Source organism: Mesoplodon mirus (assembly GCF_964341445.2).
Source record: "Mesoplodon mirus genome assembly, chromosome: 5".
Lineage (NCBI taxonomy): Eukaryota > Metazoa > Chordata > Mammalia > Artiodactyla > Ziphiidae > Mesoplodon > Mesoplodon mirus.
In genome coordinates, this window is record NC_138980.1 from 65297527 (window position 1) to 65438579 (window position 141053).

The following is a 141053-nucleotide window of genomic DNA, read 5'->3' on the forward strand; positions in this document are numbered from 1 at the left end:
AAAATGTCTATTCAGATCCTCTACCTATTTTTAATTGGGATTGTTTGTTTTTTGCTATTCAGTTGTGTGAGTTCCTTATGTATTTTGGATATTAACACTTTATCAGAAATCTACTTTTCTGTATATACGAACCCCCAAATATAAAAGAGCAAGCATAACTTGTGCTGAACTTTCTCAGCAGTGAACATTTATTAAACAAGACAGAAATCCCTTTTGAAAGTTTCTGCAGTATGCAGTTGTTCATTTAATATAAAAAAAAATGAAAAAACAGACAAAAGCCAGCATATATTAACAACTAACCATAAGAGATGTATGATTTCCTTAACTAACACTAAGGAAAGTGCTAAACAATTTTTTATTAGGAAAAATTCAGATTAAGCAGATAATACAATCACAGCAGAAATGTAATGGACTTCCACACCTGTATATCATCATCAGTCTTTCAACTCAAGTAAGTGTTTGGACGTACTACCACCAGAAAGAAGTGTTTTCAGGTTCCAAAATTGCAAACAAATTTTCAAATGCTAGGATGAAATCTACTGCTATAATAACAATATAATAGCTCCATTTATTACTACAGAGATTATCAAAGATCTAAATGTCTCACCCTTTTATGGCATAGCCAAAATGCAAATAATCACAGTGCAGAAACAAATTTTCCTTTGTGCAATATTTTTCTTGTGAAAAAGGCTTGCATATAAGGCTATTGCAAGTAGAATGCCTTTCAGATGAGACTTCAGAAACAGTAAAAATTTTTGCAGACACTCTCTTATTGAGTTAAGAGTTAATCACACACACACACACACAAACCAAACACAAAGGGACACGGGAAACTTTTGGAGGTGATGGATAAATCTATTACCTTGATTATGGCGATTGCTCCCCAAGGAATGCATATGCCCATACTCATCAAATTATACACATTAAATATATGTAGTATTTTGTATATATTTTAGAAAGTTAGTACTGCAAATCAAAACCACAATGAGGGACTTCCCTGGTGGTCCAGTGGTTAAGAATCCACCTTCCAATGCAGGGGACACAGGTTCGATCCCTGATCAGGGAACTAAGATCCCACAAGCCATGGGGCAACTAAGCTCATGCGCCACAACTACTGAGCCCGCACACTCTGGAGCCTGCGCCGCAACTGGAGAGAAGACCACGCACCACAACAAAGAGCCTGAGTGCTTCTATGAAAGATCCCGTGTGCCGCAACTAAGACCCAACCCAGCCAAATAAATAAATTAATTTAAAAAAACCCACCACAATGAGATATCACTTCACACCTGTCAGAATGGCTATTACTAAAAAGACAACAAATAACAAGTGTTGGCGAGAATGTGGAGAAAAGGGAACCCTTGTGCACTGCTGGTGGGAATGTAAATATTGGTGCAGCCACTATGGAAAATAGTGGCTCAAAAAATTAAAAACAGAACTACCATACGATCCAGGAATTCCACTCCTAAGTATTTATCTGAAGAAAAGAAAAACACGAATTCAAAAAGATGCACCCCGGGCTTCCCTGGTGGGGCAGTAGTTAAGAATCTGCCTGCCAATGCAGGGGACATGGGTTCGAGGCCTGGTCCGGGAAAATCCCACATGCTATGGACCAACTAAGCCCGTGCACCACAACTACTGAGCCTGTGCACCTAGAGCCCGTGAGCCACGACTACTGAGCCTGTGCACCTAGAGCCCATGCTCCACAAGAGAAGCCACCGCAGTGAGAAGCCCATGCACTGCAATGAAGAGTAGCCCCCGCTCGCCACAGCTAGAGAAAGCCTGCACACAGCAACGAAGACCCAACACAGCCAAAAATAAATAAATACATAAATAATAAAAAATAAGATGCACCCCTATGTTCACTGCAGTATTATTTCCAAGATATGAAGCAACCTAAGTGCCCACTGATAGATGAATGGATAAAGAAGATGTGGTACATATAATGGAATATTATTCAGCCATAAGAAAAGAATGAAATCTTGCCATTGGTGACAACATGGATGGACCTGGAGGGCATTATGCTAAGTCAGATGGACAAAGACAAATACTGTATGATTTCACTTATATGTGGAATCTAAAAGCAAAACAAATGAACAAACATAACAAAACAAACACAGAGAACAACAGGTGGTTGCCAGAGGGGAGAGGGGTGGGGGAATGAAATAAATAGGTGAGAGAGATTAAGAGGTATAAACTTCCAGTTACAAAATAAGAGTCATGGGTATGAAATGTATAGCGTGAGGAATATAGTAAATAATAATGTAATATTTTTATATGGTGGCAGACGGTAACTAGATTTATTGTGGTGATCATTTTGTAACGTATAGAAATATCGAATCACTATGTTGTATACCAGGAGCTAACACAGTGTTGTAGGTCAATTATACTTCAAAACCAGACAAACTCAACATATACACACTACAATTTATAAAATAGATAATCAACAAGGACCTACTGTATAGCACAGCGAACTCTACTCAATATTCTGTAATAACCTACATGGGAAAAGAATCTGAAAAAGAATAAATATATGTAGGGACTTCCCTGGTAGTCCAGTAGTTAAGACCCGCACTTCTACTGCAGGGGTGTGTGTTTGGTCCCTGGTCGGGGAACTAAGATCCCACATGCAGCGCAGGCTCAGCGGCCATGGCTCATGGGCCCAGCCGCTCCGCGGCATGTGGGATCTTCGCAGACCGGGGCACGAATCTGTGTCCCCTGCATCAGCAGGCAGACTCTCAACCACTACGCCACCAGGGAAGCCTGAGGCAAGGAGAATTTTAAGAGGTGCTCTGAGTTCTGATTTGGATTGTCTTTAACATTCTTCTAGAGACATTACCAACAACTGTAATTGTTTTGGGTTGCCGGACTGTTTCTTTGAATATAACTCTGGTGAAAGGATAAAAATAATAATATGAGATTAAGCTATGTGAAATTGCCGATATTTAGTTTTTTGACCCAGAAAAATGACAATTTTTGTATGATTCAATCTAATAAGTGATATTTATGGAGCAGCTGCCACGTGTCAGGCATAGTTCTAAATGCTTTCCACGTGACAATGTATTATTATTATTTTTTTTGCGGTACGCGGGCCTCTCACTGTTGTGGCCTCTCCTGTTGCGGAGCACAGGCTCCGGACACGCAGGCTCAGCGGCCATGGCTCACGGGCCCAGCCGCTCCGCGGCATGTGGGATCTTCCTGGACCGGGGCACGAACCCGTGTCCCCTGCATCGGCAGGCGGACTCTCAACCACTGCGCCACCAGGGAAGCCCCGTGACAATGTATTTTAATGCTCAAAACAACCCTATGAAGTAGCTACCATTACTCTCCCTATTTTACAGTTGAGGAAACTGAGGCACAGAGATTAAGAAAGTGCCCCAGCTAATAAGTGGTTGATCTAGCATCTGAACCCAATGGGCTCCAGAGCCAATGCTCTGAAACATGTGGGGCTTTGGCTTTTATGTGCAAGGTAGTGAGCTAGGTGGTATGGGAAATGCAAAGATCAGTGAGAAACAGCTACAGGGAATGAAGGTAATACATGGCCTCAGATAATTAGAAAACAGCAAGTAACAGGAAGAAAGGCTCAGCAGAAGCCTTGGCAGGGGATTCCACAAACATGGCGGAGGGCAGCACAACGTGGGAATGTGTGGTCTGAGGAATGGAGTCTCTGGTGGGTCAGATGACGCACCTCCATGCACAGGGGAGAGAAACAGGGGTTGAATCCCCTGCTTAACACCTACCCCACCTATGGAATTTTCCTGAGTGTGTTATCTATTGCAGCATAACAAATGACTTTATAATTTAGCAGCTTAAAACAACAAATGTTTATTATCTCACAGCTTCTGTAGGCCAGGAATTCAGGACTGACTTAGCTGAGTGATTCTGGGTCAGGGTCTCTCATGAGATTTCACTCAATATACTGATCAGAGTGGCACACTTGTTACAAGTGACAAGCCTACACATTATAATCACCCAAAGTCCATAGTTTACATCAGAGTTCACTCTTGTACATTCCAGGGTTCAGACAAAAGTATAACCACATGTATCCACCATTACAGTGTCATACAGGATAGTTTCACTGCCCTATAACCTCTTTGCTCTACCTATTCATCCCACCCTCCCTGCTAACTCCTGGCAACCATCTTTTTATTGTCTCCATAGTTTTGCCTTTTCCAGAATGTCATAGGGTTGGAATATTACAATATGTAGCCTTTTCAGTAACACACATTTATGTTTCCTCCAGGTCTTTTCATGGCTTGACAGCACATTTCTTTTCAGCCCTTATTGTAATTATTGCTTTCAGCCATTAAGTTTTGGGGTAATCTGTTATGCAGCAATAGATAAGTCAATATTCTTCCAGAGTTTCCCCTAACTAGCCTCAGGGAAGAAAAGATATTATTTTTATACTCCCTCATTCATTCACCCAACTTAAACCCAACAGAGTATATTTGGCTTTGGACATAGCTAGATCTAGGCAGCTCAAATGATGTCACGGGGCTTTGTATCTCTTTTCTATTGTTTCTACTTTCCTCACTGGCAGCTCTAAGCTTTCCTGGATTTCACAGCTCAAAATTCCTTTAGAAGAAAGGTATCTCCCCACAATACCAACATAAACCCCAAGGAAGACCTGAGTCATCTGCTGTAACAGTGAGTCATGTTTTTAATCTCAAGACACAGAAAACTCTACCAGCAGTGGCTTAAATAAATACCACACGGATATTTGTTATTTCCTTAGAGGAAGTCCAGAAGTAGAGGCCTAGCACTTGTCAAACATCAAGGACTTAAGTTCCTTCTATCCTCCACTCTACCCTCATGCTTATTGCCTCATAGTTATAATATGGCTCCCCCAGCTCCAGGCATCACATCTGCCTTCATCACAGGAAGGAAGGAAAAGGAACAGAGACTGCATAGACAAACTCACAAGCAAAAAACCTGGGGTGGGGAGGGACTCACAATTCTTTTAGTTAGCCAACTTAAGTTCCAAAACAAGAGGATGGAAGGATGGGTCTGGGTAACAGTTTAAACCCAGGCATGGAGTGGGAGGAGCCTGAGGAGGGCAGAGGTTTAGGGTAGAGAGTATTTCAGGGTTAGAGAGAGAGAGCTGTAAGGAGGGTAGGAGGAAATAAGGGGTATCAGTAACATGGCTAGCCATGCTATGCTATGCTAACACAGTCAGCCATCAGTTTCCCCAGGAAATTGGTTCCAGGACCCCCACAAATACCAAAATCCATGCATGCTCAAATCTCTCACATAAAATGACACAGTATTTGCATATAACCTACATACATCTTCCCATATACTTTAAATCACCTCTAGACTACTTATAACACCTAATACAACATAAATGCTATGTAAACAGTTGCCAGGCACAGAGCAAATTCAAGTTTTGCTTTTTGAGAACTTTCAGGAATTATTTTTTGAATATTTTCCATCTGAGGTTGGTTGAATCTGTGCACTTGGAACCACAGATATGGAGGGCCCACTGGTTTTCATTTAATGCTTAGAACAGCTACATGAGGTCACTATTACATAATTTCCACTCAATTCCCAAGTTCCAGATAAGAAAATGAAGAGTTGGAGAAGCAGAGTCATTGGCTTGAGTCACTCACTCAAGTGGATATTGGCAAGACCAGAATTTAAACCCAGGCCTTCCTTATTAGTCCGCATGCAGAATCAAGAGCCTCCAGACTTAACAGACACCTGCACTGGTTCCCTACAGAAAGGGTAACTCTGGGGAACCAGGCCCAATTAAGGTCCCATGAAGTCACTTCCTGCACCATCTGAGGGCAACTGCTGCAGACCTGGAGGTATCATCTGAAGTGTTTGGAGACTGGGGTGGGAACCTCACTGTGAAACATCTGCAATCCTCAGGCTGAGATGAGATTTCTAACTGAATTAAACAAAAAAGACACCTACACCAACACTGAGGCCAAAGAACAAGTCCCTCAAACTGTGTTAGCTCCACCGCCCGGACTCATCAGGGCCTCACCATTAGAAGCCCACTCTCTCAAGCTGCTCCGGAGCCGCAGCGAGGCCCAAGGAAGAGGCGAGCAGAGTCACGGGAACTGCAGGATGTGGTCGCCCAGCTGACTGTGGACCACACGTGTGGTGTATTCTCATTTCTGTAAAATACAATGTAAGGATATTCACGAAAAATCACTGAGGATGTAGTCTAACCTGTTAGCAATGATTACCTTAGGGTGGGGAGTAGAGAAGACCAGGGACCTACATTTTTCTTTAGTTCATACTGCTGCAAAGATGGATCTTTTTTTAAGGTAGAAAAAATCCAATTATATTTAAAACAAAAAAGCAGTAATATCTAGGTAAATAAATGATATCTAAAAAAAATAAACTGAAGGCGGAATCAAGCCCAGCCCTAGAGGAAGCGATTCTGCTCTTCCTCCCGCGCCCCAGCCCCAGCACTGAAAAACCCTGCCCCAGCCCCCGGCCTTGGGGATTGCATCCCTGGGAGCGACCTGAGACCCCCCCAAGTCTCCCCTCCACCAAACCAGTCTCCAAGCCCCGCCCCCCACGGCTTTTCCGGGGGCCTGCACAGCCCCTGAGCTAAGAAAGTGGGAGCCCCTGGCCCGCCGGGCAGAGTCCTCCCTGGAGCCGCGGACCCTAGAAGTCAGCCCCGCGGGCGGAGCGCGGCACCGCGTGACTTGCAGCCACATGACCCACGCGGGGCGGGGCCGCCAGCGCAGTTGCTGCATCAGCCGCGGGAGGCGTCCGCGTAAGTGGGGAGCGGGGTCCGCGGGGACCCTCCTCGGCGGGGTTCCGGGCGCTGCCCAGCCTCCGACAACCTGGGGCCGGGACCCCCAGCGATCCGCTCGGGTCCCCTCCCCGGGAGGGGCGATGGGATCGCCATTGGGGTGGGGGAAAAACTCCTGTACCCCACGGACCGCGGATCCGGCCACCTCAGCCTTGGCCTTCCCACTCTGATTTGACCGCAGTGCGGCGGGGAGGACTAAACGCCCTCCTTCCAGAGCGATTACCTTTGCCGCGAGTTCTTTGGGGGAAACAGGATCTGCAAAGCAAGGCAGGCCGGTGGGAGCGCCCCTCTCTGGTACTGAAAGAACACACCTCTCCAGGCTTCCACCTGCTCTAGTGATCCAAGATGATCCCATGACCTCTCTGTTTATTGAGGAGGAGTTCAACAGTAGAGTATCTAGCCAGGTGGGGGTTGTCGAGGGGAGGCGAAGGGGGGCCTAGGTCGAGCTGCAAGATAATAGCCAACATGTTATATTGAATACTATGTGGTTTACATGCATCTTCTCATTTCATATTCACCATCATGAAATTTGTCAGGTAGGTGCTGTTGTCCCCATTTTCCCGTAAGAGAAAACAGGCTCAAAGAACTTGGGTCCTTAACCAAGGTCCTGCAGTTGATCAGTGGAGGAACCGAGATTAGAACCCAGGTCTGTCCCACAGCAGCGCCTCCCGGTGGGTAGTGGAGGCACTTGGCCCAGCCTGTCAGTGCTCTGTGAACTTCCCCTTCTGGGCTCAGATAGCATGGAGAGAAGGGCTTCTCCCCTCCACCCCTTTCTCCTTACCCCTTACCACTGATTCCTTTTGTCATCTACCCCTGCAGGACAAGATGAAGCTCATCATCCTGGACCACTATTCTCAGGCCAGTGAGTGGGCAGCCAAATACATCAGGAACCGCATCATCCAGTTTAACCCAGGGCCAGACAAGTACTTCACCCTGGGGCTCCCTACTGGTGCGTTGTGAGATGGGGAGGGTGGGTGAGGGCATTATGGGCTTTTAAGGGGCCAGGTAGGTAGGCCCATTCAGCCAAGGGACTGCAAGGAGGGCTCTGAGGTACTGGCCCTATGAGTGAACAACTCCCCTGTCCCTGGACATACGAAACAGAGGACCCAGCTTCCTCTGGGTTGGTTTGTTGCTGCCTGCTCCTGAAGAGTCCTAGAGTAGAAGCGATCTTGGTTAGGCAGGAAAAACTTTGATTTTTATGCTATATCCTAAGCCAGCTCTTGTCAGTCAAATTTCCTTAACAGAATTAAGTCCTAATACCTTAAGGCATACGTTTTATGTAATGAATTAATTTCTCTTCTCTGCATCTAGAGTGCTACTAACTAAGCGCCATCCTTGGGAGAATTGAGAAGATAGTCACTCAATGCATTTTCTGTAAGGCTTAATTAAACACAGGACCTAAGTGAAAAACAGTCCTAGTTTCTTTGGGGAAAAAAATCAGAATTTTGCCTTTATGGGAGGATATTTTGAACCCAGTTTTTCAAGGCAAATGTTCTGATTATTTCTTTCAGAAGTGGGGTGGATTTGCCTCAGTGACCAATCCACTATTGCAGGAGTCTTCAAGCTTTTTCTGTATATGGCCAAATAATAAATATTTTACATTTCACTGGCCATACAGTTTCTGTTGCAGCTACTTAACTCTGCCCCTGTAGCTCAAAAGGAGCCATAGACAATCCAGAAATGAGCATGGATGTCTGCCAGCACTGACGTTTGAGTTTATACAATTTTCATATATCACAATATTCTTTTGGTTTTTAAAAACTTTTAAAGTGTAAAAACTACTCTTAATTTATGAGCTCTACAAAAACAGGCAGCAGGCCAGATCTGGCCTGTGGGCTGAAGTTTTCCGACCTCTGCTCTAGAGGTTTGTGGGAACAGTATATTCAGGTAGGTATCTGTGAAACCACCAGCGTCTCAGGCTGTGCTAACATCCTGTTTTCTAACCGTGGAGCCACCCTGGGTCAGAGTCTGGGCTTCTGCTGAAACCCCTCCCCATTTCCCCATCGTCTGCAAAATTAGATCCAAGCCCCTCAGAGTAGTGTTCAGGGACCTCCACGACCTGGCCCCTTCCTGACTGTCACACTTGAACCAGCACAGCATTTCCATATGGGTTCCTTGGAACATTCCTGCTGTTAGTTGAAGCACCCTCAGGGTTCTGGGTGGAAGCCACAGAAGCCGACTCTGGCTAACTTAAGCAGAAAAGGAATTTAATGGCTAGATATTAGAAGCTCACAGAATTGATGGGAAGGCACAAGTTTGGAAAACGGACATGATGAAGCTCAGGGGGAGGACAGGGAAGCTGTGTGGCTCAGCCATGGCTAAGACCATGTCACAGGGATAGGCTGATTATTTTGTGTGGATGGGGCTGCCACTGTCATTCATTCAGCAGATACTTATTGAATACCTGCTGTATGCCAAGCTGTTCTAGGTGCCAGGGATACAGCAGTGAACAAAAAGAACACAAATTCCTGCCTTCCTGAAGCTTGAATTATGGTGGGAGAGACAGATAATAAACAAGTGAATTAGCAAAATACAGAGTATGTTAGATGGTGATAAGAGGGAAGGAGAAAAATGAAGCAGGGAAAGGGGCTAGAGAGTATTTAGGCAGAGGTGGGAGTTACAGTGTTGGATATGGGGGCAGGGAAGGTCTCTCTGAGAAAGTGACATTTGAGTAAAGGCCTAAAGAGGTGAGTTAGCTATGCAGATACCTGAAGGAGAGCATTGCTGGCAAAGGGAACAAACACCATGTGCAAAGGCCCTGAGGTAGAATTGCTTGAAGCAGGATTCCTAGCTGGGGAGAGAGTTAGCCAGGAGCCAGGTTATATAGAGCCTTTGTTAGGACTGATTATAACTCAGAGTGAAATGAAAAGCCATTAGTGGGTTATGAAAAGAATGATCTGATTTGGGTGGGGCTTTTTTCTTTCCATCTTCTTTTTTTTTTTTTTAAATATACTTTATTTTTTTTTGGCCTCATTGGGTCTTTGTTGCTGCATATGGGCTTTCTCTAGTTGCAGCTCTTCATTGCGGTGCTCAGGCTTCTCTTTGTGGTGGCTTCTCTCGTTGCAGAGCACAGTCTCTAGGCACGTGGGCTTCAGTAGTTGTGGCTCGCAGGCTCTAGAGTGCAGGCTTAGTAGTTGTTGCGCATGGGCTTTGTTGTTCCGCTGCATGTGGGATCTTCCAGGACCAGGGTTCGAACCCGTGTCCCCTGCATTGGCAGGCAGACTCCCAACCACTGTGCCACCAGGGAAGCCCTCTTTCCATCTTCTTATTTTTAAAAGTTTCATGCATTCAGAAAAGCTGAAAGAATAGTACAGTACCATCTACCTAGATTCACCAATTGTTAACCTTTTGCCACATTTGCTTTCATCTCTTGTGGCTCATGTTCTGTCTGTACACACACACATACACACACACATTTCTTATGAGCCACTGGAAAGTAAGGTCCAGAGATCCTGACACTTTACCTCTAAATCCTTTAGTACATATCTCCTCAGAATAAGGGCATTCTCTTATGTAACCACAATACTATTATAACACCTAAGAAAATTAAAAATCATTTCATAATATCATCTAATATATAGACTATATTGAATTTTTCCCCTAATTGCCCACATTTATTTTTTATAGTTTTTTTAAAAAAATTAATCCCAGTGTCCAGTCAGGCTTCATGCATATTTAGTTTCTTAATCGACAGCAGTCCTCTTGCCTTTTTATGGGTTTTATGACTGACTTTTTAATGAGACTCAACTCGGGTTTGCTGCTCCGAGGGTAAGTCTTTCCCAAACCCACAGGCTAGCCTGTACCACAGCCTAGCCTGTACCACAGCCGACATTACTGCTTCGTGTCCCCACTCCTAAACAGTGAGCTCTTCCAGGCTGGCTGCTGTGTCTCTCACTTCTCTGCATCCCCATCATGTACCTCTCACGTACTGGTTGCTCAGGGAATGTCATGTCAGTAATTAAGTCTGACATTCACTCAGGTGCTAATCATAGTCATTTCAATCATCAGTGTGCTGAATGCTAGGGATTCAGCCGTGAACAAGACAGACACAGCCCTTCCCTCCTGGAGCTTACAGTCTAGGGGGGAAATAGGCATTAAACCAGCACTTAATGGATGGCAGTTGGGATTGAGCATTGGGTAGGACTTCAGATCTGATTTGTTTCTGTCAGATCTGACAGGTTCTCCTGGTGGAGCATCCCTGATTCATTCCCGGGCGCCCTCTGGGCTTCCAGGAGCTGGGGGCTGAAGGGGGTTCATGGCTGTGGCCTCTCTTGCAGGGAGCACCCCACTTGGCTGCTACAAGAAGCTGATTGAATACTACAAGAATGGAGACCTGTCCTTCAAATATGTGAAGACTTTCAACATGGACGAGTATGTGGGTGAGTCTTGGGAGAATCGTACTCCTCCCCTCACAGGATTGGCCCAGGAGAGGACGGGGGAGGTCTCAGGGAACCAGTGGCATTTGGGGGTAGGCTCAATTGGTGATACTGTATCTTCCAGGCCTTGGTTCACTCAGCTATGACATGAGGCTAATAAAGCTGACCTCATAGGCTGTAAGCATTAAGTGATATAACAGGTGTGGAAGCTTCTTGATCAGAGCAAGCACTTAATGAATTCCAGCGTATCTCCTCCCCTGCCTCCACCCCAACCCCATGCCATTTCTTTCTGGAACAAATGGCTGCAAATGGGATCTGGGGTCCCATGGCTGAGGTGTGTGCCCCCCACACACACCAGTGTCTGTGTCTGGACTTTCTCTCTACTGTTCATCTTCCAGTCCCCTTCCTGCCAAGTATACTGGGAAGGGAGCTGAGACTGGTGTCCTTTCCACTGATGCAAAGTGGCACCTTGGACTTCTGTCACCCTCTCCACCTCCACCATCATTTTGTAATGGTTTCGCCTTAAAGATTCTTTTTTTTTTAATTGTGGTAAACTACACGTAACATAGTATTTACCATTTTAACCATTTTTATGTGTACAGTTCAGTGTTAAGTAGATTCACACTGTTGTGCAACCAATCTCCAGAACTCTTTTCATCTTGCAAAACTGAAACTATCCACTAAAAATCAACTGCCCATTTCCCCGCTCCTCAGGCCCCTGAAACATGCACTTTAAACATTGTTTTTCTTGACTGAAAAAAAATCTTTTTTTGGAAGCTCTGAGATAATTCTCTCCAACCACTTGGTGTTCCAGTTGGGGTTCAGGCTGAGCAGGGTGTAACGGGGGGTGGGGTGAATGGTGAGGTGGGAGGCACAGGGTAAGGGGTGTTCTTGCTTCCTTTCCTGATGGGCCCAGCCCTACCCCCCAGAGGCTAGCCCACCTCCAGAGGTCCAGACTGATCCTGGCCTCCAGCCATTCTCTTGTGAAAAGGAGATCAGAATGAGGGCCCAGGCCCATGGTCATGGGCACGACACCAGCTCAGCTTACTCCGAGTGGCTGAGGATGAGAGGGCTAGTGCCCAAGGCTCCCTGATGGGCTCTTCCCTGAAAGTGTCTCTGGGGGTCTGGGGGTATCCTGGCATCCTTGGGAGGGTGCTCTTGCTCAGCCTGGCATGACTGAGTGCAGCCATGGCCCCACAGGCCTTCCTCGAGACCACCCGGAGAGCTACCACTCCTTCATGTGGAACAACTTCTTCAAGCACATTGACATCCACCCAGAAAACACCCACATTCTGGATGGGAATGCAGCTGACCTGCAGGCTGAGTGTGATGCCTTTGAAGAGAAGATCAAGGCTGCGGGTGGGATTGAGCTGTTTGTCGGAGGTGAGCTCGACGCCACAGCAGGTGTCCAGGGCAAACCCAGGGTGGCTGGAACACATGAGAAGGAGACAAGACCCATGCCTGTCTGCAAACAGCTCCCTCTCTCTGCACCAGTGACAGTGGGGTCACTTACTAGCCTGAGGCAGCAGGGAAGGCACAGAGTGGGAGCCCTGGTGCCCTGCCCTGCCTCTGCCGCTCAGAAACTTTGTGATCTGGGGCATCTCCTCTTTCTGCAATTTGATGCCTTGTCTGTAAATGGAGGTATTTGGATTTGGACTCCGAGATTCTCTCTATTCCCCAGACAAGGTTTTATGGATCAGTCATGGGACTTAGTTAAACATAATCAGAGACTCATGTAGTTCCAGAAGATTCCACCATCAGCCCCTGCATGCTAAAAATAGTAATTGAACCCCAGAGAAGTTTTGTGACTTGCCCAAGGTCAGCCAGCCAGAGCAGTGGAGAGAGGGTGGGGACCTAGGGTATCCCGCTCTCAGGTTTATGCGTGTTCCTGCCCTGAGTTGCCCTCTTACACTTCTGTCTGTCATGGCCTCTGGAGTCCCCCATGGGGGGTGGGGGTGAGAGGCTGAAGTTGAACAGTCTTTGACTGCTCCAGATTTAACCCTTCTTTACTTCAAGGTGGGGAGGACATGGCTAGGAGTGCTCATGTTCTGAGATTTTATAAACTTGGCAGCCCCTTTCCAGGCCCTGTGTATGTTTTCTTCGGTGTGACTCCATCCCAGCAGGGATAGAGAAGTGGCAGGAGAGAGAGAAGTTACACTTGGATGATCTGGGGGGCAGAGGCTTTTGGGATTGCTCCCTACTTAGCTTTCTGAGGGTGGCAGCAAGTTAACAATGTCTGTGTGTGCCTCAGCTAGAAATGAGAGGGGAAGATCATATGCTTAAAGTGTACCTTTAAATGAATGAGGTGAGAGACACGGTTTTCAGGGGTTTTTTTCAGACCCCAGGTGGGGAAGGAGAGATTGTCCATTCTTGAAATCATGGCTCCCTGGGACTGACAGGGCTGCCCTGTCTCTTCTGGGCAGGCATCGGCCCTGACGGACACATTGCCTTCAACGAGCCAGGGTCCAGTCTGGTGTCCAGGACCCGTGTGAAGACGCTGGCCATGGACACCATCCTGGCCAATGCTAGGTTCTTCGACGGAGATCTCGCCAAGGTGCCCACCATGGCCCTGACAGTGGGTGTGGGCACTGTCATGGATGCTAGAGAGGTAAGGGCACAAGAGATCCACAGGCCTTCACTGGGGGGCTGGACTTGGCTTTTTGCTGTTAATTTCAACTATACAGGTACCACCTGAATCCATTTTATTAAAAATGAAGACATTGTAAATAAGGCTAAAATCCCAACTGACCCTATCACTGCTGTCCTTCCTCTCTGGAAGTAACCATTCTTCCCAGTGTGAGGTGAAACCTTTTCAGCACTGACTGCCCAGGAGGCCACAGGCTCCTGGTCTCTGCCTACCCAGCACCACTAATATCAGAATATGAATTTGTACCTGTCCAGGTACTGAGAGGGGCCCTCTGGTTCCCTGCAGTTGGTGGAGGCCACTGCTTGAAGGGAGGTCCCCCTGCAACCGCAGGATGCTTGTGGTTATAGCCCTGTGCTCAGGGATTCATAAATGTGGAGAAGTGTGATTGAAATAGTGTCTTGAACTGAATTGAGTCTTTCTATAGAAATTTGGGTATCATTTGAATTTTTTGTAGTTCCAATTTCCTTACCTTCATTAGAAGCATTTTCTCTTCCTTTCTGATATATTCAGTGGGAAGCAGCTACAGACATTTTAGCTTTAAGTTTCTTTGCCCAAGTCTGTAAACAAACATGTAAATCATTGAAAGAGTTTCCCTGTCTAAAGTGAATTTTTGTGAAATGAGCGATGGCGGCAGACTTCTGTTGGGTAAACCTTGAATCAGTGCCTCGGGAGGTCATTCTGCTGGTTTTGGCCTTTCAGCTTATAAACACTACAGTTTGAGGGCTCTTCCTGTGGTGTGCAGAAAGGACCTGGGGCTGGAAATCTGGAAATTCTCTTTTAAAATGAGTTCTGGGGTCCTGAATAAAGAGTCACCTTCTCTCTATGCCTCTGTTTTCTCATTTCAAGAAAGGAACAGTAAATCCTGCTCACAACTCCATGGCACAAGTGAATTACAATGAAAGGATATCTGGAATGCTGAGTTCTTTATAATCACTTTCTGGCACTTAACATTCTTTTTAATTAAAAAAATTATTTTATTTATTTATTTTTGGCCGTGCCTCACGGCTTGCAGGATCTTAGTACCCTGACCAGGGATTGAACCTGGGCCCTTGGCAGTGAAAGCAAGGAGTCCTAACCACTAGACTTCCAGGGAATTCCCACACTTAACATTCTCGATATTTTAAGTGTTGAGGGGAGTCTGTGCCTGTTTTACTTAAACAAAAAGCATTACTCCAAGTCACATGAGTAGGTCTAATACTCTGAACTGAAAGTGACCAGATTAAGAGGCAGCTTTATTGGGATTCAACCTTGGCAGCCACACAGATAACTCTCACCATTGCTTCCAAGGCCTCCCTAGAGGTACAAATCAGGACCCCCCTTTTTCCAGTTTGTCACTGTGAAAACTCACCCAACCTAGGGGCCCCAGGACCCAGTGTCAGAACTGTTGGGATAAGGTGTGGGCCTCTATGTATGGCACATCTGTTCACAGGGCACTTTCATGGTCATTATCAAAGGTGCCAGGAGGCACTATCATGTGGTGGTCAAGAGCATGGACTCTGGGTTAGAAATGACCCGGGGTAAGTTACTGAAACCCCCATCACAGAGTCCACTTCCTTATCCTAGAATGTAGGGATAACAGTGCTCCCCATCTCAGGCTACTTGTGTGATAAAGCACACAGAGCGTGGAGCAGTGTGCCATGTGCTAATGACTTACAATGACACATAACAACAATAGTCCTTACGATTGTTCTGGGTGTGGCCACGAGAATTCAGGTGTCTAGACTCCCAGTTCCGCTGCTCCTTCTCCATCACAGGCTTGTTTTCTGATCCGCAGGTGATGATCCTCATCACGGGTGCTCACAAGGCGTTTGCTCTATACAAGGCCATCGAGGAGGGAGTGAACCACATGTGGACCGTGTCTGCCTTCCAGCAGCATCCCCGCACGGTGTTTGTGTGCGACGAGGATGCCACCCTGGAGTTGAAAGTGAAGACCGTCAAGTATTTCAAAGGTGAGGGTGGGGTGGGTCAGGGAGTAGGTTGCCAAGTTCAGGTGTGCCAGGAGTGAGGAATGGATCTAGCTTGCATGCTCTGGCCACTTTGACAACTGTGATTTTAATAAAATCAAACCCTCCTCTCAGAATACAGTTTTCTCTTCCATCCATGACTATTTAAGGGTCCATTTCTAGAGACCTGTTTGCTCTGAGGAGGAGGAAAGAAAATGAAATGAAAGTTGTAGTTCAAGGGCAGTTTGGTAATCTCCTTGCAGTGATATTGAGCCTCAGGTTTTTTATCTTTCCAGATCTTGTATAGGCCATTTCCTTGTAGTCAAGGCACTGAACTGTCATGCACATCTTTTTTTCTTCTACTTAAAGCAGACACTCACTGCTTTAAATAAACTTATGTGAAAATCCTCATTTACTGAGCAGGCAAATTAGGAATTTGTTCTTTGATGAAAAGATTAACCTTTTAATGGCCAACTCTCCTACAGACTGAATTTATAACAGTCCCATGGATTCTAGCATTCATTAGGAATAACAAATTATTTTTTTTTTTTTGCGGTACGCAGGCCTCTCACTGTTGTGGCCTCTCCCGTTGCGGAGCACAGGCTCCGGACGTGCACACTCAGCGGCCATGGCTCACGGGCCCAGCCGCTCCGCAGCATGTGGAATCTTCTGGGACCGGGGCACAAACCCACGTCCCCTGCATCGGCAGGCGGACTCTCAGCCACTGCGCCACCAGGGAAGCCCCGGAATAACAAATTCTTTTCCTATTCTTAGGGTGTTTATTATTTGGGCCCACAGAGAAAAGATGATGAGTATCAGTTCTAGGACAAAATTTGAGAGCTCCTGGATGTTACTGTTGATGATCATGGAACTCTGCCTCTACCTGCATTAATGACTTTTGTTTTTAATTTTTTGTAGGTTTAATGCTTGTTCATAACAAGTTGGTGGACCCCTTGTACAGTATCAAAGAGAAAGAAACAGAGAAAAGCCAGTCTTCTAAGAAACCATACAGTGATTAGCCTGTGCTAATCCTAGTGTCAGGTACCTCATTGGGACAGGCAGGTCTTTCTGGAAATTGTCTTTAGGAGGACAGAATTATATTTCTTTAATCTAGTACGGTTACTCCAGATAAGTGGGTGAACTTACTATTCTTGGCTATGCAGCGTGGAGTCTAGTCATGGAGTTTAGCTACTTGGTTGTAACTTACTGTTAATCAGAAAAACAATCACTCCATAATTTTGATGTCAGCTCGACTAGGGGGTTTTAGCTTTTTGTTCTGTCTCTGATACTGTTCACATGTACAATACACTCCTGCCACTAAGTTCTATCATTATGTGCACTGATTCTCAATTGGGAGGGAGTTAGGGGCTTATGTATATGGGACAAAACCTCTTTGGAGAGTCCTGAGAGCCCCTCTTGAGCAGGCCTGCCCCTTATTTGGGAATCACTGTTTTAGATTAAGGAACAAACACTCTCAATGTCTAAAATCAGTATAAGGAAGCGGTCCCTCTGGTCAGTAACAAGTGCCATGGGAAGGAAACTATCCCTTACTTTCTTTCCCCAGTTTTTACTGCTCTTTCAGTTGGCCTTTCCGTGAACTCAGAGGACTCCTTGCAGGAGGATTTGGGTGGGTAGGACTAAGAAGGAGGCTTGTGCTGATAAACTCAGAGCCTCAAGGGGCCCAGCCACGTCAAACTCCCCTCCATCAGGGACCTTCCAGCACCAGGAGGAAGGCGGAAACGCTTTTCCCACCAGAGCCCTGTGTTTTGTTCCAAGGTCTCACTGTGGCACCTCTCATACATGCTCTTTCATAAGTCCGCAAGGCCAGCAGATACTGTCAAGTTCAGCATTGTGTTCAGTCAAGGTGATGAAGCCAGGGCAAGCAGCTTAGTTGAGTTAGAAACAACACACGAGTGACATGTTCTACATCCCTAAGAGCTGAGTGCCAAGAAACATACCGTTTCTAAAGTTGCCTCATGTCCTTTCCCCACTGAAAATACCCTGCCCTTCTAACCCTCCCAGGTTCGTGTGCCATGGTCTGATGTTCCCAGAACATCAGGAGATACAATGCTGTTGCTCCTTTATCCTCCACCCCTTGTTCACAAGCTGTCCACTGCTCTGTCTTCTTTTACTCCTCTGCCTTGACGGTTTGGATGCTGCCTCCTCCTCCCTATTTCTGTGCCCATTTGAAGCTGCTGCTGCCTCTGTTTCTGGGAAAGACCTTTCAGAGCCTGGCTCGGGCCTCTCTTTAAGTGCTGTGTTTGGTACCAGCATTTCATCTTTAGCTTTTAAACGTGATTGTGCTGTCATTCTGTTTTAAGCTAATGGATCAATGGACTTGTTTACAATATTTTCTATTAAATCCAGTATTTTCAAGTAAAATGTGTTGTTTGTGGACTTCCACCCCCAAAAGTCAGAAGCTGGTTTGGGTTGATATTTATATATTTTGAGAATAGCTAGCGAGCAAAGCTTCATACTCACTCCTCACAGCAGCTCGGCAGGAAGTCACAATCATAGCAACTGTTGATCTTCTTCAATCACCAGAGGGGAAAATAATCAAAATATTTCATAAAAATGAAGTGCCTGTGTGAAAAAATGGTAGGAATGAACAGATGAGCAATAAATTATCCAATTCTGGCTCTACTTGGCATCCAAATGAAGATATGACTGTTAAATAGAATAAGGCAGATTTGTGACCAGGAGGGATGTATCAACTGCAAGGTATGGAAAACAGGTTTAAGTTTTTTTTTTTAGTTAAAAAAGTCAATATAATGGAACATCTTGGGTCAACATAACCAACTGAGGTACAAGTAGAAGTTGAAAGAAGGGTTTACTTTTTTAAGAACTGTATTAAGATAATTTACATTCCCATAGAATTCACCTGTTTTAAATATAAATTCAATGATTTTTATTAAGTTTATGGAGTTGTACAATTCCTCACCACAGTCCCTCTCTATCATCCCCTACTCCTACCCTACTCCTACCCCAGCCCAGGTGCCCACTCATCTACTTTGTCTCTATAGATTTACCTTTGCTGGACATTTCATATATAAATGGAATCATACAGCAGACATCTTTTGGATCTGGCTTCTTTCACTAAGCATAATGTTTTTGAGGCTTACCCATATGACATGTAGCAAGTAGTCCATTCCTTCTTATTGCTGAAGAATATTCCACTGTATGGATATACCACATTTTGTTTATCCAGTAAAGAAGGGATTACATTTTAAGTACATATGTTAATAGGAAAAAAATCATGTTAGAATGAAATGAGAAAGGATTTAGTGATGACAGCTAAACTGGAGATGTCTGTATGAACTCAGGACCTTAAAAAGATATGTCATGGGAAAAGAATCTTAAAAAGAGTGGATATATGTATATAACTGGTTCACTTCACTGTACAGCAGAAAGTAACAACATTAAATCACCTATACGCCAATAAAAATTCAAATAATAATAATTAAAAAAAAAAAGATCTGTCTTTCCCAGGCCAGTTTCCCTGGCGGCCCAACAGCCGTGTTGTCCTGCTACAACCAGCTCTTATGCAGATCAAGTGGGATGTATACTCCTGGGCCAGACTGGGCCTCTGATACCACTCAGGGCTTCTTGGAGAGGAGAAATTATATGTTTTGGGGCAGGGATCACAGTGGGCCTGGAATATCTTGTTCCCAGAAAACAAGGATGCTTTAAAAAATGTCTGAGGCAGTACTGAGAGGACAAAGCAGCCCGTTTAATGAGACTCCTATTGGCCAGGTTGTGACAGTTTGATCAATAAAGAAGTATTAAATACAGCTAAGTGGAAGAAGACATACAGATGACCAAAAAGCACATGTAAAGGTGCTCACCACCACTATTTATCAGAGAAATGCAAATCAAAACTACAATATCACCTCACACCAGTCAGAATGGTCATCATCAAAAAGTCTACAAACAGGACTTTCCTGGTGGCACAGTGGTTACGAATCTGCCTGCCAGTGCAGGGGACACGGGTTTGAGCTCTGGTCTGGGAAGATCCCACATGCCGCGGAGCAACTAAGCCCGTGTGCCACAACTACTGAGCCTGAGCTCTAGAGCCTGTGAGCCACAACTACTGAGCCCACGAGCCACAACTACTGAAGCCCGCGCCCCTAGAGCCCGTGCTCTGCAACAAGAGAAGCCGCTGCGATGAGAAGCCTGCGCACCACACGAAGAGTAGCCCCCGCTCACCGCAACTAGAGAAAGCCCACGCGCAGCAATGAAGACCCAACGCAGCCAAAAATAAATAAAACATTTTAAAAAAAGGTACAAACAATAAATGCTGGAGATGGTGTGGAGAAAAGAGAACCCTCCTACACTGTTGGTGGGAATGTCAATTGGTACAACCACTACAAAGAACAGTATGGAGGTTCCTTAAACTAAAAATAGAACTACCATATGATCCAGCAGTCCCACTCCTGGGCATAATATCTGGAGAAAACCATAATTCGAAAAGATACATGCTCCCCAGTGTTCATTGCAGCACTATTTACAATGGCCAAGACATGGAAGCAACCTAAATGTCCATCGACAGGAATGGATAAAGAAGATGTGTTACAAATATACAATGGAATATTACTCAGCCGTAAAAAAGAACAAAATAATGCCATTTTGCAGCAACATGGATGGACCTAGAGATTATCATACTAAGTGAAGTCAGACAGAGAAAGACAAATATCAGGATATCACTCATATGTGGAATCTAATTTTTAAAAATGATATAAATGAACTTATTTACAAAACAGAAACAGACTCACAGATTTCAAAACCAAACATTATTATCAAAGGAGAAATGTTGGGGGGAGGGATAAGTTAGGAGCTTGGGATTAACATACACACACTACTATATATAAAATAGATAACTAACAAGGACCTACTACATAGCACAGGGAACTCTACTCAATTTTCTATAATAACCTATATGGGAAAAGAATCTGAAGAAGAACAAATACATGTATATGTATTGATAAAACTGAATCACTTCGCTACACACCTGAAACTAACACAACATTGTAAATAAATCAACTATACTCCAACAAAATTTTTAAAAAAATAAATAAATACAGCTAAGTGGAACAAGTTGAATCTATCTGTAAAACCCCAAGTGTGACACTCAAAAAGGAAATGGTAATATTAAGTATACATGGAGTTGTATTTCAGGAAGGGTGGATGGAATGTGCTTAAATTTTCATTACATTTAGTAAAAACAAGCAGCATGTTGACATAAATGGGTGTCACCTCTCCTATTAAATACGTCTGTTTATAAAGAACAGATGGATACAAGAGTCTAGCCCACTATCTACCCGCCCCTATCTGTGGCTTACTCCCTTACTTCTTCAGGTCTTTGCTCAAATGTCATTTATCAGAGAGATCTTCCCTGACCCTCCAATATAAAGTAGCAATCCTGATTCTCTAGCCCTCTCTGGGATAGTTTCTGATGCCTCCTTCCTGGGAACTAAAATCCCTACTGTGATGAGATGCTAGTGAAGCATGCATAAGTTTCCATTAAGACATATTGTGATAGAATCCTGGGTTATGAAATAATGGGTAAATAAAACAACATAGTAATTTGGATCTCAAGGGTGCCCTTAACACCAACTATTTTCCCCTAGTCCATTCGGTCTACCTAGAGAGACCTAATTCATAATGTCTCAAGACTCTAATCCCTTTTCCTCCAGTTCTTCTCTGAGCTGATGACCTTGAAAATAGAAGCAATCAGGAAAGAAGTTCCACAAGTTCCCACCATCACATACACCCGCCTGCCAGCCCTGCCCTCACTGTTTGCCCTTTTCCTGTCACTTGTTCCTTGGCCAGTCCCTCTGTGCACTAGATCCCATCTTCTCTTGCCTCCTTGAGGGCATTGCTCCAGCAAGACTCTTCTCTCGCACCTACAGCATCAAATTCCTTCTTTCCTGGATCACCCCATCAGAACACAAAGCAAGCTTTAAAATCAAAACTCTTTACCCTGTTTGTCCCCTCCTAGAATAGCTTCATTCTCTGATACCCTTTTCAATAAGCAAAATTTCTGGAATTACCTATACTCCGGCTCCAATCTCTCTCCCCCAGTTCTCTTTATTCTGGTATTCCCATTATGCACGTTACACACCTTTTGCAATTCTCACAGTTCTTAGATATTCTGTACCTATTTTTCTTTCATTCCTTTTTCTCTTTAAATTTCAGTTTGGGACATTTCAAGATATTGACATATCTTCAAGTGCAAGATTCTTTTCTCAGCTGTGTTCAGTCTACTGATGAGCCCATCAAAAGCATTCGTTACAATGTTTTTATTTCTAGCATTTCTTCCTATTCTTAGAGTTTCTTTAGCTTACTCATCTGTTCTTGCATGTTGTCCACTTTTTCTGAGACCTTAGCATATTAATCTGGGTTATTTTAAATTCCCATTATTATAACTCGAAAATCTCTGCCATGTCTGAGTTTGGTTCTGATGCTTGCTTTATCGCCTCAGATTATTTTTTTCCGCCTCTTAGCATCCTTGTAATTTTTTATTGAAAGTTGGACACGAGGTACTGGGTAATAGGAACTGACATAAATAGGCCATTAATGTGAGGTTTTATGTTTATCTGGCTAGCAGTTAGGCTGTGTTTTAATGTCTCCTGTAGGTGTCAGATGCTTCAATTTTCTTCAGTGTCTTTTGTTTTTGTCTCCCCTGTTGTCTTTGGGTTTCCCTAGAAACTCCTTAAAATAGAGGCTGTGTCTTGCAACTCTTCCAAGAGCTGTAATACATTGTTATAAAACTGGAGCCCTATAGATGGTATAGCATTAGGGAGAAGCATTCTATAATCTTATGGTTAAATCTGCTTTATTTTACTGGGCTAGAATCTCTGGGCTGAGACCTACAGAAGTTCCTTAGCCTTTTTTTCTCCCCACTTAACGTGAGCAAGGAAGGCTAGAGAGGGCTCAAACCATCCAAATGCCCTTCCCCTAGATCACAGAAGATTCCAGCAAAGTAATTTTCCTTGAGGGCAGGCTTCTGCTGTGGAAGCAAAGCTCTGGGTATATTTCCAAATGGTTACTCCTCCCACCCACCCCCCCTCCCCGGGCCGCCCGTTCCCCCAACAAGGAGGGATTCCTCTGCCATCTTCAGAGTGGGAACATGATCCAGCTCCTGGAGGTAAAACCCACAGAAGTGTGGGGGCCGCCTAAGGAAAGCTCCCAGGAGTTGTTGTTCTTGTTTTAAGTTGTAACAATTTATTTGATACTTGTTACAAATTGCTCCCGAGTTTTAAACTCTCAAATGAATCCACACTCAGCCCCCTAGCAATTCATTTAAATCCTAATTATTGCCTCAAGCAACTTCGACTTTGGGTGAGCTGATCTATATTTTCTGCATTTTCCTGTCTTTCTAGTTTTTGTGGAAGTTTGCCCTGTGACCTCAGTTCTCTGATGGATCGAAGAAAATTTGATTTTCAGTTTGTTCAGCTTTTTTTTATTGTGAAGATACCCCATTCTTTCTCAAACACACTCCAGATTTTCACCGCCCCTCCAGTGAAACAGCACTTGTCAAGGCCACCAATGACTTCTACATTGATTGCCAAGTCAGTGCTTAGAGCTCATATTACTTGATCCATTTGCAGTACCTGACAAAGCCGACCACTCCTTCCTTCAAATTTGACATGGCTGCCAGGACATCACACTGTGCTGGTTTTCTTAACCTTACTGGCCACTCTCAGTCTCCTTTGCTGCTTCCTCCTCATCACCCTGAACTCTTAGCATTTGCAGTGTCCCAAGACTCAGTCTTTGGACCTCTTCTCTTTTAAAACTCACTCTCTTGGTAATTTCATCCAGTCTCACGGCTTTAAATACAATCTATACATTGACTCCCATATTTATATCTCCAGCCCGAATCTCCCTTGAACCCTGGACTAGAATATCCAACTGCCTACCAAACATCTCCACTGAAATAACTATCAGACATCTCAAACTCATCTGTCCATGACTCAACTCCTGATCTTCACTGGCAAACCTCTGCTACCTATAGGTTTCTCCAACTCAACTATTCAAAAAGACCTAGAAATCGACTCTGATGCCTCACCTTCTCACATTGTATATCCAATCTATCAGCAAATCCTATTAGTTTTACCTTCAAGGAAGTACAGAATCTGAACATTTGTCAACTCCAAGTGCTGGTACACTTGTCCAAGCCATCTGTACTTCTCACCTGAGTCACTGCAGTAGTCTCCTAATTGGTCTGTTTCTGTCCCTGCTTACCCTGCTCCCCTAAAACGTAAGTCAGACCCTATCACACTTTGTTCAAAGTCCTCCAAAGGCTCCCATCACAGAGTAGAAGCCAAAGTTCACCCAAGGCCCTGTGTGGTCTGTAGCACCACCCACTCCCATCCCACCTCTTAAAATTCTCCCTTCCTCAGTCTGCTTAAGTCCTTACTGGCTACCACACTATTCCTGGAGCCCTCTAACATGCTCCTATCCCAAGGGCCTTTGCCCCTGCTGTTCCCTCTGCCTCGACTCTCTTCTCACAGGTGTCCACAAGGCTCACTGCCACACTGCCAAGCCTTGGTTCAAGTGCTATGTTGGTGAACTCCTCTCCACTCTTTAAGATTCCAACATCACTCTGCTTCCCCTAACACCCTATTCCTTCTCCCGACTTCTCTCTGTGGTGCTTATTTTCTGATAAACCATATGATTTGCTTAGCGTCTGTCTCCTTCCACGAGAATTTAAGTTCCACAAGGGCAGGGAGATTTATACCTGCTTTAATCACTGTTACATTCTCAGCACCTAGAAAAATAGTAAGGCCCATTGTGAGGTGTTCAATAAATATTCGTTAAATGAGTGAATGAATACTAGGAAACACAATAGGTTACAAGAAGTGGAACGGGATCGAAAATAAGATACACAATCACTTTTTAAATTTATATGCATTTAGGTTATATTAATATTAGTTTAGTTTGTTGATTCAATGAAAAAAATAAAAAAGAGCCAAGGAAAAGAAATAACTGTGCTGACTTTGTACTTACCAACTGTGGCATCAGAATCTCACTAAATTTTCAATGTGCACAATATTCTCCAAAGCAACCCCTGGCTCTGAGAAATATGGGACTCCTTGGAGTGGTAAATCTTTGGGCTACCTGAATAATTGTGCAAAGACTAGACTACGGGTGCTGAAAGTTGATATTGCCATAAACAGCTTTCTGATCACAAACTCTCAACCTGGTCTGCAGGCCGATGTTTTTTTTAATGAGCCAAAGTTCAGGGAACAGACTATTTGGCTACTCTTACCAGTATCAGAGGGCATCACAGTGTTACAATCCCTTGTCTTACTTAGCCGCTTCAGCTATAACTTAATTTCTTTACTTCAGTGGTTGCAGGCAAGTGTTACTATCAGGAGTGACACTTTAATGTCACATCACAATTGGATGTCAACTATGGTTCAAATAGTTTTAAGTGGCCTTACAGTTTTTGGTAATACTGCTATTCCTGCCTTGCTTGTCTCATTAGATGCTATTCTAGCTACCAAGGTGTGTAGCAGACTATAATGAAACACAATGAGGAAAATTAAAATCCCAGAAATAAACCTGCTTCTATAACCAAGTACTACTCCTGTCATAACCAGTTATTGCATTTATAACATGGGAACTGTTGCCACCTGCTGGTGATGCTTATGATAAAATTAATACTTGGTGGGCTCTCCAAAATTCCAGTCAAAATTTTAAAGTTGGGGCTTCCCTGGTGGCGCAGTGGTTGAGAGTCCGCCTGCCGATAGAGGGGACGCAGGTTCGTGCCCCGGTCCGGGAAGATCCCACATGCCGCGGAGCGGCTGGGCCCGTGAGCCATGGCCGCTGAGCCTGCACGTCCGGATCCTGTGCTCCGCAGCGCGAGAGGCCACAACAGTGAGAGGCCCGCGTACCGCAAAAAAAAAAAAAAAAAAATTTTAAAGTTCCCTTCTAAAGCAGGCAACCACATGAATGGCTTTGTGATTATCATATTTGATTAACTCTAATTTTTTTTCTCTGAACAAAAAAGTAGTAAGTATATTAATAAAATTCTAATGTAAACGAGAACCCTCTACTACTAAAAAATGACTTTGCTGACAATGCTATAGGTCTGGGAGTACGGCTGCCAAGTGTTTTCTCCCTTACCCATCTCCTCAACAGGAAGGGATGTAGCCACTAGATGCTCACTCGCTGGATTCAGTATTTAGCTGAGGTGGCAGGCTAATCCTCTCACACTAGTGCAGAGCCTCCGTGAGTCCAGATGACCCACAAGTCTGATCAACTTGTCCAGTGTTTAATGATTTCCTCATGAAGCTGAGCAGAAAAATGACCATAACAGGCACACAGCCTAAAACTCCAGAGACAGCCAGTGTTCTCAAAAAAACCTGATTCAAAGCTACCAAAAGACCTCAATCAAAAAAGAATTTCAGGGACTTCCCTGGTGGCACAGTGGTTAAGAATCCAACTGCCAATGCAGGGGACACGGGTTCAAGCCCTGGTGCAGGAAGGTCCCACATGCCGCATAGCAGCTAAGCCTGTGTGCCACAACTACTGAGCCTGCACTCTCGAGCCCGCAAGTCACAACTACTGAGCCTATGTGCCACAACTACTGAAGCCCGCGCGCCTAGAGCCTGTGCTCCGCAACAAGAGAAGCCACTGCAATGAGAAGCCCACACAATGCAACGAAGAGTAGCCCCCGCTCGCCACAACTAGAGAAAGCCCACACGCAGCAATGAAGACCCAACACAGCCAAAAATAAATAAATAAATAAATAACTTAAAAATAAATCAAATTAACAGCAATTCATAGAATGAAATTTCAAATTTCCAAAAATTATACTCATTAGTAATTAATGTGTGCAAAAAATTTTTTAATTGTGTGCCATTTTGCCCTATCAGATTGGCAAAAATAAGTTAATTTTAAAATAAAACAATAATTTTAAATGCTGGGGAAAAAAAGGCCTTTATGAAATGAAGCTAGATACACAAAACTCTTTGTTCTCTCATATAGTTTCTTGATATACCAACATTCCACAAACCTATTTATTTCACAGGTCATATGAGGGGTTACCTCAATCTTCCATTTTACTCAGAGACAGAAGTACTCTGTCTATAACTATACCATCTGTCCAAAACTATACCATCTTAAAATGAGCTTGTAACTCATGCCTCAAAAATAAGCCCTATTGTCTTTGTGAAAATTAAGGGGTGAAGATTTTGTACCTAAGGAAGAAACACTCAGTTGAACAAACAAATCTTTGAGACTAACGACCTGTTGTGTTATTTATTTATTTATTTATTTATGGCTGCGTTGGGTCTTCGTTGCTGTGCGCAGTCTTTCTCTAGTTGCGGCGAGTGGGGGCTACTCTTTGTTGCGGTGCGCGGGCTTCTCATTGTGGTGGCTTCTCTTGTTGCAGAGCATGGGCTCTAGGTGCACGGGCTCCAGTAGTTGTGATGCGCGGGCTCAGTAGTTGTGGTTCGCGGGCTCTAGGCCGCAGGCTCAGTAGTTGTGGCTCATGGGCTTAGTTGCTCCGTGGCATGTGGGATCTTCCCAGACCAAGGCTCAAACCCATGTCCCCTGCACTGGCAGGCGGATTCTTAACCACTGCGCCACCAGGGAAGCCCACGTGTTTTTTAAAATCATGGAGAAAAACCATGCCATTTGTTTCACGAAACTAAGGCTTCTTTCCTACGTCTAATACATCATCAACATAATGTACAACAGCCTAAAATAAAATAATCTCTAGCAACATCAAGTAGCCCATGAACTAAAGAGCTTCTGAGTGGCTAGTAGTGAAAGATGAACTGAACTCCTATCCAGTCACTGAGAAGAAGCACTCTTCTCAAGTATGTACTGTATAATTAGTTGTTTTAATTTCCATTTCTTATCTTCAACTTATCCTTTAAGTTAACTTTCGTTCTTATATTAAATGTGCTGAATCGAAGTCCATGTAGTTCAAACAAAATATGGGTCCTAAAATCTAAGTTCAGTCACAAGTGGAGGCGCTGTACTATGACTTTCTTCTGCTCATTTTAAGAATATGTGTTATATACCATATAGTTTTTAAATGTGATCAGTTGCCTTGGTGACAGAACACAGAGCAGCAACTCTGCTTTAATTATAAGACAATTTTTAAATAATTTTTATTTTTAAGATTAAGCATCCTCATTGACAATCCAGAAACAGTCCGTGCTCTTTGGATACACACACTTAAAATGGTTAAAAGTGATTCCCCAATTTTCAATGACAAGATATGAAAAAAGAACATGTTCACAAATGCAGATGAACTCCTCTGTCCTTTTTTTCCAAAAGTCTTATTTTGCAATCAAGCCACTCACCAAACCACAAGGAAAGACAATTTTTCAAGAAGCCAGCAAAACCCAGAAACAACGATCTAGATATCAAGCCAAAATTATCCCCTGAAACAGCGCTGTTGCAAAAAAAAAAAAAAAAAAGGATAGGAAGACAAATTTCCATAGCTCATTAGAGAAGCCCTTTAAAAAGAATTCAGAAAGTTAGGACTGGAACTATGGTGGTACAGTGTTCAAAGCGCAGATAATTAAAGGTCAGCTTGCGGGCTTCCCTGGTGGTGCAATGGTTGAGAGTCCGCCTGCCGATGCAGGGGACACGGGTTCGTGCCCCGGTCTGGGAAGATCCCACATGCTGGGGAGCGGCTGGGCCCATGAGCCATGGCCGCTAAGCCTGCACGTCCGGAGCCTGTGCTCCGCAATGGGACAGGCCACAACAGTGAGAGGCCCGCGTATCGCAAAAAAAAAAAAAAGTTCAGCTTGTTCGGCTTGGGAACATATTAGGCTTTCTCCTATCCCAGCAGAGGAAATAGAAATATGAGCTGCTGGAGCTAATATTAAAATTGTCCTTACCAATGAAAAGCAGGGCAAGAGTCAACAGAAAGAATGCAGAACAGAAGACAAGTCGTTCTGAATCTAGGCTCTACTGCCTAGAAGAAACTGGAAAGTTGAATAGGGCTGAAATTCTTCTGAGCCAGTATCAATAAATTCTAGACTTGGCTCAAACCAGTGGACTATAGACCACTAATAATATATCAGGTGACCCACAGTGTTTGTGGTATCAAAAAATATTTTAGAAATTATCTATAAATTTCTATTCTGAAAATCAGATCAAAATGACACTGGGCCATCCAATCAGTTATAGAGTAAAGGGCTTCCTCCAAAGAAGATTAATTTAGCAGAAATTCAGGTTGGAAAGAATGTAACATTGAGTAAATAACATCAGGCTCTCGGTACAATTTTAATAAGGCTTCTACCCACCCCAGTTGTAAGCAGTACTACTGAGGGAGCTCCCACAGAATGTCTTAGAGGGATGTTTCTCAGAGATAAAAAGGACTATAAGTTTAACTCTTGACCCCTCTCTCCTTACCTAAAGCTTGGAGAAGAAAATAAATATTTAATTTTTAACTACTCAAAGCTTTGGGCACATTGTAATACTAATATTTTCTAGTTTTCATTTTCAGAACCTTTGGCTTAATATTTCCTCAATCATGTTGCAATGAAAAATGTCTGAATATGCCTTAATCAGTAGTACCACATGAAAATATCAAACTTGTTCTTCCATATCTTCTACATAGGAAGAGGGAATCAATGGTACCCTAAATATCCTGCAAAGTTACTCTGTATACTTGACAAAAGATTAGGGCAAACCATTCCACTTCCATATCTTGAGCAGCAGCAGTTAACTAGTCTTCAACCTCATCTTCCCAAATATCTCCATTAACATCCACAGCATGGAACAACCTGGAAGCATAAAATAAGGTACATTTTAATATACCCGATAGAAACTGAATATAATTTCTTTCCTTTTCTCAAATATACTTTCTGTACTCTTCTGATAACATCTTTGTATATCTTTTCCTCTCCTTTAATCATTCCACTGGGGAGGGCTGAAATATGGGTCCCTTAAAGTTTATAGGAACAGCCCTTTTAAGGATCCAGACAACTCTCTAGGACCAAGAATAAACAATAATGGGAGATGGGTATCACAAAACTGATACTAAATGTGTACAATATGTGGAATAAGCCAAGACTGGAAAATTCAGGTAGTCTAGAAGCTAACTCCTTCAAAACACTGTAACTTTATTACACGCTAATCACTCCATCCTCTCCATCTTCACTGTTCTTGCACTCTCCATCAATAGAATATTTTTCAGTTGCCAATTTGTTTTCCTCCCCTTATGTTACTTAAAATTTATGCAATTTTCAACACTATATTTCCAATGGTTCATGGGAAGAGCCTGCTTCTTCAACTTATCTTACAGTTTCATAACACCAATGATTGATTGTAGGTACTCCACAGATGTCTATTAACAAAGATTATCAGCTGATGCTGAAATTGGAGCTGGTGGAGAACTAGATATTCACATTGTGCCAAGGAATCACCCCACAGATCACTTACTAATAACAAAAAGAGAAACCTTACCTTTACAATGGAACAAATGGTAGAACTGAGCATCATACTAACAGTGAGACAGCCTGACATTATTGATCTGATGTGGTACAACATGAAGTACGTCACCCCTTATTAAGTATTCTTATCAAAAATGTTACTCTAAATCTAGTCAAACTCCAGTCTAGAGCTAACTTCCACTTTACAGGAAATAGAGAGGATAGAGAAACAAACTCAAAGGTACCATGGAGAAACAAAACTCGAGAAGGTAAGAAGTTATACAGGACAACAGCCTGGACTCTTCAAAAAGTCAATGTTCCCCTCAACACAAACAAACAAACAAAAGAAAGGTGGGCAAAACTTTTCTCCATTAAGAAACTAAAGAGACAGAACCAAATAAAGTGATTGAACTTGATTAGATCCTGGTATAATAAAACAGCTTCAAGAGATATTTTTAGGGATAGTTGATAAGTCTTAAATATTTTATTAGATGATAGTATGCCATTGTTGTTAAATTTTTTGCAGTACTGTTGTTATATAGAAGACTTTTCTTATCTTAGGAAAGACGTGTGAAAGCATATAGAGGGACTTCCCTGGTGGCACAGTGGTTAAGAATCCACCTGCCGATGCAGGGGACACGGGTTTGAGCCTTGGTCCAGGAAGATCCCACATGCCGCGGAGCAACTAAACCTGTGTGCCACATCTACTGGGCCTGAGCTCTAGAGCCCGTGACCCACAACTACTGAGCCCACGTGCCACAACTACTGAAACATATGCGCCTAGAGCCTGTACTCCGCAACAAGAGAAGCCACCGCAATGAGAAGCCCGCGCACCGCAACCAAGAGTAGTCCCCGCTCACTGCAACTACAGTAAGCCTGTGCGCAGAAACGAAGACCCAAAGCAGCCAAAAATAAATAAATAAATAAATTAAAGAAAAAAAAAGCATATAGACATGAAGCATCATATTTCCAACTTAGGGTCAAGTAGTTCAGCAATAAATTTAGAAAACAAATATGGCAAAATATGACCAATTGTTCATTTTGGTGGAAGGTATCCTATTAATCATAGTCCTATCCTTTCTGTATGTTTGAAAATTTTCACTAAAAAAATTGAGGAGGATAATAAATAAAAGAAAATCCCCAGATAGTATATTTTCATCATAAAACTCATTTTCAAGAAAATTCATACATGGGGGAAAATATATGAGAATTCTCTAAATAAGCAAAGTACTGAAGTAAAACTTTCTGGGCTTATGGTCCGCAAACCAAGTACCCAAAACTGCTGAGACTAGGAGCTCTGTGTGTACGTACCGGTTAAAACATGGGGAAGCAGTATCAGTGAAATGCCTATAAGGGTTTGCTCTGGAGAGAGAACCCATGCAAATCCAGCAGAAATATTGCATACAGCCGGTACATGTCATCTTGTTACATCCATCTAATTTCTGGTGGGAAAGACAGAGAAAAATATCAAGGCTACAAAAGCAAAAGAGAAATGCACAATGCCAAAATGATTTGGTACAACATTCTCCTTGTCTTCTCCCCTTTCTAATGCAGGGTGGAGATATACAGGTAACACACAATGATAACTATGAATGCTTAACTCTTTTGCATTACAGGTAAAATACAGAAAATACTTAGCAGGTGTTCCTACAATTAGATACTTAGCAAAACCTCTTCTGATAAACAGTAAATACAAACCAAACATGTATAAGTGAAACGTATAGTTAGATTAATATTAAAATGTTTGGATTTAATATGTGGGATTTAAACTTTTTACATAAATCTAAGTAAACATTTGGTACCAAGTCCCCCATTCTATAAGAGCTGAGGCATGTCAGAAGTGGTTAAATAGAAGGCCAGTTTCCTTAATGGAGTAACTGGGGCATCACCACAAGGGTCAGCTCAGATATGATGGACTGGAACAACAGAATCAAATGCAAAGACGTATTTCAATTTTGAAACATATTAAGATTTTGTCAAGAAGCAGTAGATGTATCTATCTATCTTGACTCAGATGTCTCCATTTCATAAGCAGGCACTTGTAAAACAGCTATTAAATTCCAGGGTATATAGTTCGGAGGAGAAGTCAGGCTTGATTCTTTTTTAGTCACGTAGATGAGTTAAGAGTTGACTGTAGCTCGAGTATGGCCTCTTTATAACCCACTCAATTTTGAGGTGGATATAATGGGAGAACAACTGTCACCATATGAAAGCACTTTGAAATGGGAAGTCTACATACATTTTAGGTCAATAACAATATTTAGTAGTAAATTTACATCTTCCAAGTTAAGAAAGTTTAATAAATACCAAAATGTGTTTTCTTAATTAGTCACAAAATTAAAAGGCTTCTTGAGGAAATCGTAACATGCTTGCAGTTAGGTTTGCCTCCATGTCTGTCCCCAAACCTTTACCTCGATGGGAGTCCCACAACATGGGCAGCTCTTTGAGTTCTTTTCTAGCCACTCCTTACTTTCCATCTCTTCCAGTGCCTTCTGAATCACCCTCTTACCATACCTCTGTTCCAAAAATCTTTTATTGGCCTCATCTGCTTGCAGGTACTCATTTCGTAAGTCCATTAATTTCTCTAGAAAGTGAAATGGAAAACTAACTTTTATACAACTTGTAATGCTGATTAAAAACCATTAAAATTGGCCATAACCTTTGACTACTCAATAATGCTATTCCTGGGATTTTATCATAAGGAATTAATCCAAAGTAAAGTTACATATAGAAATGGCAAACAAATTAAATGTCCAAGGGAATAATTATGTGTGGGGCCACTTAAGATGTAATATTTAGTTATTAAAACTTATAATTAGGATGGCTACAACTCAGTTAAAATACTCATTATGGAATTCAGAAAAAAGCGTATTTAGGTTGTAACTAGGTAAAAATTACACACGCATGAAAGACCAAGAACAGACAGCAATCCTCCAAGCAGAAAAGCTGGGCTTGTTAAAGGTGACAGAGTAACAGCTTATCTTTTTCCTTTGATTTTAACGTATTAATGTTGATATTTTTGTGCAACTAGTACAACTAGTAGTACAGTTTAAGACTGACTTTATCTAAATGACACAAAGGTTGAAACAGGCGCTGATTTTCTACTAAATCAGCATCATTCACCATTTGATTAACAACAGGTCGACCAAATTAAACAAAAGCACCTAAGGGCAAAGACCAGCTGTTCAATTCTGTATATAGAAAGAAGCCAGTGAATAAAGTTTACCACCCACAGGAAATGAAAAGTCCCTCCCGTCAACTTTTCCCCTTAATACTCTTCAGTCTGGTTTCTACTGCTTTATCACTTAACTCAAATGGAATGGGCAGCCATTCCCAAAGGCTTTAGTTGTAGACAAGGCTTTTGCTCACAATTCTATTACCTTAATCTTTCAACACAATTAATTAAAGACCTCTCTCAACAGTGTTCTAGCTATTTTATTAATTTACTTTCCTCACATTATTTAGAGGTGGACATCTTCCCTCTAAATGCAGTGGACATCTTCAGGGGCAGAATTCGATCTGCACTTTTGCTTCACCTGTGAATCCTTTCTCTGTGTTGTTCATTCCCATGACTCCATCACTTCTACTTAGATGTAGCAGACATGTATTTTTTTATCCTGTCACTTTTATCTCCTCTACTAATTCAAAGCGTTTTTGTGTTCCTAGACATCTTACGGACAAAGGTTACTGCTCTAATGTTCTCAAAATAATAAAATTGTTAGTATATCATATATTTTGTATGGTAATATCGAATATATAGATATAGAGACTGAGAAAGAGATTCCTAATTTTGCTGAAGCCCCCAAGCCTATCTTTGATTTCTTCCCCAAACACTGTGAAACACCTGAAGTGTACTTCAGCCTCTCAGTGATAAGGATACAGAAGTCTAAAGTAAAGGCTATCATTATATTCTGGTAAGTTCTCCATCCCATCTGCCTATAACCACTACAACACTCTGCAATAGGCAACTGGAAGTACTGTATTTACTCATTCTCCTCTCAGGGTCCTTTCTTAGAGATAATGACACTCTGCTAACAATTAATAACTATAGTAACACTGGCATTACTAGTTACCATTTTGTGGTTTAAGACTTAGATATAAGACATAACACCATAAAACCTCTAGAAGAGAACATAGGCAAAACATTTCCTGACCAAGGCAATAGAAATAAAAGCAAAAATAAACAAATGTGACCTAATCTAACTTACAAGCTTCTGTACAGCAAAGAAAACCGTAAACAAAATGAAAAGACAACCTACAGGCTGGGAGAAAACATTTGCAAATATGTAACCGACAAGGTCTAAATTTCCAAAGTATACAAACAGTTCATACAACTCAACAAAAAACAAACAAACAACTCAATAGAAAAATGGGCAAAACAACTAAATAGACATTTCTCCAAAGAAGACATCCAGATATCCAAAAGACATATAAAAAGAGGCTCATCACTGCTAACTATTAGAGAAATGCAAATCAAAACTATGATGAGGTACCACCTCACACCAGCCAGAATGGCCATCACTAAAAAGTCTACAGGGGAGGACTTCCCTGGTGGCACAGTGGTTAAGAATCCGCCTGCCAATGCAGGGGACACAGGTTCGAGCCCTGGTCTGGGAAGATCCCACATGACGCAGAGCAACTAAGCTCATGTGCCACAACTACTGAGCCTTCGCTCTAGAGTCCGTGAGCCACAACTACTGAAGCCCGCGCGCCCTAGAGCCCCTGCTCTGCAACAAGAGAAGCCACCGCAATGAGAAGCCCGTGTACTGCGACGAAGAGTAGCCCCCGCTCGCCACAACTAGAGAAGCCCACGTGCAGCAACAAAGACCCAACACAGCCAAAAATAAATAATAAATAAATTTATAAAAATAAATAAATAAATAAATGAATGAAAAAAAATAAAAACTAAACTTTAAAAGAAAAAAAAGAGTCTACAGGGGACTTCCCTGGCAGTCCAGTGGTTAAGGCTCCACACTCCCAATGCAGGGGGCACGGGATCAATCCCTGGCCAGGGAACCAAGATCCCACATGCCACACATCAAGGCCAAAAAAACCCCACAAAATAACAAACAAGTCTACAAATAACAAATGCTGGAGGGGGTGTGGAGAAAAGGGAACCTTCCTACATTGTTGGTGGGAATGTAAATTGGTGTAGCCACTATGGAAAACTGTATGGAGATTCCTCAAAAAACTAAAAATAAGAGTAGCCATATGATCTAGCAATCCCACTCCTGGGCATGTATCCAGACAAAACTATAATTCAAAAAGATACCTATGTTCATAGCAGCACTATTTACAATAGCCAAGACATGGAAACAACCAAAATGTCCATCGCCAGAGGAATGGATAAAGAAGATGTGGTACGTATATAGATACAACAGAACATTATTCAGCCATAAAAAAGAATGAAATAAGGCCATCTGCAGCATCATGGATGGACTTAGAGATTATCATACTAAGTGAACTAAGTCATAAAGACAAATACCATATAATATCACTTATACGTGGAATCTAAAATATGACACAAATGAACCTATCTACAAAACAAAAACAGACTCACAGACATACAAAACAGACTTGTGGTTGCCAAGCGGGAGGGGGCCTGGGGGAGGGATGGATTGGGAGGCTGGGGTTAGCAGATGCAAACTATTATATTTATACAGAATGGATAAACGACAAGGTCCTACTGTATAGCACAGGGAACTATATTCAATATCCTGTGATAAACCATACTGGAAAAGAATATAAAAAAGAATGTATACATATGTATAACTTAATCACTTTGCTGTACAGCAGAAATTAATACATTTTAAATCAACTATATTTCAATAATGTAAATAAATAAATAAATACACAAACTAAAAAAAAATAGTTACCATTTTGCATTTTACATACATTAGCCCATTCTCAAACTATGGTTAAGTACCAGTTTTTTTCCCTCACTCTGTCAAGGACCAGTACTTTTGCAAAATATAATCAAATGAATTATTAGAAAAATGAGGGTAAAAAGACAAAAAATATAAGCCTAAATTTTTATTAGACTTGACTGCCATAAAATTTAGTCAGTGAATAGCGATAGCAAAATCGTTATTAAAGTTTCAAACACTGACTCTCAGTTTCTGTATTTACCTTGTCACAGACCAGTATAACAACTATAACAACTTTAAGTAGCACCACAATAGGTCATTTCAAACTTACAATAACCTTATGAAGTAGCTATTATCATCAGCCCTTTTGAGAAAGACTAAGTCACCAAAGTCTAGTCAAATTGATGTCCAGGGCCTGATTCCTCAAACCTTAATCTAGATCAGAAATGGCTAACAGGTTTTACCTCCTGCGACTACCTCAATAGAGGGTGGCCTTCTGAAGCACTGTGTTGAGGAAGATTCTGAGGCCTCCCTGGGCTCACTGAGAAAGCACTTGATGACTGATCAAACGTGTACCGTGGAAACAAGAGTGATAGCTTAGACGCTCTGCATTTGCCGACCAGGATCTACATTATTCCATATTCATAGACAGAAATTACTCTGTCATTCCTTCCCTGGAATGCTCCCCCCGATATCTGCGTGGCTTGTTTCCTTACTTCCTTCAAGTCTTTATTCAAACCACTTTGCCAGCGAGGCCTCCCCTGGTTTTTCTAAATAAAATCCAAAGCCCCTTCCCCTTCAGAACACTTCATAGCCTGTCCCTGCTTTATTTTTTCCCTCTTCAGCATTTACCACCATCGAATATTCTTATTTGTTTGCCTATCTCCCCCATTAGAATGTAAGTTCCATGAGGGAATTTGGTCACTGCTATATCCCCAGAACCTAAGACAGTAACTGACTCAAAAGTATGTGTTGAACAAACACAGAAGAACACAATTCTTCCAAACTGAAGAATTTAAGTGATGTCCCTTTTTATTTGGGGGGGTGGGGCAGGGCGGGTGGAGCGCTGGGAGACTGAGTTCACACAGTTACAACCTACCTGCAGTCACCTTACATGGAGAAACCCCATGGTAGGTCAATCTGCATAAAGTACAGAAGGCAAAATTGCAGCTGGAACAGATGCCCATTGTGCACCCAGGCTCCTGCATCACAGGCAGCTGGCAGGATGGGCGGGGGCAGTACACCACATCTGCCATCAGGTCCAAGGTAGACTGGAGGAGAAGCCGGTCATAACGGGCAAATAACTCTGCTTCCACTAGCTCTTTGACCTGGAGGGAAATATAAAACATCATAGGTTTGATGATTTCCCAACCAGTTCTGATCCTGAGGAGATCCTTAGGAAGCTAGTGTAAACCAGAGGCACATAAACTAAAACTCTATCTCCCTTCAAAATCAAACCAAGTATGGGAGGTCTACATCTTGACTGAGATGGTGGTTACATGGGTCTACACATGTGCCAAACTAAGCAGACGGTACACTTTAAATGAGTACATTTATGCCTTAATGGAGTTGACTGAAAAAAAAGAAGACCAAGCAGGCTGTCTTTAAAGTCTGTAAAACATTTGGTTAACTATTCTAAGAGATAACCCCTCAAGATCCCAACGTCACATAAAGACAGGGTAGTAGTTCCCCCACCTAGCAGATATACAGAGTAAATCACCAGAATTACTTTACTTTTTAAACTACTCATCCCTGCGGAGGACCACCCATTCCAAAGCCAGCAAAGGAAGCATTTACATTTGCTTAAACTAAGATCATGGCATTCTTGATGGATACAATGAAACAACTTGTGGGCTGGCTCCCAGGCCTCAGACTGCCCTGATGAGCCCTATCAAGAAGTTCCTGAGAAAATGTCTCCCTTTGTGAGAGAGAATTAGGGGGCAGCTGTCAGCAGAGTCAAAGAGTTACCTGACCAGGAGTGGCCACTGAAGGGCACTTGGGTTCTGGGCAGTTGAGGCACTGAACTTGGCCATCTCTGATCTGGATTTCAAAGTAGTCCTTGAGACAGGCTCTGCAGTACACATGCCTGCACTCCAAGAAGTACATGCACTCACTACCCAGCTTCTCACAGAAGCAGATATTGCACAGGAACAATTTACTATTAAAGCATTTTATCTGTTGAGCCTGATCGAAGTCCAAGATTTCCTGGATCAGACTGGACAACGATTCCACATCCTGCACGGCTCTCTCGTCCACAACTTCCGCTTGGTCTACATCAGATCCAGCAGCTCCTCCAAAATCTAGCTCTGTGTTGGAAGAAGCTTGAGCCATCCTCCTCTGAACTTTTTTCTGAGAACCCATCTTGAGTTCAAAAGGAGAGACAATATTCAGGTATGCTAAGGTCTCTTCTTTAAGAAACTGCATCCAGGCAAATAGGACCACGCTGCCGCGGTGTTCTTCCCACAGGTTGTCTAAGTGCTTGCAGAGAGCAGACAGCTAGGGGAAAACACATGAGGATGCTGGTAAGTTTGGAAAGATGACGATGCTGTCAACTCCTGATTTCCCTTGAAATCTTTTTAAGTCAGGCTTTTCCACTTCCTAACATGATTTTTCACTTCTGTGATAAACTGTGCTGCACAACAGCATCAGTGTTCTTATCGAAGCACTTCTTAAACTATTCAGCAACACGAGCCACAGCAGAACACAAGGTCAGAAGCTAAAAGAAGTATCATTAAGACAAGAGAAACAGCAAGGCTCTACCAGATGCAGAACTAGGTTTACATACGAGCCACTGCAATGGGGGACTTTTTCTGTTCTTTATTTTTCTTCACGTTAGTATTGCTACCTCATGTAGGAGAAGAGATCTAGTTCTAAAATGAACTATTTCTATTACTTGGAGTCCTAGCCCTGTAGGTACCCTACAATAATGATTAGGAAAAGAACAGTTTAAAAATACTATCCAGGGCTTCCCTGGTGGCGCAGTGGTTGAGAGTCCGCCTGCCGATGCAGGGGATACGGGTTCGTGCTCCGGTCCGGGAGGATCCCACATGCCGCAGAGCGGCTGGGCCCGTGAGCCATGGCCGCTGGGCCTGCATGTCCGGAGCCTATGCTCCGCAACGGGAGAGGCCACAACAGTGAGAGGCCCGCGTACCGCAAAAACAAACAAACAAACAAACAAAACCATCCAAACCTTAAAATTAATTCTTTCAGTCGTATCAAGAAGCCACCTCGTGCGAAAGAATCACTAACAGAATCTAACCTCAGAGTCCTTGGTATTCAGATTTACAAGCTGATTTTAACTAAGCAATCTGGGCTTACACCAGATCCTGGCTAATAGAGGAAGGCAGGCTGATATTGAACCCAGACATGATTATAAGCCCTTAACATGGTTTGGCTGCCATAGGCAAAGCTCACATTTCCTAACCTAAGCAACCAAAGTTTAAACTATTTTGACTTTTCCTCCTTAAAACTGGTCTGTTCAATTTGAAAGGCAAATATAAGAAGATTTTCCATTAGAAATGTAAAATATTTTTAAGTAGAGCTCAGGAATCATAAGCAGCTTTTCTTTTTAAGGTAAACATCAAAAAATAAGCCTTCCAGATGTAAACAAATTTTGTAAATTTGAATACCAAGTGAAAAAGGACCACATTCTCTCTTCCTTATGCTGCGTAGCGCTATTCACTAAACCCTATACAGGCACAAAATTAAACACTTACTGACTACTTCAAGATTGGACAACTAATGCTTTTATACATTTGCATGAATATGCTTATATGATCAACCAGAAACCTGATGAAATCTTTAAAAATGTAATAAATACTAAAAGGGAAGCCCTGTTCGTGAGTATTGTTTGAGCTACCAAGTCCAGTGAAGAAGCCATTCTCCTCCATCCTCTTTTCTTCTCTAGTCCCTTCTCAAAAGAGGCATCTGGGATGTACATAAATGTGAGGAATAAGGGAGTAAGAAAGAGAAGAGCATGAGAGAGACTGTGTATATATATTGGAAGAGGAATAATGGAAAATACTAGAAAACTAAACCCACTTCTATCTACCAACCAAATTCAGTGAGGGACAGGTCCATGAATCAACTTCACTATCAACAGGTGAAATTCATAATGCCAAGGAATCAGGGGCCAGTAACAAACAAGAATTGAAGAAAGAAGGAACATAGAACAATTAAAATGCCAATTATATGGACAAAAATTTATTTGATAGAGAATCCTACTGTAATTTTAGCTGTGTAACATAAAATAATGAATAACCCTCTTCTCCTCACACCCTAAAAGCCAGCATTAAGTAGATGTTATTTGGCTAGAATCTGAAACTGTGTATGTGCAAACATGCATGGACATAAAGTATCAAGAGCTCTCTGGAGAAATGGGACTATAAATATCTAGATAATTCAGTCAACTCTCAGTGATCTAAATGTCAAACACCTTTGATATTCTTGGGCAAATCATCCACTGTCTTGCATGTGCTGCCTCTGACACAGATATTAAAATGTAAGGTAGGGCTTCCCTGGTGGCGCAGTGGTTGAGAGTCCGCCTGCCGATGCAGGGGACACGGGTTCGTGCCCTGGTCTGGGATCGTGCCCTGGTCTGGGATCGTGCCCCGGTCCGGGAGGATCCCACATGCCGCGGAGCCGCTGGGCCCATGAGCCACGGCCGCTGAGCCTGCACGTCCGGAGCCTGTGCTCCGCAACGGGAGAGGCCACAACAGTGAGAGGCCCGCGTACCGGAAAAAAAAAAAAAAAAAAAAAAAAGGTAAAATTCCTTTTTATTCTACATGTATTATTCTTTTTTAAAGTTTAATTTTATTTTTAAACTGTAAGTTCAATTTTACAAAAGCACTCTCATCTAAAGATTAGACTGGTGATGAGCAGGGGTGGGAATGAAAATTACATGATCAAAAAGGAAAAACTGACAGCTGTTCTTTGAGGTCAAGTAACTCTGACAGCTTTTGTCTTAATACATCAGCCTATCAATCTTCATCATGACTTCTAGAAAAATAACTGCTACTGATCCATTATCTATCCCAGAATACATTATATTAGCTTCAAGTCATATTTATGTCTCAATCAAGAGCTGAGGTTGTTACTAGAAAAAGATATACAACCCAGAGGAAATGAAAATCATAATATAAGATCTCAAGCCTTAGTGAGATATCTACAGGAATCATACACATTTCTATTTGTGTGCATTCACACCTATGTGAGAGTAGTCAACAACTCTGTTATTAATATACAGACTTTAAAAAATAAAAGCACTCTTATGTTTTCTTAGGAAATATTTATTATAACTCCATTAGCTCAATTTTGGTCCTCCTAACTACAATTAAATCTTTCATTTAAGGAATGGATAAGAAACTAAAAAAAATAAAAAAGCAATACCAACATCTAAGGAAAATGAGGAGGACCTTATAGTATCCATTACAATACAGATTAAATAGGAAAATAGCAGACAAAGAGAGAAACAATGTACTTGATTAAAAATTACTCCTACTGCAATTCAACATGATTAATCGTTCTAATTACACCATTCTTTTCTAAAACACCAAACATTTTCAATTTATTAACATTACAATTCATGAAGGCAAGGGAAAAAAAATTACAAAATCAAACCCATTTGTTCTTCATGCACTAAATTCAAGATCATCAAGGTAGTGTTCAATTAAAGATGATTTTTAAGTTTCTAAAAATGGATAGGAGAAATTAAGTTTCGGGTCTAACCTGAGTTGGTGACAGCCATTTGCCACTAAGTGTGAATGAAGGTGGGGCGGAGGATGGATAATCTGGTGGCAGTTCAAAGTTCAGCACAAGTGGAGGCAGAAAGCAAATGGTGTATTCAAAGCCACTATTCTGGAGACACTCATTTGAATTGCCTGAACCAAAAACAAAGATTAGAAAGGATCAGTTGGTCAACACTTGAGTGTCCGTTACTGCTGAGCAGTGCTCAAGAAAAACGTAATGCTTTAGTTGAGGGGATAAAAACCCTCCCCCAAAGCACCTTCTATTCCCTAATGTTACTTCGTAGCCGCCACCTTAAAAAAAAAAATCTTGTAAGCCCTTAAAAAAATCTACTAAGCATCATGAAATTTAAAATGAAGATACACAACTTATTCTTGTATACACTTTTGAGTATAATTCCTAACACTAATGACAAGTAATACACAATGTTTTCTTTTGTTGTTGTTTTCCAGTAGATGATTAAAGACACAATCTAGAGAACAGGACGTTTATTTCTATCAAAGAGCCCTGACCTACTTAGACCAGCATGTGCCAACTACCCATGAATCATAGTTGGGTGAACTTGTGCCAACACAAGGATCTCTTGAGGGCAAGATACAACACACAACACTCTCACAATTAAAGTTTCATTTTCAGTTATCAGGCTTACTTTGTTTACTCAAAGCCTTTAGAGTAGAAACATTTTGAGAAAGTGTTCACAGATGACATCTGGTACATTGGTATCAAAAGTACCAGTTTTCAACTTTTTTCTGAAGCAGAAGGTCACAGAGTAGCAGCAAGTGCCATGTGCTTATGGTGGTTGAAAAGATTCTGGAAACCAAATAGTATTAACAACCACCATGGTACTTTAAATCTTTCCAAGTGTTTTCACATATATTATTTCATTTTCTCTTTTATTATCCCTATTTAACAGCCAATGACTCATGGCTAATGAACTGCTAGTTAAGACAATTAGGATGCATGAAATATGCAGGATAATATCCTAATTCAGTGATCAAAAAGGCAGAATCAAATTGAAAATTGTTCACCCCCAGCTCAATTTTCAATTAAAAGAGAAACAGGCATTAAATCTATAATACTACCATATGTCACTAATGCCTATAAACACAAGATGATAAATAATTTAGGGTACACTAAGAAACTGAGAATAACCTTTATTTAGAAAAATCTGTTTAAGAGAATATTAACTAACCGCTCACAAATATCTTGAAATTTTGTGGTAAGTCCAAATAGATCCTGGTTTCTCCACCCTGGACAGACTCTGCTTTTCTAAATTCATCTCCATCATAAATACTCGCCAGGGCCAGCAATTCATCCTCCTGAGCTTCTCGGTCTTCTGACGACATTTAATTTTCTGAGGAGCTGAAGACAATCATTCAAGTCAGTTAAGAACAGAAAAGGCACAGAGTTTGGAAAAGTCTAGCGGCACTGTCCACGGCCCCCCCGCACACCCCGCAAAAAGAAAGTTCCTCAAAAACGACTGCAAAGAATTAATCAATATTCTCACTTTTCTGTCAAACTAAAAATGACAGGCATATCTAATATCCCAGTAGCTCTGCAACAGTAACAGCCTTTTCCAAAAAGGACAGTTGTGGTTCTTTTAATTGCTGACTTTATCAGTTAGGTATGATTTAAGAAAAAAAGCACAGTCAAAAAAATCACAAATTAGTTTGACTTGCCCACTGAACTTCGGAAAACGCCTTGCTCATAATAAAAGTAGTCAAAGTATACTTGATATGCTTCTTAAAAATAAATGAATTTTTTAGGGACTTCCCTGGTGGCGCAGTGGTTGGGAGTCCGCCTGCCAATGCAGGGGACACAGGTTCGATCCCTGGTCTGGGAGGATCCCACATGCCACGGAGCAACTAAGCCCGTGCGCCACAACTACTGAGCATGCATGCCACGACTACTGAAGCCTGTGCTCTGAGAGCCTGTGCTCTGCAACAAGAGAAGCCACCGCAATGAGAAGCCAGAGCACCACAATGAAGAGTAACCCCCGCTCGCTGCAACTAGAGAAAGCCCGCGCGCAGCAATGAAGACCCAATGCAGCCAAAAATAAATAAATAAATAAATAAATTTATAAAAAATAAATGAAAATTTTAAATCCACAGCAATCTCTAGGACAGGTTTTCTCAATCTCAGCGCTACTGACATTTTGGAACAAACAATTGTTGTGGGAGGTTATCCTGTGCATTAGAGGATGTGTATCAGCATCCCTGGCTTCAACCTACTAGATACCAATAGCATCCCTTTTCCTCAAGAGTTGTGACAGTCACAAACATCGCCAGTCACAGCCAAATATCCCCCCTTGCACAGGGGAGGCAGAAGAAAATTGCTCCCAGTTGAGATCACCCTACTCTAGAGAATGTTACAGGGACAGATACTATGTAAGAGAGATAACTGAGGAAGTAGCAAAATAACATTAAATTTTTGAAACAAAATGAATTTTGTCAAATCAATTGTAAAATTTATCATTTTTTAAGGTAACACCAACAGTGAAAATATGCTACAATTAAACTGTACAATGCTTTTTAATCGCAGCAGCTGAAAGATGCACCACACTATCAAATAATTTAAATGTGCAAAAAATATGTAGTGAGAATCTATGAAAATTACTTTAATAAAACAACCACCCAAAATTACCATTCTATCAATTAAAATATTGTACTATAATTGCATTTGCAAATATGCTCCCTCTTGGCTGAAATATTTTTCTAAACTGAAATGCACAGAATTGAAAAGTTAGGACATGGTTTTTCACATTATAAAAGGTGATACTACAAAACTTAGAAAAATTCATTTAAAATGATTCCATTTTCAAAAAGTACGTTTTTCCAGCAGATGATAACAGTTCTGCTTAAGCTGTGTCCCTAAGACACAGTGACATATTCTATTCGAGGTCAGTTAGTACCTGTTAGTAACAACCAGAAGAAAAGGATATTAGCACTGCAGTCCGTATTTCAGCTCAGTTTGGAACTCATGCAAATCTCATTTATTCTCCAGATGATGGAGATGAGACTGCTGAAGCTGGATTAAGAGGCCAAGATCTGGAACTCATACTAGGTATACTACAGAAATCCTGCCAACTGCAGGAAAAAAATACAAAAGATGGTGTTAGGACCCTCTCCAAATTTAAGTTCTGAATTTCCGTTACCATCACTTAAATCAAACATCCTAACACACAGTCAATCCTAATCTACAGCTGCATATTACTCTCCTAGGTCAGCCTAACTGAGGCACGTGGTTGAACGGACATGTGCATGTCCCCAGTAATAAGAGCGCCCTTCTTATCTGACTACCTTCAGCCCCAGGAGGAGCTGAGGAGAAACACCGAGGTCATATGAGAGGACAGTACAGCATGCTCCCATAACAACGACTTCCTGCGGTTTTCTTGATTTTGTTTTTCCTTTCCTCTTCTGCTTCCTCTATTCCTTCACTTCCTATTCCCCTCCAGTTTGTCCTCTTGCCTGCTAATGAATTAATCCTGCCAGGGACACTCAACATTAGGTTAATTTAAGCAAGACAGCAGGATATTTAAAAACAAAACAATAAAAGCGCACACGCACGCACGCATGCACACACACACGCACGCACACACACACTTTTAAGTCCTATTCTAAATGCTTTACCAGGCTTCTTAACTGGGAATGAAGGAGAAGGGGAGAGTGGTCCATAGACGGGTTTTAGAGAATCCTATGAACATCCTAATATTATATGCAAAAAATATGATATAAAAACATAATTTTAAAACCAAATTCTCAGATGTGTGACTCCCAAATAAGCTAAGAATGAAATTCAGGATTAATTTACATTTACTGAGTAGTATTACTATGTACTATACTGTTTTTTCACATTACTTAATTGTAAACAATTTTACCAGGTATAGTACATGGTGATAATGTAATTAAGCTTTTTGTTTCTTCCTTTTCAAACATTATAAATGGGGTGAGATGAATTTATAGTTTCTGGTTTTAGATTAGTGTTCTCTACCTTCTCTGCATGGTAGAATCACCTGAGAAGCTACTTTTAAAATCCTAGTACCCAGGCTATACCCCAGAGCAATTCAATCAGGCATCAGTAGCTATCCAAGCTCTCCACGTGATTCTCATGAGCAGCCAGGATTAAGCTCTACTCCAAGCTGTTTCCCATCGGCAGCTCCTCATGACCTACCCCACCAGACCCCAGCTTCTGAAGCTGCCACTGGGTCCCAGTCCCTTAATTCAGATTGCTGACCTAGATTTCCTTCTGATTCTATCCATTCAGCTTTCAAGACCCATATCCAAAGCCCCTATTCCACGTAAAAATTTCCAATTAGATATCATGTCTTTCTTTAAAAATCCAGCAAACTTTTCTACTGTAACTTTCCTATGACATTGTCACAACCCACCTTGCGTAACAGTTCTTCCTCTGAACTTGCACTTGCTCTCCTACCAGACCGCATTAGCTCCTTAAGGGTGAGGATCAAGTCTTTTGCATCTGTGTATATTGTTCTCAGCATCTAGCAGTGCCTTACATTAGACACTGGAAAAAGTGAGAACTGAATTGGGGTGAGATGCAGTGTGCTCTTATGGGGGACTAGAATCAAGGTTTAGTGACAGCGTTGCCACATCCCACTAGGAGCAGGTTGGGTCGGTCTTCACAATAACGGTAAAAACCGTCACTTAGGGAGCTCTTACCGTGTGTCAGGCATTGTGCTAAGCCCTTTAAATGCATTAGCTCGTTACACTCCCACAGCCCCATGGAGCAAGTCCTGGCCCTACTTCCATTATGCAGAGAAAAATGACATTTTAAGTCCTTGCTGGCCCAAAGTCACACAGCTAATACATAACTAAACCTGGATTCAGACCACCCTGTTTCCTCAGCCGTAACACGGTAACGAGAATAAACCCGGGTGCCACGACACAAGAGAGAATTCAAGTTTAATATTACTTTTGGCAAACCGGAAACCGCTACACCAGTGAGGAAAGGCCCTTCCTCCTCCGGGTTTCCCTTGGGCCTGGCAAAATCCTACTCATACTCCCAGGCCACACCGTGCGGGCTCCAGCCCTGAGGTCTGCCCTGGCTCCGGGGTCAGCACGCCGCTGCCGGTGTCTCCACCGCTCACCGCGGGGTGTGGAGTCCTTGTTTGTGAGACTCACCTACAACTTGGGGGCAGGCCCGAGCCCTGCTACCTGCCCCGGCGCTTGGACACGGAGGGCGCTGCACGGGTGTGGGCCGGCCCGGGGCGTCCCAAAGGAGCAGGGCCTGGACCTTCCCCTTCCTCCTCTAAGCGCCCCGGGGGTCTTAGCCGGGCCGGGCTGTGGGCGCCCCGTCCCGGGTCTGGGGAGCTGAAGCCCGCTGAGCAGTCCCGGCCCGGCCGCCCTTCTCTGCCTTGCGCGCCCGGAGCGCAGTCCCCACCGTACCTTCCGGCTGTCCCGCCGTGCCGGGCCCGACAGTTCCGCCCTCCACCCTAGCTCCGGGTCCCCTCACCTCCACTCGCCGGCTCCGCCTGGAGACGCCCGGCTCACCAGCGTACCGCCTCTTCAGTCTTCGGAGCTTCAGTCAGCTGAGCGGCGCGGATCTGGCTGGGAGGCCCCAGCGTGAGAAGGGTTTTGCGCAGCCGCCTTGACCGCCCCGGCCCCTCGGCCGCCCCCCGCAGGTCAAAGGCGGCGCTGCAGGAGCGACCACCGTCACCCGTACCTCAGCCCTGCACACTTAAGTATGCCTCTGGAGAAGCTGACACAAATGCAGATTCTGGGGCCCCCTACCCAGGGCGGTCCTTTCAGTACTTCTGTGACAGTGTCCGGGAATTAGAATTTTTACCAATCCCTACAGGTGATCATGAGGCAGCGATCTACCGGGGGCAGACATCCCTGTAACAATCCCAGACCTGCTCCCCCAAATAGACAAAGCAAGCCTCTTCTCCCTCCTCGGATCCTGGTCTCAGAAATGCTGCCCATCTTTCTGGCACCTCCACTATGAAGACATTCATTCACTGTTCATAACAGTAATAACTACCATGTTTATTAAGCATAGGATGCTTCAGACCCTGTGCTACGTGCTTTATGTAAATTTTCTCTTTATCTTCACTATAACCTTATGATTTCGGTACCATCTGTTATTCCCACTTTACGAGTGAGAAAACTGAAACTTAGAGAGGTTCAAGAATTTACCAAAGGGTACACGATTATTAACAGGCTGAATGGGAGTTAAAATTACATGTCCCCTACCTCATGCCATATGCAAAAATTAACTCAAAATGGATCAAAGACCTAAATGTAAAAGGTAAAACTAAAAAACTCTTAAAAGAAAATGTTGGAGTAAATCATGAACTTGGATTATGCAGTAGGTTCTTAGATATGAAAAAAAGCACAAGAAACGAAAGAAAAAGTAGATAAATTGGGTTCATCAAAATTAAAAACTTTTTTGGCTTCCCTGGTGGCACAGTGGTTGAGAATCTGCCTGCCAATGCAGGGGACACGGGTTCGAGTCCCGGTATGGGAAGATCCCACATGCCACGGAGCAACTGGGCCCGTGAGCCACAACTACTGAGCCTGCGTGTCTGGAGCCTGTGCTCCGCAACAAGAGAGGCCACGACAGTGAGAGGCCCGCACACCACAATGAAGAGTGGCCCCCGCTCGCCGCAACTAGAGAACGCCCTCACACAGAAACGAAGACCCAACATAGCCAAAAATATAAATTAATTAATTAATTAATTTTTTAAAAAGAACAGTTTAAAAAAAATTAAAAACTTTTGTGCTTCAAAGGACATTATCAAGAAAGTGAAAAGACAACCCACAGAATAGGAGAACATATCTGAAAATCATATATCTGATAAAGGTTTAATAACCAGAACATATAAAAAACTCCTACAACTCAACAACAGAAAGACCAGTAACTCAATTTAAAAATGGGCAAAGACAGGTCATGGGAGCAACCTAAATGCCCATTGACAGATGAATGAGTAAAGAAGATGTGGCACATATATACAGTGGAATATTACTCAGCCATGAAAAGGAACGAAATTGGGTCATTTGTAGAGACATGGATGGATCTAGAGACTCTCATACAGAGTGAAGTAAGTCAGAAAGAGAAAAACAAATATCGTATATTAATGTATATATGTGGAACCTAGAAAATGGTACCGGTTTACAGAGCAGAAATTGAGACACAGATGTAGAGAACAGATGTATGGACACCAAGGAGGGAAAGCAGTGGGGGGGGGGTGGTGGTGTGATGAATTGGGTGATTGGGATTGACATGTATACACTGATGTGTATAAAATGGATGACTAATAAAAAAAAATAAAGTTGTACCTAATATAAAAAAAAAATGGGCAAAGGATCTGAATAGACATTTCTCAAAAGAAATGGTCAGCAAGCATGTGAAAAATACTCAACATCATTAGTCATCAGGGAAATCAAAACCCCAATGAGAAGTTACTTCATACTCACTAGGACTGATATAATAAAAAGAAAAATTAAAAAAAAAACAAGCTCATAGATACAGAGAACCATTTGGTGGTTGCCAGAGGTAGGGGGTGGGCAAATTGGGTGAAGATACAGCTTCCAATTATAAAATAAATAGGTCATTGGGATGTTATGTACACCGTGGTGACTATAGTACATAATACTGTATTGTACACAGTATTTGAAAGTTGCTAAGAGAATAAATCTTAAAAGTTTTCCTCACAAGAAAAAAAATCTGTATGTATGGTGACGGATGTTAACTAGACTTACTGTGGAAATCATTTCTCAATACACACACATATTGAATCATTGTTATATACCTGAAACTAACACAATGTTTTATGTAAATTACACCTCAATAACAATTTAAAAAAAGAAGACAGATAATAACAAGTGTTGGTGGGAATGTGGAGAAATTGGAACCCTCATATATTGCTTTTGGGAATGTAAAATGGTGTAGCCACTCTGGAAAACAGAGAGTCTGCATTTTCATTTTGTGCTGGGCTTCACAAATTACGATGCTGTTCCTGCACCCAAGAGAAAGGAAAAGCCAAGTGGGAAAAAAAATCTGGGCACTGGAAGGGCTTACCTGACTGTCACAGAAGGGAACTTTTTTTTTTTTTTTTTTTGCGGTACGTGGGCCTCTCAGTGTTGTGGCCTCTCTCGTTGCGGAGCACAGGCTCCGGACACGCAGGCTCAGTGGCCATGGCTCACGGGCCCAGCCACTCTGCGGCATGTGGGATCTTCCCTGACCGGGGCATGAACCTGTGTCCCCTGCATCAGCAGGTGGACTCTCAACCACTACGCCACCAGGGAAGCCCACAGAAGGGAACTTTTTGAAATGCAAATAATCAGCCCTAATTTTCTCTACTGTAAATCTTGACCGTTATAGAACAAAAACCTAACTACCCCTGTAATGGACACCAAAACCAGAAATATACTCCTTAAAAACGTAAAGGAAGGAAGAAGACTCTCTGAAGCCATTCACTAATATCATTGTTCATGTTTAGCCAAAGGAAATAAAATCAAGAGAGAAATGCATGGCAACCGTACCACAGAGTGCTTGAAGGTGAGACCACAAACACAGACAGAGACCTCCCAGATGCAAAAAGTGAGGGAGCCGAAGAACCAGGTCGGGAAATTTTCACAAAGTCGGAGTAGGAGGTGAATTGTGACATCACATCATGAGTTCATGTCAGAGGTCACAGGATGGAGGGAATAGAAGGGAGAATTTCAAAGCAGTGTTAATAATTTGGATGAATGTTTGAAGTGGACTAAGCATTCAGAGTCCAGTTTGGAGGTCAGGATTGGATAAAGAGAGTTTTCTACTTAATTTTCTTTTTAGACTCCATAAAAATAACATTTCTGTATCTTTGGTTTTAAGTGACTGGCTTTATGTCATTTGGTTTTAAATTGAGCTATCCCCATGTGCCCAGCCCTTCACTGTGCTAAGCATTTTACACACATTGTCCCATTTAAATACCCAGGACCCCATGACCAAGGTAATTTTATCTCCCCATTTCACAAATCAGGAACTTGAGGTGCTAAGGGGTGAAATGATTTTACCCGTGTCATTCAGTGGTGACATATAGTATCAGGACCAATTCTGCATCAGTCTGACCCTCTCTTATAGCCTGTGAAAGAACTAGGGTTTGTTGAAACAGAAATACAGAATAAAATCATTCTGGCTTGAAGAATTAAAAGGGAAGGCCCTAGGAAAGTCAGGATTGTAGTTTATGACATCATGATAGGTGAGAATGAAGATACAAAGAGAGAGAGAAAGAGACCCAACTCCATCCCCCATCCCCAGGGACACTAGATGATGATGGAGTCTAGGGCTAGGAGAGGATGGGGTGTGTGACCTAGGCCAGAGGTCAAGACCCAGGCCATTGGGTAGAGATGCAGGAGTAAGTCACAAAATATGTCTGGTCTTGTAGGGACCAGCAGGGCTTCCATCAGGACCTGCACTGGTTCCCGTCCATCACTGGCATCCAAATGGTGTCCAGAGACTTTGCTGAGCTCATCTCACCTGCCCAGAGGGGACAGCCTCCTTTTCAATGGCCACCACTCACAAGCACCCCTGAAACAAGCCTTGATGTGTAGAGGGGCAGCAGTGTGGAAGGGAAAGCCCTGCCCCAACTCTGGGACAGGACTGGACAGAGGTGAGCCCCACCCCATTACAGAAGTATCACTGCTGGTCTCCTGTCGTTATGTATTTGCTCACTTTGTAGATCTCAAAAAATTTACCATTATCACCTGGGAATCTGAAAAATTGGTGTTTTTTTTAAACGGGGGCTTCATCCTCAAAAGAAAAATTGAGGGCTACTACACTAAGAGCAATTATAAATAATTAACAACTAGAGCGCTACTCATGTCCCATGCCCCACTCTAAATGTTCTGTATTGACTAACCTAAACCTGACAGTAACCCTGTAACATATTACCATCATCGTCATCCCTATTTTAAGGCTAAAGAGACTGATCACAGAGAAGTTAAGTGGCTTGCCACTGTCACACAGATAGGAAATTACAAAGCCAGGCTTTGAGCCCAGGCAATTGGAATCCTGAGCCCACATTACTAACCCTAATGCTATGCTTAGATCAAGTTTACACTTTACTCATGCAAAGTGCTCAGGTCTGTAAGGAGAAAAAACCAGACTACCTGTGTGGCCAGCTTCCCTGGTCAGCGTAGCTCAAACAATACCTCAGGTCATCCCAGGGTTATATAAAAACAGACTCCTAGAAAGGCTTGCATTGGCTAACAGTATAAAAATGTTTTCTGTGCTTCTGATGCAAAAGGTAAAATTTGATTTACAATAATAGGCACAGAATGATCATGTTTATACTTGCAAACTGGGACTTTATTATTATTCCCCTGAATAACAGTGAAAAGAGTTTTGTAACCCCAAGGTAACATGGCACTGTAAGAAGGAAAGAGGGGTGAGATTTAGCAGCAGCTGCCATCATAAATCAGTGTATGGCTGTTTCTCTCGGAGCTCCAGGCTCAACTCCTGGCTGTCATAAACTTATAAAGGGGAGCCCCATGAGAATTTATGTAATGATGGCAGGACTCATTTTCCTTCCTGCAGGAATCTTTCTGAAGCAAGGTGAGAATTAGGCTGATTAGATTCTATGTGAAGAAAGAAAACCAAACCAATGGAAAGGAAAAATGTGGGTCAGCTTTAGCTACTTACTACTTCCCTTGCCAAAAAAACCCTGACCTTGTATGTATGGAGAAGAACATGCTGAATTCCACCAAATAAATGAATGGCTGGGGGCTTCCCTGGTGGCGCAGTGGTTTAGAGTCCGCCTGCCGATGCAGGGGACACGGGTTCGTGCCCAGGTCCGGGAAGATCCCGCATGCCGCGGAGTGGCTAGGCCCGTGAGCCATGGCCGCTGAGCCTGCGCCTCCGGAGCCTGTGCTCCGCAACGGGAGAGGCCGCAACAGTGAGAGGCCCGTGTACCGCAAAAAAAAAAAAAAAAAATGAGTGGCTGGATGACCGAATAAATTAATGAATGAGTGTGATCCAGGCTTTCTCTGGGGTGGTTCTTTCAGTGTGAGAACAGTTCCATCCTAGAGTCACCGAGAAATGCTGAATACATAACAAGGCCAATCAACAGAGTCAGCCTCTGAATATTCATGCACAGATGATGCTCCCAGTCAATATGTTTGATTTTTGTGTTTACTGATAGATTTTCAAATTCACCGTGTAAACCAAAGTTCTAAAAATAAAAAGAAGAAGAGGAAAAATGAAAACAGAAAAGAACTTGTGGTAAGATCATACATTACTTCTGGATAGGATTGCCAGATAAAAATACTTACACTAAAAATTTTTCATTGTTTATCTGAAATTCAAATTTAACGGGACACAGTATATTTTTATTTGTTAAATCTGGCAAACTATTTCTGGGCTAATAACCCTATGTAGAAGAGAGGGCTGAAGAGACTTATCTGGTGGACATGCCCACACCTGGGAGTCAGAAGGAAGGCAAACCAAAGGAGGAATCAGAGAAGCAGACAGAAGAACCTGCAGAAATGCGGAAGAACCAGCTGTGCACAGAGCTTCTGCTGAGCATTGATACAAGCACAGGGGAGAGGTGGGGACCAGGAGGATGCTCAGTGAAAAATGCCTGATGGCTGTAGAGTTTGGCCCTTACAAGGTTGTTGGTGCTTCTAAGAAGTTCTATGTCAGTGGTTCTCAGTGAGGTTGGGGTGGAGAAGGGGTGGAGAAGGGGTGCGTGGCAGAATGACCTACAGTATATCAGAACTGAAATCTACATGCTGGAAGTAGCCCTCTCCCCCTCTGAGGACTGGGGAGAGAAACATAAGTGTAACCCTTATCAACTCAGAATTTATGTGGTCTGTTTGGGGGGGCCGTGTTGTGGTTACTAAAGCACAAAATAAATTATAAATCTTTTCTTGCATTTATCTTGAAAACCACGAAGGTGATCCATAGTTTACAACTATCTGTTGGAAAGTCCTTATCTTCAATCTACTTCCTTCACAGCCTCTGCTGTTCTGTAGGGTACCTCCCTCCACAATATCCTCAAGCTTCAGCAATCCCCCACCCCCTCATCTATTTTTCCTTTTATTATGTAGATTAATTAGGCCTCTCTTGCCAGCAAAAAAGGTCCAATCAACTTTCTCAATCCAGTCCCAAATGATCTGAAAGATGAAGCATTTTCAGAGAGGGGGTAATAGAGCTGGCAATTATAAAATTCTCTTTGGCAGGCTGCGAAAGAAAAAAGTATGAATTTTCTTGCCCTGTTCCTGGTATTTTGAAAAGCTTTTCAAGTGATCGTGATATGTGGACGCTTTCGAGAGATACCACTCTTAATCAAGACAAAAAGCCTTTTCATTTCTTGAAAAGTCTTATTTCTTGGCAAATTTCTCCCTGCAAAGTGCATTCTTCTCTCTGCTCTTTGCCCAGAAAGAGGTGCCATTGTGTGGGAGTGGACATCTGTGGTCTGTCCCAACAGAGATCACCAAGTGTGGGCCAGGACCAGGTGACCCAGAACAGCTACTTGAGTCTCCCAGTCAATGGCCCTGGCTAGATTGCCTCCAATTTCAACAAGGTCTTGCTGAAAAACAGAGGCAGACCTTAGGTGGTCCAGTCACCTCTCCAACCAGAATGATCCTGAGGATGAAGCTTCCCAGCTTCATCAACACTGCCTTGGTGGGTGGTGATGACTATGGCCAGCAACTGGGCAGATTCACAGGGAGCCCTGGGGGTGAGCAGCCAACCCCACAGGACATTCATAGGTGGGGCATGATCTTAGCCTTCCTCTAACTGGCCTAAAGTCCCCCAAGGGTCAGAGTCCCGCCCTGCTGGTCTGACCCCTCAAGGTTCCTCAAGACACCAGGGATCCTCTGACCCCCTACCCTTCTCACTTCACTCCCAGACCCCTCCCAAACAATGGACCCAAGTGTGAACAACCCCAAGGCTGGTGGTGAACAAGGCCTCCAAGCACCAAGCCCAAGCCTGCCCTCCTTTCAAAAATATTTCAGACTTAGGGAGGCTGTCCTCAGCTATTTCAGACCTATTTCAGAGGACTTCTGCTCCTTCAAACTTATTTTCAAAACTCAGGATGATGAAGGCTCTCCAGATAAACTCCAGTTTCACCCCCTGATATGTGGCGGCTAGAGATCAACTGACCCTGTAGCCAGAAAGGAGGAGGAAATATTAGTAAAAGGGGACCTCGTTCCCAGAGGTAATAGCCTTTAAAAGGTCTGGTTTGCCAACTTTGGATTCTTAAAGGGTTGTCTTAGCTTCCTGCCCCCAACGTGAGTAAAACAGAGAACAAAAATAAAACCACCTACGAAATCCAAATTCAAAGTTTTTCTTGACCTGTGAGTCCATTTTTTACATCTACGAATCCCAGTCAAGGCAACACACACACATACACACCCACACATCAATGCCCTTTCCAGAATATAAATGTTAACACATGTAAAATCATGAATTCCATAATTCCTCCTGTGGGCGTTGGGTCACATTAGGTTTCCCACTAAGTGAAATGATTGTCACCTGGGTATAGCTCCTTCCATTGTGTTGTACGCACAGGAACACGGGTCTGCAGCTGTGGACATTTGAGAACTCCAGCCACCCACCTCCCTACCTCTGTGGATTTCCTGCCTTTGGCCACAAGATGGCACTCTGGAAACGTTCTCAGCACCAGTTTCCTGCACCAAAGCTCCCCGGCATTACTCCCAGCTGGCCGCCTTCCTTCCCTCTTCTCTTCCCTTTCAATCCACGTCCCAGAGTACAGTTGAAGGGGCTTTGTGGAGGGCAAATGTGCGTGATCTTGGGCAAGTTACCCAACCCTCCATGCTCGGCTTCTTCACCCCGATGGCCTGGTTGTGAGGGTGGCATGGGACGATGCAGGTAAAACACTCAGGACAAGGCTTGGCAGGTAGCTGTTGTTCTCATCAGTCTGCTCAGACCCCTTCCAAAGCTCTCCATGGCCTTCAGGACAAGGTCCAAATCCTGAGCACGGCGTCCCAGGCCCTCCATCATCTGGCGGCCCCTGCTGACACCCCCAGCCCACCGTCCTCCTCCCCACTCACACAGGCCCTCATGTGGGACTGCGAGAAGCAAGCTCGCCCACCTCCAGCCTCTTCCATTCTGTTCCCTCCACCTGCTCGCACCTGCCCCCCTCTGGCTCACTCCTCCCCGTCTTTCAGGGTGTGTCGGAGGGTCCTACAGGAGGAGCCTCCCCTGATCCCTAAGCCTGACTCTGGAGCCATCCACTGGACCCACTTCTTTCATTTTCCCCACCCTGGCTTGAGACTGCAAGCCCCTTGGGGGTCACTTTGTCTTGCTCACTGCCTTGCACATAGTAGGATGAGTGAGGGCCAGACAGTGAGGCCGCCATGCAGGCTGACTGTCACCAGAGGGCCTGGGGCCCACGCTGGTTCCCCTTGCAGGGCAGGTAGCACTGGGCCCCCGCCGGAGCTGAGGAAGCCCTGGGAAATGAGCCTTACTGGCCAAGAAGGCAGAGGAAAAAAAGTGAAGGGACAAATGCAAGACCATTTTTACCATTTGCATTCGAGGTACAAAGCCTGGCAAATAGCACAAGGTAAGCTAATCCCATGTAATGAGTGCTTTCTCTGTACCAGGCATTGCATCAAGCCCTCACTTGTATTATCTCATCAAATCCTTACCACAAACTCGGGAGATGGGTGACAGCCATGCTCTACAGAGAAGCAAACTGAGGCCCAAAGAGGTTATGTGACTTGTGCCATGTCTCTGAGCTGCTGAGTGTTCTGTCTGTCTTCAGAGCCAGACTGTAGGAAACACCCCATTGGATTCAGGCCCCTTGCTATTGGGAAGCCTCCAGGAGTAGAATATGAAAGGATAGGGTGTGGAAAAGAGAATACAGAGGGGAAGGGGGGTGCAAGGTGAGGCTTAGGCTAGGGAGGTCCTCAGTCGCCCCATCCTAATGGCCACAAGCCCCCTGGCCAATGGGCCTGATTGGAGTCACTTGTGTCCCAACAGGCACCTCCAGCCCCAATGACTGAGCTGCCAACACCCATCGAGGGGAAGCTGGCCCTTAACTCCCATCACTTCAAAAGCTTTACAAACCTCTGGACTCAACCTCAAGGTAAAGTGCGAGACTGGACAATGGTGGGGGCAGTGGATGGAGGAGGAAATGAGAAGGAGCAAGCCACCTCAAGGCCACCCAAGCCAGCTGCCCACTCGCCCCCCTCCTGGCCTCACCTCTGTGACGGGACTCTTGGACATGAACAGCAGTGGGAAGAGAAGAATTGGAGGAAGGGAGGGAAAGGGAGAGGAAGGTGTGGGAGAGGGAAAGGTATAAAAACCTCCAAGACCAAGGAGCAGGAGGCTGGGGGATTCCCCGGGACAGGGGCTCAGGCTGGACCAGATGTGGAGAACAATGGGCCGGGAGGCTGGGGAGCCGGAAGGGAAGGGGGAGGGAGGCCACACTGTCGGGTCAGAGAGTTCACTGTACTTCAGGAGCCAAGGACACGGGCACCTTTATGGGTCCATGTAGGCAGGGACTGACCCAGGGCCAGTGCAAGAGCCAGAGGCAGCCACAAGGTAGGCCAAGCCGGCAGATCACGCCATCCACCACTAATAACAACGTCATTGCCTATGACTCCAGGCCAGGCTCTCCATGCACGTTTCATTTCATCCCCACGATTTCCTGCTGAGAGGGCTACTGTTGTTATTCCCATCTGCACTCTTAAGATGAGGCCCAGAGAGGCTGAGTGACTTGTCCTACATGACCCAGCTGGGAAGTTGTGGAGTCAGGATTTGAACCCAGGCAGTTTGGCTCTGATGGCCACTCTCTTAATCAGCGCTGCTTCCCATGAGACAAAAACGGGTGATGAGGGCAAAGTCAAGACTGAGAGGTAGACAAGCGTGGGAAAAAGGGGAATGGGAGAAGAATAATGGGAGATGACGGAAACAAAGAGAGACAAGGAAGGGAAGAGAGGCCAGGGTGTGACTTGCCCAGGAGGGGCTCAGGCTCTCTGCTCACTTGGCCACAGCAGGGGCTCCCCACCCCTCAGTGGCTGCCTCGCCGCATGGATGGCACCTTCCCATCCGGCCTGTCCCCAGCCGCATCCTCCTCAGCGGCGGGCCACTCAGCTTCACGGAAACTCTCTTTCTCTAATTGGCATAGAAACTCATAGCCCTCCCTTTTCCTGTAGGTGGGGTTTCCATAGGAAAAAGCTGCTTCTCTGTTTCCCCAGCCTAGCAACTGTTTGGAAGTCAGATCCCCACATCCTGCTCTCCTGGGTCAAGTCCCTCCTGGACCGGCTCTTGTCCATCATTTGCTAACGGGGACCAACAGTGCCCCTGAACAATTTTACTTCATTGGTCCTTGGACCCCTCAAATCTCTTCTGATGAAGATGGCCTTGCCTGGGAATTCTGCTGGCTCCATCAACTAATTATGGGACGAGGCTGTGCCAGCAGGTCTGGGGGCAGGAGAACAGGGCTAATCAAGCCCCCCAGGAAACACTGGAGGACTTGCCCAGCCTTTGAAGAACTCTAGCGGTTTCTGGATCTAGCCCACTCTGGCGGTAAGCATGATGCGACTTCTGCCACTTCTGCTGGGACTTTTGGGGCCAGGTGGCTACTTGTTCCTTTCAGGGGATTGTCAGGAGGTCGCCACTCTCACTGTGAAATATCAAGTGTCAGAGGAAGTACCGTCCGGCACAGTGATAGGGAAGCTGTCTCAGGAACTGGGCCGGGAGGAGAGGTCTGGGCGAGCAGGGGCCGCCTTCCAGGTCTTGCAGCTGCCTCAGGCGCTCCCCATCCAGGTGGACTCCAAGGACGGCCTGCTCAGCACAGGGAGGCGGCTGGACCGGGAGCAGCTTTGCCGGCAGCAGGATCCCTGCCTGGTTTCCTTTGACGTGCTTGCCACAGGGGATTTGGCTCTCATCCACGTGGAGATCCAGGTGCTGGACATCAATGACCACCAGCCACAGTTTCCCAAAGGTGAGCAGGAGCTGGAAATCTCTGAGAGTGCCTCCCTGCGCACCCGGATCCCCCTGGACAGAGCTCTGGACCCAGACACTGGCCCCAACACCCTGCACTCCTACAGCCTGTCTCCCAGCGAGCATTTTGCCCTGGATGTCATTGTGGGGCCCGATGAGACCAAACACGCGGAACTCGTGGTGGTGAAGGAGCTGGACCGGGAAATCCACTCATTTTTTGATCTGGTGTTAACTGCCTATGACAGTGGGAACCCCCCCAAGTCAGGCACCAGCTTGGTCAAGGTCAATGTCCTGGACTCCAATGACAATAGCCCTGTGTTTGCTGAGAGCTCGCTGGCACTAGAAATCCAAGAAGATGCTGCCCCTGGTACTCTCCTCATAAACTTGACTGCCACAGACCCTGATCAAGGCCCCAACGGGGAGGTGGAATACTTCCTCAGTAAGCATGTGCCTCCAGAGGTGCTGGACACCTTCAGTATTGATGCCAAGACAGGCCAGGTGATTCTGCGTCAACCCCTAGACTATGAGAAGAATCCTGCCTATGAGGTGGATGTCCAGGCAAGGGACCTGGGTCCCAATCCCATCCCAGCCCACTGCAAAATTCTCATTAAGGTTCTGGATGTCAATGACAACACCCCAAACATCCACATCACATGGGCCTCCCAACCATCACTGGTGTCTGAAGCTCTTCCCAAGGACAGTTTCATTGCTCTCATCATGGCAAATGACCTAGACTCAGGAAACAATGGTCTGGTCCACTGTTGGCTGAGCCAAGAGCTGGGCCACTTCAGGCTGAAAAGGACCAATGGCAACACATACATGCTGCTAACCAATGCCACGCTGGACAGAGAGCAGTGGCCGCAATATACCCTCACTCTTTTGGCCCAAGACCAAGGACCCCAGCCCTTATCAGTCAAGAAACAGCTCAGCATTCAGATCAGTGATGCCAACGACAATGCACCTGTGTTTGAGAAAAGCAGGTACCAGGTCTCCACTCGGGAAAACAACCTACCCTCTCTTCACCTCATTACCATCAAGGCCCATGATGCAGATCTGGGCGTTAATGGGAAAATCTCATACCACATCCAGGACTCCCCAGTTTCTCACTTGGTAGCTATTGACTCAGACACAGGCGAGGTCACCGCTCAGAGGTCACTGGACTATGAACAGATGGCCGGCTTTGAGTTCCTGGTGATCGCAGAGGACAGGGGGCAGCCCCAGCTTGCATCCAGTGTCTCTGTGTGGGTCAGCCTGCTGGACACCAATGATAATGCCCCAGAGGTGATTCACCCCATACTCAGCGATGGGAAAGCCAGTCTCTCGGTGCTTGTAAATGCCTCCACAGGTCACCTGCTGGTGCCCATTGAAACTCCCAATGGCGTGGGTCCAGCAGGCACTGACATGCCACCACAGGCCACCCCCAGCTCCCGGCCATTCCTTTTGGTGACCATTGTAGCAAGAGATGCAGACTCGGGGGCAAATGGAGAGCTCCTCTACAGCATTCAGAGTGGGAACGAAGCCGGTCTCTTTGTCCTCAGCCCCCACCTGGGGCAGCTGTTCATCAATGTCACCAATGCCAGCAGCCTCACTGGGAGTGAGTGGGAGCTGGAGATCGTGGTGGAAGACCGAGGCAGCCCCTCCTTACAGACCCGAGCCCTGTTGAGGGTCTTCTTCGTCACCAGTGTGGACCACTTGAGGGACTCAGCCCGTGAGCCTGGGGCTCTGAGCACATCGGTGCTCACGGTGATTTGCCTGGTCGTACTGCTGGCCATCTCCGGGTTGATCCTGGCTCTGATTATGTCCATTTGCCGGACGGAGAAGAAGGACAACAGGGCCTACAACTGTCGGGAGGCCGAGTCCACCTACCGTCAGCAGCCCAAGAGGCCCCAGAAACACATCCAGAAGGCGGACATCCACCTCGTGCCTGTGCTCAGGGGCCAGGTGGATGAGCCTGGCGAAGCTGGGCAGCCCCCCAAGCATGTGGGCAAGGAAGCAATGATGGAAGCAGGCTGGGACCCCTGCCTGCAGGCCCCCTTTCATCTCACACCGACCCTGTACAGGACTCTGCGTAACCAAGGTAACCAGGGAACACTGGCCGAGAGCCGAGAGGTGCTGCAGGACACTGTCAACCTCCTTTTCAACCATCCCAGGCAGAGGAATGCCTCCCGGGAGAATCTGAACCTTCCCGAGCCCCAACCTGCGACGGGCCAGCCCCACTCAAGGCCCCTGAAGGTTGCGGGCAGCCCCACAGGGAAGGTGCCTGGGGACCAGGGCAGTAAGGAGGCCCCGCTGAGCCCGCCAGCCTCCTCTGCAACCCTGAGGCGGCAGCGGAATCTCCATGGCAAAGTAGCCCCTGAGAAAGAGTCAGGCCCCCGTCAGATCCTGCGGAGCCTGGTCCGGCTGTCTGTGGCTGCCTTTGCGGAGCGGAACCCCGTAGAGGAGCTCACTGTGGATTCGCCTCCTGTTCAGGTACTTCGGGTGTGGGCAGCTCCCTCTCTTGTCAGCCCCTCTCACCCGCCCGCAACAGCATCAGACCCCATTACCCTCACATTCTTCACATTCATTCCTCAGGCTCACCACGCACTTTAGGATGCATTGGGTGCAGTGGTTCAGGGCACAGCTCTGGGGTCAACAGAATTTAGCTGTGTGATCCTGGACAAATGACTTACTGTTTCTGAGCCTTAGTTTCCTTATCTATAAAACAGGGATGACAGTAAGAGCATCTGCCTTGCGGAATTATCCTAAGGATTTGGTCAGTTAATTCCTATATGAGCACTTACTTAGAGTGCCTTGTGCAAATAGACACATAGCAAAGGTAGTGATTAAGAGTACAAGCTTTGGGGCTTCCCTGGTGGTGCAGTGGTTGAGAGTCCGCCTGCCAATGCAGGGGACACAGGTTCGTGCCCTGGTCCGGGAAGATCCCCCATGCTGCGGAGCGGCTAGGCCCGTGAGCCATAGCCGCTGAGCCTGCGCGTCCAGAGCCTGTGCTCCGCAACGGGAGAGGCCACAACAGTGAGAGGCCTGCGTACCGCAAAAAAAAAAAAAAAAAGAGTACAGGCTTTGGAGCAAGGCTGCCCAGGTTCAAATTCTGGCTCCACCTCTTCCAAGCTGTGAACCACAGGGAAGTCACTCAGCTTCTCTGTTGACGTTGCCCAAGTTAACAGCACCCATCTCCCAAGTTTGCTTGAAGATAATAAAGTGAATGTGCTTAAAGCCTCTAGAATAGCGTCTGGCGTGTAGTCAGCACTCAGAAAATGATTAGGATGATTTCTGCAAAGCTCTTCTCCATTTCACCTGCCCTCATCTCGTCTGGGCAACCTCCGGGTGAAGCAAGCCAGCATAGGCATCATTGCCCCCAGGCTCAGGGGCTGCATTTGACCTGCCTGAGACCCCAGAGCTTGCCAGCTAGGCCTATGGGATAGGACAGTGGAAACAACCTTGGAACTTGGGAGTTAGGCAGATCTAGGTTCCAGTTTCAGCACAGCCACTTTAGGAGCCGGGCAACATTAACATCTGAGCCTTATTTTCTTCATCTATAAAGTGGGGATTGTGATGCCAAACTTAGCTGTGTCTACCTCCCAGGGGGTTGAGAATTAAATGGGATGATGAATGGCTGTGTCCAGTGACCTAGGATTTACTGGACACACCTGGGAAAGCTTTTCCTGGGATGGTGCCTGATCTCACACCTGTATCAACTCCTCTGAACCCCAGATCATTTTCCCTGTGCCAGGCTGCCCGCCCAAGGCACACTTCTGTCATGAGCCAGGCTATCAGCTCATGTTTCCTGTGGAGCAAGGACACAGCTTCCTTCCCCCACCCCTTCCCCAGGAAGCCACCTCGAGAGGGCCCAGCTGCTCTCTCAGGAGTCCTGCCCTGGGCTCTGTGCAGCCCCAGAAGTTGCCCAGAGCCATTCATTCATTCATTTGTTCATTCATTCATTCATCCACCCATTCATTCATCAAATGCTTATTGAATGAGCTCTTTGTGTCAAACACTGTGCTGCTGCTTGGCAAACAGAGACAGCAGATAGCAAGCCCTGTGGGTGACCCCATTGGGGTGAAAGAGAGAAGGGTACCAAGTTGGGATCAAGTTGAGGGTAAGAGGCAGCTTGCCTAATGCTTGCTTTCCAGAAGCACAGTGCTTGCGGGCAGCCCCACAGGGAGGGTGCCTGGGGACCAGGGCAGTAAGGAGGCCCTGCTGAGCCCGCCAGCCTCCTCTGCAACCCTGAGGCGGCAGCGGAATCTCCGTGGCAAAGTAGCCCCTGAGAAAGAGTCAGGCCCCCGTCAGATCCTGCGGAGCCTGGTCCGGCTGTCTGTGGCTGCCTTTGCGGAGCAGAACCCCGTAGAGGAGCTCACTGTGGATTCACCTCCTGTTCAGGTACCTCGGTGTGGGCAGGTACCTGTGGAGTCAGATCCCGGTTCAAAGTCCAGCCCTGCCTCTAATTGCTGTGTAGTCCCTGTGAGCCTCAGGTGCCACATCTGTAAAGTGGGTATAATGGTATCTCTTTCCTTGGGTTACTGAAGAATGACATGAGATTATATATCACTGGACAGTTATTAAGTGCTTATCATAAGATCTATTACTAAGTAATTTATAGACTTTCACTCATTTAATCCTCAGAGCTACAACCAACACATGACCTGAGTCTCAATATTATTCCCTTTTTCTTTTTACTGCTGAGGAAACTGAAGCTCAGAATGCTTAAGTAATTCCTCAAGGCCACACAGATGGGAAGTGGAACAGGGGCAGATTTAGGACTTGAACCCAAGTCTGACTCCAGAGTCTGGACTCTAACTGTGAAATGACAGCATATAACTTAGGGTTTGGCACTCAGGGAGTTTCCCTGAAGTATCAGCTGTCACTCGAAAAAAAGGGTGGCAGGTGCTTGTAGGAGGGTTTCTGGGCCTGAGCCAGGAGGCGGGAACTGCCCTGAGGCAGGCAATGGGACCCTGACCCTCCCACATCACAGTGAAACCCCAGTCCTGGCCACCTCCCCTTCCAACTATCCTCTGAGGTTGGCATTTTCTGTCTTGAGCTGCCCAGAGGGCAGAGGGACCCTCTCAGGGAAGAGGGGGACTGGGCCCAGGAGGGAGGCAGAGGCAGCATTTCTAGGAGGAACAACCCAAACCCCTCGACTCTGCAGAGCATTTCAAACTTTCAAACCATCTAATTAATCCTGACAACCCTGTAAAGAAGTCTGGGTGGTATTTTTTTTTTTTTTTTTTTTTTTTTTTTTTTGCGGTACGCGGGCCTCTCACTGTTGTGGCCTCTCCCATTGCGGAGCACAGGCTCCGGACGCGCAGGCTCAGCGGCCATGGCTCACGGGCCCAGCCGCTCCGCGGCATGTGGGATCTTCCTGGACCGGGGCACGAACCCGTGTCCCCTGCATCGGCAGGTGGACTCTCAACCACTGCGCCACCAGGGAAGCCCCTGGGCGGTATTTTTAGATCTACCTTAGAGGTGAGGAAACTGAGGTCTGAGTATGTCTAAAAACCTGCCTGACATCACACAACAAGCTAGAAACGACCTTGACTTGGTCTGTTGCCTTCTCCCTCACAAGGGCCTGTGGGGCCTCGCCCTGACATCTCACCCACCCCTGCCCCATTCACCAGCCTTTCTGAAACGCCACCGTTTCCTCTGGCCTTTCAGCTTGAGAACCTTCTGACCGAAACTCCCTTCCTCCCTCACCCTGGCCCTCACCCTCTCTCCACTTGCCAAGCCCCTGTGGAACCTGCGGGTCTCAGCAGAGGCACCTGGCGTGTAGTATGAACTCAGAAAACATTTGTTGAAATAAGTGAATTACTTCCCCCTGTATCCACAGCCCCACCCCGTAACTCCCTCCTTGCTGCAAGCTGGGTGAGGGGCCTTCCTCTGCTCCACTTGACCTCCATCCTTTCTCATCCCTGGTGCAACCCCCCATAGCAGCTGCTGTGTCGTGCCTCCCCTGACTGTCCTCCCTGGCAGACTGGGAACTCCCTGAGGGCAGAGACTGGGCCTTGTTCTCATTCTTACCCACCCCCAGCAAGCATTTGGCCTGGAACAAACAAGCTCTCATTAAATACTTGTCCAGCGAATGAAAGGATGAATAAACGAATGATTCAAAGACACCCTTCTGCCTTCTGTACAACATAGTCTTACATCTGGCCCGCCAACAATGGCTCAGTCTTTGAACATCACTGAAGCGGGGGAAATAACACTTTACAATAATCCTTATCGAGGTTGTAATACATTTATAGTCAGGACATGCCCTTTTCACCCCCGTCCCACAGCTTCCACTGGGAGCAGGTCTCCTGGGGGAATGAGAGTTGGGGGACAGGCCCAGAGGGTTCTCATTCTCTCTGTCAGACTCCCAGGTCCCGGGAATTTGTAGTTGACACATGGCCAAGCAGGGAACCTGTCTGCACACATCCCTGCCTCCGTCACCATCACCGTTCACCATCCCCCATCCGATCCACAAACATCTGAAGCTGGAGGAAAGACTATAAAAAGAAAGCGCCAGCATTGAGGGAAACATCCGGTGGGGAAGTGTGCTGGGTCGGAATTGTGTGGAGTCAACAGATTTTTCCTGTCTTGTAGCAAATCTCCCAGCTGCTGTCCTTGCTGCATCAGGGCCAATTCCAGCCCAAACCAAACCACCGGGGAAATAAGTACTTGGCCAAGCCCGGCGGCAGCAGGTAAGCTGCACGTAGCCCCCACTGGCTTCTCAAGCCCCCCACCAGCCTTCCCTCACCCTTGCAGCCTCTGTGCCTTGAGGAAGGCTGAGCACATCCCAGACGCTGCTCCCCTGGGAGACCGCAGCGAACAGCATCCATTCCCCCACCCAGGCATCCTGGTCCGGGAGCAACTGTATTAACAGTATTTACAGGACCCGAGCCACTAAGGAAGTGACTTCATCCCTGAGGCTCTGATTATCTGTTCCCTGATTGCAGAGGTGCTGGGCTATGAACTTTAAATCTGTAACGTTTAGCTCTTTCTCTTGACCCTTAAACATAATATGAAGGCTCCTGGCTAAGGATGTGGGTGTGTGGGTGTGTTCCTTTGGGCGGTCCTAGAATTAAAGAGACCTCAAGAGGACATCTAATTTAACTCCCTCTTGCTACAGATGGAGAAACTGAGGCTCTAAGTAGTTTGATCCAACCCAGCTATGTAAACTTGAGCAAGTCAGATCAAGCCTCAGGGATGCAGTTTCTCATCCATGAAACAGAGGTCACCGCACTTCCTTGTAGTGATGGGGTAAGGATTTAATGATCACATGCATTCTAAGCCCATGGCCCAGTGCCTGGCACATAGGAGTTACACAAACAATGCTAAGGCCTTTCCCCTTAAAGTGACTTTGCTCAAGGTCAAATAGCCAGTGAGTGGCAAAGCTGGGACCAGCTCTCAGGACACTGACTTCCAGTTCAGTGCTCTTGCTGTGACAACTTACAGTCTTTTTGTTGTTTTTTTTTTTGCAAAGATAGCTAGAAATAGTGTAGAGTAGGGATGAGCACACACATTCCAGAGTCATATCAGCCTGGATTTGAATTCTTACTTAATTTGTGGGGACCTTGGACAAGCTACCTAATCTTTACAAATCTTGGTTTTCTCATTTGTAAAATGAGGACAACAAGAGAACCCCTTACAGACGTGAAAGGTTTGATGAGAAGGTAAATATACCTTGCAAAGCATATGTCTGACTCAGAGTAATTGCTCAATAAACATTAATTGTTGCCATTACTTGCAAACTTGCTACCCCTGCATAGGAGCAGAAATGGCCACAGAAAAAAAGCAGCAAGGACCCCCAGGCCTTAAAGGGCGCCTTTCCAGATGCTAGGATGAGGGGCCAGGCCTGTCCCCACCATGCTAAGGTAGTCCCAGGAACTGGCTTCCCCCAGGTGATAGAGAGGGTCTTTGGGAGGGAGGGGTCAGGGAGACAGCAAGAGACACCATAGTAGATTCTGAGTAGCTTTTGGATGCCTCACCTCAGCTGCATCCTCTGTTGACCTGCTCTTCTGGTCTGGGATTTAGCCTCAAATAGGGAGGAAGGAGCATTCAGTTACTCAGTCCACAAAGTATTTATTAAGCACCTACTATGTGCCAAGTCCTATTCTGAGCACTGGTGAGAGAGCAGGGGATGAGACAGACAAATATCCCTGCCCTCACTGGAGCTCATACTCAGATAGAGGGATGGAGGGGTGGAAGGATGACTGCATTAGATCACCCAAAGTTTACTAAACTCCTATTCCATGCCAGGTAATGAGGGACAATGGTGAGTAATATCAGGGCATTCATAGTCACTTCTGTTTGCTGACTGCTTACAACACTGTGCTAAGCTCTTTACATGCAACACCTCATTTTACCCCCATAATGCCCCATGAGGTGGGTGTTATTTATTACTCCCATTTTACAGAAGAGGAAGCAGACTCAGAGTAGGCAGGAGGGCTGGGATCAAGTAACCCAGATTGGTCTGACTCTGAAGGCTGGGCTGTGGACCCATTTCCCTCTGTGGTTGAATGAATGCTGGCATGAATAGAAGACTATTCATGAGCAGGAATGAATGAATCTATGTGTGAATTTCCTCACTCGTGGACTGTGTTGGCTTCCTTTGCAGGAGTGCAATCCCAGACACAGATGGCCCAGGTGCCAGGGCTGGTGGCCAGGCAGAACCGGATCAGGAGGAAGGCCCCTTGGACCCTGAGGAGGACCTCTCTGTGAAGCAGCTGCTAGAAGAAGAGCTGTCGAACCTGCTGGACCCCTACACAGGTAGGGACTCCCCAGAGTCACCCTGACCCCGCTTCTGCCCCCATGGTACCCCTCTGTGCCCAGGCTTCAGAGTTCTGCTCCAATCCACTGCAGGAAAACAGCCATTCTATTTCTGGAGAAGACTATCAGCAACATTTTTTTACTTCCCCTGGAGCTTCAGATCTTCATTTGTTTAAAGATCAGATTCTACTTTGATCATTCATTTAAAAAAATCATCATAAGAATAGTGAACAGTTACTGAGCTCTTGGTGTGTGCCAGGTACCAAGGAAGCATCTTATATACATTATCTCAGTTAAGCTTCCAAACAGTCTTTTCAGGTAGATATTATGAGCTCCAATTTAGAGATCAGCAAACTGAGGCTCAGAGAGGTAATACAGCCTGCCCTGAGTCACTTCAATGATTGAAGGGAAGCCATCCTGAGCCCACCTACCATCAGGGGACCTCTCTTTACCTCCTAAACCACTCATCTGCATTTCTTTGATGTCTTTAAATACACTTTTACCCTGAGAATTCAAGAATCTGCCAGCTCCCTCCGCCCCCGCACCAGTCAGCCCCCTTCAGGTAACACACAGTAAGTCCAACCTACGCTGTGATTTTGTTTCTGTAGTTAATACTCTGCTCCTCATCTGGACATATTCTGTGCGCTGAAGGCATGACAGGGACTTCCCTTTCATTGGTTAAAAAAATATATAGCTAACTTTTATTGAGTGCTTTCTATGTGCTAGTCCCTGTTCTAATTGCCTCATGAGAAAATCTTCTGAGATAGGGACTATTCGTTATCCCCATTTCATAAAGGAAAAAAACGGAGGGGCCAGGGTGTTTAATAATTTTCCCAAGGTTGTGCAGCCAATGGTTATTAACCCCAGGCAGTGTGGCTCTAAATTAAAATTAAGTAAAATGAAATCTAATTAAAATCAAGTAAAATGAAAAATTCAGTTCCTCAGTCATATCAGCCACACTTCCGGAGCTCAGTAGCTACGTGTGGCTAATGGATATTGCTTGGAACAGCACACATCTACAGAGTTTTATAGGACAGCATTGTCTAGAATGCAGAGCTGTGAGGTCCAATAGAGTAGCCACTGGCCACATGTGAAAATGGCTAGTACCAATTGAGATGTGATAGAAGTATAAAACACACTCCAGATTTTGAAGACTTAGTATGAAAAAAGAATGTAAAACATCTCATTAATAATTTTAAAAATATTGATTATGTGATAAAATGATGATATTAAATATAAAAAACGTTTACAAATTAATTTCACCTTCTCTTTTCTTTTCTACTTTTTAAATGTGGCTACTAGAAAATTTCAGACGACCTCAATGCCTTGCATTATATCTCTGTGCACCAGCTCTGCACTGGAACCTGTGGGCTCAGTTCCCATGTGGTCCTGCTTCCCCATAGCACAGAGGGCAAAGAACACAGGGAGATGGTAACAAGTGGTGTGACGAAGAGCGCAGCAGGGGTAGAAGTGCCTGCGCTGCTCACAGGGCTGGACTGTGATGAGGCTACTGGTGAATGTGCCTGACACTGGGGTTTTGGCTGCATCAGATAAAAGCCCCACCTGACGATGTGATGATGACCATATTTTACCGCTGCATGAGCTCACTGAATGCTTACAGCCACCTGACAAGATAAGTGCTACTATTTCACCACTTTATGAGCAAAAAAGGAGGCTCAGAGAGGTTAAGCACGTTTTTCAAGGTCACAATGCTCATAAGCTGCAAAGTTAGGAAATCAAATCCAGGTCTGCCCAGTGCCCACCTGCCGCGGAGTGAATTCATCATCACATTTCAGCCATTCTCCTACACTCCACTGATTTTCTCATTCCAAGCTTCATTCCTTCCAAAGCACTCTGACCCCTGTGCAAGGAAAAGCCTGATTCTGTAACACCAAAAGAGTTCTAACCTTATTACCCTGGAGTCTCAGGGAACTTAGGTTTACATTTCCCAAATGTCCAGGGTTAATATTTATGTCCATTCAATCATTCAATAAACGTTCACTAAGCCCCAGGAGCGGGCTGGACCTGTCGGGGAGGGGCCTGACCCTGCCTCACAGCCTGCACAGCCCCACACTGTGAAGGCAAGACCGAGACTCATTTATCAATAAAAACAGCATTTACTGTATTTTGCAATAACTTTTCAAAATCACAAGAGTAGTATTTGGTTAATATAGACAAATGTAGATAAACGAAAAGAGAATGAATCATTTCTGCCCAGGGGTAATTTCAGTTAACACTATGACGCATCCCCTTCCAGTCTTTCATTCTACGCACAGATTTTAAAGCTGGTTACCTTAAGCAAATATTAAAGTAGATGTTGTGCTTTTTTTTTTTTTTTTTTTAAAGACACATTCTTAACCACAAGGCCTATAATTTCTTCCCTCTGGCTTGGCCTCTATCATTGGGCTTGGGACTAATTTTCTGAGACAGGATTTTCTGTTGAGGAGATGGGAAAAGGAGAAGTGTGATGGTGGGATTTGGGGCCTGGGGGACACTTTTTCACTGCCTTGGCCCTTTCCTGGGACAGCTCTTAGGCAGCCAGCCCCTTCACACGGTGTCCTGCAGCTTGAGAGGGGAAAGTCAAAGAGTTGAGAGCATGGGGCCAGGAGGCAACAGTAGAGACCTTAGTGGGCCTGGGAAACCAGAGCCACCTAGCATCCAGGGGGAGGAAGGCACAGCTCTTCAGAGAATGGGTGCGGTGGTGCAGTGACAGGGGGCTTCCAAGTCATCAGACCTGGGGGTCAAATCTGGGCTTGGTTGCCTAGTAGCTATGTGACAACTTCTTGGAACTTCAGTTTCCTCATCCATAAAATACTCTTGACTTCAAAGGTTTGTGCGGAGGTTAAATGAGATAATTATGTAAATTGCCTAGCACAGAAGTACTTAATAAGTGGTCACTGTTATTATGAATAGGAACCGAAGGCATCACCAAGCCAGGAACTCCAGCAATGGCTAAAAACGGGGATCCGCCGCGTCCCCCCCATCCTCAGCTAGTGGTGTCCTGAGGGAGTGAAAATCCTGGCTGTACAGGATGAAGGACACCTAAACCTGAAACAGCCCCATGGACCGGGAGATGCTTTAGAAACGGGCCATTTCTAATTCTAGGCCTTCCTCCTCCCCCTGCCGCGTCCTCACTCAGCTCACGCGCGGACATCAGTCGCTGCCTTCCTGCCCGGCGCGCTTCCCTGTCAGGGCCTCTTCCTTCCCGCCCACCTCCGGCCGCCCCATCGGTCCCCTCCATTTCCCTTCCCTCCTTTGTCCGGCGCCCCGCCCTGCCCACGACCCCACCCCCGCCCGCCATGGGCTCCGCCCTCACCGCGTCCCTTCCGACCCTTGCAGGCCTGGCTCTGGACCGGCTGAGCGTCCCCGACCCGGCCTGGATGGCAAGACTCTCTTTGCCCCTCGCCACCAACTACCGTGACAACGTGTTCTCCCCGGACGCTGCGACCTCGGAGGAGCCCAGGACCTTCCAGACGTTCGGCAAGGCGCCGGGGCCCGAGCTGAGCCCGACGGGCACGCGGCTGGCCAGCACCTTCCTGTCGGAGATGAGCTCACTGCTGGAGATGCTGCTGGAGCAGCGCCCCGCCGTGCCGGTGGAGGCCGCCTCCGAGGTGCTGCGGCGGCTCTCAGTCTGCGGAAGGACCCTGAGTCTAGACCTAGCCACCAGCGGGGCCTCGGGCTCGGAAGGCCCTGGGGGCCGAGCTGGAAAGAAGGGGGCGGAGGGCAGGACCAGCAGCGGCAGCAGCAGCAGGGGCCTGTGGATCCAGGAACCAGGGGCACCGGGAGAGGTTAGGAAGCCCAGGCCCTGAGGATTCTGGGACAGGAGATGGTTTCTCTAATCTTTGAACTCACTGACCAGAGGTGGCCTGAGAACTTAAGGTGACCAGTGCTGCCCCACAGAGGAGGCAGGAGCCCCAGGACAAACAGCGGGCTGACCAAAGCAACCCCTTGTTAGGGGCTGGCTCTGCCTGTGGATTTTTTGGAGGAGGAAGACAGTTGGCCTCTGAGATAAGTGTTTGCTGGCAAAACACATGTAAGAGCACAGAGGGTTCATCCTCCTGCAGAGCAGATGCCAGGGAGTGTCACAAGCAGGAAAGGACGGCCTGGGTGCACACTGGAGGGTGTGGGGGGCTGGATCCTGGGGCACCAGGCAAAGCTCTCTGACCTACTAATAAAGGAAAAGCAGTGGCTCATTATCCTGTTTGCACCTGTCGAGAGGGAGGACGGAAGAATAAGAGTGAAGGTTCTTTGTCATCCAGTCCCTGGCCAGAGGGTCATGTGGGGCCTGGACAGGAGGGTGCACAGTGTCAGGTAGGCAATGATGGACATGGGTACTCCTGACCCCTGCTCCTCTGCTGCTGCTACAGTATCAAATAATCCGATTCTCAGCTGGAAAATTAAGGCTAAGAAAAGCATGACTATAGAGTATTAACACGAGCCAGGCACAAGTCTTTACGATAGGATTTAATTTCATTTCTCCACAGCCCTAGGAGGGGGGGTGTTATTATCCCTGTTTCACAGACAAGGCCATGAGACTTGGAGAGGCTGAGTGTCTTGCCCAAGATCAAGCAGAGAGAGCAGGCAGAGCCAGAGTCCAACACCAAAACCCATGCCCTCGACCTTGACACTAGACTGCCAGCCAAGGAAAGGAAAGGAAGAGCCCCCATAGGTGAGCTTTTGCCAGTAGCAGACTCGCCTGAGATCCCCTCAAGAAACACTGTTGAAAAGAACATTTCCAAAGCCACTCAGGCCTTCACATCTCTGCTCTTCCAAGCACATAGTGAGAGGGACTTGGAACTGACCTGATGAAGGGTGGGCGTCTGCAGACTCCTGTCCTTTCCCAGCAAGCAGCCCTTCAGGTACAGAAGTCATCTTTCCAGACCCACCAAACGTGAGTGAATCTTCCTCTGTCACAGCAGTGAATTCAGGCCCTAGAGGACAGTGTGTGAACCGGGTCTATGAAATTGACACTGACAGCAGCAAACCTTCCAGGAGAGGAAGGAGTGAAAAAAAACAGCAAATATTTTCCCAAGGCTCAGCCTTATAATTTCCCTGGAAATTTCCAAGCAGTCTCTTCAGCTTCTCAGTAATGTGGGGCTTTCTTGGATACTAAAGGGGAAAATTCCTTTCTGTGCCTCTCCTTTTGCCCTTTTTCTGGAGCTCAGAATACATGTTCACTGTCCACAGAAATGGGCCAGTCATACTCCCAACTAGGGATAATGAAAACCATCCACACTTGGAATGCAGTGAGGCATCATTATTCCATTATCCCGTTTTACAGATGAGGAAAATGAGGCCCTCATAGTGCTTCAGGAGCTCCAGGAATGCTTCTGGAGCAGGGTCTCTGATCATCTCACTCTGAGGCAGAGTAAACTCTTTACAAGGTCTGTGATTTGCAAGCTGTTGAGTTCCCCAAGTCAATGAAAGAGGCTGGGGGACACCAAGCAGGTAGGGTCTCCAACCTGACCAGCCAGGTACCTGGCACAAGGCAACACTTGATGAATACTTGTTGAATGGAAGAATAAATGAATAAATGGGTAAATAAATGCTACAGGAGTCCCTTTTCTCTATATTGGAGCTCCAGGTAAGACTTCCTTAGAAAAGAGAAAAAAAAAAGTTCCATTATGTGAAGACAAAGTCTGAAAACCACAGCACTGGAGTAGACAGTGCTGACCCCCAATTACTAGTGGATTTTCAGTGCAGAGCTGATGTTGGGAGGTGGAGAGAAGAGATGGGGAGAGGAGGTGACCTAGGGAAACTGGAACCAGGGCTCGCAACTGGATCACTGCCTCACTCTAGTTCAAAAGTCCTAAATCTTGGACCCCCTGAATGCCAGGCAAGACTTTGTGTACAGGCATTTTTCTATGCAGAAGATACGGAGTTATCAGATTTTCAAAGGAACATGTGACCTATAAAAAATAAGCAGCACTGCTCTCAGTCACTATCTAAACCTCCACAGACATGGGCAATTGTAGTCACAAGGAGTCTGAACATTTTATAGCCAAGGAAATGGCAAGACAGAAAGGGCTGACTGGCCCAGAGCCACACGGCAGGCTTGTGACAGGGCTAGCATCTGCATCTGAGATTCAGGATGATGTTCTTTCTAATATATCAAGGGTTCTTAACCTGGGGTTCTTGGTTGGGCTTTAGGATCTAAGAAACTGCTGAACTGCATGCAAAATTGGGAAGATGTGCATTTTTCTATGGGAAGGAGTCAGTGCTTTCATCTGATTCTCAAAGGGGTCTGTGACCTAAATAAGATAAGGCCCACTGTGATCCTCTATTCCCCGCAGAACCTGGAGAACTCATGGGTAGAGCTGTTCCTGTTCTGAGGCAACAGACCTTTGATCAGGGCGGGGTTGTATGTACGTGAGGGTTCGTGCTCTCACCCGGACGCTGCAACCCCTCCAAGTAGGCTGATGCCAGCCCTTATCCCCGATAACCGACTGAGAGTGAGACAGTGTGTATGCTGACAGAACTGAGTGTGCTGAACAGAAAGGTTACAGAAACTTCTTGACATCAGCCGAGATGTCAGATTTGAGACCTCGGACGTTCTCAAAACTGTTTCCACCAAGATGGGCTCTGTCCCCCGGGAGACTGAAGGAGCTGGCGAGCCAGCGAGCTCTCAGTTAAATGCTGTCTTAATTTGGAAGGCACAGAGGGACATGTTTTATCAACAGTCAGCCGTTCTCCAGCACCAGGAGGGCAATGCAATGCTCACTCGGGGCCTGGGGGCCGTTCTGAGATTGACAGGAAGCCTCCTTGTCTGTTACCCAACTTCAGCTTGGCAGCTCACTGATCCCCACCTCTCCGCTGACTGAAATGAGTGAGATGGCAACTACCACCCTTGGGACTCTGGAGAGAACCAAATCTCCAACACGAGAAGAGAGGACAGGGGAGGGGAGGGAGGAGTTTTAGCACAGGCTCAGCCTGGCACATAGTGTGTACCTAGAAAATAGGTCAGTGTTTTCCAGTCCCTACTGAGTACTGGGCACAATATAGTGGGTCTGGGGTGGGGGGCACGATCAGAAACGCTCGTTCAACAGACATTTTATATTTGCTGAGCAACTACTACAGGTCAGAAGTAGCACTAGGAATGGCAGTCAGGGGAGGGGTATACAGAATCATTCATTCAACAGATATTTTAAAGCATCTCCTATGTTGCTGGGTAGGCTTGGTGCTGGTGTCCGGTGGAGAAAAGACAATGCATAGAATCCCTCATCCACTGAATGAATATTTACTGAACATTTACTAAGTGCCCTGCCCTGTATTAGCACTGAAGATACAATGAACCAAACAGCCTCATTCCCTCCACGGTGTCAGGGCTCCCTGAAAACAGCATCTCCGGATGAGGAAACTGAGGCAGCAGAGCCTTGTGCAAAGGGCTCATTGCTGAGGGCATCAGGGCTCGAGCCTCGGGTCATCCTGACGCAGGCTGGCCCTGCTAACAAAGGCCACCTCCCTAGCCTCCCCTCACATTTCCTTTCAGGGCACTAACAATGAGTCATTAATAACGGAATTTTAATGGCAAAAGCACAGCAGTTCCAGGGTCTGTGAGGAAGCCCATCCCCTGGGGCTGTACAGAGACCGTAGGGACTGAACAGGGAGGATTCTTGGCCCCTTGACAGCATTTCTCTCACGACTCTTCCATCCTTCCTGCTCCACAAGGAGCTTAAAAATATCCTCCCTCCACATTTGGTACCCTAAATTGGATCAGCACTTGACTTATAACGACGGAGAGGGAGGGAGAGGCCTATTTGGCCATCAACACAGAAGGCCCTGGGTCCCCGGACTGTGTGAACTGCCCCTCTGCCCCAGGCATGGCCAGAGAAGCCCATAATCAGAGAACCCCAAGTGACAACAGGAGGGGAAGAGGCTGGCAAGTGGAGCTCCACGGGAAGGCAGGAAGTGACACTTTACTTTACACAGAGGGTGCCCGGGAAGGTTCAACGGCGATCTGCAGGGAGCTGGGCTCTGCGCCCGACTCTGTGAGGGAAGCACTGGGTTAACCAAGTTCTTTACTGCAGGACTTCTTGGAACCTTGAATATGCTGATGTGCATCGTGCATCTATAAAAAGGGGACGTCTAGTGCAGTGTTTCCCAAACTTATTTGACCACAGAAATCTTTTTTTTTTTTTGCAGAGATTAGTGCACTGCACAGCTTAAAAACTGGAGCTTTAACCAATGTGTGTATTGAGCCCTTACCTGGACGACGGGGCCTTGTGCTAAGTGCTGAGGATACTGGAATCCAAAGACAAAGTCCCTGCTTCCAAGGAGCCATCTGTGGGAGAAAGCCACATGAGGGGACCAGTGGGGGTGAGGCCAGTGTGCAGGGCAGCCCTGGAAAGGGAGCAGAGGGCAGGAGAGGCGCTCGAGCTGGAGGAAGCTTAGGGCTCCAGCAGTGAGAGGAAGTTGCTGGGAAAAGTGTGATGAGACCACTAGAGGCTGGGGAGGGGGGCGGGCAGCAGAGAGGGAAATGTGGACAACTCCCCTCCTCAAATCCTCCCCGCTTTGAGCTGGCCATGCTGGGTGGTCTTTCGCATTTGGACAGTTCCTAGGGGGTTTGGGCCTCAGTCCCCCCACCCCCGTCCTCAACCACATCTCTGCTATTGAACTTGGGCTAACATCCAGAAGCCGGGGAACAGCTATATACAAATTCAGTAATTGGAGTCATTAGCGTTGACTCAGAAATCATTTTTTGCTATGTCTCTCTCTTGGAGAAGCTTTTAAGACCCTTTAAATTGGTTAATGGAGAGTTTAGAGATGAGGATGGAGCCTCGGCTTTCTGCTTCCCCTGCCCGTCTCCCTGGCTTTCCCCAACATACTCAAGGGCAAGAGTGATGAGATAATCCAGTATCTGTTTTATTAAACTCCCATCCATTTCTGGCACAAACCTTTCACAAAAGAGGATCTCAAAATCTACTCTCCTGCTTCAAGACTCCAAGGGCCCAATTGCCATTTACCCCCTCGTATCTGCAGGACGATAATAACGCTTTCACCTAAAATCACAGTGAGAACTGTGCAAAAGAGCCCTGGGCCAGGAGTCAGGAGGCTGGGGTCCTTGTCCCGGGCTGGTGACTCATAAAGCCATGTAACCATGGGCATCACTCTGCCTCCTCAGGCCTAAGTGAGCACCAACGTCCTTTCCGCAGTGAAATGCCCTACATGAGCCCTGGAGGGTAGGAGGGCAGACACCGCTGCCCTTGGTCTACAATTGAGGAAACAACACAGCAAGTAAGGCCACTGCTTCAAGGTGACATGGCCAGAACCTGGATCTTTACACACTTTCTTCTTCTGTACTGTGCTGGGCAGGTATTTAAGGTTCTTTGGGAAGGCGGGTGAATATCTGGCCTCTTCTCTGGGATTCAAGTTGTGGTATCTCTCTGAGAACTCGCAGGCTCCATCTTTAGGGCTGAGTGAAGTGTGAAGGTCTGAAAAAGTCAAACAGTTACATCAGGCATTTAGACACTGAACTCCTTCCTTCCAAATCAAAGGTGAAATGGAGACAGTCGGGAATCCATTGGGGATGAACAAAAGCGGACGTCATTCAGCGTTTCCTGAGTTTTAGGCATTCATGAAACCACCCCATGACTTTTGCCACCTCTCTGGATCTGTGCTCCCCTTTACGCAATGTCACAAGGTTTTTTCTCTACTTGATTCATTATTTTTAGTATCTGTGACTCTATGATATGCTAATCACATTTTTATAATATCTATTAATATACAAACACTAAAATTAAAAAATATTAGTTTGAATACTACCTAAAATCCTCTGGTGAAGCACTGGAGGCACACACATCAGATGCTGGCAAAAAATGATGTGGTCTAAGCCTGAGGAAGTCGAAGACTGGCAAGGGGGAAGGGAAGGGAAGGGATTTGCTCCAAGGCAAAGGCTAACGTGAAGACCAGGGTCTCTGGACCCTTCAGTAAAGTTTTTCACAGGTCACTGAACGAATCTTTTTTATGCACAGAACAGAAATGACTGTGAATGGGGAATTCCCAGGCAGTCCAGTGGTTAGGACTCGGCGCTTTCACTACTGAGGCCGCGGGTTCAATCCCTGGTTGGGGAACTAAGATCCTCACAAGCCGTGTGGCGTGGCCAAAAAATGAATGTGTCCACTGCCCATTTGTGAGGCTACCAACTAGGGGAAATGGTCAAAGTCATTTATTAGCCATGCATTTGAAATTGCTTGGGAACCTGAGCCCCCATGGAATTTCTACCCTGTAAAGGGATACTGACACCCTGTTTTTGCTGCCATCCCATCTCCTCCCTGCCCGCCCCTCCCCCCCAGCTCCAGTGAGAGGTACCAGTGACTGCATTTTATCTCACCTTAGCCAAAACCCAGTCTGACGAGACTCCTTTCCAAGGGGTAAGGGTGTGGGAGAACAGCCCTGCTGGGGGCTCCGGGGCTGGCTCTGAGACGAGCGCTTCTATAGCGGAGGCCAAGGTTCCCTGTGCTCAAGGCACGCGGCAGGTGCGAGGCTCCTGCCAGCAAGGTGTTCAGGCTGCAGAGGGAGGGGCTGGAAAACGACTTCAATCCTCTCACTGCCAGTTCGCTGGGCCCCGGGGCTGCGAGGAGAGGCGAGAGCAACTCTTACTCAGGCTGTGTTCTTAGACTCCTACTTTGGAGCAGGGGCTTCTTAAAGGACTTGGTTCCCCTGGCACTACTAACCCAGGTCAGCCCGAGTGAGTCAGGAGTGAGCAGGGCTCCCAGAGCCCTAGATGGTAAGTCAGGGCACGGAGGCAGCCTTGGGATAGCGTCTCTCCTGACAAGTCATTGGAGTGACTACCACTTATTCAACACCTACCGTGCGCCAGGCTGTGCTAAGCCCTTTGCTGTCATCTCATTTAATCTTTTTTAAAAAAATTTGTTTACTTATTTATTTTTGGCTGCACTGGGTCTTCGTTGCTGCACGCAGGCTTTCTCTAGTTGTGGTGAGCGGGGGCTACCCTTCGTTGTGGTGCGTAGGCTTCTCAGTGCGGTGGCTTCTCTTGTTGTGGAGCACGGGCTCTAGGCTCGTGGGCTCTAGAGCTCAGGCTCAGTAGTTGTGGCGCACGGGCTTAGTTGCTCCGTGGCATGTGGGATCTTCCCGGACCAGGGCTCAAACCCGTGTCCCCTGCATTGGCAGGCAGATTCTTAACCACTGCGCCACCACGGAAGTCCCATCTCATTTAATCTTTGCAATCTAATGAGTTTTCAGAGGTGAAGAAACAGAGGTGCAAAGACATACAGGCCAAGTTCAGGAATAGAGCAGGGGTTAAAACTCAGGTCTGACTCAAAAAGCTTTGCTCGTTCCCACCAATGGAGCAGAAGTAACAAAGAGGCCAAAGGCTACTGCCACCCCTTCTCTGTCACAGGGCACTGAGCTCGGGGAGGCACCTGCTGGCTTTGACTCTCATCTGTACCTGCTGCCTCCACGGAAAAGAGGGTCCGCAGCCTCTCCTGGGCGGGCGCATTCCCCAGAGCTGCTGACTGCTGGTAGCATCTCACAGCCTCTCCCAGATTCCTCTGCACACCAAGGCCCTTCTCATAGCAAATTCCCAAGTGGTACCTGCTCTGTGAATCCTAAAGAAGACGGACAGACACACAGATGCCCACGTATGCAGGACTGAAGAACTGAAACGCTGGGGCAGGAGGAAGGTACAGCAGTCAGCAGGCTGCTGCTTCACCCCTGCAGGGTCAGGCCCAGCCACAACCCTCCCTGGACCAAGGGATCTCAACCGTGAAGAGCCAGAGGCCCAGAACAGAGGACAGGGATCCCTCCACCCAGGGAGCTTCCGGCCAGAGCAGCGTGGAGGCTTCTCGTGCTGAGGATGGTGCTGAAAGTATGCAGAAGTGAAGGCTGTGGGAAGCACTTGGCCCTGCTCTGGGAGCCCAGGGAGTCGGGCTCCTACGTTATCCTGAAAGAGCCAGGAGCAAGGGTGGAGGCTGAGCTTCTGAAGGCCCTGAATGCCTTCCTGATTTCTACCCAGAGAGCTACAAAGCATACATTACAGAGAACATGTTTCTCCTCCTTTGAAACGTTAAAAGGCTAATCCCTTTGTCCCTGGCTCTGGATCCTCTCTCCCCTCTCACTGAGAATGAGGCTCCTGGGAGAGGCAGTATCAGGTAGGGAGTAGGAGCCCAATCTTTACAGCCAGACGCCTGGGTTCCAATCTTGGCTCCACCACTTACCAGCTGTGTAACCTCGGGCATCATATTCTGTGTCTCTGTGCCTCAGTTTCCTCATCTGTAAAGTAGGCATAATAATAGCACCTATCTTATTACCCTGTCATGAGGATTAAATGTGTCAATATGTGGAAAGTGCTTAGATTAGTGTTATTATTTTCACGCCTTTAGTTGCCCACATCATTCATCTCTCCTTCTCTGTAATGAATATTATTTTCATTATATTCAATCTCCCAACCATGGTTCTATTTCTCTTCTACCTTCTAAAGAGTTTCTGTAACATGTAGGTCAAAGTCTATGTAATAAATATGGTGGACTCATGGCTACAGGCCAACTTAGGACACAGTTAGGCCAAAACACCCATGCTGTTATGTATGTGTTACACAACATCCCTTTGTGCACTTCTCCTGGCGCACTGGGTGACTAATGCCAGCCAGGGTGCCCCCAGGCTTGTCCCACACATGGTCACACAACCCACTGAGCCCAAGGAAGACTCTGGGGCTCTTTCATAGAAAGACAGGCACAGAGGCAGGTACTGTTTGATGACATTGGTCCCCTTTTGACGGCTACTGCAGATACTTTGGACAACACAGAGTGAAAAACGAGAAGTATTCTGATGCCCAAGAGTTCAATAACGCTATCACTGTGTTGCCAGGAAGTAAAGAGAAGCAGCAGCCCCTATGCAGGGAAATTCTAGTACATGGCCACTGCTGGCTTTAACCCAGGGCTCCTGGTCCTTTAAGATACAACTCAAAAAATATACTGGTCAAAGACACTTGAGGATACAGCAAACCCACAGATGCCTTTTCAGTAATTCACAGTGACATAAAGCTCTGAGATTTCCTGCATTAAAGAGACCTGTTTAACAAAGTATTTCCCAAACCCATCTGACCATTTTTCCCTCGTATTATTTATAAACGTTCCATGGAACTAATGCTCTGTGGAACAAACTCCATGCTGCCTGGATGCCAACCCCTAGGTGATAGACAACCAGACACCCTCTACACCCCCAAACTGCTCAATGTCTTCACATCACGTGTCTCCTGACTTCCCTGGACTATGCACCTTCCACGTGTACACTTTACAAAGCACTTTCACACTTATTATCTCAGATTTTGATCCTCACAACAACCCTGTGAAGTGGTAGACAGGTCAGGCAGGCATTATTATCCCAATCTTAGAGATGAGGAAAACAAGAAGTGACCAGCCCAGTAGTGTGCTGGTAAATGTTTAACAACCAGCTCTCCAGGGGAAAAAGCCCTGTTTTGTAGCATTTGGCAATTCTGTGGTGCTAATGCTCTCCCCATAGCTGATTTCAAGCTAACAACAATTCTTGCAGGCTGGTACAAGCTAGTGCCAGCACACCACTGGACCTGTCCAAGGGACACACAGTAAGTCAGCAAGAGTTAAGGCTTGAAGCCAGCCCAATGCTCTTATCAACCGTCTCCTAGGCACGGTACCAGTTCCAAAATCCCTTCCTTTATCAGACTTGATCCCCATCATGCCTGGATATGGACACCTCATACCCCATTGTTGGCTGCAAGCCAAAGATATTTCACGGCTTTCTGCTCATCCAGGTACGCCTCCTTGGTGAAGAGCACCCCGAGGAAAGCTTGGGCCTGTGGTCAAGGAGGAAGGAAAAAGGTATCTTGGTCACTGCCAGGCCCCACCTGCCCCAAGTGCCCAGGAGTGACCCCACCAATAGCACTCACCTCTCTCAAGCCTGAGTCTGCAGCATGCTTCAGCATGGACACTGCCCTCTGCTGCTCAGGGTCCCATGAGGAGGCTGGATCTTGCAGCAGACACCTGGCATAGCGGTACTGAGCCAGGTTGTGGCCCTGGCTGGCAGCCAGCTGGTAATAAAAGGCTGCCTGGGGCAAAGGGAAAAATATCCAGTCAACTGATAACTCCGTAAGCTGCCTTTTTTTGGAGTGAAGTTTTAAAAAATTATTTTAATTAAATAACACATAATCATTATAGATTAGTCAGAAAATACAGATAAGCCAAAAATAGAAACAAAATCCCAAGAAATCCTGCCTCCTAAAGATCATTCTCTGTTAACATTTTAGTGTACAATCTTGTAAATTTCTTCCCCCCTGTACTGTATGTATTAACATATATACACAAATATGTTAATATACACTCACACACATATATAAATGTGTGTGTGTGTGTGTATGTGTGTGTGTAGGAAGAAAGGGAGAGAAAACTACACTATTTTTGTAACCTATTTTGTAACCTATTTTCTTTCATTTAACAATACACCATGAATATCTTGCCCTGCAAATAAATATAGATCTAGCATATCATTTTTAAGGCCCACAAAGATGTTATTAACCAATTCTCTGTTGAAGGAACTTCAAGTTTCTTCCCTTTTTTTGGCCATCGTATACAATTCTAAGAAACTGTTATATATAAATTCTTATATATAACATCTATGCATACTTATCCTACTTTTTAGAATTAATTGATCCATTCACCAAGGTAACGTTCTATGTCGTGAGGATACAGCTGCAAAGAAGATAGACAAGGTCCCCGGCCTTCCTGTGTTTTGAGTCTAAATTCCTAGAAGCTGGGGACTTCTTTCTTAGTTTTCCCTCTGGGCTGGAAGACAGAAGCTGGACTTTCCCAAGCCCTGCCCACTGCTCATTCCTGGAGGTCACTCTGGGCAGTGCAGCATAGGCCACGGGCCTGGGGGCAGGGAGGAAGTGTAGTACCTTGCCTAGGTCCCTGGGGGTACCTCTGCCGTGCTCGTGACACAAGCCCACATTGTACTGCGCTTTGCTGTAGCCACGGTCTGCTGCTTTCTGGAAGTAAGAAAAGCCTGCCATGTAGTCTCCATCCCTCATGTTCTCTGTCCCTGTAAGAAAGCACTAGGTGTAAACATAGCTTCCTCTGTGAACTTCTCCACATTCTTAGTCAGATACCCACATGCTCCTTTCTTTCTTTTTTGTGCTAGACACTTTGCATGCACTTCCATCCTCTGAATATTTCACTGGTTTGCCATAGGCATCAGTGGGTTCTGCCCTCCTGTACACCATCCTCCTCTTGGTAACAACATCCTCATTTCCCTTTGGGAACAGCCCTCCCCCCAGTGCTGTCAATCAATGTGCCTGCCCTCTTCCCAACCAATGAGACCCTCTCTCAGGAATCTGAATCTTGATCTGGCTGCAACAGGAAAGAAAACAGCTTCTGCAGGTTTATTCTGATGGCAGCACTCTGAAGACGCTGTTTCTCAGTTACTGCCGCATGCATCCCTGGAGCCTCTGATCCTTTCCTTTCTGAGGCTTGGCAAGTCAATAGATCCCAATAGATTCCTTTTGTGCTTAGGTTAGCCAAAGTGGTTTTAGGCTGCTTGTAACCAACATAATGTAACTGATTCAGCTGACACTGTCAATCTTGCTTTATGAGGAAACTGTGAGAGAATATAAGAAAGAGAGCCCAGCTCCAAAGCCCATGTTCTCTTTATCATCCAAACGAAAAGGAAAACAGGGAAGGGGCTGAGCACAGCCTACTCTCAACTCTAAGCCTTTGCTCAAGCTGTTTCTCCTGCCTGGGATATCTTTTTCTGCCTCTATCATCAGGCCTTCCCAACCTGTTTCTGCTCTGGAATCTTCAGACCACACTCAGGCTTTAAACACTCTTTCGGCACTTACTTCATACACAAGCCTTTTTCTAGGAACTAAACTGTTTCAAGAGTACAAGCCCTGTCTCCTCAATTAGACTGTAAAATCCTGGAGGCAGAAGCAGAAAAAGAATGTAGAAGAAATAACTTTGCATAGGGTGAAAGCTCTATACAAATGCAAAATATGATTATGGCTTATGCTCCCTTTGTGTTCTGCCACAGTGCTTAGCACTTGCTGAATAAACGAATATGCATATGAAGGAAGGAATGGGCAAGAAAATTCTCAGAAGACTGTCTGCCCATGAAAAATCACAAAAAGCTAATGAGGCAGAAGCCGGGTTCCATTCGGCCAGCAGTGAATGAGTCACCTCCTGGCTGCCTGAAAACTCACTGTCAAGGGTTCACAGAGCCCTCTGTCCTTGAGGAGAAGACTCGAGAGGGCACAGGATCCCATCCTGTCCCCATCCCCCACACCAGATCCTCTGCCTCTAACCTAAACCAAGTCACCATCATGTTTTGCTTAGCCATCAGTAACAGCTCCAATCTAGTCTCCTGTTTCCCCTCTGGCATTGCTATGACCCGCGTCTGTCTACACAGCAGGCAGAGAGATCTGTGGAAAAGTAAATCAGATCACATGACTACCCCCACTTCCTGCTCCAGCGTAAAACACTCCAATGGCTTCCTGTCTCACTTAGAAGCACCATACGCCACCATGGCTCAGAAGGCCTGATCTGATCTGGCCCCTGCCTGCTTCTCTGACTTCATCTCTTTCTACTCTCCTGGTGATCGCTAAACTACAACAACGCTCACCCTTTTCTTTGTTACTTTAACAAACAAAACTCAATCCTGGGGCCTCCCTGGTGGCGCAGTGGTTGAGAGTCCGCCTGCCGATGCAGGGGATACGGGTTCGTGCCCCGGTCTGGGAGGATCCCATATGCCGCGGAGCGGCTGGGCCCGTGAGCCATGGCCGCTGGGCCTGCGCATCCGGAGCCTGTGCTCCGCAACGGGAGAGGCCACAACAGTGAGAGGCCCGCATACCGCAAAAAGAAAAAAAAAAAAAAAAAAAAAAAAAAGAAATTAATACGAAAACTCAATCCTGCCTCAGGACCTTTGCACTTGCTGTTCCCTTTACTTGGAAAGCTTTCTCCAGATGGAAACGGCTTGTTTTTGTCAGTCAGGTCAAAGATCTTTCCATCCGCGAGGCCTTCCAAATCAAAGCTGCTCCTTGCCCAAGTCACTAATGCACCCCCCTGTTTGATTTTCTCCATAACATTTATCACTATCTGAAATTCTCTTTTTTATTTGTTTACCAGTTTGTTGTTTTTCTCTCCCTCAACCTACATGGAAGCTCCATGAGAGTAAGGACTTTGTCTTGTGAATCACTGTACCCCCAACACCTAAACTAAGGCCTAACCAAAGGTGAATGCTTAATACATTTGTACTGAATGAATCCTAGCCTCTCACTCACTTGCCCACTAGAGTCCAGGAAATGCTGCTGGCAGTCTGGGTCTCCACATGAGAAGGCCTGAAAGAAGCCAAGTCACTGCGGAGAACAGGACAAATGGTGGAGAGGAATCTGGAGTCTCCAGATGTGGGTAAGGAAGGGCACTTGAGGGCCTGCTCCAAACCTCAGGAGCCTGTTCTTGCCTAAGTGCGGCAGAAAATTCAAGGTGTCATTCAAGATTTATTTTCTCCTTCTTACACAGTAACCGAATTTTCAGGTAAGCACATGGTCATTCAGCTAAGGACTCTATTTTCCAGGCTCCTCTGTGACTAGGTAAGGCCGCGAGCCTTCATTCTAGACAATGATTTGTGCAACTTCTAGGTTGGGGAGGAGAGGTCCTTTAGTTTTCCCACCTTTCCCTTCTAGCTAGCGAGAATTTGGATATGAGGCAAACTGAACCTTGAGATGGGAGCCCATTTTAAGAAGGGCAGAACCATTTGACTGAGAATAGGTCCCTGACACCACTGTGCCACCATGCCAGATTTGGTCGACCTACCTGGGAGAAAATAAACTCTCTCTTATGTAAACCACTCCCTGTCCTGACTCTACTTGACCTACCGCATACCCTTTCCATTTTCCCATCCGCCCTCCTTGAGACAGGGTCCACCCAGTTACCCAGGAAGTTGAAAGCAATGGAAACACTGAGCTGGAAGAGCTGCTGAATGGAAGTCATGGCCTCCTCGAGGGAAAGACTTCTTGATTTATCTTGTTCCTGGGGAAGAAATATAAAGACTCATCATGGGACAGTTCACTGAGATTGCCACCTGTCTAGGGGAATGTTACGGGGATCCAGGTGGCCAAATCTGGACAATACCTGCTTTTCGCCAGTGGGCTGAGGCTGGGCTGGCTTTGCCTTGGACTTGAAGCTACTGCTGGCATGCAGGAAGCCGGCGTCACTGGGATCTGCAAGGGAAAAGGCAAAGGAGGAAGGTGTTAGTTCTCCTTTTCTCTCACTCGCCCAGTCCACAGAGCCCTCCATCCGGCACCACTGCCAGGAACCAAAATCATTCCAAATTGCCCCAGAAAGCATGGGGGCTCACCGGAATGACAATTCCCCAATGTGGCATATGCAGCAACAAATGTCCATCTGCCCAACTCCCCAGCCCGCCACCGCCTTCTGCTGATTTTAGGAGGTGGGACCATACCTTCCTCAGAGGCACCCTGAAGACCAGTTGCTCTCAAGGAGCTGGGTGAAGAGAGGCTCTCGGGCCGAGTGGAGGGTTCTTCCTGGCCCAGCCCGAGTTCCCTGAGGCCAGTGTGCCTGGGAGCCGGGCTATCAGGGCTGGGCAGAATGTGTCTCCGCAGTGCTGGAAAGAGCCAGTGAGAGCGGTCACATCAGAATGGGATAGGTTCAGCCTGCTGGGGCTGACTGAGCCCTCCCTGAGGCTTCGTGGACCAAAGGAAGAATCTGGAAACTCCTGAGACATGTCCTTCACACGCCTCCTCCTCCATTTCCTTGGCTGGCTTCCCTCCGCAGGGGTGGAGAGGGGCCCACATTTATGCTGATCCCCACACCCCAAGCATAAATTGCTCCTTGGCTTGAATTCTTCCAGTCGCAGGGAGGGATCTACTTTATTCACTGTTCTAGCCCCAGCACTTAGCACTTTGTTTGGTGGTTAATACTGATTATGATTATAATCATAATCATAATACTAAGGGCAAGAACTTAAACCGCTACTTACTGAGCACATACTACATGCCAGGCACTGTTCTAAGTCCTCAACATGTATTAACTCATTTAGTCCTTCCAAGAAACCTGTGGGGGTGGGTTTTATTATTTCCCCATTCTATAGGTGAAGAAACTGAGGCACAGGGAAGTTAAAAGTGACTCATCCAGGGACACCAAACTAGTATCAGCAGTTCTGGGCTTGAACCCTGACAATGTGACTCCAGAGCCTTAATCACTATGCTGCATTGCCTCTGTACCATGGCACATGATAGCCATTCAATAAAGATTCACTTATTGATGAATGACTGACCAGAGAATGACCTAACTGGCTGAGGAGTGGGCAGGAAGCCACTCCTAGGATCTAAAATAACCTGGACCCCTGCGGGGCTCTGTCAATGGAAGGGGAGGGGAGGACATGGGAGGAGCCTGGAGGGCAGGCGTGGCCCACACGCTGGGTGGACAGACCTTCCTCCCATTCCTCTTCCTCTGACTGCAGATAGGAGAGGCAAGGAGCTGCTGACGGCTCTTTTCCTGAGGTGTGTCCAGAGATGCTTCCTGGCCCAGAGAAACTCCCAGCCCAGCTCTTCTGCCCCTGGACTGAGAACTCACAGGAGCACGGGTGCCTCAAGGGAGATGAGAGGAAACGGTCCAGAGGACTGTGCCAAAAGCAGCGCTCCGCTCGCCGAGGTCCTGCTGGCAGGGACGCCTCGAAGTGGATCTGCCTTGCCAGCTGCAGGGCCAGCACGGCCAGGGTGCCCTGAGGAAGACAGCACTTCAAGAGACACAGCTCTCCACCAGTCAACTCCTTCAGTCTTCGCCTACATCTCCAACATCACTTCCTCGAGAAGTCCTTCCTGACTCCTGGTTGTAGCCGCTCCCCCACTGCACACTCTCATAAGCACCCGAACTTACCCCATGGAGCCCTGATCACACTGGTACTTAAACAGCCATCTCTACAATTATTCATCAAGGTCTGTCTCTCCTGTTAGTCTCTAAGCACCACGAGGGAGGAACCATGTCTGTTTTGCTCACCTATGTATCCCCGGCGCCTAGCAGAGCACTAAGATACAGCACTAATAAATACATGCTGAATAAACGCCTGAGCGAGTGACTGAATAAACAAAGTCTAAGCAGGCAAAAAGATAACGTGGCAAATTTGGGCTTGGGCACACATGCAGCCAAATGCAGACAGGTCAGAGCTCCCCATCAGGCTCCCTCTTTCTCTAGCCTGGCACAACTCCTCCCCCCACCCTCAAGCCACCCCACCACACACATTCACAGCTACAGGCTTGTTGTGGGTGTCTCTTCTCCAACAGGTCTGCAGAAGACCTAAGCTAGCTCCTAGCCCAGTGATTGGTTTTCCCTGTCCCTTCCTGTGTTATGCACGAGAAAGGACACCCAAATACGTATTTGTTGCAACAGGCACTGTATACAATGGCAAACAAGACAGACCCAGTCTCTGCCCTCATGGAGTTCATATCTTCATTGAGGGAGAAAGACAAAATCCAAGTACACAGAGAAATAATATAATAACTACAAATTATGCTAAATGCCGCTAAGGAAACAAATCAAGAGTTTACACAGGGCATAAGAGGGACCCCTGACAAGACAGGGAGTAGAGGAAAGCCTCTCTGTATAAGTGATGTGTGTGCTGAGACCAGAAGGAAGAGAAGGTCCCAGCAATGTCAATAACAGGGACACGTATCCGTATCACTGGAGATAAGCTTGTGCTCAGGCCCTTTCACATAGGTAGTAGTGACAGAGCTGAGGGATGGCATCAGGACCCCTGAGATGCAGACCCAGTTTCTAGAAGGACTCACTATAGGATTGCCCTAGGGTTCATATCTTTGACAAAATGGGAAAACACATCCCTCTCCCTAGGCCATAGCTCCCCAGAGAGAAGTGTCCCTGGCATGGAGACATTCCAGTCTCAGCTCTGCTGATGACACCAAGTTACAGATGAGACAACTGAGGCTCAGAGAGGTCAAGCCACTTGACCAAAGTACGCAGCATGAAAGTGAGAGGGATGAGAAGCGATGGAGACAAGTGTGACGTGAGTGCCAACTTCATTTAGAATATCTTATAAGCAGAACCTAAGAGGCAAAGATTCTGCCTTGTTAGACCTCGTGTTAGCTCGTATTACCGAGCCTCTGCCTTTATAGATCAGATTTAACAAATATTTACTGAGCGACGATCATGGGTCAGGATATGTACTATGTGCTTTTACAGGCCATACTAGGTATAGCAACCAAGCCGTAGAGCACAGTAGCTAAGAGCACGAGCTCCAGAGTAAAATCTGGTTCCTCTACTGAATAGCTGTGTGACCTTAAGAGTGTTACCTAAAGTTTCAGAGCCTGAGTTTTCTCATCTATAAAATAGAGATTATATTTCCCCTGCAAGATTTTGTAAGGATTAAATAAGATGATATATATAGATACATTAATAAATTAAAAGTTAGCTATTTAGTATTATTTAATTGTAAGATTCAGGAAGGCAAGAATCATATCTACCTTGTTCTCTGCTATGTCTCTAGTACTTAGCAAAAAATGCCCGGCTCAAAGAAAGTGTTAAATAAATGTTTACTGAATGAAAGGAGGAATATATACATGGGGAGTAGGGGGAAAGGGAGCAGCAATATCTCCCCAAATATGCTCCAATGCCATGAGTTACTCAAATTTTGAGTGTGGCCACAATGATGCCCTAGCTCTTGTTTCTAGGCTATACTTCCATACAGGATCATTCTCATCCACACTGAAGGACAAGGACAGGACTGGGGAAACCTTACCCATGATATGGCATCCCACAATGTGTTCCGGGAGTCATGGGCAGACATCCACTGGAAGGCAGCCTTCCATCCATGGGACCTTGGGCCCTTGCTTGTGCCTGGGCCATGGTGGCCAGACCTAGAAGATATAACAGAGGCTATCAAGTTCTGTCCTAAGTGGGAGTAGAGGGAGGCTAGGGGAGCACATGGGTGACGGAATGGTAGTATTTCACCTGTCGAAACTGGGCACAGGGACCAGCAGGTTGGAGGAGGTAGCCTGAGGCCCATCTGGGCTGGTGGACTTGGAGGTCACCCCACGGAGGTCAGGTCCCAGCAGACGGGGAAGAGCTGTGCAGAGCAAGGATCAGTCACTTTGATATGAGCGGGATTGAGGCAACAGTAGCCCCACCAATCTTCCCTCTGACCCTTGACAGAGCCCCCACCCCAGGAACCCAGGAAACACTGGCACCTGCTTCTGCAGAAGTTCTTAAACAAGGATACATACACGTGGGGATCTTTTGCTAAGTACAGATTCCAGCGTGCCACCCCAGAACCAAATAAACTAGGATCATTCAGGGTTGAGCATCAATATTTTGAAAAAGCTCCCCGGGTGATTCTGACGCCCTCCTAGGGCTGACAACCACTGTTCTAAAATGACCAGACATTCATACACAAACTCTCGCTCAATGTTTGTAGCTCTTTGTCTCTAAATCGCGCCTCTTTTCATTGGCTCCGCCTACCCCATTGGCCACGCCTACCGCACTGGCCTCTACTCATCTTTCATGAACTCCGCCCACCATCTCCGGCTACTTGGCTCCTCCCCTTCCAATAGCTCCACCCATCTCCTTGGCTCTAAGTTCCACCCTCTTCCTACTAGCCACGCCCACACCTCAAAATCGAACAGCCCCTTGACTGAGTGCAGCGGGGCCCCTAACGACCCCGCCTCTCTTCCGCTCTAACACCGCCCACTATTGCTTTGGCTCAGTCCTCCGGCCCGCCCCCTCCTCAGTTCCAAGTCTCAGCTGCCGCAAGACCCGCGGCCGAAGGCCCTTACCTCGGCCCAGGAGTCCCGGGAGCCGCCACATGTCGTCGCCAACACCATAGAGCTCGCAACCGAAAGAGCGCGGCTAAACCCCGGGACGGCGGCTAGAGTGGCCTGTGTGGCGCCCTCGGAGTGGCCGAGTCCCCAAGGAAGCTCACCGCCAGCCAATTAGAAGGGGGCCCAGCCGGAAGGACGGCGCTCAGCGAAAGGAAGTGGGAGGTGTAGGCGTATTGGGGCTAGCGGGGAGGTGAACTGAGACAAGGGCACGGGGATGTGGGCTCGGCCTCCGGTGGAAGAGGTGTCATTTGCTGCCCGCATAAGAATGGGGGGGGGGGCGTCGCGCAGAGGAGTGGGGTCGCAGGGGGCGAAGCTGAACCGCCTCAGAAGAAGGACCATTGAGAAGCGGGGCGAGAGCGGCCTCGGTGGTGCCAGACGACCTTGCAGACACCGTGGAGACTCGAGGGGGAACAATCTTCCCCAGGCCCCGATGCTAGAGGAGGTGGGAGACACCAGGTCCAGTGGGTGGGGGAGAGGAACCTTAGGGTCCGACGGAGGAAACCAGTAGTACGAGCTTTCCGCCCAAGGCCATCTGCTTGGAGTTGCCCGACTGGGTAGGCGATGGAAACTGCGAGTGGGGTTCCGATTCGGGGGGATCCAGCTCTGGCTCCAGCTTTGTCTCACCGTGTAGCCTCGGGCTGAGCCCTTCCCTTGTCTGGGCCTCCGTCTGCCCAGTGATAGGGTCAGATAGAATGAGCTCGACTGGTCCTTCCTGATTTGACAAGAACAACTTGAATTGCTGCTTTCAAAATACCAAAGAGGAGACTGGCCCTTTCCCCGCCCCCACGCCTGTTAATCAGAGCTCTCATCTTCAGACCCAGCCAGAGTTATCTGTGTATTCTTTTGTTGGGCAAAGACTCGGTCCTCTCCCCACACCTGAATCCGTGAAATAAAGGAGCTCAAAATCAAATGTAAGTTGCTTACACTTTCTCCCTCCTCCTTTCTCCCAGGTAGTGACTTCTGGCTTGATGGAAGTCTCTATCTGGGGTAAAAGAGTACTGGAGGTACCTACTTTTAGACCCAGGCATGTGTATGACAGTGGTATTAATTTGTTCAGCAATTTTTGAGCCATATGTCAGCCAGCATCCTAGAATCGGAGAAGACCGAGGAGTAAAGAGCATTTGTAGTCTCCAGGAAGACATGGTCCAGTGTTTTAAGAGTGGCCTCTGGAGTCCCACACATGGTTTCAATGGTTTCTTACTTCCTGTTATGTATTCTTGGTCAGTTTACTTAACCACTTTAAGCCTCAGGTTCTTGATCTATAAAATAGGAAAATGGATACCTCATGCAATTGTTGTGAGGCTTAAACAACACATTTAAACTGTTTAGCATAGTTCCCGGCACATAGTAAGAGCCTAATGAATGTAAGTTGCTATTAATGGCAGTGGTAGAGGAGGTGAGTAGGCAAAAGGCATAGATATGTTCCAGTAGAAGCAAGAGCACTGGGTTATGGGATACCATGGAAGGATTCAGAAAAGTAGTTGCATTTGAGTTGGACCTTTAAATTTGAGTAAGAATTTACCAGGTGGAGAAGGGAGAAAGGTATTGCAAGCAGAAGAAGCAATAAACAAAGGCCCAGAAATGTGAATATTGGGAAACTTCAGAAATACCCTTGGCTTTGGGATTTGGGGCAGCCACCTTTCACATTCCTTGTGTTATTGTGTCAAAATAAAATAACAAGCATGCTGGTTCAGCTCTCTTCCTCCTCCCAGCACTTCCCAACTGTTTGAGCCCTCACTGCTCTCCACGTTTCCCAATTCCTGTAGCACTTAATTTCTTACCACACAATTTAGCAGTAATTATATGTTGTCCTGTTATTTAATTATCTCATTTGTGTAAGTCTAGTCTCCCCAGTTCTCTCCCTCAGGGCAGGGATGGCATTTTCCCATTTTGCATCCCAGGTAAGGCTTGACACAGAAGATATTCAAACAATACACGTTGACTTGACTGGACACTTTGTGCTGATGATTATTACAGACAAGGCCACCAGACCTCAATCCTGGGATTTACCGATTTGAGCAGAAATGTATTCATTCCACGTACATTGAAGGCCCTCCGTGTTTAAAGCGAGTTAAAAATTTTTGACGATGATGTCTGTTCCTATGTGTAAAGTGGCATTCTGATGTCTCTTGTCCCTAGAAGCCTGTGAATGCTAACAGACCATTTGAGTGAGGGGTACTTGGCTAGGGCAGCTGGAGTCCTCACTGACTGACACACCAGATCACCTGTTCAGTGCTGCCCAGAGGAGCACCATCGGGGATAACAACTTTGTTCCTTGCCTTTAGCTTCTGAACTTGCAGGCCCGAACCATTAGCTATTCTCTTCTGCTCCTGACGTTGCTCTGTGTTGTTGGCTTGCAGCCCAAAGTCAATCTGACTCAGTCCCTCTACAAAGGTAAGCTGTCTTACATTGGGAACTTACTGCCCAGATGTCCAGTTAATCACCTTTTGTTGATGCCATTGTATACTCAACACAGTGAGTGGTCTAGACATTTGTTGTTGGCTTCGCCTTGTAGACATTGTTAATTTGCATTCATCAAATATATGAGAGCTTATTCTGTGCTGGAGAATGTCCTGAGTATATAACAATTTTTAAGAATGGAATGGTCCCTGCCTTCATGGAGAAAATAGTCTAGAAGGACAAACAAATTCAGTAGATGATTGAAATCCAGAATGGTCCTTTAGTTATGTATTGCAGCATAGCAAACTCTCCAAAATTTAGTGGCTTAAAACAATCATTTTATTATCTCTTGCAGTTCTGTGAACTGACTGGGCTCAGCTGGGCAATTCTGCTGCTCTCACTTGGGGTCTGTCGTGAGGTGGCAGTCAGATGGCAGCTGAGGCCGGAGTCATATGAAGGCTCAACCAGGCCTCTTTCTTTCTCCGTGTAGTCCCAGGGCCTCTCCATCTGGGTAGCTGAACTTCTTTTTTTTATTTTTTTTTTTGCGGTACGCGGGCCTCTCACTGTTGTGGCCTCTCCCGTAGCGGAGCACAGGCTCCGGACGCGCAGGCTCAGTGGCCATGGCTCACGGGCCCAGCCGCTCCGCGGCATGTGGGATCTTCCCGGACCGGAGCACGAACCCGTGTCCCCTGCATCGGCAGGCGGACTCTCAACCACTGCGCCACCAGGGAAGCCCTGAACTTCTTAAATAGTGGCTCAGAGCTTCTAAAAGTACAAAAGCGGAAACTGCCAGGCTTCTTCAGCCTTAGGCTTGGAACCTGCACAGGGTCACTTCTCCCACACTCTGTTGGTTAAAGCACTTCACAGAGTCATCCCAGCATCAGTGTGGGAGGGGAAGACACACAGGCACGAATACAGGGGAATGTGGTTTTTTTGTGGGGAAAGAACAGGGTGCTATTGGAACACCCAGGGGAAGCTTATAACCTAGGTATGGAAGTCAGGAAGACTTCCTGGAGGCAGTGACTTCTAAACCAATGAACCTGAATGAGGAGGCCTGGGAACTAGCCAGATGAAGGAGGGAAGGGAAAAACAATTCAGGCAGGGGAAACAGCTGGTACAAAGTCCCAGGGAGGCAAAGAGAGCACAACTTAAGATCAGTGCAACTGTAGCTAGGGTAGGGGATGGTGGAGGGGGTGGTATAAGATAGCAATAGCCCTTTAGTCTGGAGAGGTAAATGGGGCCAGATCATAAAGTCTTTTTTTTTAACTTTATTTTATATTGGAGTATAGTTGATTAATAATGTTGTGATAGTTTCAGGTGTGCAGCAAAGTGATTCAGTTATATATATATCTATATATATATATCTATTCTTTTTCCAACTCTTTTCCCATTTAGGTTACGTATTATTGAGTAGAGTTCCCTGTGCTCTACAGTAGGTCCTTGTTGGTTTATAGTCTTATATAGTGCCCACCCACACACCATGTCTGGACTCTGCCCTAAGGGCATGAAACATCAAAGAAGGAAGGAGGGGCATGATCAGGCCCAAGGGATGCTAAAAGGCTCTTGGCTGCTGTGTGAGGGATGGTTTGGAGAGGGTCAAGCCCTCATTTTCACCCTGTCCCTTCTAGCCAGTGACCTCACCTTCATCGCTGAGAAGGCTGAGTCATCGCAGCACTGACACCAGTTCCTTTTGCTTTTTGTTAGTGGGAATTTGTATCATTAAAAAATGCAGACTCCTTTGTGGAAGTTTTTGATTTTTTTTGTTTGTTTTGTATTAGGGAAAAAACCCAAAAACATGTCATAGAAAGCCTGCTACTTCTGGTAGCATCTGGACATGAGGCTGGCCAGGTGGTCAAACAGTTTATACTTAAGTGTGAACTGTGTTAAGGAAGAGCCTGCCTGCAAAAAGCAGGGATCGTGCCAGGCTCAGTGGATTCTACCCCTCACTTAAAAAATGGTCTGCCTGCCGGGACTTCCCTGGTGGCTCAGTGGTTAAGAATCCGCCTGCCAATGCAGGGGACACGGGTTCGAGCCCTGGTCCAGGAAGATCCCACATGCCGCGGAGCAACTAAGCCCGTGAGCCACAACTACTGAGCCCACAAGCCACAACTACTGAAGCCCGCGTGCCCAGAGCCCGTGCTCCGCAACAAGAGAAGCCACCGCAATGAGAAGCCCACACACAGCAACGAAGACCCAACACACCCAAAAATAAATAAGTAAAAAAAAAAAAATTTAAAAAGTCTGTTAAAGGAGAGCCTACTCTAGTAAAAACATCACTAAACGGCTTATAACAAAACCCAGCAGACCCCACACACAGCTCTCTACCCTCTAGTCCTACTCCCTAGAGGCAACAATTTTCAACTCTTTAAAATTTCTAGAAGCAGCACAGAAGAGCAGTGGTATGGGACTATCTGGCATCCAACCCAGCTCTCCCACTTACCGGCTGGGTGACCTTGGTCAAGTGAATTATATCTTTTACCTTGGTTTCCACATCTGTAAGATGGGAATGATAATTGTACACATCTCATGAGATAACACATAATTGCCTGGCACGTGGTCAACAAACAGTAATGTGAAGAAGGATCTAACTTGAAAGCAGCTGTGAACACAGCTGTGGATGTTTAGCTGCACACTGTACAAATAAATGTAAGCCATGAATGTGCGTTGGAGGAAATGACAAGAACACAGAAGAGGTCTGTCTCTTTCCTTTGTTCTAAGGCCAAACTCTGTATTTGCTCCTGTCCCATTCCCTTCCTGTCTCTTCTAGAACCTTGTCTCTATAATTATCCTGACCCTCAAGACAAGCATACATCTATTAGTTTTTTTCTTTCTATGAAATATACACAGGCCTTTCCTATCTTGGGGGGAAAATCCTTTATTTCATCCTCCTGCCCTTTACAGCTACCATTCTGTTTCGTTCTCTCTACTGCTGGATTTCTTAATTAAGTAACACACACACTGCCTCCCATTCCTTCACGACTCCCTCACTTTTCGGCCGTCTCCCAGCTTCCATCGCTACTCTTCTGACACAGCTGTCTCCAGGGTCATCAAAGACCACCTCATTAACCACCAGTGGGCCTTCGCTCAATCAGTCTTGACCCAGAGTCCTTGACTCACTTGACCGTCCACTCCTTAACTCTCACATACCAAACCACCTCGTCACCCAACCCTTCCTTACGGCCGTCAATTGTATCATTTCCCCAGACCATTCAGGAATAAACCTTAAACTCAGGGTTGGCTCAACTCCTTTCTCTGCCCACCCCCATATTACTTTTGACTCTTACTGCAAATGTGAGAAACTCATTGAAGATAGCTTTTTAGAAAAGTTTTTATCAGGATATGGAGGAGTGGGGGACAGCTAATGGACCCCAAAGGTAGAATGCATCTGGAACCCGGAAAGCCCAGGACTGCAGACTCGAAGCCAATGATGTGAGTCCTCTCTCTCTAGCTTGCCTCCTGGATTTCTCGTGATCGGCACTCCAAAGGTGTCAGACACTCCCACACCCAGCTAGTCACCAGGTCCTGTAAAAAATCACCATCTTTTGTGTCAGCCCCTTGAATCTGTCTCCTCTCCAGCTTCCCTTGTCCTGCCTCTCCCATGTTTGTTTACCTCCTGATCACCGTTTCTGCCATTGCCTCTTCCTCCTGACGCTGAGTACAGCATTGCCCACATTTCAGTTCTCTGTCCGTCACTCTCTTCTTGACCTTCCTTCTGGGTGGCTGACTCCTAAACAGGAGTAAAGTGGCTAAGAGCTTGAATTCTGGAGTCCTAATGGCCTGGGTTTGAATCCCCCACCACTTTGTTTTTGTTTTTGGCCGCGCCGTGCAGCATGTGGGATCTTAGTTCCCTGACCAGGGATCGAACCCTTGCCCCCTGCAGTGGGAGCACGGAGTCTTAACCACTGGACTGCCAGGGAAGTCCCCACCACCACCTTCTAGCTGAGTGAACTTAGGAAAGTTACCTGAATTTTTTGAGCCTCAATTCCTCATCTGTAAAATGGGGATAATACTGGTCCCTTCCTGACAGGGTTGACGTGAGCATTCACTGGGCAACCACACATGAGGTGCTTAGCACAGCTTTCTGCACACAGAAAGGACTCGATAAATGGCAGCACTTAACAGCCTTACCCTTGTTCTCTTTCCTGAGTTCTAACATCAACTGCTAGTCTCTTCCATTAGATGTCCTGCTGTGACCTCAGATCCACCTGTCGGAATACTCCAGCCACTGCTGGAAGATGCAGCTTTCTGAGAACTGGAGGGGTGGTGGTGCTGAAAAAGAGGGGTGGTCTCATCAAATCCTCGAAGGAACCCTGACCTAACCTCAGCCATGCCCCAGCAGAGAAGACTCTGAAGAGCAGTTCCCCTGTAAGCCTTCAAAAGCTTTGCTGGCTGATTCTTGGAATCCGGGAGAGCAGGCAGGGCCGCTGTTAAGAGAGCAAATGAAGGATGTGAATCCAACCTTTAAAAAAAAAAGCCCCGGGGGTGTGGTGAAAGGAGATGTAGCAGGATCAGTGGAGCTTCGAGGTGGGTGTGAAAGGTGAGAGCAACGCCCTCAGGGTGCTGAGCCGGCTTAGGCTGGGGCCTCCCTCCAGTGCTGGGGTTTGGCAACACAGAAGCCAGAGGTGCTCCTGTTTTCAGCTAAGCTGTTGCAGGTCCCCTTTGCCACCCCGTGAACACTCCTCATTAAGCTCTTGTGCGGAGCAGGGCATAGGGCTTTCACCTGCCCCTCAGCCCTGCGCGCCCACCTCCCTCTCTGCCGCTGGATGGTGGGATTTCTACTGGCAAGAACGTGGTGAGGGGCAGTGCCCCATTCTCAGTGCAGAACCAGAACTGGGGACGTGGGCAGGGAGGGTAACCTCACTGAGAGCCCTTTGCTCTGAGGCAGAGTGGCCAAGTAGTTGAGAGCTCTGGCTTTGAAGCAGAATGTGCCCTCTTTGAATGCCACTTCTGCCATGGCTATCTTTGTGATCTTAGGCAAGTTGTTTAATCTCTATGCTTCATCTATACAATGCGGATAGTAATAGGCCTATCTGACAGTTGAGAGTTTTAGTAAGATAATGCAGGAAAAGCACGAAGCTTAGTCCACCTAGACCACCCCACACACACCCTGTCTGCTGTCTCCACCCCATCTGTGTGTTGTGTTGTCCTCTATTTACATGCCTGTCTCTGCCATTGGACTATGAGCTCCAGTAGGTCAGCGATAGAATTATACGGTTCTGTGTCCTTGGTGCCCAGCTTAATAAATACATTTATTGTTGGAAGGAACTGGTAAAACAATATAGAAGATTCAAGATTCCCTCTGGCCTCAGAGTCCCACCATTTCACCACAAATAGTGGGCCTAGGTCGGTCACTGTCCTGGGGGCTGGGGATACCACAGTGAATGCGATAGGATGGGCTCCTGGCCTCAAGAAGTGAACTGTCTAGGGAGCGATGGGCATCAAACATATAACAAAACTGATGATACATTACAACTGGGAGCATTGCTGGTAAGAAGCCAAGGCTGCTATGAAAGTATAGAGCAGAGACTACATTTGGGGGAGGGGAGAATCAGGAAATTTCCTGGAGGTAAGTAAACTGAGGCCCCAAGAACGGGCAGCCTGGGTCGAAGTGGAAGGTGTAAAATAGCCTTCCAAGCAGAGGAAACAGCATGTGCAAAGGTCCTGAGGTGGAAGGGAGCTAGGCTGCTGGGTGGAAGACAAGGTTAATGACTGGAGCCTAGTGATGGAGGGGGTCAGTGGCTTCTCCAAGGCCACAGAGCTGGAAGCATAGGTTATGCAGAGCCTTGTAGGTTATGATGAGAATCTGAGCCCTTATCCTGATGACAATAGCTAACATTTATTCAATTACATGTATATTTGTACTGAGCTGAGTACTTTATGTGTGTTTTCTCTTTCTCTTTGCACAATCCTCCAGGAGGCTGGTGCTATTATTCCCATTTTACAGATGATGAAACCCTGGCTCAGGGAGGTTAACGTGTTCAAGGTCACCCAGTTGGCGGTGGCAGATCTGGGATTTGAACTCAGACATCCGGATCCCAACGCCTGCCCTCTTAACCCCAGCGTGGCCCAGCCTACGAGCTAAGTGCGATCTTTGATCCGTGCTGCATCATCCTCAAAGCCTGCGTTCTAATTTCACCATACGTCCCCCATCCTTCCCCTCGGAACTGGGGGAACCCACGCAGAGGCCCGCTCTGGTGAGATGAGCTCCCTGGCGGCCGGCGGTACTGCGGGTGGTGGGGAGCACCGAACCGCCTTAACACAGGCCTCCAGCCACGTGACGGGTCTGGGCGCCGGCGCCGGGAGCGCGGAACGCGGCCGCAGTGCGGTGGGCGCTGGGGTACGCGCTCGCGCTGCCGCGGCAGCTGTGAAATCTGGAGTACCGGACCCCAGAGAGCCGTGGGGGTGTGGGGAACGAGGGCCGCCGCTCCGCGTCCGGCAGGGGGCTCTCTCTCCCGGAGATCTCGGGGCCCCGGCAGCCCGGATCAAGTTCCCTCCAGCCTTGAGGGGGCAAAACAGCTTTCGTTTCTGATTTTAAAAATGATTGTTTTTTAAATAGACTTCATTCTTTCTCTCTGGTCTCTCCCAGGGCCAGAAAGAGGCAGAAAGCGACACGGAGAATCCATTCCAAACGAGCAGCCAAGAGGAGACACGGCAGCTCCCAGATGTTGATGTTTTGTTTTTTGACATAAATCTTTGCACTCATATGGGAGTCTTTTCATTGATTCATGTTTCCATCTGCTGAATTTCCTTTTATTTATTTAATACGGCTTTTGGGGTAAATCTTGCTCCGAAGCTATGGAGGAGCATAAACGGTGGCAACCGCTGTACCCCTCCCCGCTCCTCCAAACCTTGGCTGTTGGGGAAAGGGAGTGAGTGGCACCCTGCGGATAAGGCTGCTGCATGTCCTCCGCTTGGGGAGCAGGTGCCCTAGGCCCCCGTTAACGTGGCTGTACCCCTGCTTGGTGCCTGCCAGAGGCTGTAAACCCGACAAAGAAATGGCAGGAGTCACACGGAGTCTCTGTTCCTTCTCCTTCCAGCCCACCCACAGTACCACGCTGCCTTCACGCCAAAACACTCTACGTCTGACAGTGGATGTCCGCATCAAATGTGTTAAAGAGTATCTCTTCCTTCCCCGGCTCCTCTGCCCACCCCAGGAGTGATTCTTAGTAATTAATAAGAGCTTCACCTCTAGAGTCAGACAGCCTGAGTCTGAATGCTGACTCTACTCTGTATAGTGAATTCTTGAACACCTAACTTCTCTGAACCTCAGATTCCTCATCTGTAAAATGGGGATGATTCTTCTTTCTTTCTCAGATACAGTTACATTTTACTAATGAGACACTGAGGCTGAAGGTAGTTTAGAGATTTTCCCAACTAGGACAGAGCCAGGACATACTCCTATGTCTTTCTGATCCTCACCCTCTTTATTCACCCCAGTCTTGCCCAGCTGCTCCTCCAGGTTTCCCAGAATAGGCCATCTGTGACAGAAAGGGGGTACCCTCTTTTCCATGAGGCAGAAGAAAAAACTAAAAGTTATGGTTCAGGAAGTCTGACACCTTAGAACAACATCCGTCTAACCTTAGAACATAGGCCCAGATTTGGGAAGGACCTACAGGTCATCTCATCGGGTCTCCTACCTAATCCATGCAGACTTCCCCGACAGATACAGAAAACTCACCTCCTTACAGCCCCTCCTATCTGAGGGTGACTCTAGGTATCAGGAGACCCACAGACCCTTGAATGGGACCATTTGAATGTAAGAAACATGATTTCCACAGACCAAGCCCCTTAAGACCCCTTGTTGCTAAGGCCCAAGGCTGTATCTCCAGTCCTGAGTAGAGGGGAGGGATTACTCAAAGTGTGAGATTATTCCATAGTACATCCTTTGTGAAGCAGATTCCTTCCTTATGTATATCCCATCCAGTCCAAGCTCCTCTGCATGTGCTACGTGGGGCTCTCCCTGCAGGGCAGGACATGGCTACATATCTGGGACTCTATGATTTGGTTCTAAGCTCACTCTGTAGGAGCACATGTCCTTAACTCTTCATCCACACATGCTGTTTTCTGGAACTCCCATATATGGTAAACCGACATTTATGATGTCTCTGTATGTGCTCAGTGCCTTACAGGAAGTAAGCCTCAAAATATGATTATTAAAGAGAATCGGGGGCTTCCCTGGTGGCGCGGTGGTTAAGAATCTGCCTGCCAATGCATGGGACACGGGTTCGAGCCCTGGTCTGGGAAGATCCCACATGCCGCGGAACAACTAAGCCCGTGAGCCACAACTACTGAGCATGCACTCTAGAGCTGGTGAGCCACAACTACTGAGCCTGTGTGCCACAACTACTGAAGCCTGAGCTCCTGGAGCCCGTGCTCTGCAACAAGAGAGGCCACCGCAATGAGAAGCCTGCGCACTGCAACGAAGAGTAGCCCCTGCTCGCTGCAACTAGAGAAAGCCCACGCACAGCAACGAAGACCCAACACAGGCAAAAATAAAATAAATTAAATTTAAAAAAAAAGAAAAGTTTGTGAGGTCCAAAAAGGAGAAACAACCCCAATACCCAACTACAATGAATGGAAATATAAATTGTTGTGTTTCATACAGTGGAATATACAGCAATGAATATCAATTAACTTCAGATACATGAAACAACATAAATGAATTCCACATAGATTCATGATAAGAAAAAACCTCAAAAGAATATATATTGTATTATTCCATTCATATATAGTTTAAAAATAAACAAAACTATATGATTTAGGAATGCATACATGGGTAATAAAACTATAAAGAAAAACAAGGGGATGTTTATCACAGATATATGTAATAATAACACATAATCTATTGATATTATAATATTAATTATAAGTATGTTAATATATTATAGGGGACCAGTATGGGTTAAATGGTTCATATACATGTTTTAGACATCTTCTGTAAATGTTGTATTCACAATTAAATTTCTAAAGCATCACATACCTGGTAGGGTCCTGTGAGAATTGAATGAGGTAATACATGATGAAAGCATTAAGTTCCATTGCCTGGTGCATAGTATGTGCTCAACGGAAGTGATTTTTTTCATGTTGAGGGAAATATTGGGGGCCTTGGAGAAATGCCACATAATTAGCCAATAATAAAAATTCTAAAAGCCCCTGGTTTTTCCTTTGAGACACACTGTCTTCCTATTTTGGAGGTATCTGGTATGTAAGCATAAGTCTGTGGGGGTGGGGGCGGTGGTTGGTGATTTAGGGTTAATTGACCATCGTAAGCTTAGTGCAGAGCTGGAAAACTTCACTCTCCTCCTCAGAGAAGACACAGAGGCGAGGGTGCCTCTAGGGAGCCTGGATGGGAGGGGTAACAGCAGTGAGGAGAAAACTGCATTTTGCAAGCCTCGTATGAGAGGTCCAGCCAGTCCCCGGGATGTCTCACCTACACCGTCTCGGCTGCACTGTGCTTCCTGCAGTGTGGTTGAGGCCTCAGAAATCAGCACGGGCGACAGTAGGATGGCTCAGGTCCAGCTCAGTGACGGTGAGGGAAGCCATTCTGCTGACTGTGTTCTCTAAGGCAATGTGCAAGCAGCCAAGAGCAAGAGCAGTCGCCCAGCCAAAGGTTGCTGGGATCAGCCAGGAGGCTGGGAAAACCTGGCAGAGTCTTCCAGCCAGGAGATGCCAACAGAGGTGTACACCTCTAGATGCCACGTCTGAGGGTCCCAGAATGGAAACTGCTGTGCCCAGGCTTGGCCAGGAGCTCCCTAGCTGTGCCTCCCCATGGGGAGCCCAGTCTGGGATCCTAGAGAAGGCCTTTCCCAACCAGAGTGTGCTGATTTCCACACCAGGGATGGATACATTGAATCATGCGGTGGAACTCATGGAGAGAAGTGAGTTTAAACCTTGGACGCATTACATAGACTGTGGGTTCTTGAGCTAGAGACTTCTTAGGATTTCCCCCTTTTATTCTGACCCCTTCTAGTTAATCCAGTTCAGTAATTCCATTCACCTGATATCAATTAAGCACATGTAATGTCCAGGTGATTTTTCTAAATGCTGGGAGTATTATGATAAATAAGGAAGACATGGGTTCTGCCCTCAGGGAGTTTGCAGACTCGTGGGGGTGGTGGGGTGCAGGAAGAGCTGCGGGAAAAGTAATTCCAGTTATGAGGTGTATTACGAAAGGAGAAGCTCAGGTCCTATGGGAGAGGATCAACAGGAGGTTTAAGACAGTATAGTGATATTTCTCAAAATCAGTACCTGTACCTGCATCAGGTATCTAAGGTACTTGCAGAAAATTCAGATTCCTGGGCCTCATGGCAGATGCACTGAGTCTAAGGCTCTGAAGGTGGGGCCAGGAATCTGCTTTTTTTTTAAATTGAAGTAAAATTTACATAACATACAAATAGCCTTAAAAGCATGCATTTCAGGGCTTCCCTGGTGGCGCAATGGTTGGGAGTCTGCCTGCCGATGCAGGGGATATGGGTTCGTGTCCCGGTCCGGGAAGATCCCACATGCCGCAGAGCGGCTGGGCCCGTGAGCCATGGCCACTGAGCCTGCGCGTCCGGAGCCTGTGCTCCGCAACGGGAGAGGCCACAACAGTAAGAGGCCCGCGTATCGCAAAAAAAATATATACATTTCAGTGACATTTAGTACATTCACAATGTTGTGCAATCATAACCTCTATCTAGTTCTAAAACATTTTCATCACCCATCAAGCAGTCACTCCCCATGCTCCCCTCCCCCATCTATTTGCAACCACTAACCTACTTTCAATGGATTTACCTATCTTGCATATTTTAAATGAATGAAATGATACTCTATATGACATTTTGTATCTGCTTTCTTTCACTTGTCATAATGTTTCTGAGGTTCATCCATGTTATAATATGTCAGTACTTCATTTCCTCTTATTGCTGAATAACATTCCATTATATGAATACACCATATTTTGTTTATCCATTCATCCATCAATGGACATTTTGGTTGTTTCCACCTTCTGGCTATTGTGGATGTTGCTGCTATGAACATTCATGTATAAGTATTTGTCTGAGTACCTGTTTTCAATTTTCTTGGGTATGTACGTAGGAGTGGCATTGCTGGGTTACATGCTAATTCTATGTTTAGCTTTTCTTGTGTGTGTGGTACGCGGGCCTCTCACTGTTGTGGCCTCTCCCGTCGCGGAGCCCAGGCTCCGGACACGCAGGCTCAGTGGCCATGGCTCACGGGCCCAGCCACTCCGCGGCATGCAGGATCTTCCCGGACTGGGGCACGAACCTGTGTCCGCTGCATCGGCAGGCGGACTCTTAACCACTGCGCCACCAGGGAAGCCCTGTGCCAGTGGTTTTGATTCCTCAGAAAGAGATACAGAAGAGACCTTGGTCTGACCTAAGAAACATCTCCGTCACTGTTGGGAAGTTCAAGTCCTGAGATGGGGGTGGGAAGCCTCTATTCAAGAATATTATCAAGAAGAAAATAGAACATCATCTTAGCAGCCTCAGAAAGTCAACTGCCTGTAAGGAGGGAAAGGGACAAGCGACTTCCCCAACCTTTTTCCTACTGTGGGATTCTGCTTTCCAACGTAGCATAAGAGAGCTAGTAGAGCGACCATGCTGCAGGTGAGGGCATAATTGCTCCTTATCTCCCCTGGCTCCCACAGTGTTAAATTAGCTTTGTGTCAATACCACACCCGCAGCTGGGATGAATTATTGAAGCTCATTCACTGCAACGGGCCCAGGTTCCACTTGCTTTATGGGATGGAGGTGAACGTGAGCATATTATTTCTGTTTGCCTTGTGGTCAGTACATTTTGGGTCCATTGTTAATATGAAGGGACTCAGCCCTGACCAGCAGATAATCCCAGCCTCTGCGTCTCATGAGATCAGTGGAGACAGGCATAGTAGGAGGGGAGGAGCACACAAATAGGTCTGCTGGCCCCAAACTCACAGGGGCTCTTAGTTATCACAACTGACACTGTAGTCCCCAAACACCTATTCATATACACATAAGCACGTACAGTCAGCATTCACACACATATAGATGCATACATACATTCAAACTCTCAATAAAGGTATACTCACTCACCAGGGGCCTAGGAACAAAAATATGGAGGATGCCAACGTTTTAAATAATGATTTTCTAAAAGATTGTGCAAGTTTTAAAGCCTCTTCTCCTCCCCCACCTTCAACACCAATGCTTCGCTAGCAGGGCTGCCTAGTTTGCCCCTGATACTTGGCAGAGATGGATGATCTGGGATGTCCAAGGTCAAGGGTGGGGGATCTAACTGCTGGGGGCTCCTATGTGCATGCAGGTGAACAGTTTTCCTTCTCTGTTCTCCTGCAACTCCCCCATGAGTTGGTGTATACCTGGATTTAAAGATATGTTTCTGTTGGGCTTCCCTGGTGGCTCAGTGGTTGAGAGTCCGCCTGCCGATGCAGGGGACACGGGTTCATGCCCCGGTCCGGGAAGATCCCACATGCTGCGGAGCAGCTGGGCCCGTGAGCCATGGCCGCTGAGCCTGCGCGTCTGGAGCTTGTGCTCCGCAACGGGAGAGGCCACGACAATGAGAGGCCCGCATACCACAAAAAACAAACAAAAAAGATATGTTTCTGTTGCTTGGCCCAGATGTCAAAGTTATTAGCTATAGCTCTGCATTTATTCATAGACACCTGCACCTACATTCACAGTCACAAACATGCATTTACATTCCTACACACACACACACACGTGCACACACATACAATGCATACCCAGAGATAGGCCTCCTGGCCACATGGTTTGGTTAGAATGCTGCTGATGAGAAGGCCTCCTGACCCTATCAGCTGGTCACATGTCTCTCAAAAATCCCACCATTAAATATTTATCCCTTTGGGAGTCCCTAGTTAAGAATCAAATACCTCTGGTCAAGGCAACACATCATAAGGTTATCATCTAACATTTTGGCAGGAATTCACTTTGCCCAGGGCACTTCCCCCTCCTTGGGTGGCTGACTCTTATTCATTCTGCAGGTCTGATCTGGCCTTTCCTGCCCACTCCCTCTTCCCCCAGACTAACAAGGAAGGTTAAGTTCCTCCATTATCCACTCTCATTACTCTCTGTCATTTTCCTTAGATGCATCCACTATAACTGTAATTAAATGATTATTTTGTGTCATTATAGTTGTACAGTTTGTGGCCACAGTGCACTGAGAGCTCCAGTTGGTTAGGGGTTGCCTTTCTCTCTGTTCTTCACTGTACCCCCCTGTACCTAATATGGTGCCTGTGCTTGGTACATAGTAGATGTTCAATAAATTTAAATGAAGTTGGAGGGTTTGAGGAAAGGAGAGGAAAGGAGAAAAGGGGGCACAAAAGGTCAGAGCAGATGGTTCCAAACTTTTTTGATCTTGGGGCTGTGAATATCACTAGCCTTGCCTTTCCTCACCTGCCAGAGTGACAGCACGGCCCCTTCCCTGGGTGATGTTAAGATGCCCTAATGGATCCACACAGGGACAGCACTAGGATTCAAGGGGACAGAGACTTCTCAGCCGGAAGAAACAGGCTTGAGGGGCATCCTGACCTGGTCTGGCTCCCCACTTTTCCAGATTGTGACTAAGAGCTCATACTTCCAGAGCAAGCCTTGTGTGAGGAACCCCGTCTTCTAAATGTTTCCAGGTAATTAAGATGGAAGATGTTTGTTGCTGAGAAAGTACGATACCAATAATAATAACAAAAATACTAACAGCTGCCATTTACTGAAAGCTTACTATGTGCCAAGAACTGAACCAAGCACTTTGTACATGGTTATCCATAATTATTTCAATTAGTTCTCCAACCTTCTTGGGAGGCAAGTATGTATTATTCCCCTTTTACGGATTGGGAACAAGCTCAGAGAGATTATGTCATTGGCCCAAGGTCACACTAGGGCCAAACTAGGAAGCAGTTGAGTCAGGACAGGACTCTGGAAGCCAAGATTTTACCCACCGGGATATACTACCATCCATTTTAAGCCCATGAGGAGATGCCAGCCCACCTCTTATCCCTACACTTTCATACTCACTCAGCAGATATAAACTGACACCATTTATAAACGGGATTTATTTGGGATCTTGGAAGCTGCTACTATTTCCTTGTCCTAGAAGCACCTAGACTCAGCTCCTAATTCCTAGAGTCAGAGAAGAGAAGAGATGCCAAAACATCTGGAATTGCAGGAGGAAGCAGAGATAGACAGCTGGAAGGTGCCAGTTTCTGGATATTCCCCAGCAAAACACCCCTGGGTTCAGGCTCTCCTGCTTGAGAGATGGGCCCACTTTAGCCTTCCCTCTGCACTTCTCTTCTCCCAGTGGTGATCCTGAGGGCTCATTTTAGAATGATGGTCTGAGGCAGGTGACAGGTGAGTCACATAGGGCCACATAAACCAAAAACAGTCAGTGTGAGGGAGGATCTGCTACCGAGTGTGGGCCCCGTTTTCTTGGGACCTCACTCGGGGTCCTGGATTATTGTGTATAGCCCCTTCCAGGAAGTGAGAACTACTGTGGACATTGGGTCATGGTCTCTTCTTTCCCCTCCTCTCCCTAGTGCACTGACTTCAGCTTTATTCCTCCAGTGATTCGCAGAGCCTGAGCTCCATAGCTACAAATTAGGTCTGGACTCACTTTAAGACCACTAAGGTCCCAGGCCTCATGGGGCTGACATTTGGTCTGTCACAGATACTTTCTGGCTCATCCTTTTAACCTGCATTGATCCTGGTGTTTTCTCCTCTAGTCTGTGAACTCCTAAAGGGCAAGGTCCAAATTAGTGTTGAATATGGTCAGTTGGCATGCATCCTCTATTGCTACTTTCTTCTACTGTGTTACAGAGACTAGAAAGCTACAATACAGGTCCTCTGACTCCCTTACAATTAAGTGCACTTGTGTGACAGGCAGGCAGAAAAGTGGAAGAGGCCTTCTTTCTGCTATTTTGGGCTTTCTGCTGGCAAGCAGGATCCTGGAGATATGGGGTTCTCCTGTAACAGTTATTCCAGCTTCCTGGTCTCTTCTTCCTAACTCCTAGATGGCAAAGCTTTGGCAGTGTGTTCTTTAATTCAGTAGTTCCAGTGGTGGCCTTTTGAGTCCCCATTTTTCTGATCATGGCATATGTATTAGCTCTCTTGGTACAGCTTCTAGGAGTCCTTTCCACAAGTCTTTTAAATATTTTTATAAGCACTCAATTCCCATATTAAATTCCCTTCAGTTTAAAATACCTAGAGTAGTTTCTGTTTCCTGCACTGAATCAAGCCCTCAAAGAGTTGTGAAATGACTTCTTGGAAAAATTGGTCAGTATGGTGAAGGGTAGGAAGCCAGCTGAGAAGAAACAAAAATACACTATCATAAATCAGCTTCTGTTATTGACAACCAGTAGGCTTTCCCATTTAGAGTAGAGTATAACAAAAATGGAGGCAGGGGCAGAGTAGGTAGGTAGGTAGGCAAAGAAATAGACTTATATTTCAAGGGTTGTAAGGCTTATTATACATAGGGTATAGAAGGCAAACAAGTATACTGTTCAAATGTGTGAGTTTAGAAGTCTGTTACAGATCCACCATTGAATTCAGATTAATGTGTGTGACCCTTAGATACACACACACACACACACACACACACACACACATGGCATGACTCAGGATTCTCTCTCCTAGTTTGAAAACTCAACCACTTTATTCACTATGATGGCCCCAAATGGGATGGAGAATGATGTAGAAGGTAAAAGACGTGTGTATGTTAGGAGGATAAGAAGGTGAAGTGATAAGACTGCAGAGAAAGAAGGAAGAATGAAGTAGGAATAATGAAGGAAGAGCTGGAAGTAGGTGGGAGGGTAAAATGGGAGTGAACTTAAATTGAAAGGAGGAAAGGAGGCAAATGAAGGGGTGTTTAAGGGCAGATAAGCAAGAAAACCAACTTCCTCACTCCTGAATAACTTAATTTCTACTGCACAGTGCCTGGAAAAATAGCAGGCATTAGATGCATATTTACTGAACTGAAGAACAAAGTTAGGGAGGATGGGGGAGGCAGGATCACACAGGATGGGGTACGTGTGTTCTAATAACCACTAACATTGACCAGGTTTTACCGTGAGCCAGGCACTCCGCTAAGCACTTTACATGCATTATCATTTTAAATCCACAAAGCTCTCTATGAGGCCACTGTTAAATTATCCCCATTTTACAGATGAAGAAACTGAGGCTCAGACAGTTTAAGTAACTCATCCAAGGTCACACAGATAGTAAGTGGCAGAGTTAGGATCTGAATTCTGACTTGTCTGACTTCAAAACCAGTGTTTCTCACCACACATTATGTGTATTCCAGCTTGAGTCAAAGGTGGGTCCACCCACCTGCCCCCACACACCCCGCATAAGTTTAGAGGAGACACCAAGGGTCATGTTCCCAGACCTGGCCTACCAGAGAGGAGAGGTCCAGCAGAGGAGGGATGCGGCAAGCAGCTGGGGCCAGGCCAGGCTCCCTATCTGGGGAGGGACCATATTGAAGCCTCATCTTCAACAACACACAGAAAAACAATTTGAAACTTAATCATCTCCCAGAATTATGATCCCTCCCTGCAGCAGGGAGCACATTAGCAGAGCTGGGAAGTGATAATTCAGCAGCCCCCAGCCCAGCAGGGAGGGAAAGAGAAGAGGAGGGTGGAGAGAGCTAGGCAAACAGAAACAGAGGCACGGCAGAGACGGGCGGGGGAGGAAGAGGCAGGGCCTAACCTCTCCTGGTTTTTTCTGTAACTCTGTCAGAGACTGAATTCCAGGGGAGTGGCCTGGTGGCACTTGACCCTTCAATTCTCCTCAGATAGGGCAGGGGTCAAGTTGTTCCTCAGGTCAGTTCTCAGCACCCATGGATCCCCATGTCCAGAGCTGCACCCATGCCCACCCAGGTCAGGTGTGGTTTGCAGTGCTAGCCTGGGTGGAGGAGAGCTCCCGAGCCCCCAGCCAGCTTAGGCTGGCCCTGAGCCCCCTCGGGTCCGATGGCACCTAGGCGCATCATTGGTCCGTCAGGACCCGAGGCGCTGGACAGCTCCCAGCCCCAGAAAGGGTTCTGCCGAGAGAGCCAGAGGGTTGGGGCGAGGCTTCTCCCCCAAACCACAGCAGTCCCCACCCTCAAGAGAAGCATGAAGGCTGCTGGGAGCTAGTGGGGGAAAGGGCTTGGGGTCATGTAGGGGTCCCGATGGAGAGCTGGTGGGGACCTGGAGACTGGAGCCCTGCGGGCAACTTCTCCAGACACATTCCTTCCTTCTGAGTCGAGACCCCCCACTGCCCCCACCACCCCCCGCCAGGGACAATGGTGCCTTCAGCCCCTGGAGATGAATGGGGCCTTTGAGAGCCGCACGCCACGGGGTCAGCAGTGGTCACTGGGTCCCGGGGCGGCCCAGCCTCCAGAGCACAGAGCCACTGGTCTGGGGTGAGTGCATAGATCTTGGGGGAGGGAAGGTATCCTATGGTCCCTGTCCTAGACTAAGACTGCTGGCTCCTGGGAAAGAGATTCACCCCAGATCAGGTAGTTCCTGGTAAAGAAGGATCTTAGGGGCGTGGGGAGAGAGGAGCCCCCCTCTCTGCGCCAGGGGAAGAGACAGTCGTGGATCTCCTCAGGAGGCAGCAGAATAAGCTGTGGTGCAGGGGCGGGGAGGGGGGTGGCGAATAGAACCTACCAAGCTTTGGCTACCTCCTCTCTCCCTTCCCCAGATCAAGGTCCCACCCTCCCTTTGGATGGGGCAGCTTCCTCCTTCTCTCATTGCCCAGGTCCCTTCTTCTGGGGCTGCCCCTGAGGTCTGGTCCCTCCTCCCTGCTCCTGTCTCCCCTCCCCTTCTCACACTGCACAGACTATCTGGTTTCTATGGAAACAGGCCCAGGAAGGCTCTGCCAGGAGGCCAAGGCCACTACTGCTCTTGGTGGGGAGGGGGTTATAGGAACTGAATGTAAGGGGCAGGAGGTGAGTCCTAGCTCCCAGAAAGGGACGAAGACCTGTCGGGAGTGAGATTTTCACTGCTGGAGGGGTACCGAGAAGAGGAGCCAGAGAGATAATTTTGTGATGTGACTGAGGCAGAGTTGAAGAGCTTCTTGTTCCTCCGGTTCTTAGCGCTCCAGAAATCTAGACAAGCCCCCTCAGAGGGGAAATTAGTGGGTAAAGAAGGGAGACAGGTAGTACCAAGAGCTTTGCCCCTTCCTATTTCACATGAGGCTCTATTGTTTTACCCCTCCTGGGGACATGCCCGCTTGAGAGAAGGAGGTCCCCAGGAAACTAGAATGCTACTGGGGGGAAAGTGAGGGTCAAGTGCTATTGGGGGTGTGAGTGTTCAGGGCTGTTCAGGAATCTCCCGTAGGCAGTTGGAGCTAGAGGTGGCCAGAGGCCCAGGAGTGTCAGGTGCTTTTGTGGCATCTCTCCTAGCACCTCCACTGAAGAGTTGTGGGAGGGCTTCCCTGGTGGCGCAGTGGTTAAGAATCCGCCTGCCAATGCAGAGGACACAGGTTCAAGCCCTGGTCTGGGAAGCTCCCATGTGCTGCAGAGCAACTAAGCCCACGCACCCCAACTACTGAATCCCGCGCACCTAGAGCCCATGCTCTGCAACAAGAGAAGCCACCGCAATGAGAAGCACACGCACCGCAAAAAAGAGTAGCCCCCACTCACCACAACTAGAGAAACCCCCGTGCAGCAACGAAGACCCAACACAGCCAGAAGTAAATAAATAAAATTAAAAAAAAAAAAAAAAAAGAGTTGTGGGAGAGACTGCAGCTTCCTCCCCTCCATCCATCCTGTCAGGATGCTGGGGTATGAAAAAGAAGAGAGTGGAGGTGGCCAAGTAGGGGTTGGGAGCAGAGAAAGTGGAAGAAGCCTGAGGAAGGAGGGGCAGGGAGAGGGGTGGGTGGGGTGATGCAGATGTGTATGGTGAGGGCAGGTAGGGAGCTTCTTAGAGGCTTGACTGTCAGCTCCTGGGAAGTGAACCCCAGCCTTCACACCCTCCCAATGCTCCCACCTCAGGCAAAACTGCCTCTTGGGCAGGGACCATTGGAAATCTCAGAGTCCTGGGAGATCTGTGTGTGTGTGTGGTGGTGGTGGGGTTCCCTTGGGAAGGGGCCTCCCAGGTTATCAGAAGGTTCAGCGAAGCTTCCCTGGGGAAGAAAAAGGGGTCCCTTGGGAACCTAGAGTTTCCTGGACTTGAGCCATCGGCTCTCCCTCAGCCAGAGCCCCCAGCACAGTCGTTTCGGTGTTTGCTTATTTTGGTTATTTTTTGATCAGATATTTTGGCGCTGTGCACACTGCCTCCTGTTGCCATGGCAGCCGTGACAGGGGCTGAGGCACCGTGAGAAAAATACCAAAATTAATGAGTGAGCGAAAGTGCAGCCGAGAGAAAAACAAGGTTAAAAAAAGAGTTAAAACAGTAATGAAAACAGGCTTCCCAGCTCCACAGCAGAGCAACTGCTGAAGCCTCCCCAGAGCAGCAGCCCCCGCCCAGCCTTGGGCTCCTGGCATCTCCCAGACCTCAAGGCAGAACTCACTCGCCTTCCCCCACCCAGCCAGCCACAGACGCAGCAATGGCCACTCGGGAACCCTCCCAAGTACAACAGTAGATCAGCTCCAACAGCAGATCAGCTCCCATCTTAGGTAGCATCCTGCCTTCCAGAACAGCTTCCCAAGGAACAGCTTCTCATCTCCTAGGAAACAGAGTGTGGCCTCCGTCCCCCACACAACAGTGGTCCCGCTATATTACCAGGAAATGGCCTCTCAGCTCCACTTGAGCTTCAGAGCTATGGCTGCAGGCATAACAGCATCCCAGCTAGAGTCCTGCACACAGTAACAGCCCAGCCACAAGCCTGGGCAACAGCACCTTAGCTATAGCCAATCCCCAGTATGCTGTCATCACAGCTATAGCTTCAGGACCAATAGCATCCCAGCTACAGTCCTATACACAACAGTAGCTCTGCTCTCATCCCAGGTAACAGCCTTCCTCTCAGGTACAGGCTCCTAGCAACGGCCTCTCATCTCCTAGTACCTAAGCGATGGATCCAGCTACAGTTCTACCTACGTCACATTAACAGAGAACAGCTTCTCAGCTATAGCCAGTCTCAGGTATGCCAACCTCACACTTTTAGCTTCAAGCCTTACAGCATTTCAGTTACAGCCCTCCTCTCAACACGCACACATGAACACACACACACACACATACACACACAGCTTGGCAACAGCCTCTCTGATAATCTGATTGTTCTGGCTATACCCTAGGCACACCAGCATCATAGCATCACAACAGTGTCCCAGCTGCAATCAGAGACAACAGTTTTTTCTGTTACAGTGCAAGGCTCTACAGCATCCTAACTCTCTATTAGCCACGGCCCATCCCAGGCACATACATATCACGGCAAGAGCCTTAGGCCACAAGCAACGCAACCACTCCCACACCTAGCATCCCCCAATCCCTGGCCACAGTCTCAGCTGGAATCTCAGGCATCATCAGTTTAGAAGACCCCGATTCCCTACTTGCCAACCAGGTCCTCCTCCCAGTTTGGTATGGGGCCAGGAGCCTGGCTTCTCTCCTCTTCAGATGCAACCTCCCAGTCTCAGCCCCTTGCCTGCCCTTTTGCTTGGGGAAGACAGCCCCATCCTCATTTCTACCTTGTCCCAGGCTCAGGTCCCCCACAGAGCCCAGCCTGGCAGCTGGGGTAGGAGGGGATGGGGAGCAGGAAGAAGAGTAGACACACCCTTCTGTTGCACTGGCCCAGTTCTGCTCCTATCACTTGAGGTGCAGGATTTGGGTTTGACGGTGGTGGAGCAGGGAGGACGGAGGAGAACATCTGGGAGATTAGCATTTCCTGCCCAGCTCTGCGGCTGCCTATCTTGCTCAGCCCTGAGCAAGGGAGGAGAACAGAGGAGCCTTTGAATGGCTCCCAGCAAGCAGACTGGGGAGGGTTTGCTGCAGTGGGCAGCGGGCACACGCTGGGGGCAGGGAAGCTGGGACAGCTCCTCTGTGGAAGATTTCTTGTCTCTGGGCCACTCATTCCTCCCTTGGAGCTGTGCTCAGTGATGCGGAGCATATGAGTTTTGCAGGGGACAGGGAGAAACCACCTATAGGACAGATCCTCCTTTCACTAGCTCACCCCATCTCCCATCCAGAGCACCCCATCTTGGATTCTGGGGCTGAGGTCTGGGAGTGCAGACTAGAGCAGGGCCCAGGCCAGAAAGGGAGTTTGAGGGGGGGGTGCTCTCGGAGAGATCTTGGGCAGCCCTCAGCTGGCCCGAGAGCCCACCCTTACCCTGAAGAGTGTTCCACAGAGAATACAGGTATCAGAAGGGGAGGAAGCAGAGGAAAGAGACAAGGGATAGAGGACTGGTAGGGATGGGAAAATGCTGGTGGATAGGGAGTAGTCAGAGGTTATGGCAAATAGAGGCCCAGCCATCAGTCATCCCATATTAGGCCTCTGCACACCCAGTGCTAGGCCTTACCAGGGACAGTCTTTCTCACTCTTCTGGCCTGGAACCCACTGCATTGGCTTATAAGTGGCAAAAGCTGGAGGTCGTATTAGACTGGGGCACTTGAAAGCCTGGGGTACCAAACCCTGAACGAAGGAAAAGGAGTTCCCAGGCTGCTCAGACACCTCTAGATGGCGCCAGAGAGCCAAAACTGAGTGGGAGAAACTGACTATCGAGTGTGTAAGACACTGCGTGTGACACAGTGTGTGACTCGGTGTGACTGTGACAGGGAGCGTGTGGCACTGCGAGGGCGTGTGACACAGGCCGTGACACTGCTCGGCTTCACGGGGTAGGGACCCATGTGACTGTGTGAATGTGTATATGTCACTGGTAAATGTGTCGGGGTCACAGCTCCATGCCGCCCAGAGGGCAGGTGATTGGGGGCCCCTCTAATAGCCCGAGATTAGGCGCGTCACCTCACCCAAACACTTGTATATCTCCCCAGTCCTCATTCTAGAGGAGCCCCCCGGGTCCCGTTACCCTCTCCCTCGCACGGTCCCCTCCATAGCCCCACACCCAAGACTTGCTGCGGCCACCGACGCTGACCGCTCTGCGGCTTCGGCCAGAGGGGGAGGGGTGTACTTCCCCTGAGCGCAGTGAGAAGGGAAGGCCATTCGGGTTGATCTGGGGGTCTGGGCGGGAAGAAGGTGGATCTGGAGGAGCAGATGCCCAGAAAAGAAGGCACCGGGGGAGACATTTCCCGTGCCTCCACTTCCCAGGGGGACAGGGTAGGGGACAGGTGTTTGAGTGAGGTTAGGAAAGGAATTCGGGAGGGGTCCCAGGTGGGGGCACGGGTGGGATAAGTGTAAACTGAAGAGCCAGGGAGGGGGACGGTCTGTGTATACGGGCCTCAGGTAGGGGAGAGATAGCCGAAGGGGTCCTGGCTTTGGGGAGCGGTGCTGGGGTCCCCTCCCAGCAGGACCGGAGCGGTCCCGAGCTCCACCTCCCGGCCGTGTTGGGCGGGGGAGGGGCAGGGAGGAGGGAGGGAGGCAGGCGGGCGGGCCAGGAGGGAGGGGGAGGGAGGGGGCGGGAGGGAGGGGGCGGGCCCGGCTGTGCTCTCCGTTCGCCGTTGGCTCCGCCACCGCTGCCGCCACCACCGCCGCCTCACACACTCGGGGAGCGGGAGCGCGGCGCGGACGCGAAGCCGCCGGGGCTGCTGTGCCCAAAGCCAGCCGGAGCCGAGCCTGAACCGCAGCGCCAGCCAGAGCCGTGCCGTGCCGAGCCGCAGCCCGGGCCGGGGCCGGTGGCGGCTCATGGACTGCAGGGCCCGCGGCCTGCGCTGCCCAGAGGCGGGTAAGCATCGGTGGCGGTGGAGGCGGTGGTGGCTCCCGGCCGGGAGCGGCCATGGCCGGCGGGAGCCGAGGGAGGGGCGCTCGGCCGAGCGAGGCCACGGGGGCCCGGTCGGTGCTCAGCGCGCCGGGGCTGAGGTGGGGGCGGTTGGGGTTGCGGCGGGCACCCTGGCCTCCAAGGTCCGCCGCAAAAAGCCGAGCGAGGAGAGCGGGTGCTGGACTGGGCTCCAGCCTGGGCGCCCTGCACCCCGGAGCGCTTGGAGCTGCGGGGATAGGGGGGCTCCAGCCGCGCGAGGGATGGAGATGGCCTGGGGCAAGCCCGCAGCCCCCAGTTGGAAGGGGGGCCGTCCCCGAACATGTAGCAAGCAAGGACCCTCATTCACAACGCGCGCGCGCGCGCACACACACACACACACACACACACACACACACACACTTGTTGGGCGACCAGCTCGGATCACTCAGGCGCTTCCAGCTCCCCGCGGGCACCCGGAGGGCCAGACCACGGACATATGTACACACATACATACATATGTGCACACAGGCATACCTCCCGCACACCAGCGCCCACTGGGGCACCGTCAGTAGCTTAGAATCTGCTTCAGCTTCTGCACGCTCAGGAGCACGGACACACAACCCGTGGCCATACAGAGCAACAAAACACAACCGGGTGTGACATTCGGCGACACGGACACACAAACGCAATCTCATGCCCTCACATACGAGTGTCACGGCCACAGTTCGCCAGATGAACACTCAAAACCCAGCCCCGCACACACATATTCCTTTAAGGCACACACCCTAACTTAAATTATGTTACACTCCGTGGCCAGAACACAGGTACACAACACATGTCTCGCTTGCACCCCTCGACTGCACCCATAAACACAGAACCCAGTGTTTCAGCACACTCCTTGACGGCACACGCCCTAACACAGCAAGTGGCACCCACAGCAGCGCCTCATGGTCACAAACACAGAATCTACTGCTTCACACATCTTAACACTGGGTGTCACACACACCTTCCACCAACAGTGTCACATTACACCTTGCAGCGTATACACACAAACATACACGCTCTGTCCCTCTCCCTCGGAGGCCAGATTCCGTCAGGGGAAGCCGCCGGGCCACCCGGAGAGCCCCTAGCGCCCCTTTCCCCTTAGCGCTGTACAGTGAGTGTAAATTTCGGCCCAGCGGGAACCCTAGGGGCTGGCCGGATCTGCTTCCCCGCTGGCGCCTCCCCACCCCCACTCCGGGGCCGGCCGGCCGGGTATTCCCGGAACGAGCTGGACCTGGCAGGCCGCGCCAACCCGCCTCCCCGGAGCTCCAGGGCCCTAGGTCCCTTTGCAGAGGGTGCAAGCCTTGGGCGGTGTTTGCGACCCTCTTCGGACCATTTAGCTTCGTTCTCCGAACCACCTGGATCCCCAGCACACCTGGGGCCTACACAGCTGTGTCCCTCTCACACCTGGGCGTCCTCTCCGCCGGGTCCCGGCTGCAGGCCAGAGTCGTGTGTGAGGGCAAGGCCCTGGGACCCGGAGGGCACGCGCGCGGCACGCGCAGGAGCACAACTGGCAGGCGAGAAGGACTCGCACCCCTTCCCCCCAGCTACCCTCGGGAGCCCAGACTTCTGGCCTCAGTTTTTCAGCAGTGGTCGGAGACCATTCCTTCTAGCAGGAAATATTCGGGGCTGCTGTGAGGTCTTTGACGATTGAGAGTGGGGCAAAGCCCCCTTTTCCGCCGTCCGCTAGAGGGTCCGTTTTACGAGAATTTCTCCTCCGGGCCGGGCTCGCTGCTTTGTGATTCCGGCGCTGGCTCCCTCCCCGCCCCCTCCCTGCGCCCGCTGCGCGGCTCTAGCCGACGCCGGCTTGCCGGGGTCCCTAGGCTGAGGCCCGAGAGGCGGAGGAGGAGGGAGTCCCCGCGGCGGCCCCTGGGGCGGGGGGCACCAGGGACACGCCGGTGAAGCGCGTTCTCACCGCGCCGCGCTCGCGCCTCGCGCCTCGCCCTGAGCTCGGGAAGGCCTGGCGTCGCCCTGCTGAGGGTGGGGGTGGGGTGGGGGTGGGGTGGGGGTGGGGTGGGGGTGGGGTGGGGGTGGGGTGGGGTGGGGCCGGCCGAGCCGGAGGCTGGCGGAGAACAGCCGCCGTCCCACCTTCCCCGACACACTCTCCCGCGTCCTCTGGGAGGAGATACCCCGCGCGCAGGAGGTGTACGGGGAGCGCCCGCTGACCGCGGCGGTGTAGGCTGGGGTCTGCCCCGGCCGGCAGAGTCCGGGAAGTCGTGCCAGAAAACGCCGGGAGCCTTGCATTACCTGCTCTGGGCCAACCCTTGGTAGCTGCCAGGAAGGAGAGCGCGCAGAAGGTGTTTGTGACAGCCCAGAGGTCTAGGTGTGTGTGGGGTGGAGGGGTGTTACTTTCTTGACGTGGCGATCTGGGAGGATTGAAATGTGTAATTACGACCAGACCAGGGGATGGAGTGGAATCGAGGAGAGAGGGATGAGAGGGGCCTCCAGAGACTGCCAGGGGCGGGGTGGTAGGGGAGCAGGTCTGGTTTCAGTTCTGGCTGCATTTAATTTTTTCCCTTCCCTCCCACCCAATCCCCAATTCCAAAAGGGATTTCAGCTGGAAAGGGGGGTCTTGCTGGTAAGGTGTCCTCCTGGCAGACGGGCTGCTGCTGTGGCTACTTGATCAGGGGAGCTGGGCTAGGTAGAGATAGTGAGCTAACTGCTGCGGAGAGTGGGTGGAAGGGTCAGGAGAAGGTCTGCAAGGGTGGGGGGAGGAGCTGAGCAGGAGTCAAGGCTGGGGGGAGAGGAGATGGGAAAGGAGGAGGCCCTTCTGATACGGGTGAGGTCTGCCCCTACCATGAGAGAGGACAGTTGGTGCTGCAGAGAGAGATCCTTTCAACCATGTATTGAGCACCTACTGTCTTCTAGGGCCCATGGTGGGTGATGAGGATGCAGTACTGTAGTAATACAGACACCATCCTTGCCTTCATAGGTCTTCCCAACTGGCAGGGGATTGGATCATTTATTTATTGAACCAATGAGCACCTACTGTTTGCCTGATGTTGGAAATAAAGTGCTCTATTCGGTGATGGAAAGCTATCTGTCCTTTACAATGTAATAGACCTTAATGCATCAGCTCTCATTTAATCCTCCCAATTAACTTCAGGAGGCAGGATTATTTCCATTTCACAATATGGAAATATGTTCAGAGAGGTAAAGTCACCTGGCCAAGGTCACACAGCTAGGAAGTGGTGGAACCAGGGTTTGAACCCCGACAATCTGACTCAAGAATGCAGGTGCCTGGAAACCCTGCAGAGGCTAACAGAGGGTTGTGAAAAAGAAGGGAGAGGAGCTGAGGGCTGTGCACTTATTCACTGTGGGAAGCCTCTGAACAGCTCCACCCCACACAGCCCAGCTTGCTTACCCTCCTCTCCCAGATGTTTGCTATGTCCCTTGGTGTTTTGTGCCCACAGTGGTGGTGACTGTTGTGTAACAGTGCAGGAGTGAGGGTCAGGGCTGACCTGGCCTCTGGGACAGTGATGTCTGCCCCCGTGTGTTTCCTCTCTGGCCACAGCATTCAGCCGGAAATGGCCCCTGGTCCCCGAGGTGGACTGTCAATGAAGGTTCCAGGTGAACCCTCACCACTGTTCTCCTTCCTCCCCAGATGTTGACACAGATGGTGTTTTCCTTGGTCTTCCCTGGACTCTGCCCCCTCACACCTCACTGTGCTCCTCTGGCCTGAGAAGAATGAGTCACTGTCCCTACTGAGGCTCTGGCTTCTCAGGGTCCTGGGTGCCCAATGTCGCTAGGTGGAGGTGGGGACACCCCTGCTGGGAAGGCAGCCAATGCCTAGGGAAGGGCAGATAAGGCACTAATCGCTTCACAGGGGACTAATGACTCCCAACAACCAACCACCAGGACAAAGTTCAGGGATGGTGGGAGCAGGGGGTAGGAAAGGCTGCCTCACTGCCACTCCTGGCTGTTCTGTCTCTCTCTCTGCATCCTGGGAGGCCTGGGTTCCTTTGGACCTTGAACCCTAGGCTCTCTCTTTCTCTTTCACTCCTTGCCCTGCAGGTTTGGCAGCCCAGGGATATTGTGTGTGTGTGTGTGTGTGTGTGTGTGTGTGTGTGTGTGTGTGTGTGTGTGTGTGTGTGTGTGTGTGTGTGTGTTGGCGGGGAGGGTGGGCGGCAGGGGTGGTACATAGCAACCACTGATTTCCATTGATTTGCCTTCCCCCATCCAGCCTTTTCCTAACTCATGTGAGGAGGCATTCTTATTTCTCAAATCCCAGCTCTTCTGCTTACTACTTCTGTGACCTAAGGCAATTATTATTTTTGAGCCTCAGTTTTATCATCTGTACTATGGGGAGCCATAAATTAATAATAAATAGTACCCATTTCAGTGGGTTGGGAGGATTAGATGGGAAATGGATGTAAATGTAGTAAAATCTCTCGGGGAGTGTTAGTTGGGTTGATGATGATAGTGAGGAGAGTGATGATGATAATAAAGGTGATGATAATAGAATTTATACTTCTTTCTTAACTCCAAAGACCTAGAGTACCTTAAAGTTGTTCCCAAAAGGTTCCTGACCCTTGCTGCCTCCACCTTGCTGCCTGGGGGTTTCTCCAGGTCCCTCTTCCAGAATCAGAATTCCTAAGGGTGTAGCCAGATAATACTCTTTTTTTTGCGGTAAGCGGGCCTCTCACTGTTGTGGCCTCTCCCGTTGCTGCCGAGCACAGGCTCCGGACGCGCAGGCTCAGCGACCATGGCTCACGGGCCCAGCCGCTCCGCAGCATGTGGGATCCTCCCCGACCAGGGCACGAACCCGTGTCCCCTGCATCGGCAGGCGGACTCTCAACCACTGCGCCACCAGGGAAGCCCGATAATACTCATTTTAAAGGAACTCTCCAGGTGCTTAAAGAGCCTAAACTCTCTTCAGCTCTTATTGGGCAACCAACTCTGGGCAACCCTCCCCCAACCCCATTTACCCCCCAAATTCCTCCTTCCTCCCGGGAAACCGCCCCCCCCCGCCCCCAACCTTGCTTGCCTTGGATATTCCCTTTTGGTTTTCTTCCCAACTCAAGTTAGATACCACAGTCCTTTCCTGACCCCTAAGGGTGACAGGGTGAGTGAGAGAATGTGTATGAGAGTTAGGGGGCGGGCGTGGGGAGGGGGGATGGGGGGAATGTGTCACAAGCATGCTATGTTTGTGCTGCCTGGAAGGCCTGAGGGGTTAGAGCCCCTGGTTGTGACCCAAGATGGGGAAGGAAGCCCCCAAGGTCAGTGCTTAATCTGTAGCTCTTAGAGCGCTACAAATCAAAGTCACCCTGAGGGTGCCAGACCACGGACCTCTGAATTTGTAGCCAAAATTTGTGAGTGTTCATTTTTCTTGGAAAAATCTGCGGTGTGGTTTCATAAAATTCATAAAGGGGCGGGGCTTCCCTGGTGGCGCAGTGGTTGAGAGTCCGCCTGCCGATGTAGGGGACGCGGGTTCGTGCCCCAGACCGGGAGGATCCCGCATGCCGCGGAGCGGCTGGGCCCGTGAGCCATGGCCGCTGGGCCTGCGTGTCTAGAGCCTGTGCTCCGCAATGGGAGAGGCCACAACAGTGAGAGGCCCGTGTACCGCAAAAAAAAAAAAAAAAAAAAAAAAAAAAAATTCATAAAGGGGAATGTGACCCAAAAAGGTTACAAACCGTTGATCTGGAGGGAGGGAGTGAAGGCAGGCCGGCACTGCTTTATTTCTCCTCTTTGTCATGTTTAGGGTAACTCCCAAGTAACCCCCACCCTGCCAAGACTTCTGCACGGAATTGGTGCTCACACGATCCCATGTTGTGTGTGTGCTGTGCAAGGGAGGGCAGGATAAGGCGCCCAGAAGGGAATGAGGTTCTTTGGAGACAGGTGTGTTTGGGTTGAGGCTTGTTGGTAAGATGAGCCCAGTGCCAGGTCCATGCAGAGAGAGGGGAAATGGCTGGAGGGTCGATCCAAATAGAGCATCAGATAAATTCCTCCCTCCTTTAAAGAGATTAAGATTGCAGCTGAGAGCAAACACACACGCTAATCTGATAACAGCCTCACAGGCGTTGAGCCTATTAGTGTGAGGAGTGACCAGGGAGGGGCTGTGCTTGTGTAAGGCATCTGCATTCAATGACCATTTGCTGAGAGTCTGCTAGGGACCTACACAGAGCAGGATTAAATCAGACCCCAGGGAGTTCTCAGTGGAGTAGGGAAATTGGGCAAGAAAACAAGCAGTGACCATACAGAAAGTTCCAGGAAAGGCTAAGCCTGAGAGGTAAAATAATCACAGTCATTCATGAGCTGTTACTGAGTACCTACAGTGTGCAGGGTCCAGGGCAAGGCCCTGAGGATGTAGGAGTAAACAAAGCAGAGGCTCTCCCAGTCTCCGCTCACAGTCTTATAGGAAAGAGAAACAATTCACAAGTTATTTCCCAAACAGCTACCTAACTACAATTGTGAGTGCTTTGAGGGAGCATTTGTTGAATACTCACTGTGCTAGGCATTTAGCCCACATGATCTCAAACTCCCTAGGAAAGAGGTAGTATTATCCCCATTTTACAGATAAGGAAACTGAGGCTCTAAATCAATTGCTCCAGCTCACGCAGTCAGAAAGTGGGCAGCTGGGGTTTGCCTCAGACTGTCTGATGTCACATTCCCTGCTCTTCTCCACTCTGCTGCCTTACATCTGTCAAATGGGTACAGCCCAACAAAAGTGACAAATAGTCCTTGAGTTAGAACCACTGTCAGCTCCACAATGACAGATTGCATCTGTCTTGTTCGCTGCTGTGTCCCACTGCCCAGGATAGAGACTGGAATGTTGTAAGTGCCCAATAAACGCTCACTGAATGCATGAATGAGCACCTATAGTACGCCCAGCTCTGTGAAGGTGAATGGGTGGGGGCTGGGGGCTGAGTGTAGGGAGCCCTGTCCCTTCCTTCAGGATGCTTGGAGAGGAATAAGTTTAGAGAACACAGGAATAAGTGCACAATAACTGAGATTGAACAACACGGGCGGGCGGTGTCCCAGGCTGCACAGTGATTCATTGCCATGGGATTGGCAATGAGTTGGAGGAAGGAGAGGTCACCGAGGGCTGAAGAGGCCTGGGAAGGCTTCCTGGGTGACCAGAACCTGCCTTCAGTGGGGTGGGTGTGGCCTGTGACAGGGCGTGGGGTGGGGTTTCCAGGTATGGGGCACATACTTCAGGAGCTAGGGAAGGGAGATTGAGCCTCTGCTGAAAATACTGGGCTGAAGACTTTGGATTTGAATAGAAGGGCTGGCCATGGTCGTGGTAGTGCTGGAGAGGAGGAGGGAGTCAAGGCTGGGACTTAGCTGGAGGGTCTGGCTGGGGTCTGCTGATGCACAGCTCAAAGCTGGGGGAGATGGGCAGAAGAAGCAGGCTCTTGTGGTGATGGCGGTGCAGCTTGTGGTTGGCTGGGGCATACAGGGCTCTAACTGGAAGGATTTGGGGGTGGGCGGGGAGAGGCAGGTATGAGATGGGACTGGACCGATTAAGCGGGGGAGGGGCCAGATGTTCACTGAGAGACTGAGCAGGGGTATGGGGCGTGGTCAGGGCAAGGCTGCTGGTGTTATTGGCAGCTCTGTCCCAGTTAGACCTGCTGGGCTCCTAGTTGCTAAGGATAGGCCGGGGCAGCTCCCAATGCCAGTACCAGGGCTAGTCAGCTCTGACCACAGTCCTGACCCCAGTCTTGACGTCTACTCTCTTCTTCCACATACCTGCCCGTGTCTCTCCTCCCCCCCCCGCCCCCCACCCTGGTGGAGAGGGAGGGTAGAGGAGCACCAGGAACTGTGTGTGTACACACAGGTGTGAGTGCCCAGGGGCATGTTTGTTTGGAAGGGGGTCGGGGAGGGCTAACACCTACTCCACAGCCCTAACCGTTTTCAAGCCTTGATTGGTGCCCAGTCCAGGCTGGCCCTTCATGAGGGTGGGGACATGGGCACTAGGGTGATTACTGCCAGGAGAAAGGGATCTGAGATGTCCTACCTCCTGTGCATACACTGACTTGGCATCTCAGAAGGGAGAGGAACGTGACGTCATCCCTTCTCCCTGCAGCCAACGTGAGTGGCCCTCAGTGTGGGCGGCGATGATCCAGGGTCTGGGGAATGTGAGGGTACCTGCGTCTCTCTCCTACCTTGTATGTGGCGGGTGGTGGGTGGGGGGTTGCTCCTGGTCTTGCCCTTCCACTTGCTGTCTCTCCCATATCATGGTAATTAGCATGGGTGACTATGGCAGGATGCTGGTGAGAAGGAGGTGTTGGGCAAAGCACAGAATAGAGAGCAGGGAGGGAGGGAGGGAGTGTCAGGTGTGTCAGGGCGTTCCACAGGCAGGAACTGCTCTAGACCTGCTCCTCCAGCTGGGGCAGACACCGCTGCTACACCAGCTGTGGGTGAGACTCAGGGTTCTGGGTCTTGGAATCAGTGTTCTGTACTGGGGCAGAGCTCTCTCCTGGGAGATCAGTGTGTAGGTGGCAGAGGGGGAGTCAGGGGCTGGCTCTGGGCAGCCCTCAGGGCCTGGGCTCTCCTCCTAGCTGACCCCCTGTTTTGTCTCCCTCGCGTACAGCCCTCCTGATTCTGGAGCCTGCCCGGATGGGGTCCCTGAGGCGCAGCCCAGGCCCCGGGGGGCAACGGTTGCTGCTGCCCGCCTTGCTGCTGGCACTTCTGCTGCTGCTGGCTCCATCCCCAGGCCACGCCACTCGGGTGGTGTACAAGGTGCCAGAGGAACAACCACCCAACACCCTCATTGGGAGCCTCGCAGCCGATTATGGTTTTCCAGACGTGGGCCACCTATACAAACTAGAAGTAGGCGCCCCGTACCTGCGGGTGGATGGCAAGACGGGCGACATCTTTACCACGGAGACCTCTATCGACCGCGAGGGGCTCCGTGAATGCCAGAACCAGCTCCCTGGTGAGCCCTGCATCCTGGAGTTTGAGGTGTCTATCACGGACCTCGTGCAGAATGGCAGCCCCCGGCTGCTAGAGGGCCAGATAGAGGTCCAGGACATCAATGACAACACGCCCAACTTCGCCTCACCAGTCATCACGCTGCCCATCCCCGAGAACACCAACATTGACTCACTCTTCCCCATCCCCGTGGCTTCGGACCGCGATGTTGGCCCCAACGGTGTGGCATCCTATGAGCTACAGGTGGGGCCCGAGGCCAAGGAGCTATTTAGGCTGCAGGTGGCAGAGGACCAGGACGGAAAGCAGCCGCAGCTCATCGTGATGGGCAACCTGGACCGGGAGCGCTTGGACTCTTACGACCTCACTATCAAGGTGCAGGATGGTGGCAACCCCCCACGCGCCAGCAGCGCCCTGCTGCGAGTCACTGTGCTCGACACCAATGACAATGCCCCCAAGTTCGAGCGGCCGTCCTACGAGGCTGAGCTGTCTGAGAACAGCCCCATAGGACACTCAGTCGTCCAGGTGAGAGGCCCCTCCATCTAACTGTCAGGGTGACCCACATTTAGAAATGGGAGCCCACCCCAACCTCGTGAGAGTTCCCTTCACTTAAGGGCAAGATGGCCAAGATATTGTGGTGAGATCTCTTTTCCCCAGCCTCCGCCTGGTGAGACCTTCCCACAAGTCCACCACACCCCAGCAGGGGATTTACTTTCCTCTGTCAAGCTATTCAGGTGACAGTGACATAGCATATGAACAGTGATCCCCCCATCCCCGAGGCAGACTCAAGCTGGAGAAACCTCTGCAAAGTGAAACCCCCTCCCAAGTCAAATAATATCCTCCTCCCCAGCCAAGTGAGCTGAGCTGGAACAAGTGAACTGATTTTTGTCCAAGTAGAATCTCTCCAGAGATGAGAATGTCTTCCCAACCAGGGCCCCTTTAGCCACATGCGAGTTTCCTGAGGCTGGAGGACAGAGACTTGCTTTGCCCATGCCTGACAGTCACATGAGATCATTTTAGCCAGGTGAGTCCTCAGAATTCTAGAAAACTGTACACAGATGTCTATACACCCACCTCCTCCCCTAGGCACAGGGTACCCATGGGTGTGGGGTGCTGGGCACAGTAGGGGGAGTCGGTGGCCTCTGCTGAAGCTCTCAACACCCCTCTCGATGGGAACTGCCCCAGGGGCTGGGCAGCTTGGTGGGGTCAGGGCCTGGGAGAGAGCAAAGAAAGTGTCCCTGCAGACAGGTGGGCGTATCTCCCACTGTCATCTCAGCCCTGGCCTCCTGCCAGCCCCAGCTCCTTTCTCCTTCCCCATGGGCTAAAGCTGTCTGTCTTTGATATGAGGGAGCTGAGGAGGGCTCAGCTTGCCCTGCACACCGTTACCCATCCTGGGAAACCCTTCGTCCCAAGTCCTCAAGCTGAAGCAGGGCATGGGGAGGAGGTTGGGCCATTTTTTAGAGGCTGGTGGACTGGAACCTGTAGGAGAGAGACTGAGAAAGAAAAGGGAGACAGACGGTTGGGGATGGCAAATAATAATAGCCTAGGTGCCAGGTACTGTCCTGAATACATTATGTGTATTATATCACTTAATCTCCACAGTACAGTATAAGCATTATCCCCATTTTGCAGGTGGGGTACTGAGCCCACAGAGATTAGGAAACTTGCCTGGTAACACCCACTTGATGTATTCAGATTCCACCTTGGCCACATCCAACAGTTTGGCTTCAGAGCCCATGTGTGTAAGAGCTGGGAAGTGGGATGAAGCAGGAGAATGGGGCAGAGACGAGGTTACGGGGAGACAGAGCAGAAAAGAGAGGATGGGATAGAGCCAGCAGTGGGAAAGAGGCAGAAAGAGAACTGAGCAAGATGGGAGGGAAAGAGAGACAGAAGTCACGAGTCAGAGACAGAGACAAAGAGAGGTAAGATGGCAAGAGAGGCAGGCAAGGAGGTGGGTGACCAATCTAGAGACAGGGAGACAGTGGGAATCATACTGAACAAGTTGGTGACAGACTGGGGGAACGGGGATCGAGGGGCGAGGAGAAACCATTAGAGGGGTGAGCAGAGACCAGGTAGCTCACCAGTGTTTTCACTGTCAAAAAAATCCTGATGGGAAGGAAAGGAGACTAGCAGTGGCCTGAGGGCCTGCTAGGTGCAATGCCCAATACTGTGTCAGCACCGATTTTCAGAGATGGATGGACAAAAAGAGGGATAAATGCTATTTAGGGAGCACTTGCCATGTGCCAGGCAGTGTTAGGCATTTTTACACTTATCATCCCATTTAATCCTCACCACAACCCCGTTAAATAGGTTCTATTATTATCCCCATTTTACACATTTGTAGACTGAGGCTTGAGGATGTTAAATAATTGGCCCAAGGCCTCATAGTTGGGAAGTGGCGGAGCTGGGATTTGAACCTAGGACTCTTGCTCTGCTCCCCAGAGACTCTGCCAAGTTGCACCTAGCCTGTCTACCCCCTACCCCCTCCTCTCCCGCCCCCACCTGTACTGCCATCACATTCTGTTGGGCTGTGACCTAACTCCATCCCTCTCGTTTCTCGCTGACCAGTGCTACCTTATGACCATTCCCACCTGGCTCCTGTTGCCCCATTACCACCCATGTTTGTATAGACTTGGGCCGAGTGTGTGTCGGCCTTGGTGTGGGAGGATGTGCCCACTGCAAAGGGACAGACAGTTCATTGTGTGATGCTGGGAGCCCAGCCCGCTGCCAGCAGGCTCTGTGGGCTGCACCAGCCCCTCCCTCCTGGCCGCAGGCTCGGCTGGATTCCTCAAGTTGTTGCCTAGCCAGCGCCAGCCCTGGGAGGGGAAGAGAGATGAAACAGGTTTCCCCGGTTTTGACAGAGTAGTGACCTGACCTGGCCTGGCGGGCTCCCTCTGACCCACATCCCTACCTGGCTCCTTTCAAAAAACAAATCCCCTCACCTGTGGCCTCCAGAGGGGCACGTGGGTCTCCATTCGTGTGCCAATAGACACGTGCATAAACACATACCTTCTCACATAATCACAACACGTGTGTGTGCCTGAATGCATGTTGCACACATATGTCATGCATACACACCATCTCTACTACTCACACCTTTCCAGCTCTTCAGAAGGGTTTGAAGGCCAGTTTAATTGGGTGGAAGGGCTTCCCTAGTTGCTAATTGGATCCTCATCGCCATATTTGGGTGGAGTAGTATAGGAGCAATAAGTAGAGTTCAATTCTGCCCTGTCCCATCTCTAGTAGTAGCTTGTAGCACCACTGAGGATTTGTGGTCTGTATCTGTGCTCTTCAGGGAAAAAGATCAGTAATATATGCCAAAGTGTCAGGATTGGGAAAAGGGCAGGGCATGCATGTGCTGCTTTTGGAAAGGGTGCCTTGTTAGATCAGTTGCATCTGCCATGCTTGTTGGAAAGGCAGCAACGTGTGTCGCTTAATTTATCCCCAAACTAACCCAGCACTGTTTTCCTTGTTTTTTCCCCCTGCCCTGTAGGTGAAGGCCAATGACTCCGACCAAGGTGCCAACGCAGAGATTGACTACACGTTCCACCAGGCGCCTGAAGTTGTGAGGCGTCTTCTGAGACTGGACAGGAACACGGGACTTATCACTGTGCAGGGCCCCGTGGACCGCGAGGACCTAAGCACCCTGCGCTTCTCGGTGCTTGCCAAGGACCGAGGCACCAACCCCAAGAGTGCCCGAGCCCAAGTGGTGGTGACCGTGAAGGACATGAACGACAATGCCCCCACCATTGAGATCCGGGGCATAGGGCTGGTGACTCATCAAGACGGGATGGCTAACATCTCAGAGGACGTGGCAGAAGAGACAGCTGTGGCCCTGGTGCAGGTATCTGACCGAGATGAGGGAGAAAATGCAGCTGTCACCTGTGTGGTGGCAGGTGACGTGCCCTTCCAGCTCCGCCAGGCCAGTGAGACGGGAAGTGACAGCAAGAAGAAGTACTTCCTGCAGACCACCACCCCGCTCGACTATGAGAAGGTCAAAGACTACACCATTGAGATTGTGGCCGTGGACTCTGGCAATCCCCCACTCTCGAGCACCAACTCTCTCAAGGTGCAGGTGGTGGATGTCAATGACAATGCACCTGTCTTCACCCAGAGCGTCACTGAGGTCGCCTTCCCAGAAAACAACAAGCCAGGTGAAGTGGTCGCTGAGGTCACTGCCAGTGATGCCGACTCGGGCTCCAATGCTGAGCTGGTTTACTCTCTGGAGCCTGAGCCGGCTGCCAAGGGCCTCTTCACCATCTCACCTGAGACTGGAGAGATCCGGGTGAAGACATCCCTTGATAGGGAACAGAGGGAAAGCTACGAGTTGAAGGTGGTGGCAACCGACCGGGGCAGCCCCAGCCTCCAAGGCACAGCCACCGTCCTTGTCAACGTGCTGGACTGCAATGACAATGACCCCAAGTTTATGCTGAGTGGCTACAACTTCTCAGTGATGGAGAACATGCCGGCGCTGAGTCCAGTGGGCATGGTGACGGTCATTGATGGGGACAAGGGGGAGAACGCCCGGGTGCAGCTCACGGTGGAGCAGGACAATGGTGATTTTGTTATCCAGAACGGCACGGGCACCATCCTCTCCAGCCTGAGCTTCGATCGGGAGCAGCAAAGCACCTATACCTTCCAGCTGAAGGCCGTGGACGGCGGCGTCCCACCTCGCTCGGCTTACGTTGGTGTCACCATCAACGTGCTGGATGAGAATGACAATGCACCCTTTATCACCGCCCCTTCCAACACCTCCCACCGGCTGCTGACCCCCCAGACCCGTCTGGGTGAGACGGTCAGCCAGGTGACAGCTGAGGACATTGACTCTGGTGTCAACGCTGAGCTGACCTACAGCATCGCCGGTGGCAACCCTTACGGACTCTTCCAGATTGGGTCACATTCCGGTGCCATCACCCTGGAAAAGGAGATTGAGCGGCGCCACCACGGGCTGCACCGCTTAGTGGTGAAGGTCAGTGACCGCGGCAAGCCCCCTCGCTATGGCACAGCCTTGGTCCACTTGTATGTCAATGACACCCTGGCCAACCGCACCCTGCTGGAGACCCTCCTGGGCCACAGCCTGGACACACCGCTGGACATCGACATTGCTGGGGATCCGGAATACGAGCGCTCCAAGCAGCGTGGCAACATCCTGTTTGGCGTGGTGGCGGGTGTCGTGGCTGTGGCCTTGCTTATCGCCCTGGCCGTGCTCGTGCGCTACTGCCGGCAACGGGAGGCCAAGAGTGGCTACCAGGCTGGCAAGAAGGAGACCAAGGACCTGTATGCCCCCAAGCCCAGCAGCAAAGTTTCCAAGGGAAACAAAAGCAAGGGCAAGAAGAGCAAGTCTCCCAAGCCCGTGAAGCCGGTGGAGGACGAGGATGAGGCCGGGCTGCAGAAATCCCTCAAGTTCAACCTGATGAGCGATGCCCCTGGGGACAGCCCCCGCATCCACCTGCCCCTCAACTACCCACCAGGCAGCCCTGACCTTGGCCGCCACTATCGCTCTAACTCCCCACTGCCTTCCATCCAGCTACAGCCCCAGTCACCCTCCGCCTCCAAGAAGCACCAGGTGGTGCAGGACCTGCCACCAGCCAACACTTTCGTAGGCACTGGGGACACAACATCCACGGGCTCTGAGCAGTACTCCGACTACAGCTACCGCACCAACCCCCCCAAATACCCCAGCAAGCAGGTAGGCCAGCCCTTGCGGCTCAGCATGCCCCGGCCCCCACCCCACCCCTACCACGGGGCCATCTGGACCGAGGTGTGGGAGTGACAGAGCTGGTGTCTCGGGCCTGCCGTGCTTACCGGCCCGTCAGTGGTGGGAGGTGGAGCCAAAGATAGGGGGATGCTGGGACCACTGAGGACCCCGCTGCCTCACCCAGGCTTGGAGGGTCGGGCAGAATGAAAACGGAGGGTGTGCTCCGTGTCCCCCCCCCGCCCCCTCCGCACTGGAAGAGGCCTGTGACTTGTCACATCCTGGGACACTGGACCAGCTGCTGGGTCCTGCAGGTGGGGACTGATGGGTAGGTGAGCAGAAGGGTTTGGAGGCAGGAGCGGGGAGGGAAATGGAGAAGAAGTCTCCTCCAAACGTGGGTTTGTGTCCGAGACCAGCCATGGGTGCTTCTCTAGAGGGGAAAGGGGGAGACCTGGGGTCCTGGTGGGTAACCAGGTGGACGCTCTGTCAGGGAGGGGGGCCTCCCCATTTGTGCCTTCTCTGTGTGCTGTGTGTCACCCTCTTCCCCACCCCAGACTCCTGGGGCTGGGCCCCAGTTCCCCTCCCCCAGCCCCAAACACTTCACCCTGATAATAAAGTTCTCTATTTTTGGAGTTTTGGCTTCTTATTTTCCTGGAACTGAGAGAAGGAGCGAGAGAGACTGGAAACAGCCCTTTGTCTGATGTCCTGCCTCAGTTTCCCCATCCCTGCTCTTTGTCCCTGCCCCTGTCCCAGACCTGCCCCTCTGCCCCAACCCTATCTTAATTGACCAGCCCCCCCCACCACCATGACCATGTCCATGACTGGGGGAAGTGCTTTCTGAGCAGGCTTCAAATGGAGCTGTCCAGCAGTGTCCCCTTCCCTCATGTTTGTGAGACCTCCCTGGGAATGGCACCCTTTACCAAGAAAGCGGATGGAGATGCACCCAAGTCCTGCCCTTTCTCCGCTCGCTGAGACTTGACCTTTCCCATTTGTGCACGTTGAGCATCTCCCAACAGAGCTCAGAGCAGCTGGTGGGGGTGGAGTGCAGCCTGGCTGCCTCAAGTGAAGGCAGAGAACCTCTTAATTATACCAGGCACCTTCCCTCGAGGTAAGATCTTCCCAAGTCCTTTTCCCAGCCTCTTCATCCCAAAACTGCTCAACGCCCAGCAATTAGCCTGCTCTGCCCTGTATCTCCCCACCATGGTCACCAGTCTGGGCTGCCGGGAGGGAGGGCCCAGGGAGAGGGGAGGATATCCCCCAGTGCTATGGACTGACCTGCTCTGTATCCCCACTGCTGACCAGGGCTGAGGCGCCCTATCCGGCCCCCTCCCTTCCCTTCCTTCAGCTCCTCGCTCTGGCCACCCTGAGCTGCTAGCTGTCACTCGCTCTCTCTCTCTCCTTCTCTCACTTCTTGCTCTCCTGGGTCTGCCCTGTCTCTGGCTGTGCCTGAGGAGGAGGCTAAAGTCTGGGTGAGGGGCCTCGGGTCCTGGGGGAGTCTCTGAGGCCAGAGGCAACCTGTCTCCATGGCGACTGAAGAGGCTTGAGACACTCCCAGGAGGTCCAGGGCGCCAGCTCTCTACTCTGATTCCGTCCACAAACTCCCCAATGCCCCGGGGTACCCCCAAAGTAAAAACTCCTAGGGGCTTTGGAGGAGTGGTGCATGGGGAAGTGAAATCTGGTTTCATCGCATTTCCCTCAGACAAATAAGCATCTCTAGGGTGACCTCCAGCAGCTCCTGACCAATCATTCTTTCTCTTTTGTTCCTCTCCTTGCTGCCACCGCCTCTCTCTTTCTTCTGTTCCTTTAGCTCCTTAATCTCTTTTTCTTTCCCAAGGTCTGAGGGATTATCCCTTACTTGGCTCCAGTCCAACCCATCCATGGAGCCACACTGAACATTCAAACACAACAAAACCACAACACCACTGTCCATTAAAACACATAGGCTGAATCCCTACTGTGTGCTCAGCATAGTACTAGACCTTGAGGAAAAAATGGTCATATTTCTACAAGACATACAAGTAACAAGATGAGGCAGTTGAGAATCATGGTGTCGATTCTCACCAGTGAGAAGCGCCATATATTAAAGCTTTTCCCAACTTGTTCTACCACTTCTGCCACTACTTGCTTCCATTTTTTTGAGTCCTTACCAGGTGCAACGTACCATGCTGAGCATTTTATGTGAATTACCTCATCCACTGCTCATAACTCTTTGTGATGCAGGTCGTTTTACAGAAGTGAAAACTAGTTAGCGATGGAGTCAAATTCAAACACAAATCATCAGGAAATCTGATTGCCAGAGTCTGCTGTTTTCCGTTATGCTATAAAAAAAAGGGGTTCCAAGACTAAGTTCACATTAACCTATTAAAGGCTCTGCAAAGCCTGCAAGAAGGGAAAACCTGTTAAACTTTGTATAACTCTGGGTTTTCCAAATTTATTTGACCATGGTGCCCCCTCCCTTTCTTTGAGGCACATAGTATGAGAATGTGCATAGGACATGAGGGTGGGCTTCTGGGAGGGGAATGAGAACCCAGAGCCGGCTCTTCATAAAGTGAGGAACAGGAGTTGGACGGGAGGCTGAGCCAATTCCGAGGTGGGAGTGAGCTGGACAGGAGGCTGAGCCAATCCTGAGGCGGGAGTGAGTGTGACCAAGTTGGAGGCAGGGGGAGGGCAGAAAGGGGATTCTGGCTGGAGTGGAGGGTATAGGAGGGAGCTGAGACAGGAGACTGGAAGACTGTAGGTTGTAGAGGACATAGATGCTTTGCCAAAAGTTCCTTAAGAAGAAGTGGGAGGCCCTGAAAGCTCATGAGTTTTGGATGAACTGAGTTTTAGAGTTTACTGGAGTGTATGGTGGATTTAAAGTGGGTAGAGGTGAAGGTACAGGACTGCACCTCTAAGATCTGAGCAAGGATGGTGGAAAAGGGCATGATGGATGGATGGATCAGGCTGACCTTCTGGAGAAATGACCCACAGGACTCTAGGGATAATTGGATATGGGATAGGGATGGGGAGTGAGTGGAGAGCTACCAGGATCCCCAGATAGATATCATCCTTCTGAGTCTGGGTGGTAGGATGATGTGATCATTGCCCATGCAGAAGCTGATTAAAGAAAAAGAATTTGGTTTCAGGCATGTTGAATCTGAAGGGTGCATAGGGACAGCCAATTGGAAATAACCAGCAAGGGTCTAGAACTTCTGGACTAGGGTCTGAGAGAGATTTTGGATCTAGGCTTTTTAAGATTTGATAGTCATAGAATGATAGGGAATATTTAGTGTTGAGTATGACCCAACCCTCCATTTTACAGAAAAGAATCATAGGAAAAAGACCAAGTGATGTGCCTAGGAGGCAGGACTGAAGCCTTGGATTACCAGGCACAGGTTCTGCAGGGAGGGAGGGCTGCTGGCTAATGTCTTAAAGAAAACTGGAAAGAAAAACACCCAACAGCCAGACTACCCTGTGCCTCCCAGACCCTCCTGGAACCTATTCACTCCATCACCAGGTGGACGTGCTCCTTTACATCCTCCCAGCCCCAAGTATCAGGTCAGTTTTGGGGATCTTGTCTGTCATCACCCAGACCTTTCAGTGTTTTGGATCCCAACATGGATCTCGAGAAGGGTTGCCTATGCCTGAAGGTGGGGTGGGAGCCAAGGTGGGAAGGCAGCTCCAAAGCTCCCTGTGCTGACAGCCTCCCTTACCCCAGCTGCCTTGGATGGCACGGAAATTGTGTAGGGTATCAGGAGGGTGGGTCTGCAAACCTGGGACACCCTCCTCTGGCCATCTTGAGAACCTCCTATTGAGAGTTTTAAAGACAAAGCACCACAAAGTCTTAGAGGATTAGAAGGAGCCTGGAGACTCGTCAGCAGGGCCCTGGGCCTGGGATGCTCCCACCCCTGGCCTCCAGGGGCCCGGGTCTGCACCCTCCACAACTTCTAATTTCCAGTTGGCAGGAGAACCAGTGGTGGTCCCACGTGGGTGTTTGGGGGATGGGTTGGTTGTACCGAGTGCCAAGCTGAAGTTGCCAGGTTCCTGGGATGATCGTCAACCCATGGCAGGCAGGCAGGGCTGCTGTCTGGGAGCAGCCTGTCACTGTTGCCCTCCCTCCACCCCAGTTCCCCCTCCAAGCTCCTAAATCCCGGCTCTAACAAGCCACCGGCCCCTCCCGGAAACTCCTTCCTATTTCCTAAAAGGAGTCTCCATTCGAAGAAGCCAGCCTTCCAAATCCCTGATGGATGCTGGGCCCCTCCCCCTATGCCCAGGTCCTCCTGGGCCCTGCCCTCTCCAGTTAATACTGTTTCCTGATCTGGAGGACTGGGGAGTTTCCACTGTTCTGCTACCCCACCCCCAAGGTGCCCTGGTTTGTCATCAGGCTCCCTTTCCCTCTTCCTTCCCACCTTTTTCCACTCCCAGGCCTCTCTGAAGGGGAACGCAGTGGGCACCTGGGTGGGTGGGGACTCAGCAGGGAGTCCTGCCTATGGCATTACAGACCAGGGCTGAGGAACAGAAGATCAGAAAGAGGTTAGCACCCCAATGGATGGAGGCAATGAGAAGTTAACAGAGCAATGAGACAGGTGAGGAGCTGGAGTCTGGAGGGTGCTATTTGGAAATCAGGGAACTGTTCTGGTATTGGTGAGCTGTTTTGGAATTAGGAGTCTGTCCTGCTTTTAGGGAGCTGTTCTAAAAACTGGAGGCTTGCTGGTGTTTAGAGGCTATGCTGGAATTAGGGGAGTTGGCTGGTATTGTGCTGTTTTGGTGTTGGCTGTCTGGAATTAAACAGAGGCTGTGCCAGTACTGGGAAGCTGTGCTCTAACAAGTGGTTATACTGGATTAAGCTTACTGTGCTGGCCTGGGAGCTATCATAACACTGCGGCCTGTGCTGTGTTGGGACTTCCAGTGCGTGGTCCTGGCTGTCCTGGGAGCTGACCTAGAATCAAGGGGCAGTCCTCTATTAAGGTCTCTGCTTTCTGGGGGGTTCTGCTGCGCTAGGGGGCTGGGCCTCTTCCTGGTTGCTGTTGAGGCCTAGAGGGCTAGGAGCTCTGGGGGCGGGCTTGGCTGGGGCTGTAGCCTGGTGCGGTGGGTGGCCCGGCGGCGTAGGCTGGCTGGCCGGCAGTGACACTCCCTCTCCCTGCAGTTACCTCACCGCCGCGTCACCTTCTCCGCCACCAGCCAGGCGCAGGAGCTGCAGGACCCGTCCCAGCACAGTTACTACGACAGTGGCCTGGAGGAGTCTGAGACGCCGTCCAGCAAGTCATCCTCGGGGCCCCGACTCGGTCCCCTGGCTCTGCCTGAGGATCACTATGAGCGCACCACCCCCGATGGCAGCATAGGAGAGATGGAGCACCCCGAGAACGGTGAGGGGACCCCAGGAATGAGGAGAAGCCTGAGAGTGATGACAAGACCTTAGAGATAGCCTCCATCTCTTGAGCTCTCGTGTATTCAGCAGTAAACACTGTGCTGAGTGCCTTCTGGTATATATTCATTTAACCTTCACAACCGCTCTCTGATCTGAGAAGTTTATTGTGCCCCCTTTACAGTGGAGGAAACGGAGGCTCAGAGAGGTTGAGTCACTTACCCAAAGTCATATACAGGAAGTGACGGAGCTGGGAGGGATTCAAACCCAGGCACCTCTGACTCCAAAGACTTTGAAGTCAGTACTACTTTACTCTGCTTCCTGGGAACACAGACCCTGAGAATGGGGGCCAGAGGGCTCAGGTAGTGGTGAGGGAACTTTGAGGGAATCTTGAGATAATGAGAGCTCAGAGGGCCTTGAGAAAAGGGAAGGGACCCTGGATGCTATGAGAAGCCCAGAGAAGGGTGTGATGATCCCCCTGATGGGAGGAGAGGGAGTGGGGAGGCCCAGGGAGGGGAAAGGCTTGTGTGGGAGGGGCTTGGAGGGTGATGGCAGACGGGGGATCTGGGCTGGAGCAGAGGTCAGCATGGGAATGGATGGGGGGGGCGTGTTGTCAGAATGTATGTGTGTAGTGCGTGTGTGTGCGTGAAGGCACCTCTGGTGGCCCATGGTGGGGAGACTAAATCAGCTTCCCCTTGGGATAGAAAGACTCTCCAGCTTAGAGCTATCCTCAGGTCTCGTCCCCTCCCTCAGTCGGAACTCCCCCAGCGCGCCCCAAGATGAAAAGTTCCACAGCTCACCCCTCGGGCCCAGGGCTCTTGTCTAACCTTCCAGGCCCCGGGTCTCAGAGTGCCCTCCATCCCCACCCTGCCCATCCATGCGCGATCTCACGCCCGTCTCGTCCTTTTTGTGCCCGCGCAGAGCCGGCTGGCCGGAGCAGGCCCTGAGGTGGACTGCCAGGTATGTGGGAGCTGCTCTGGGGTCTGGGGTCTGTGGGACTCGGCCCAGCACCCAGCCCCCGCCCACCCAGTGCCCGCGCTCTGCTCCGTGCCACGTTGGGTCCCTCCACTCTGCCCTGAACTGAAGAGCCCTGGAGGGTTAACGACAGAGCTGTCCCCTCCTCACCTTGCACTGGCAGGAGGCCAAGCCAGGGCGGGTGGTGCCAGGGGAGTCCCCACCCCAGGTGGTGCCGCTCAGTCACATCCCTGGGTGGGGAGGCACTGCCTGGTACTGTCCCCAAGCGAGGGCGGGACAGGGGCAACCGTGATGGGAAGTACTCAAGGCCCAGACGTTCCCATGGAGACCCCCGCTGCCCAGCAACCACACTGGCTACTGCTGATGTCAGACGGACAACTTCTGTTCCCATGGGTGTTCTGGGCAGGGAGCCGGGGCAAGGCCAGGGGTGGTGGGTGGTGTAGGGGCCGGAGTGAGGTGGGGAGGGGCTGCATGAGTGTGCTTGTGGATATGTGAGTGTGTGCTTCCATGCAAACCCATGGCTTTGTAGCAGGGCCTTGCTATGCTGGCGTGGGGTGGGGTCCCAGGGCAACTGGGAGCATGGTGAGGCTGGAGGGGGCTCAGAAGGGAGGCATGTGCCCACCTTTGTCTGAGGATAGAGATGCCTGGTGTAGATTTGTGTGTCCACACCTATCTGAGGGTAGGGGTGTGTGTGTGTGTGTGTGTGAGAGAGAGAGAGAGAGAGCACGTGTGAGAGAGAGCGCAGTAGAGGGAGAAAGAGATTGTGTCTTTAATGAGGATGGGGGTTTCCTCACCCCTGAGGGTAAATGTGCATGTTTCAGCCTGTCTGGAGATAGATGACGGAGTGTGTAGATGGGGTGTGTGTTTGTGCACCTGTCTGAGGGCAGATATGGTGGATGTGTGAGAGGAGAGCTGGAGGGTGGGTGAGAATGGAAAGAATGTGTCTATTTAAGGACAGATTGCGTGTGTGTGTGTGTGTGTGTGAGAGAGCCCGCATGCGGTGGATGGTGGGAGGGTGTGTGTCTATTTGAGGGTGTGTGCGCCTGTGAGCTCAGTGGGCAGGAAGGGGCGTGCACCCCTGTTCCAAGGCGGCATGGAGGTGCTGGTGGGAGGCTGTGGAGCAGAGCTCTGCGAGGCTGCCCTGACTGAGGACCATCCTCCCGGCTCTCCCCTGCAGACCTGCGCCCTTTGCCTGACGTCGCCATGACGGGCACATGTACCCGGGAGTGCAGTGAGTTTGGCCACTCCGACACATGCTGGATGCCTGGCCAGTCGTCTCCCAGCCGCCGGACCAAGAGCAGCGCCCTCAAACTCTCCACCTTCGTGCCTTACCAGGACCGAGGAGGGCAGGAGCCTGCGGGCGCCGGCAGCCCCAGCCCCCCGGAAGACCGGAACACCAAAACGGCCCCCGTGCGCCTCCTGCCCTCCTACAGTGCCTTCTCCCACAGTAGCCATGATTCCTGCAAGGACTCGGCCACCTTGGAGGAAATCCCCCTGACCCAGACCTCGGACTTCCCACCTGCAGCCACACCGGCATCTGCCCAGACGGCCAAGCGCGAGATCTACCTGTGAGCCCCCTTCTGGCCGGCTGGCCATCCCTTCCCCAGCCACCGGCCAGCTCCCAGGCGGGCCCATGCCAAGGCCCCTGCTCCTGACCCCTCCAGCGTGGACTTCCTGGCCAGGGCCCTGAGTGGGGGGGTTACTGGCCTCATGACCACGCTGGCCCTTCCCCCATGCAGGGTCCAGGTCTTCTTCCCTCACTTCAGCCCCCAAACCCTAGGGAGCCCCCTCTTCCCCTTTATGGGGCTCCCCCCAGCTGATGCCCAAGAGGGCTCCTCTACAATGACTAGGCTCCGGTCCCTCAACTTCCAGGGATCACCCCCTCACTTTGGGCAGATGGTAGAGTCAAGGGTGGGCAGCACACTTTTAACTCATTGTGTCCCGCATGGCCAACCAGGGCGGGCATAGGATGCCCCCATTCCCGCCCTGCAGCAGGGCTGAACTGGGGAGCCCCTCTCCCTGGGAACTCCCAGAGGAAACTCTTGACCGCCAGGGGCTCCCTGAAGGGCTGTTGTTACCAAAGGTGGGGTGGGATGGCGGTGGGAGTGGGGCAGAGGCCTTGTCTTCCTATACTGCTCCTGGGCTGGCCCACCTGCCTGCCGCATGCCCATGCCTGGTCCCATCTGGGCCCCCCCCTTCCCACTGGTCATGCAGTGTCTGTATATAAGGACCTTGGAATGATGTCCCCATTTCTGCCTGATTTGCAACTTTTCTTGTTGATGTTGTGTTGTCTCGGGGGACCCCTCTGGGGGGGGACCTGCCCTGCACCCCCTCCTCCCTGCCGCAGTGCCCCCCACCCCAGGCCTCTATTGTTCCATGTTGTAAATACCCCCGGGGCTGTGGCAGGATGGGGGTGCCGGCCAGGGAAACAAGGGGGGTGGGGGTGGGGATGGGGGAACACTCGCCTATCAGCAGAGCTGGGCTTTTATTTAATTTTTTTTAAGAATACAAATCTCTATTTTTTTGGAACTGTTGCGCTGTGCCCTGGGGTGGGGGGGATCCCCGCTCAGGCTGGCCCCCACATCCAGACGAGCATCACGGAGGGGCCCTGAGGCTGTGGGGGGCAGCTGGCCGGGGGTGGGGAGACTGTGCCTCTGGCCTGGTTGGGTGAGTTGGGAGCAGGAAGGTTTGCTCAGGGGGTGGCTGGTTGCTGCCCCCAACAGGGGGTACCTGCACCCTGCCCCCTCTCTGCACACCCCCCCCAGCCCCTGCCATGACTGACCCGTCAGCCTGTAAAACCACCATTGCCTTGATCTCAGGGGGTGGGAAGGGCTGCCTCAGGGCACCCTGGGCTCCAGGCCCCCTTCTTCCAGTTGGGCTTCCCTTTGCCAGGGTCAGGGGTCCCATGGCGTGGGGGGATCGGGGGGCAGAGAAGCCCAGTCAGCCATGATGAGGTGGGATTCTTTTCTTCACCTCAGGGGGCCAGGGTGTGAGGGGCATCCTGCAGAGGCCCCATCTCCCACTGTGGCCATCTCAAAGCCTCAGCCCCTCTTCCTTCCACAAACCCCCACTGCCTTGGCCCATACCTCTCCGGCTCCCCAGGGGCCCAGGCTGGGAGGCTGGGGACTCAGGGTATGGCCCTTGCTTGACTTAGTCTAAGCTTGGGGGGGCAGCCCGAGGGTGGGAGGGGTGGGTACAGGCTGCTGGGTCGTCTGGTGCCTTTGGGAGCTGTGCTGCTGGAGTCTTGACTCCTGTAACCCCAGAGACCCCACCTCCACCCCTGAAAGCCAGGGGGCTGAAGAATCACCTTGTTCTCTGCTCCTTGCCCCTAACAGTGCTGGGAAGGAGAGCATTGTTAGGCTCGTGGCCCCAGCATACACAGCCCTTCAGTGGAGGGCGGGGGGGGGGTGTAGAGTGGCCTGGGGTGGCAGCAACCAGGTCTAGGGATTGGCCAAAGGCTCCTTTCCCTGGGGGAGGCCCAGGAAGTGGGCTGGGGCTTGTTAAAGAGACAGCCTCTTCCCCCTGCACAAACGGGGCAGGTGCAATAGTGGTGGAGTTGGTAACGTGAGATGCCCAGCTGGTGGGTCAGTGGCCTCGAGGGCTGTCCTGGGTCCTGGGGGTCAAGATTCTGGCAAGAAGATTGTACGAGGCCCATTTGCTTGGTGGAGAGGGTGGTCCAGACAGGAGGCATTCCTGGCGTCAGTGGACTTCCCCTGGAAGCCCCTGGTGGCCTGGGCACCCTGGCCTGGTCTCGGAGACCCCTGCACACTAGGTGGAAGGGCAGAGGAGCATTTTGCACAATGGAGAAGCCAGAAGGAAGGGGGTGGCCCAGGTGGCTGGGAGGGCTGAGAAGCACAGAGGAGGAGCCCTTCCCACAGGCAAAGGCAGAGCCCCTAGCCCCCTGGTTGGGGTTGGGGCACTGAGTCTGTCACCACCTGGGCACTTGAGAGGTGAAACCAAAGGTGGGCAGGGGATGGGTGACAGCACTGGGGACCACCCCTGTTGGTCCTAGTCTATGAAGCCCTTCCCCATTGCCTTGTGTCACGTACAGTTTTATGTACAAATAGGCGACATTTGGCCAGAGGAGACCCCGCTCAAACCCAGCCTGACCCAGTCAGTGTCTTCCTAGAGGGGACCTAGTCTGTCCCGACCCCCTACTTCAGAGCATGTCTCTTGGTAGGGGGAAGGTATATGGGGACATACTTCTCTCCTAGGGTCCCTGAAGCTTGTCTCACATCCTCGGGGGAGAGTCTCTGGGGCACCCCTCACCTCTGGGGGCTCCCTAGGCCCTATCTCTCCCCTTGGGAGTCTCTTGGGGGGGACATGTATTCCCGCTGGGGACCATGGGAGTATGTCTCCCCCGCTACCCAGGCTCTCTGGGGAGCCTGTTGTCCTCCCAGGGTTTCTGGGAGTACTTAAGGCATGTCAGTCTTGGGCCACCTCTCTTCCCAGGGAAGGGGGCTATCTCTGAAGCATGTCTGGGAAGAGATGTTTCTGGCCCTCCCTGCACCTCTCCCCCAGGGGTGTCTCTGACCTGCAGCACTTCGGATGAGACTGGGCAGCTCTGAGCTGTCTTTTCTCCCAGGGGCTCTGGGATACCTCTCTCTCCTGAGGGCCCGGCCTCTGGAGCCATTTCTTCCCTGTGTGGGGGCCGTCTCCTGGTGTTTGGTTGGCTTGTGTTGGCCAAGAGAAAGCCTCTTAGGGGGCGTCTCCACGCGGG

General features: G+C 48.7%; 5 protein-coding genes across 16 annotated transcripts; 3 read left to right on the plus strand and 2 right to left on the minus strand.

Moving 5' to 3' along the window:
- The first annotated feature begins 6659 nt into the window (after positions 1–6659).
- On the plus strand, positions 6660–18117 carry GNPDA1 (glucosamine-6-phosphate deaminase 1). 3 transcript variants are annotated; one of them, XM_082622266.1, is made up of 7 exons: positions 6660–6730; positions 7589–7718; positions 11047–11148; positions 12346–12528; positions 13569–13753; positions 15567–15741; positions 16654–18117. In XM_082622266.1, the coding sequence occupies exons 2-7, from the start codon at positions 7595–7597 to the stop codon at positions 16752–16754; spliced, it is 870 nt and encodes a 289-aa protein (XP_082478392.1). In that variant the 5' UTR covers positions 6660–6730; positions 7589–7594; the 3' UTR covers positions 16755–18117. The 3 variants fall into 3 exon arrangements, with proteins under 3 accessions (XP_082478392.1, XP_082478393.1, XP_082478391.1); XM_082622267.1 differs by lacking the exon at positions 6660–6730 and adding an exon at positions 6789–7063; XM_082622265.1 differs by lacking the exon at positions 6660–6730 and adding an exon at positions 7108–7173.
- Positions 18118–28158: 10041 nt separating this feature from the next.
- RNF14 (ring finger protein 14) lies at positions 28159–70909 on the minus strand. Of its 7 annotated transcripts, none has more exons than XM_082623099.1 (8): positions 70825–70909; positions 42945–43114; positions 41735–41886; positions 37976–38503; positions 37107–37335; positions 32552–32724; positions 31452–31582; positions 28159–29492 (listed from the first exon to the last, which is right to left on the minus strand). In XM_082623099.1, the coding sequence occupies exons 2-8, from the start codon at positions 43096–43098 to the stop codon at positions 29435–29437; spliced, it is 1425 nt and encodes a 474-aa protein (XP_082479225.1). In that variant the 5' UTR covers positions 43099–43114; positions 70825–70909; the 3' UTR covers positions 28159–29434. The 7 variants fall into 7 exon arrangements, with proteins under 7 accessions (XP_082479225.1, XP_082479223.1, XP_082479224.1 ...); XM_082623097.1 differs by lacking the exon at positions 70825–70909 and adding an exon at positions 47222–47355; XM_082623098.1 differs by lacking the exon at positions 70825–70909 and adding an exon at positions 46891–47182.
- Positions 57844–73464, plus strand: PCDH12 (protocadherin 12). The gene is made up of 4 exons (XM_082623094.1): positions 57844–61135; positions 65243–65340; positions 67257–67408; positions 70748–73464. The coding sequence occupies exons 1-4, from the start codon at positions 58256–58258 to the stop codon at positions 71215–71217; spliced, it is 3600 nt and encodes a 1199-aa protein (XP_082479220.1). The 5' UTR covers positions 57844–58255; the 3' UTR covers positions 71218–73464.
- Positions 73465–76249: 2785 nt separating this feature from the next.
- On the minus strand, positions 76250–90330 carry DELE1 (DAP3 binding cell death enhancer 1). Of its 3 annotated transcripts, none has more exons than XM_082623096.1 (13): positions 90195–90329; positions 89374–89488; positions 89162–89279; positions 86986–87133; positions 85853–86014; positions 85522–85610; positions 85323–85419; positions 82296–82438; positions 81291–81449; positions 81105–81197; positions 78816–78975; positions 77739–77978; positions 76709–76839 (listed from the first exon to the last, which is right to left on the minus strand). In XM_082623096.1, exons 1-12 carry the CDS (start codon positions 90223–90225, stop codon positions 77740–77742), a joined length of 1554 nt encoding a protein of 517 aa, XP_082479222.1. In that variant the 5' UTR covers positions 90226–90329; the 3' UTR covers positions 76709–76839; position 77739. The 3 variants fall into 3 exon arrangements, 2 of the variants coding, with proteins under 2 accessions (XP_082479221.1, XP_082479222.1); XR_014294237.1 differs by lacking the exon at positions 76709–76839 and adding an exon at positions 79585–79639 and having other exon boundaries at positions 77846–77978; positions 90195–90330; XM_082623095.1 differs by lacking the exon at positions 77739–77978 and having other exon boundaries at positions 76250–76839; positions 90195–90330.
- Positions 90331–115179: 24849 nt separating this feature from the next.
- On the plus strand, positions 115180–138733 carry PCDH1 (protocadherin 1). 2 transcript variants are annotated; one of them, XM_082623455.1, is made up of 6 exons: positions 115212–115394; positions 123982–124844; positions 127813–130008; positions 135140–135359; positions 136280–136318; positions 137511–137592. In XM_082623455.1, exons 1-5 carry the CDS (start codon positions 115355–115357, stop codon positions 136303–136305), a joined length of 3345 nt encoding a protein of 1114 aa, XP_082479581.1. In that variant the 5' UTR covers positions 115212–115354; the 3' UTR covers positions 136306–136318; positions 137511–137592. The 2 variants fall into 2 exon arrangements, with proteins under 2 accessions (XP_082479582.1, XP_082479581.1); XM_082623456.1 differs by lacking the exon at positions 136280–136318 and having other exon boundaries at positions 115180–115394; positions 137511–138733.
- The last annotated feature ends 2320 nt before the right edge of the window (positions 138734–141053 follow it).

Bases quoted from the DNA above. Each gene is read 5' to 3' on its own strand.
- PCDH12 (XM_082623094.1), top strand. From the start codon at position 58,256: ATGATGCGACTTCTGCCACTTCTGCTGGGACTTTTGGGGCCAGGTGGC. The intron at 65,341-67,256 runs GTAAGCTGCACG...CTTCCTTTGCAG, and splicing joins GCCAAGCCCGGCGGCAGCAG to GAGTGCAATCCCAGACACAG. The intron at 67,409-70,747 runs GTAGGGACTCCC...CGACCCTTGCAG, and splicing joins CCTGCTGGACCCCTACACAG to GCCTGGCTCTGGACCGGCTG.
- RNF14 (XM_082623099.1), bottom strand. From the start codon at position 43,098: ATGTCGTCAGAAGACCGAGAAGCTCAGGAGGATGAATTGCTGGCCCTG. The intron at 32,725-37,106 runs GTAGGTTGTAAC...TTCACTTTCTAG, and splicing joins TCCATGTAAGGTGACTGCAG to AGAAATTAATGGACTTACGA. The intron at 31,583-32,551 runs GTAAAGGTTTGG...CTTTCCCACCAG, and splicing joins GTTGTGGGACTCCCATCGAG to AAATTAGATGGATGTAACAA.
- PCDH1 (XM_082623456.1), top strand. From the start codon at position 115,355: ATGGACTGCAGGGCCCGCGGCCTGCGCTGCCCAGAGGCGG. The intron at 115,395-123,981 runs GTAAGCATCGGT...CCTCGCGTACAG, and splicing joins CCTGCGCTGCCCAGAGGCGG to CCCTCCTGATTCTGGAGCCT. The intron at 130,009-135,139 runs GTAGGCCAGCCC...CTCTCCCTGCAG, and splicing joins CCAAATACCCCAGCAAGCAG to TTACCTCACCGCCGCGTCAC.
- GNPDA1 (XM_082622265.1), top strand. From the start codon at position 7,123: ATGACCTCTCTGTTTATTGAGGAGGAGTTCAACAGTAGAGTATCTAGC. The intron at 7,174-7,588 runs GTGGGGGTTGTC...CTACCCCTGCAG, and splicing joins ACAGTAGAGTATCTAGCCAG to GACAAGATGAAGCTCATCAT. The intron at 12,529-13,568 runs GTGAGCTCGACG...TCTTCTGGGCAG, and splicing joins GATTGAGCTGTTTGTCGGAG to GCATCGGCCCTGACGGACAC.
- DELE1 (XM_082623095.1), bottom strand. From the start codon at position 90,225: ATGTGGCGGCTCCCGGGACTCCTGGGCCGAG. The intron at 89,489-90,194 runs GTAAGGGCCTTC...TGCTCTGCACAG, and splicing joins CCCGGGACTCCTGGGCCGAG to CTCTTCCCCGTCTGCTGGGA. The intron at 76,840-78,815 runs GTACAGATGAGA...TGACTTTTTCAG, and splicing joins CTTTTCCGTGGAGGCAGCAG to ACCTTCACACTTCACTCAGC.